This window comes from Capricornis sumatraensis, chromosome 2 (assembly GCF_032405125.1).
Source record: "Capricornis sumatraensis isolate serow.1 chromosome 2, serow.2, whole genome shotgun sequence".
NCBI lineage: Eukaryota > Metazoa > Chordata > Mammalia > Artiodactyla > Bovidae > Capricornis > Capricornis sumatraensis.
This window is the reverse complement of record NC_091070.1, coordinates 88,395,155-88,509,534: the sequence shown is the minus strand read 5'-3', so window position 1 is coordinate 88,509,534 and position 114,380 is coordinate 88,395,155. Positions and strand designations below refer to the sequence as shown.

Genomic DNA, 114,380 nt, shown 5'->3' with positions numbered 1-114,380 from the left:
AGGGCCAAAGTATTGGAGCTTCAGCTTCAGCATCAGTCCTTCCAGTGAGTATTCAGGATTGATTTCCTTTAGGATTGACTGGTTTGATCTCCTTGAAGTCCAGGGGACTCTCAAGAGTCTTCTCCAGCAACACAGTTCAAAAGCTGTGGTGTATATATATATATGAACACATATGTATATGTATATATAACACCACTCTTTCTTTGTATTTCTTTCTCATTTAGGACACCATTTAGCATCAAGACTGGAGTTCCCTGTGCTATGCAGTCAGGTTCGCATTAGTTATCTATTATCTATTTTTTAAAATTGAGATATAGTTGATTTATAATATATTAGTTTCAGGTGTATAAGATAGTGACTCACATTAGATAATACTCTAAAGTTACAATAAAATATTGGCTACATCCCCTGTTCTGTACAATATATCCTTGGTACTTACTTATTCATTTTATACACAGTAGTTTGTACCTCTTAAGCCTCTACCCCTGCCTTGCCCACCTCCTTTCCCTCTCCCCATTGGTTACCACTACTTTATTCTCTCAGTCCTGCGTGTTCATTGGAAGGACTGATGTTGAAGCTGAAACTCCAATATTTTGGCCACCTGGTGTGAAGAGCTGACTCATTTAGAAAGATTCTGATGTTGGGAAAGATTGAAGGCAGGAGAAGGGGACAACAGAAGATGAGATGGCTGGATGGCATCACCGACTCGATGGACATGAGTTTGAGTGAACTCCAGGAGTTGGTGATGGACAGGGAGGCCTGGCGTGCTGCGGTTCATGGGGTCACAAAGAGTTGGACACGACTGAGCGACTGAACTGACTGACTGACTTTATTCTCTCTGCCTGTGGGTCTGTTTCTGTTTTGTTGTTTCATTTGTTTATTTTTTAGGCTCCACGTGTCAGTGATAACATACAGTGTTTGTCTCTGTCTGACTCATTGCTCTCTGCATAATACCCTCCCGGGTCTACCCATGTTGCTGCAAATGGAAATTTTTCATTTGAGGCCTAAAACTTTGCTACTGATTCCTGTCTTTATTAGTTATAGACATTCAACTTTTCTGTCTTCTTGAGTCAGTTGTTCTAAGAGAGGTACATAGATAATACGGTTTCTGCAGCTGTAAGATTTCTCGGCACACAGTTTATAACCTCTATTATTTAGGTCTCTGCTGTCCCTTCAGTTACGTCTCCTTTATTTTCCCCAATACTATTTACTTATTATGTCTTCACTCCTTTTTGATCTGATAAATCTTGTCAGAATTTGTCAATTAGTTTTCTCTCTCAAAGCACTAAATTTGGACTTTGACATTTCTCTTCAAAGTATCTTTTTCTTTCTGACTAATCTCTGTTTACATTTTCAATGTATTTTTGTGCTTACTTTCTCTGAAATGTTTCTATTGCTTCAAGAGGCCTTTTCAGGGCACTCAACAGGATGATTTTAGTACTCTTTTGGAAAAGGAAAAGACCTCGACTCTCCCTTTCTGACCCCTTCTTGCAGTGATATTTTAAGACAGCACAACTGGTTTCACGTTCTGCTGGATGTCACCGCGGGCTGGACTTTCCTCCCAGGCTAGAAAGAAGCTCCCCTCAACAGATTCAGTCTCGTCCTTCCTGTCATCCCTGGCCAGGACCCTGGGAATGTGAAAGGAGCTGCAGGAGAAAGACAGTCTCCTGCTGAGTAATCCCCACAGGAGGCAGTCCTCTCTGAGAGAAAATAGAGGCGTCTCCCTGCCTGCCTCACAGGGTGTGGTGAGGAGCAGAAGAGAGGATGGACTCAAAAGGGAGATGTTTAAAAGTGAAATGCCAAATAAAACATTGCTCTCATCTTTCAAAACGAGACACTAACTCAGAGGCTTCCTGCGGAGACCCTCCCTGTGTCTTCAGAAACAGGCATATCCTGCCCCAGACACACAGAGGCAAATAAAACCAGAAACCAGGTCACACAGACACACACACACACACCATTTGCCCCAAACTCTCAAGGTCTGAGAGCCTCTGGTGCCTTCCACACAAAAGCCCTGCAGCCAGCCCTGCTCTTGGCCACGCCTCGTCAGCAAGCAAATGGCGCCTCAAGGATGCAAAGGACAGCTTGGGTTGCACCCCTCAGGCCTGCAAGCGCTGTGCTCACCCAGCTTCAAGTCGGAAGAAAGAGCCTGGAGTCAGCAACAGAGGCCTCCATGGTTTAATGGATGGGGGTATCCTACATACTGAAGCAAGGTCCTGGAGAGACACCTCACCAGCAGTCTTTACTTCTGGGAAAGGAGGGAGGTTACCAGTTGCAGAGAGAATTGACATCAGATCAGTTTGTCGGTCGCCAGGGAAACCTGCAGAGGCCCACGCCTTGCACTGCCCCTTTAATAAATCACCTTGGTGGAGCAGTTCTGATGGAAAGATTACAACAAGCGCCAGCTGGGGCTGGGAGCCAGTATGTAGGCTTACCCCCGTGATTAGGCTCTATGGTTAAGAGGGAAGGTCAGTCAGGTGAGGAGGGTGTAGGTGAGGCAGGGACGGGTAGGGGAGGTACAGAGAGCAAGAGAACAGCCATGCTGGGTGGTCTGATCATACAGACGGGATCTTCCATTCAATGGTGGTGCCTTGATTTGGGTGTCTTCAGGGCGTGAAAAGATTGCTTCCTTGTTTTCAGTCTCTCATATTGCTGAGAGGGCAGCCCCAGACACACATCTATATCCTCAGGGCCCAAATCCCAAGTGCTAGCCGCCCTTCCTTTCAAAGCCCACCCCCACATCCACTTCCCATCCTGCCTTTCTAATGGCAGCCCAGGGATGGTCTGGAACACACAGAAATTCCAATGTCGCCCCCTTTCCAGGACAATTGGGTTGTTGTCTAGGGGAACCCTTTCCCCACCACAGAGAAGCCTCTTTATTTCCTCAAAGGTAATTTACCTCCCAAGGTGACACAGGGGACTTTCTGACCCTTTCTTTTGATGAAGAGACCAACACGCTCTCCTGTCCAGCCTCTCCCTGGGTTCCTGTTACCCTGTCATGCCCCATTCATTCATTCCACAAACATTCCCAGGACCTTCCTCCAAGACACAATTTCCTGTTTCTTCTCTTGAAACCCCACATAGTGAAAGAATTTGCCCACTGCATCAGGGTCTTTTCCAAGAGTCAGCTCTTCAAATTAGGTGGCCAAAATATTGGAGCTTCAGCTTCAGCATCAGTCCAGTGAATAATCAGGGTTACTTTCCTTTAGGATTGACTGGTTTGATCTCCTTGCTGTCCAGTGGATGCTCAAGAGTCTTCTCCAGCCCCACAGCTGAGTGCTCAGCCTTCTTAATTGTCCAGCTCTCACATCCTTATATGACTACTGTAGGTCAGACAGAAGTCTGGGCAGTGGGGTTGTGGCAAAAGCATGCAACTGGACGGGGAGATGTGGGCTCTCATCCCAATTCTGCCCCTAAGAAGCTGAGTACTTTCAAAAATCCAGAACTAGCTGAACTAAAAACACCAAATCAGTAAACAGTAGTTCAGTTCAGTTCAGTTCAGTCACTCAGTCATGTCTGACTCCTTGCAACCCCATGGACTGCAGCACGCCAGGCTTCTTTGTCCTTTACCATCTCCCGGAGCTTGCTCAAACATCCATCGAGTCAGTGATACCATCCAACCATTTCATCCTCTGTGGTCCCCTTCTCCTCCTGCTTTCAATCTTTCCCAGCATCAGGGTCTTTTCCAATGAGTCAGTTCTTCAAATCAGGTGGCCAAAGTATTGGAGTTTCAGCTTAAATACTGTTACTAAACAGTATTTAGTAAGAGTTTATTATGCCTATAAAAGCAGTTCACGAACCGGAAGCTTCGAAATTCAAAGACTGATGTGAAATGCAGGGGCATGAAGTTACAAGATGGCTTATGGTGATTACATTGGTTTTCAGATGGCAGGGGACTGGTTTAAAGTGATCATACTATTTTTAGGAAAATGACTGAAGTTTTCTTTTATGATTGTCAGAGGCATTAACAAGAAATAACCTAAAACTGCATTTTACTTACCTTCATGAAATAAGCTGGATTTTTGTTTTGCTTTCAGAGCCAATATGGTTTTATCTGCTCAGAGAATTCTCAAGTCCAGTCTCCATTTTATATTTAACTTTAACAGTATCCTCTCTGGGGCTTGGTATCTCCACTTCTCAAGGGAGGGCCTGAGTTAGATAATCTCCACGTTTTCATCCCAGCCCTGGCATTTTATGATGCTAAGGTCTGGGCTCAGGGAAGTGGAGATAAGAGTGTGACAGAAACAGACACCACTGCCCTTGATCTGAGCAGCCTCCCTCTGCCTGCAGTGACGCAGGTGATCTGCCCATGCCTGCTCCCTGCGGGGATGAAAGACGCCTCTCGGCCAGCGCAGGGCTGCATGGTCACGCCAAGATGGCCACGCCCACACACGCACACCATGCATGTGCCCATGCTCGCATCCATGCATGCATGCGCACCCTCGTGCGCACACACACTGCCCAGTGCTGCATGCTACATAGCGCCTCCAAGTCGGGGAAGGTACCCGCTTCAGGCTGGGTACTGGGCGTCATGCTGGCCCTTAAGCTGGGTCTTCCCTTCCACCCTAGTGTCATTGAGAGATTCAAGTGAAATATCAGAATAAGTTTTCCAAATATTGTTTTCCAATAGAGCTTTGGAAAACAAACATATGTGCCTAACTTCAGGCTGAGGGTTGCCCATATTAAGGCTGAGAGGCAGTGTGGTACAGTGGTTACCACCCAAGCGCTGGAGTCACCTGCCTAGGTTGTGATCCCAGCTTTTCTAACTTCCTAGCTGTGTGACCTCAAGCAAGTCATTTAACGTCTCCATGCCTGAGATACTTCGTCCATGAGCAGGCATGATGATGGTAGTATCTACCTCATAAGTTTAAAGTGTGTCAACGTGGGTGCATGACCTCTAGTCTGTGCTCTATAAGGGAGTCCATCATCCATTACTAAAATTAGGCACTGACCCTCTCTGTTGATCTGAATCAAAACAAAACGAAAAGGGACTTTCTTGGTGGTCCAGTGGCTAAGACTCCAGGCTCTCAGTGCAGGGGGTGCAGGTTTGATCCCTGGTCAGGAAACTAGATCCCACATGCTGAAACTAAGAGTCTGCACACCACAACTAAAGATGCTGCAAGTCACAACAAAGATCAAAGATCCCTCATGCCACAACTAAATCTGGGTGCAGCCAAATAAATAAATAAATGTTATATTTTTTAAACACAGATGATAGCCTTTTTTCATAAATAATTTTTTTAAAATTTTAAAACAGAAAAAAGAGAGGATCTCAGTTAAGAGAACAGTATGCTAAGTCACTTCAGTCGTGCCCAACTCTGTGCGACCCCATAGATGGCAGCCCACCAGGCTCCCCTGTCCCTGGGACTCTCCAGGCAAGAACACTGGAGTGGGTCGCCATTTCCTTCTCCAATGCATGAAAGTGAAAAGTGAAAGGGAAGTCGCTCAGTCGTGTCCGACCCTCAGTGATCCCATGGACTGCAGCCTTCCAGGCTCTTCCATCCATGGGATTTTTCCAGGCAAGAGTACTGGAGTGGGTTGCCATTGCCTTCTCCAAGAGAGAACAGTAAGAATGTAAAAAAACGACGTGTTTTATTTTTAATTAAGATTTTACCACGCTAAGTATTTTAGCCCATATGTGCTTTGTTTTGGGAATGTTGTTTTTTGGCTGTACCACACAGCATGTGGGATCTCAGTTCCCTGACGAGGGATTGAACCTGGCCCCCCTGCAATGGAAGCTAGGAGTCTTAACCACTCACTGGACTGCCAGGGAAGTCCCTATGCATGTTTTATTTGCATTACATGACCATTTGATTATGGTGCCATTACTTGTTGCTTTGTAATTTAGAGTTTTAAAACATTTAATGTCCTTGAAAAAATGCTCAGTCCACAACATTTGCAGGGTTGCTGTGACACATGATGGCTGAGGCAGGCGGGAGTCCTCGGGGGGCTGGCATGCTGCATCCACTTCGGGCAGGAGCCAAAGTGGGCAGAGGGTTCGAGTGGGGACTTGGCCCAGGGGCTGCAGGTTCATTCCTAGCACTGGTTCCAGGAGGACTGGAGGGTCAGAGAGGCAAGTGGGTGGGTGGGGGGTCAAGGAGATGGAGAGGGGCCAGGGTACAGAGAGAAGACAGGGCACCAAGAAACTGGAGAAGGAGGCCAGGTAAGATCATGCCAACCTGAACACAACCACAGTATTTAGAGAGCTGCTGCTGCTGCTGCTAAGTCGCTTCAGTCGTGTCCGACTCTGTGCGACCCCATAGACGGCAGCCCACCAGGTTCCTCTGTCCCTGGGACACTCCAGGCAAGAACACTGGAGTGGGTTGCCATTTCCTTCTCCAATGCGTGAAAGTGAAAAGTGAAAGTGAAGTCGCTCAGTTCTGTCCGACTCCTAGCGACCCCATGGACTGCAGCACACCAGGCTCCTCTGTCCATGGGGTTTTCCAGGCAAGAGTACTGGAATAGGGTGCCATCGCCTTCTCCGATTTAGAGAGTTAATCCCTTCTAAATCAGCTAAGGTGAATGGATGAGGCTTGTCGGGATTGAACTGGGCACTTACTGATGGGCAAAGTTCCCAGGATGCTCTCTGATCCTAGAGCAACCTTGGGAGGGGAAGGAAGTTGCCTGTGCAAGACAGAAGCAGGCTGGGTCCTCTCACAGTCTGCTGGTGGCCAGTAAGCTCACACAGTCACTAAAGACGGTCATCCCATGGGCCTGTGGCCCAGGACCCAGCAAATCCTCTCATTCCTGCTGTAGAGAAACACACACTGATGACTACAGGGAGATGGCCAAGGGTATCAAATGTAGCACTGAATATTGGAAACAGAAAATATACATGTCATTATTGTGTATACCATATATTTGACTTAAGTCTTCCCTGGGGCCCAGCAATAAAGAATCCGCCTGCAATGCAGGAGACTCAGGCTCAATCCCTGGGTTGGGAAGATCCCCTGGAGGAAGGCATGGCAACCGACTGCAGTATTCTTGTCCGGAGAATCCCATGGGCAGAGGAGCCTGGTGGGCTACAGTCTGTAGGTTTGGAGAGAGTCAGACACGACTCTTTGAAGTGACTGAGCATGCACACACACAGATATTTGACTTGGGTACTTATTGAAATCTATAATTACATGGAGAAAGGCCTGGAAGGACCTTATATCACACTGACAAGAATAATTACCCCTGGGAGGGGGACTGGTTTTGGGGTGATTGAAATGGGATCTCTGTAATATTTTATTTTCCTTTTTGAGACTTGTGGGATCTCAGCTCCCCAACCAAGGATGGAATCAGGACCCTCAGCCATGAGTGCCAGGTACTAACCAGTGGACTGCCAGGGAATCTCCTTACATATTTTTTTTTTTACAGTGAGGACTTTTTTGTGTATTGCTTATTTGACTTAAACTAACTTAAAAAATTAAAACACATAGAGTAAATTGATCAGAGGGAGGAGGGATTTGGACAAGAATAAGAAAAAATCCAGTACAGACTGGAGTTGGAGAGAAAAGAAGAGAGGTTTGGCAGTGAAAGTGGAGCCATGAGATGATAGGGAGAAAGGTGGGCAAAGAGAATACTCTGGACTCCTTAGTGTGTGGCATGTAGTATAATTGATCCTCTGACACCTCTTCCAGGCTGTTCAGCAAAGACTTAAACAGATTTTCAATTTGTTTTTGGATGTTGGGTCTTTCTCTGAAAGGTGAAACTGAGATTGACCACAAGACAGACTGATTTCATTTGGGTTACAATTTACTTGGCAAATATTTATGGGAATCTTCGCTGGTGGACAGTGGGCTGGGCCCTAGACAAAGGGGCGTTAGGAAGAGCTCCACAGTGACCTCTACTATGTGGAGACAAGTCATGCAATGAGGCAGAAACATGAGGCTGCAGGGGCAGAAAGTAGGGAACATTGGTTCTGCTCCTGACAGCCTCATGGAGGGATGAAGCCTCGACACAAATGTAGGAACATTCCAGAGAGACGAATTAGAGAAGTGCATCTCAGGTTGTGATGGTTGTGATGGGTGGGCTTCTTCCCAAAGTTCAAGGCTGCGGTCCGTGGGCCTGGAAGAGTCCCAGAGAGCGAGCTTCTCCAGTGGCCAGTGCCGACAGCGCCCCCTGGTGGAATCATTTACTCGGCATTCTCTCCACGCTAGGAACTCCCCAAGAGGCTGAGAACAAAGCTTTGGCCTTGGAGCTGGAAATCCTGCATCCCTTGACAAGAACAGCTGGCATCGCGGGCCTCCAGATGTGAGGCCCTACTTAACTGTAACCCAGCTGGACACTACGGGGCCACCCCGACCTCTGCCTGCCCGTTGTCTGTGGAAAGACTTTCGCCTCCAGGCCTTCCCCCAGTTTCAAAGAATATATTTAATTAAGAAGTGAGGGAAATGTGGAAGCAAAGAAAAACAGTCAAGACAAAACAGTAATAGTTTAGCCCTTGAACAAAGTCGAGGGCCTTTTTAGTTCCTCTTCAAGGGCTAGAGGTCATCCTCTGAGCAATGTCCTTTGCGCTGTTTTGCACAGACTGAAAGCCCCACCAGGTGGAAGAAGGTAACTCTCTGCTGCCCACAAGCATGTAGACCCCAGACTGATTGAAACCTGAGGGCTGCTGATGTTCATTCCAGGTGACCTCACCACCAAGCAATCAGAAGGACGTCCATGAGCTGACCATACGCCCCACAACCCTCTCCTCAGCACATAGCCCCTTCTTCTTCTCCCTGGGTAATTTCCGAGCAAACCCTAGGAGTCGGTGCTCTGGGACAAGAGTCCACCTTCTCCCCAGGGTTGCCAGTTTACTCAATAGCCGTCTTTCCTTTTTGTCTGACATGTATCTCTCAGTATTGGATTCTTGAGCAACGAGTGGCTGAACCTGAGTTCAAGAACAAGAGAACGCTCTAAATAGTCAGGAGGAAACAAAAATCCACATGGGGGTTAATCTGAGAGACAACTGACCTTGCTCCTTCGGAAATGTCAGTGTCAGGAGGGGCTTCCCTGGTGGTCCAGTGGCTAAGACTCCATGCTCCAAATGCAGGGCGCCCAAGTTCAATCCCTGGTCAGGGAACTAGATCCTATATGCCGCAACTGAGAGTTTGCATGCCACAGCTAAGACCTGACTCAACCAAATTAATATTTAAAAAAGAAATGGCAGTGTCAGGAAAAACCAAAAGGCTGGTACTGTTCTAGAAGAGGAGAGAGGAAAGAGACAGGGTAACCAAGGGAGTGGGTGAATCTTGGCTGGATCCTGGATGGGGAAACACGGGTAAGGCGGGAACATTGTTGGTACAATTGGGGACATTTTATAATGGACTATATATTAGATGGCTCAGAAGGTAAAGAATCTGCCTGCAATGCAGGAGACCAGGGTTCAATCCCTGGGTCAGGACAATACCCTGGAGAAGGAAATGGCAACCCACTCCAGTATTCTTGCCTGGAGAAGTCCATGGACAGAGGAGCCTGACCGGCTACAATCCATGGGGTCGCGAGGAGTCGGACATGACTGAGAGACCAACACTTTATGATTTTATATATTAGATAACAGTGCTGTATCTTTTTTCTTTAAATGATGGAAATGAAAAGAACATTTATAATATTCCCCTGGGTTAGGAAAATGGGGGTAGGTGGGAAGAATCCATTATTTTACAAGGAGAACAAAAGCTTAGATTCCAGTACTGGCCTTGCCACTTCCTACCTGTGATAAGTGGGACCTGTTTTGCCACCACTTGGACCCTATTCCATCATCTAGGAAAGCGGGGTTACCGCAGTGCTCACCACGGGTGGCTGGTGAGGGCTGACGGAACACACACACAAGCTGGGGCCGGTGGGGAACTCACTTCAACCAGCAAAGAAAGCTTAATGGAAAGGAGGCTTCTGCTGAATCAGGCTCTATGGGGCGCCCTTCCCTCTGTGTGGGAGAGGGCCTGCACCCCTTTGCTTCCCCTCTACCCGCCCCACCCCTTTTCCGAGCGGATCCCAGAAAATGTGCTCCCGACAAGATGTATCAACCACAGGGTGCAGCCTGGAAATGTAGCTTAGATCCCCTTTGTTGTTTCCCAGCAAATTAAAATTTATCTCTCAGGGAGGAAATGAGGGGGTTGGATTTTTTTTTCTTCCTCCTTAATGGTCCCTGATGAAGGAAATGAATGCGGGGGAAGGGATCAGAAATACGATCCACCTCTCGCTGGCTCAGAAAGGTCTGGGGGCTCCCTGCACCCTCAGAGGGGGCAGCTGGGCACAGTGTGTTTTATTATATAATTAACCTTGACCCTTCTGGGTTCAAAGAGAGAGGTTAGTTGGAAATAAATCAATAGTCTGGTCTGGTCACTTCAAAGGCTTCAGGACCCGCTGGAAAATTCCATGTTGTTTCAGTGTGTAAATTGGAGTAGGGTGTGCAATTCTTTTTGAAAGGTTGTGGGGTGGTTAGGTCTAAAATTGAAATGAATTGTGTATCCGCTTCCTTTAATCAAGCAATCAGGAGTCTTTATTGTGTTTCTTGGTGGGGGCAGGGGTGGGTGCGAAGGCCTGGAAGAAAATATAGTGTGACCTCTATGTGACCACTGGGCCCAGCTCTAGGACAATAGGCAACTCTCCGAGATTAGGGAGCCCATCTCCTCACCAGCAGGGCTCGGCCCTGGCTTCCAACAGGTCTGGGATTCTTGGAATCACTGAACCATCACCATCATAATACACAGCAATTTTTGAGTGCTTACTGTGGGCCAGGTGCCAGAGATTTTCCAGTTGTTTTCTCATTTGAGTCTCATAACAACCCAATTAGATAAGTACCATTATTATCTCTATTACAAATGAAGACATTGAGCTTCCGAGGGGCTAAAGAGCAGGTCCAAAGCCACTGTGAGGTTTTCAAAATCTGTTCCAATGATATGGCTCAAGGGATGAAAAGGAAAGCCAAGTAAGTGTTGCAAACGACCCAAAAGTCTGCAGTCCCGGCATTCTTATTTTTCCCTGAAGTTGTTGGAAGGTGAATGGAGCTGGTTTCTCTTCTAGTCTCTCTTGGCTTCATCTCTAGTTTGCCTTTCATCTCTCTTTCCTCCTTTCTCTTTGTCTTTTCTTTCTTCCTCCGTCCCTCTTTGTTTCCCAGGCAGAACAGTTGTAAAGAATCTGCCTGCCCAAGCAGGAGACACAGGAGATGCGGGTTTGACCCCTGGGTTGGTAAGATCCCCTGGAGAAGGAAATGGCAATCCACTCCAGTATTCTTCTTGCCTGGGAAATCCCATGGACAGAGGAGGCTGACGGGCTACAGTCCATGGGTTCAGACTGAGCAACTGAACACACACACCCTCCCTCTTCGCTTTCCTGCTTTCTCTCCACAAGTGTTTATTAAGTATTTAGTGCTGCTCCACAGCGGCACCAGTGGGTCATAGAGAGATAAGAAACCATGTCTGTTCTTAGGACGCTCACATCCTAAATTCTCCAAGCAGGCATGAGCGGCACACATCATGTGCATTTTATGCTACAGAAGGAAATAGTTCTGTGTGAGAGGATGTGGAGGAAGGGCAAAAGCAGGAAAGGAAAGGGTCAGGGAGGACTGGGAGGAGATCATGTTTGGAAGGATCTGAAAAGAAGAGATGGTTGAACAGTCTTATTGCAGGCTGAGGGAACAGCGTGCAGAAAGGGCCTGGAGGCGCCATGGCACAGCGTGTTCCAAAGAAGCCAAGAGCCTTTGGCCCATTTTTTGACTGGGTCATTTATTTTTCTGGAATTGAGCTGCAGGAGTTGCTTGTATATTTTTGATATTAATTCTTTGTCCGTTGCTTCATTTGGTATTATTTTCTCCCATTCTGAAGGCCGTCTTTTCACCTTGCTTATTGTTTCCTTTGTTGTGTAGAAGCTTTTGCTTTTAATTAGGTCCCATTTGTTTATTTTTGCTTTTATTTCCAATATTCTGGAAGGTGGGTCATAGAGGATCCTGCTGTGATGTATGTTGGAGAGTGTTTTGCCTATGTTCTCCTCTAGGAGTTTTATAGTTTCTGGTCTTACGTTTAGATCTTTAATCCATTTTGAGTTTATTTTTGTGTATGGTGTTACAAAGTGTTCTAGTTTCATTCTTTTACAAGTGGTTGACCAGTTAAAGAGATTGTCTTTTCTCCATTGTATATTCTTGCCTCCTTTGTCAAAGATAAGGTGTCCATAGGTGCGTGGATTTATCTCTGGGCTTTCTATTTTGTTCCATTGATCTATATTTCTGTCTTTGTGCCAGTACCATACTGTCTTGATGACTGTGGCTTTGTAGTAGAGCCTGAAGTCAGGCAGGTTGATTCCTCCAGTTCCATTCTTCTTTCTCAAGATTGCTTTGGCTATTCGAGGTTTTTTGTATTTCAATACAAATTGTGAAATTATTTGTTTTAGCTCCGTAAAAAATTGGTAGCTTGATAGGGATTGCATTGAATCTATAGATTGCTTTGGGTAGTATACTCATTTTCACTATATTGATTCTTCTGACCCACGAAAACAGTATATTTCTCCATCCATTAGTGTCCTCTTTGATTTCTTTCACCAGCGTTTTATCAGTTCAGTTCAGTCACTCAGTCGTGTCTGACTCTTTGCGACCCCATGAATTGCAGCACGCCAGGCCTCCCTGTCCGTCACCAACTCCCAGAGTTCACTCAGACTCACGTCCATCGAGTCAGTGATGCCATCCAGCCATCTCATCCTCTGTCGTCCCCTTCTCCTCCTGCCCCCAATCCCTCCCAGAATCAGAGTCTTTTCCAAATAGTTTTCTATACGTAGGTCTTTTGTTTCTTTAGGTAGATATATTCCTAAGTACTTTATTCTTTTCATTGCAATGGTGAATGGAATTGTTTCCTTAATTTCTTTCTGTTTTCTCATTATTACAGACATTTCTCCAAAGAAGACATACAGATGGCTAACAAACACATGAAAAGATGCTCAACATCACTCATTGTCAGAGAAATGCAAATCAAAACCACAATGAGGTACCATTTCACACCAGTCAGAATGGCTGCGATCCAAAAGTCTACAAGCAATAAATGCTGGAGAGGGTGTGGAGAAAAGGGAACCCTCTTACACTGTTGGTGGGAACGCAAACTAGTACAGCCACTATGGAGAACAGTGTGGAGATTCCTTAAAAAACTGGAAATAGAACTGCCATATGACCCACCAATCCCACTGCTGGGCATACACACCAAGGAAACCAGAATTGAAAGAGACATGTGTACCCCAATGTTCATCACAGCACTGTTTATAATAGCCAGGACATGGAAGCAACCTAGATGTCCATCAGCAGATGAATGGATAAGAAAGCTGTGGTACATATACACAATGGAGTATTGCTCAGCCATTAAAAAGAATGCATGTTCTAATGAGGTGGATGAAACTGGAGCCTATTACACAGAGTGAAGTAAGTCAGAAAGAAAAACACCAATACAGTAAACTAATGCATATATATGGAATTTAGAAAGATGGTAACGATAACCCTGTATGCAAGACAGCAAAAGAGACACAGATGTACAGAACAGTCTTTTGGACTCTGTGGGAGAGGGAGAGGGTGGGATGATTTGGGAGAATGGCATTGAAACATGTATATTATCATATGTGAAACAGATCGCCAGTCCAGGTTCAATGCATGAGACAGGGTGCTCGGGGCTGGTGCACTGGGATGACCCAGAGGGATGGGATGGGGAGGGAGGTGGGAGGGGGCTCAGGATGGGGAACACATGTACACCTGTGGCGGATTCATGTCAATGTATGGCAAAACCAATACAATATTGTAAAGTAAAATAAATAAATAAATTTCTTCAGTGATTGAAAAAAAGAGAAGCCAGGAGCCTAGCTTGGAGGACTGAAGTGGATGACAGGTAGAAAAGTAGGCTCTGTTCTGAATAATAATAGTAATAGTAAGCACAGTCCTGACTGCTTTCCGTCACTGACTTCTTTACTGCTCACAACAACCTGTGAAGTCTGTGCTCTGCTTCTCCATAGTTTATGGAAGAGGAACCGACGGCACCAGAGCTTAAGGGATGTCCACTGGGCCACAGCCAGACAGTGGCTGACTGGGGATTATACACTTGAGCCCATGCTCTTAACCCCTGGGTGACACTGCCTCCTGTGAGGGAGGCTTGAATGCCAGGCTAAAGGCCCTGGACTGATCTGGGGTCAGTGGGGGGCTCGGGAGGTTCCTCACTCAACCTGCATTAGCCAACATGCCCACCTCAACCCTCCTCTTCAGGGCCTTCCATCCCTGCATCTCTCCTCAACATTCAAAAAGAAAATCTTAATTTCATTCCATTCCATTTGGACCACGTCTGCCTTCAAGCCTGCCCCCACCAGTCTACAGATAACAGTCAGCAACCAGCATGGGCTTCGCACAAGGAGGCCCAGGTTCAGGCCCCAGTTCTACCACCTCATTTCTCTGGGCCTTGATTTCCTTTTCTGGTAAATGGGAGGATGACAGTAAGTCCAGCTCTGCTTGCTGCAAGGCTGTGAGAAGACTCCAAGGAGGTGTTCTAGAAATGCCACCAGAAGTAATAACAGAGGAACTCATCCTTATCAGCGGGGCACCAAGGACTCCATAGCATCCCTTTCCATTTCCCGAGGAAGCTCCAGGCTCTCTGGCTTTCTCACTAGTTCCCTTCCCACCTGGAAAGCCATGTAAAGTTTTCCTCAAACACATCAACCGTGTAAAAACATATGCTCTGGAGATTTAGTAGTCATTCATTCATACGTTTATTGAGCCTCTATTATGTGCTAGGTCTCCCGCAGCAAATGACAACCTCCTGGCTGCTCCATGGTCTTACCGTGTTCTTTGCTTACCCTTTGCCTTCAGCCCTTCCCTCTTCTCCACTTGTCTTTGAAGTCTTCCTTAATTCTGGCCTGCAATGAATCGTGTTTTCTTCTGCTTTCCCAGCTTGCCAGTGCCCATCCGAGCCAGTACCTGGATAAGTTGAAGTTATTTTAATTCAAGCCGATATGGTCTGCTCACTGAGAGCTAGGTCTCTCTCTCCAGTGTGAGGCTGAGCTTAGCTGCTAGCTTCCATCAAGCGAGGGTTGACAGGCTTTCTTTCCTGTAGCTGTAATCCTCGCTATTTCCACAGGGGGGCAGCAAACCTCGCCAATCACAGCCTTTCTCCCTGGAGCTGAGACACTGCAGGCCGGGATACTTCGTCCAGAGGCTCCCTCCGTTTCACGGAGGCAATGCCGGATGCAGAGGTCCTGTCTTCTTTATCTCACTCACCCTCACTCACTTTGTTCTGCCCACTTTTTCTGCCTGTAACAATGAGTTCATCTGAACACTTAAACCGAACTCTTGGCTAATATGAATTCACTGGGTGCAATCAGAATGTACAAACCGATCCCCGTAATACTTCTTCGTGGGAGGGCACGGGTCTAGACGGCCCACTCCCTGACTCTAGCCTGAACCGAGTTCGGGACAGGTCCCTCATCGCTGGCTGCTCCCACTCCCCCATTCCTGCTGCCAGCCCAGTTTCTCCCGACCCCTGCTGCCCCACACTTGTCCTGAGCAGGAGGACTACTCTCCTCACTGCCTGCCCCCAGGTTCATGTTCGCACATCCCCAACCCCCGTTCTCCCCAGGACCCAGGCTCCCCATCAACTGTAGCCTGACTAGGTTTAGTGCAAAGGGCTCCTGGCCTCCAGCCCTGGTCCTGCCTCTAACTTCTCTGTGAACTTGAGCGATGCCTGCTCCTCCTGGCTCTCGGTTGTCTTCTCTGTCTCATGAAGGGGTCAGTGGTCCCTCCCTGCTCTGTCATTCTGGGGTCATTCTGGGGACCACCATCCCTGGTGGGTGGGGATCTCAGGCCAGCACCAGCTCTCCCTGGCCCCTCAGCCCTCGCTGCACTGAGGGAGCTGGCCGTGGAGAAGGCCCTTGCTAGGTGTTCATAGAGGCCTGGGACTCCCTTCCTGTGACCTCAGGACTGGCCCTTCAAGACCAAGCTTCACTAATCATAGGGATGAGACCTACAAACATGGCTTGGCTAGGAGTCGGGAGCAGTGCTTGTCTTCCTCCAGCCCCTCCCATCATACCCCAGAGCCTCGGGGAGCAGCCTTCCTGCTGCCCAGCCTCCCAGCTCACACTTATTCTCCACCCACCCTTCCGGTGTGGACCTGTGGTCAAAGAAGCCCGCAACATCTCTGACTCCAGTCCCATCCAAAGGTGGAGGAGTCTAACTCCCCTCCCTGGAATACAACGGCCTTAGTGACCTGCTTCTCAGGAACAGAACATGGCAGTGACGCTGCAGGATGTCCAGGGCTAGGTTCTAAGTTTCCTAGCAGTTTCCGCCTGGCCCTGGCTCTCAGGATGCTGATCCCTGGGCCCCAGCCACCAGGCTGTGCGGCAGCCCAGGCACATGGAGAGGCCACATGTAGGCGCGGAGGCTGACAGCCAGCATCAGCCACCAGACTCGAGCAAGCCTTCAAATGATTCCAGCCCTCGGGCTTCAGGCTGCCACAGCTGATGCGCAGTGGAGCAGAGACAGCTCTCCACGCTGGGGCCCGGCCCAAACTGCAGATGTGTGCGCAAAAGAAATGTTAGGGTAAACCTCTAACATGTTGGGGTGGTTTGTTACAGAGCATTTGGTAACTGGAGCAAACTTAATCCCTGGCTGCTGCTGCTTTCTGCTCACGCACACACACGTGTGTGTGTGTGTCTGTGTGTGTAGGGATTCAGCCAGAGGCCACTGGATCATTTGAAATCTCAGGACCTAGAGTCCAGCTGGGCCACTCAGCTGAGAGCAATTTCTGCTAAACTTCCTAATTGGAACCCTGCTTCTCCTTTTACCTCAGTTCAAGGTCTTGTTAGAACAGACCCTTCCTTTATTTGCATGTGATTTGTGTGCAATTTGCATACATCTACGTGAGTCCTATTAGGTGGTTTTAAAAGGTTTCCGGGCCCCTCCCTGGGGAGGTACTAGCCTCCTGGAGCCTTGGAGGGAAGGGAGCACTGGAGGCTGTGTGGTCTGCCCTCCTAGCCTCATGTCTGCTCCTCCATATGACCCCCCCATCACCTCCCCAGGTGGTCCTTGGATGGCTGAAGTTGAAGAATTTCTGTGTTTGTGGAGTGCTGTGTAAAGAAAGGCAAGGTATTATTTCTATATTTGGGCTTAGTTCCTTCCTCTGGGAAAATCAAGACAAGTCAACCACTTCTCACCAAGACCCATGACGGTACCATGTGGCCTCAGGCTTCTCTCCCACCTCAGCATCCACTGCACCATCACTGTCTGTGGCCTGACCTTGGCCCCAGCCGCCCCTGCAGGCCTCTTCCAGAAGTGCCAGGCCAAGGGCTTTCAGATGTTTCTTTTAGAAGCAGTACCCTGTTTTCCAATGAAAATCTCATGCAGAGTTCAACTTAGAAGACAAAAGAAGTCAAGCTGCTCTAGGTGTGATGGGCAAGGAGGCTCCCCCAGACCCTCTAGCCACAGCTGGAGAACTCAGCTTGCCAACCACTGTCCTTGTCTGTTCCTCTCAAAAGATGCCTCTGGGTATAGAACCCAGCCCTCCAGAGTCTCCCAGGGGTGGGCCTTGGCTTTCCATTTCAGCAACAGAGAGGACACTGACAGTCTAAGCAGTTGCGTTACATCATTGCTTCTTCCTAAGCTTGAGGCCCACTGAGACCTCCAGTCTTTTTTAATTTTTTGGCCTTGCTGTGCGGCACGTGGGATCCAGGGACCAGGGATCAAACCTGTACCCCCTGCATTGGAAGGGTGGCGTCTTAACCAGTGGACCTCCAAGGAAGCCCTGAGACCTCCAGATCTTTGTCAGCACGACACTTTTAAGCCCAGTCTCTCTTGGCCTATTCTCAGACTCAGCAGCTTCAGGAGTCTGGACTGAAGAAACCACAGGGGGAACAGAGAGGCCTGGCCAAGGGTCTGGCCGTGTGTCCTGTAAAGCCTCAGCCAGTCAGGGCCCCAGTCTCCTCAACTTTAGTCCTTCCTCATAGACAAGGCAGAAAAAAGCACATAGCTGGGGCTTCTCTGGTGGTCCAGGGGCTATGTCTCATGAGCTCCCAGTGTAGGGGGCTCGGTTCGAGCCCTGGTCAGGGAACTAGATCCCACATTGCCACATCTAAAGATCTCGCATGCTGCAACCAAGACCTGGGGCAGCCAAAGTAATTAACTGATTATTTTTAAAAGCACATAGTCCTGCCCGGCCACTGGCTCCGTATGGTGGCCTGTCAGCATCTGGTGGAAGGACTAGTCTCGGATCTCTTCCTGCCAGCTAGGGAGGCATGAGCCGCAGTCAGAAGGCAAACTCTGGAACCAGGCTACCTGGCCAGGATGCGAACTGATCTTGGCAGACCCTGCCGAGATGGGCCGTGTGGGATATAAAAGGTTTCCTTCATTTCTCATCCTTTCTCGGTTCCATCATTTGTGAGAGGAGATGGTGATAACGAGAACATCAAACTCCACCCCCCCACCCCCGCCCAGGGAGGCTGCGAGAACCTACCTGGCCTCCCCACCCACGGAGAAGACTTAGCAGGCTCCTGTAGGACCACCCAGGGCTCCGACCCTGTCAGGGTCCGCCTGGATCACCCCGTGACCCAGCACTTCCACCCCTCCCCTAGGACCTGCCACAGGCACCCAAACACGCAAGCTTCACTTTGGCAACAGGACTTTTATTCAGTCAAAATGAGTGTGGCAAACCCAAGATGGGCCAGGTGGCCCCATCCGCCCTCCCGCATGCCCACCCTTCCCTAGGGAGAGGGCATTCCAGGAGAAAGGGGGTGTGGAGACAACTCTGCAGGGACCACGGGGCACTGCCTGGGAGGTCTGAGGCACCCTGGGCTCAGGCCCAGCACTGGGGAGAAGGGACAGCGCCCTTCCCCAATCCACATGGATGAGACTTCAGTCTTTCAGGAAAACCCCATCAAGTGTACCTCCTTCAGCTAATCCACTAAAGTCTGGGGTGAGGAGTCCCTAGAGGGTTGGGAGTCAGGGACTTAATGGTCTAATCTCATACTTAAGAATACAGTTTGTTTTTTTTTTCTTTAAAACAAAAGTTTTCTTTCTGCTATTTAAAAAAATGTTTGCGTGTAACCAAAAATACGTATTTGTTTCCTTTGCCTTTTTGCTTCATCTTTAACTAAGTCTTTCGAAGAACACAACAGAAAAGAGAAACAAGAAATCACAAGAACATAAATCCTTAAACACACCTCATATAAAAATAGTTTCCGGCCGTAGCTGCTGACAGTGGTTGGTCCACTGCCCGGGGGAGTGGGTCAAGCTGGCAGTGTCCCAGGGGACAGAGGGCTGGGGACCCCACCCCCCTACCTCCGCCAACATGCACACAACCAGCACACACAGTACATTCCTGGGGCCAGTCTGCTCCAGCGGCTCTGTGGGCAGGCAGGCTGCGGGGTGACGGCCCACCCTCCCAAGGCCCAGGTACAGAGAGGGTCCTTGGGGTCCCGGTCAAGGATGAGTTGGCTGAGAGGGTCAAAATGGGAGTGGACAGGCCGACGAGATGGAGCACCAGCAGGGTGCTGAGAAGCGGCTAGTCTGGAGCAACGATTTACACTCCCAGGAACAAATTTTCCTCTTATTTTTGGCTTTTCTTTTTTTTTTTTTCACATTTTCTTTGACCAATTCCATCTTTATTTCTGCAGGCCCCAAGAGACCCACCCTTGGTGAGGAGCCAGGAGGGACGGTCCAGTGACACAACACAGGCCTGAGAGCCAGTGAACTTCGAGGTAGACGTTTTCTTTCACACCTGGAAATGGGGAAGTATTTTTTTTTCCTTTTTTTTTTTTTTTTTAACTCTGGGCAATAATGTGGGGAGGGAGAAGGGGTGCCCCCAAAGGGGCTTGAGGTAGGAGTGCATTCGGGGTTCTGTGGGGCAAGGGGCTGAGGCCACAGCCCCACTCCCCCGAGGACATTCATTCCGGCTGAGGTAGGTGCTGAGAGCCAAAACAGCAAAACTCCATCCTGAGAAAACAAGGTCGCGGAGGCTGACAGTGTCGGGCGCCCAGCCTCAGCTGGCGCATAGTTTTGGAGTCTAATTCACCTTCTCTCTTCTCTTTCTCTCTCGCTCTTTTTTCTTTTTCTTAAGTTTGTTCTTTTTTAAAGGAAAACATTAGTTCAGTTTCAAGTCATGTGGGTACAAGCAGAGGTGAAGGGGGGCCTTGGCCCAAGGTGGGGGGTCCTGTAGGAACCCTTCTGGGTCCTTGGAGGGGTTCTTGCTGAGGCTACTGTAGGTCTTGAGAATCAGAGGATCAGTCAGGACAGAAGCGCCTGGGAAGCCCCTACGTGAATCCCACATGACAGGAGAAATCTTGCCTTTGACCTGAGAATGGGGGTTGCTCCCGGCAGAGCCTGCCAGACACCGGCTACGGTCCCGAGGGAGCAGGCTGGGCAGCCAGTCCTTCACTCGGGAGGCCAGGGCCCACGTCCTGGGGTGGCAGGGCCTCCGACGGCATCTCCTCCAGGAGGCTGAACCCCTGAAGCGGCAGCATGTTGAGCTGGGTCTCCTCACACAGGGCAGGGGCCTCGGGGTCCTGCTGGGGACAGGGCGAGTCACACAGGCCTCATCAAGGGGGCCCAGAGGCCCACGAGCCCCGAGTCAGAGGGTCAGGCGCTGGAGCCCATTCCACTCAGGGGTTAGGTCTCCAGGCCTTCCTGCCTGACTTGGGGGCACAGAGAGAGATGCTCTGTGTCTTGTAGCTTGGCAGAGGCTGGTGACCGAGGCCTATGGCCAAGGTAAGGAGGGCACAGCCTAAAGCAGGGGCCTGGCTCAGGCAGGGGCACTCACCGTGGGTCTAGGGTGAGGCTGCATAGCCCCTGCTCGGGGGAATAGCTGCTCCAGTTCCTTCACATCCACGCGTTTCCTGTCTCGGCCCAGCTGGGCCCGCTCTGCCCGTCCCGCCCCATTCAGTGCCAGGATGCCAGGGTCCCTCTGGCTCCGGGGGCCCTGAGGAGGGGAGAGCTGGTTTTCCACATCCTTGCACAAGAGGACCCTAGGGGATGAGCCAAGAGTTAGGAGGAGGGATGTGGGAGCGGCAAGAACACAGGGATGGAGACAGTGGGCCCCAAACTGCCCCTCCCGTGTGGCTCCCCTGCCCCGTGCCGGCCCAGGACCCACCTGCCCCTTTGGCCAAATAAGAGGAAGAGGACACAGAAGATGATGCAGGTGACCCCGATGTGGATGCCGATGACGATGCCCGTGGTGGACGTCTGGTTGGTGGCCTCCTCCTTCCGACAGTCACATGGTGGGCTCAGGGCTGGGGTGTAGAAGCAGGGGCAGGTTGGGGGCTGTGGCTCCCAGACACCCAGCCTTTGTGGGTTACTTCTCCCGCATCTGCTCCTACCCCCCTAGTTCACATGGCGTTTGCCCTTGTCTACGGGGTCCCAGCCCATCGTTTTTGGTTCTTTTTACCAATGACTGAACACTAACTTGGTGCCAAATACTAGGAATAACACTTTAGATGGACCATTTCATCCTCCATACACTTCTATAAAGGTATTCCATCTCTGTTTTATGAAGGAGAAAATGAGGGCTCAGAGAGGTTAAGTAACTTACCCAAGGTCACGCAGCCAAGCATCAAGCTCAGGTCTAAGCCTATGTTCTCCAGCTCTTCGTGTACTGTTTGCGCCTCCTTTCCCTGGATGCCTGCTCCCCCCGTCCCCCACTCAGCTTCTGGCCTCCCTTCCTAAGGGCCAGTCTTTGGCCAGACCCCACACCCACCCCTCACCTGTCCTCTCAGCTGCTCCCCTCAGAGACACGAAGCGGACTGTAGCATTGCCGTCCCCATGCTGGTTGTAGGCAAGCAGCTTCACCTCGTACACTGCAGTGGGGTCTGGGGGCAAGGGCAGGTTGCTGAGGGACCGCCCCAGGCCCCACCAGGCAATGGTGTCTCCAGGGTGAACTGGAGAAGACCCCTGGGAACCGCCTGCTGGCCCCAGGCACCGCACCCCTGCCCAGCGCCCCAAGCCCCGGGCCGCATCTGCCTCACCGAGCTGGCTGAGGTTGTAGGAGGAGACAGCTCCGGGAAGCAGAATGGGGCCAGTGAAGGAGGCCTTGCTCGCGGGGCGGTAGAACAGCTTGAAGCCGCCCTCGTGCTGGGCCAGCCGGGGCCAAGGCTCCCACAGCAGCTGCAGGGTGGAGCTGCCCAGGACCCGCACTGACAGCGGCGGTGGGGCGGGGGCTGTGGGTGGAGAAGGGGGCTGAGATGTGAGGACCTGGTGGCCACTGAAGCGCTTCCCTCCCACCAGCCACCTACGCCCCAGACCCCACTGACCCCGAGAGCCCGGCTGCTCTGACCCTACCCAGGGCCTCTGCTTGCTCAAACAGCGCCTTTGCATGAATTATCAACAGAAAAGGGCACCCCTTCTTCCAAGCTAACCCAGCCCCGTCTCAGCCCCAGGGCGAAGCCCTATGTGCCCTGCACAGCCTGAACAACGGTGCACATGGGTTCTGCCTAAAACCCTGGGGCTTTGTGCTCCACACCCAGACCTCACCTTCGCCTAGAGTGCTGGCCAGGGTGGGGGCGGAGGCTGAGCTGGCTCCCCGGGGCGTGTAGGCTTTGATGTAGAAGCTGTAGGCAGTGGAAGGCTCCAGGTCGCTCACCAGATGCTGGAAGGTGCTCTTGCTAACTGCTTCCTGGTACTCCAGTTCCGGGGGGTCTGGGGAGGCCAGGGCGGGGTAGGCAGTGAAGGGGCAGGAAAGAATCCTGCCCACACTGGGGAAACGGGGGCGGCCGCCAGGGGGCAGTCCAGAGGAGCAAGGGAAGGTGTCGGGTCAGGAGGGTCAGGACGCGTGGGAGTAAGAGGAAAGCGCTGCAGAGGCAGCCTTGCCCTCCGGGGCCCCACCCACCGGCAGCCTTCCTGATGTGCAGGACATAGCCGATGATCTCCCTGGTGTTCACCAGGGGCTCGGTCCAGGACACGCGGACCTCGGTGGACGATACGGAGACCGCCTGCACGTTGAGGGGGGGCCCGGGCAGCCCCTCGGCCCACAGCACGGTCAGCCTGGCGCTGGCTTGAGAGGAGCCGGCGCTGTTCTCGGCCACGCACTGGTAAATGGCCTCATCTTCAGGGCCGATTCCAGAAATGGTCAGGGTGCTGCAGGGAGAGGGGGAGCCTCAGACCCCCTCCTCCTCCCAGAGTCTCCTCGGAGGTGGGCCACATCTCCCCACAACAACAGGCTTGTCTGAGGTCTCTCAGCTAGTTAGGGGCAGACCTGGGACTCAAATCCAAGTCTCCAGAGCCCCAGTTTAGTATTCTTGGCCAGCAGGAGGTGCACGGCCTGCCTGGACCACTCATCCGAAACCCCCTTCCCCGATACCTCCCCACGCCTCACCCCGGTACACATGCCACGCACGTGCCTGTTGTTATTCTTGAGCCTGACGTGGCCTCCGGGCCCCAGCACCTGTCCATTCTTCAACCATGTCACGTGAGGAGGTGGCTCGCCCTGGGCTTGGCAGGTGAACATGGCTGTGGTCCCAACCGGCCTGGAGATGGACTGGGGGTGCTGGACAAACTCTGCCGGGGCTAGGGTCAGGGTGGGGGCACAGAGAAGCGTGAGGGGTCAGGGGGAGACGCAGGGGACACCTCTGAGTGAAGGAATGAGGAGGCGAGAGGGCGGGGCCAGAGACCTTCAGGAGAGCCGGTGGGCGGGGAGAGTCCCCCGGGTGGGGCCCACCCTCCAGCCTGGTCCAGCCTCCAGGATATGGCAGCCCTCACCTCCCTCCGCCTCGGAGAGGCAGACCCAAGAGAGGACTCCATTTTAATGACTATTTAAAAGACTGACATTTGTATCCGAAAGCAATCAAGCTGAGCTCCCTGTTCAGTAAATTGTTAAATAAATAAATGTGCTAATAGGTTTGGCTGCACCTTGAAGGCGGTAATGACGGGGAGATGGATGAGCCCTCAGTACCGGCTCCCCTCACCCCTACATTCTGTTCCACTCTCCTCCAATCCCAAGCCTCGAGCTTCCATTAACACCCGAGAAATGAAATGCTCCATCACTTTCATTTGGACAGACTAACGGCACATGGAATGCTAAACAAACAGGCATTTAAGTTCCTAATTCCTCTCTCTCCCATCTCTTCCCCAGCTCTCCAGGAGGGAACAACCACAGAACCGGCCCCCCACCCCCACCCTGAGAATGGACCGCCAAGCCCAGTTCACAGAGACAGCTGAGGTCCAGGACAGGAGGATGGACAGAATGACCTGGTCAACTGCAGAGGGCCCGCACGCTTCCGGAGGGGAGAATGTGTGTGTGCGCGTGTGTTTGCGTGTGTGGAGGGAGCTGGGGTGTGAGAGTGTGAAATGACAAACATGCTGAGAGCGTGCGTGCAGGTGTGAGCGTGGAAGTGCCACATGTGTGAATGAGAACAGCATGTGACGGGAGGGGACCCAGGGAGGGGGATGGCACACGTCAGGGAGACCCGCTGAGATTACAAGGTGGAAATGAATGGGGGGTGATGGCACCTGGAAGGACCAATGACCAAAGATGCCCTTCCCTTCCCAACACATACATTCCTGGGGGGAGGGGCCTGGAGAGGGCAGGGGCAAGGTTAGGGTGAGGACAGGCACGTGGGCAAGCATCAGGCCCTGGGCTTGGGCAGGATGGGGCAGGTGAAGGGGCAGTGCGGGGCGGCGTTGGGTGGGGGAGCCCGTACCTTGCACCACCAGCCGGCCCTGGGCTGTTCTCCTCACCCGGGTGCCGGGCCTGTTGGCTGCACAGACGTAGACGCCTGAGTGCTGTACAGTTACGTCTGAGATGATGAGGTTCCCCGTGCCCAGCACCTGGATGCCCTCCACCCCAATGGGGCGGCCATCTAAAGAGGAAGGGAGGGTCAGGGAAGGAGGTGTCCAGGAACGTTCCAGCTTGAGCACCATCAGTCCTCCAGGGAGCCCCTGTCTTTGCCTCTGGCTCTTCTCTCCAAGCATCACGGCATGCTGGAGGGGCAGGGGCAGCACAGGAAACTCTTGCCCCGGCAGGAGGGAACTGGGTCCTAATCCTAGCATTGCCACTGCCTCTCTGGTGACCTTCAAGTCCCTTCCGCCTCATTTCTCAAACAGAAAAGTAAGGTCTTACGTGGACATTCCCCAGCCTGATTTATCTCTCCTGAGCAAAGTTCCTTGATCAAATATCCATTCTGCTCCTTGACTATCCCAATGCCCATTAATATCAAGGCTCTGACAAGTCCCGCAGCCAAGGCATCTGGTTGACTCTGTTTCCCAAACTTGCTAGACCACCAAGCCATTTCCTTCCCCTTGCAGATCACGCTTTGGGAAATGCTCTCCCAGATGGTCTTTACCAGGCCTATGGGCTCCTCCTAATGGTGAGGCCACTCTTTTCAGCCTCTCCCAGGCCCTGGGCCCTCCCCCCACCCAGGATCAGATTAGCACAGTCAGAATGCGAGGAGACAGCTCCCCATTCAGCCTCTGAAGTGGTGAAATCTACTCCATTATCCTGCCTGCTGCCCCCTCCTTCCCCATCACTCAGCTGCTACAATGTACTGCAGTCTCCTTGTGAATGCGACCCCACCCCGTCCCCTCCAGACTTTCCTTCCCCCAGTGACCTCTCCACTCAGACAATGTGGGCCCATCTGCACCCTTTCATTTCTCTCCTTCAGCTGCCTGGGGATTTAGGCTGGGGATTTAGGGGACCAGGCTAGAGACTCGGGCTCTCGGAGAGAGGGTGTGACTACCGGCTGAGATTTTGAGGGGTTTGGGATTGCATCGCTGGGTAAGATGGCCAGGGTGTAGAGGACAGAGATGAGCCGGAGGGGGAAGTGACTAGGGGTGCTGAGCTGCAGAGAGGTTCTGGAGGCCCCAGTGGTGAGGCCAGGGGTGAGCGGAGCATGGAGGAGGTGAGCTGGCACAGGACTGGAGGAGGACTGGACGAGGTAACCCGGGGAGCTAAGCCATCTACACGGGGGGGAGGGAGAATGCACTGGGCAGGCGGACCTCCCCGGTCCTGCCAAGGAGAGGGAAACCACCCCCTCCCTAGGACTGAGGAAACGGACCCCCACGGAGAATAAACAGGATTCCAAGTTCCCCTAGCGCTGGGAGAAGAGACTGGCCCTCCCAGGGTTGGGGGAGGCGGGGGCTGCAGGATGGGGCTCACCCAGGCGGCTCCAGGACACAATGGGGCGCGGGTTGCCCGTGGCGACACACTCGAGCACCGCGGTCTGGTGCACAGTCAGGGTGAGGTTCTCAGGCCCCACGAGGATCGTAGGTTCCTTGTAGGCCCCAGAGCCTGAGCCTGGGAGGAAGATGCCACATTGCTTCACTGTAGCTGGGACCCTTCCCACCTCCTCACCACACTCCCCCTCCCCGTACCCGTATACACAGCTCAGGCCATGGGGGGTGGGAGACAAGTTGCAGTCCCAAACCAGGTCCGGTGGGTGGAGAGAGGAGATGCTGGCGGTCCCTGGACGTTATCACACTCATCTCTCCAGTCAGGGCCTCTCGCGGTGGGACAGCCACCCCCACCTAACCACCTAGAAGCAGAGGGTGGGCTTCCTCCAAGAGATCTGAGCTAGCGAGGGACCTTGAGGTCCCTGCACCCTCCTCGGGGTCCCTGCGCCCTCCTCAGGAGGAGGAGCACAGAGCTAGGCGCTCAGAAGGTGCTCGGTACACACTCGACAGTCTAGGCCCTGGAACTCCACTGAAGGGAGGGTGACGTGGTGGTGGGGAAGGATGCGATGGGCAGAGGCCCGCACCTGTCACGGTGAGCCTGGCCCCGCGGCTGACCCGGACGCTGGCGATGTTCGAGGCCACACAGTGGAAGACGCCGCTGTCCTCAGCCCGAAGGCCTGTGATCTGCAGGACTCCCTTGGGCAGCAGCGTGTACCTGTGGTGGGGGGCACGGTCAACCACCAGCACAGCACTCCTGGCCCAAGGACACTCAGCATCACGGACACAGCCCACCACCCAGCCATGGTCCCAGTCTCACTTTCGTCATCGCAGACACACTCTGGGACTCTCACTGGGGGACGCATGTGCAATTCCAGCCTCAGCAACAAACAACCACACACCCATCTTCTCACTGACTCAAGTATTACATCTGGGTCCACAAGCCACACAGATACTCAGTCTCAACAAAGTTGCAGGAATACCACCCCAGAGGCTGCAGGCAGGCCTTCTTCAAGGCCCAGACACTGGACTGGGCCTGCCTCCTGGTCATACCATGAGCCTCCCGGTCATGCCCACCCAGGGCTCACCTCTCATTTTCTGTGTCAATGGGGACCCTGTTCTTCTCCCAGGTGATGAGGGGTTTGGGGAGCCCGTGGATTTGGCACTGGAAGCGGGCCACACCGCCCTCCTCGCCCACGGTGGCCTGGGGATGCACGTGGAAGTCTGACATGGCTGGAGAAAGAAAAGGAGGTGTGCACGGGGGAGGCACGCTGCCGAGAAGCAGAAGGGATGGGAGAGGGTGTGGGGGCCTCAGATCGCACAGCAGCGCTTACCCTGCCTCCTACCTGTGGGAACATCTCCCCCAAAGGCACAGTATAGGCCTGGCTGGACACTGAGAAAGGTATGGACGAATTCTTGAATGATAAACCTCTAACACTGAAACTGGGCTGTGGGCACACAGAGGCCAGTCATGGAAAGCCTTGCTCCCAGGGCCTGCTCCCCACTTTTACAGCTGCTTTTGGATTTATTTTTTATAAACTCCCCCTTAGGTGGTGGTGGTTGCTCAGTCGCAAGTCATGTCCAGCTTTTTGTGACCCACAAGGACAGAGGAGCCTGGAGGGCTACAGATTTCCCAGGCAAGAATATTGGAGTGGGTTGCCATTTCCTTCTCTAGGAGATATTCCTGACCCAGGGATTGTCTCCTGCATTGGCAGACGGGTTCTTTACCGCTGAGCCCCCAGGGAAGCCCCCCTCCCCCGGCTAAAGTATGCAGGTGCTAAATAGTATGCTGCGCATTTTACAGAATAGGAAACAGGCCCAGAGAGGGGAAGTGACTAGGCCAGCGTCACCCAGCAGTCCTTAGACCCTGGTGACCAGAGCCCAGTGGCTTTCTTTGCCCTTCATCATCGTCCCTTTATCCCCAGTTCTTCTGCAGCTTCTCAACGTACCCCAAGAGGGTGGTATATCCATCGAAGGTGACAAGCCTCTCAGAAGACTGTCAGACCCACCAATCTACATTTCAATGTGTCATAAATATTCAGGGACTGCCTCCCCACCTTTCGGGGATCTGAACTAACTGCTCCAGCGCTGATCATGAGAGGGGTTGATCATGAGAGGGGCCGTAGGCCACCCCCCTCCCCTCACTCCATTTTCAGCTGGTTAAGTGTCCCTGCCCACCCTCATTCCCAGCCATCCCCACTCCCCAACCTGTAAAGCCCCGGGGAAGGGGCCCCTCCCACGCGGCTTCCCAGTTTCAGCACCAGGGCTGTGATTTCATTAAAATCCACTTTGCTTCAAGTGCGGGAAGGCGGCTCACCATCTGTCCAGGCAGGCAGCCCCTCCCCTCCAACACTCCATCAATGGGGACAGTTGTCCCCTCCCAGAAGGAGCCCTCCCCCACAGCAGCAGGGACCCTGGAGCTTGTCCCAGCTCCGGCTCCCAGCTTCCTGGTTGCAGGCGGGCACACCCCATGTCAGACCCCCTCAATCCTCCAGCCTGTGCAGGACTCCAGGGCAGCTCAGAAAGGCCAAGCCTTTGTGCCCTTCTTGCCAGAGTCTCTGGGGGCTGATCTTTTGTGGCACGTTCTCCGTCTCATTTGCATGTGGTTCATTAAATATAAACATGCATAAAAATCCCCAGCCTTCCCTCCTCCTCTTTCAGGGCCTCCTGGGAGTGTGGCTGATGGGTGTGAGCACCTCCTTGCACATGTGTGCAGGGCTGTGTGTGTGGGAGGATGGGGCTGTGTGTGTGTATGTGTGGTGTGGTGTGTGGGTCTGAGGCTGGATGTGAATGGGGGTTTGTATCCCTCAGCTCCTGTGGCTGGTGTATGGTTCCGCTTCTGTGGCTTCTGTGTAGGTAATCCATCACACATGTCCCCAGGTAGATATAGTTCTTACAAAGGGCACCTTGGGCCCTAGGGGAGGGGGGTGGAGGCAAGTGCCCAGCTGGTGTCCCCATCAGGCTTGGTGAAATGATCCCCAGGGAGCATCGTGAGGTCAGCCTACCCCGTCTCAGGCCAAAGGCTGTGTTTGGCCAAGAGCCTGCAGGTCAGCCCAGAGGTTCAGGGGAGGGGGCAGACACACCAGTGGGACCCCTCTACTGCTTCCAGGCCTCAGCCTCCAGGAGGGCAGGGCTGGAGGCAGGCCTAGGGAGTGGAGAGGGCACCCAGACTCCTGGGTCAGCTGTCTGTGCCCCCACAACCCGGCCCGACCCACTCAGGAGCTGGGGAGCTGCCTGCCACCCCCCCTCCCCCACCCCACCCCCCCCCCACTCCAGCTGGAGAGGAGCCTGCAGTTCCCCAGGGGACTGGGGCGGGGACTAATGGCTCTGCTGAGTACAGATGCCTCCTCATTAAGGAACCGAATCCTTTTGTGTTTCCAGCCCCCATTCTGGGCTCCCTGGAGGTACAGAGAGCCAGGAGCTGGCCTGGGAGAGATACCAGGGAAGGGACTGCTTCTCCTCAGGGCACTGAGGATGGACAAAGTTTGGCTTCTAAGCTTCTTCCTTCCCCTAAAACTAAACAATGACAAAGCCTGGCTTGAATGCCCTGCTGAAGAGGAATGCTGGAGCAGGAAAAGGCGGTAGTTAAGGAGTCGGTCTGCTCATCTTTTCACTGTACAAGAGTCTGAAAGGTCCCCAGGGCCCCTGGGAGGCAGCCAGGGGCCCTCCCCACCCAGGAGGGCTGCTCTGCTCCCTCAGAGCAGCACCTTGATGAACCTCTCTATCAGCTTCACCTAACTGCCATTCTGCCAAACATCTCCTTTGAAGGGTAGCTTTGTTTTGAAAAGTGCTTGAAAACCACTAATCACGAGCCAACCCATTTACTTTAGGAAGGGGAAACTGAGGCACAGGCCCAGGCCCAGTTGGTGGCTCTACCAGCCCCAAATCAGAAGTTCCACGCCCTAAGCCCTGTGCTGGGATGTCCCTTAGTTCTCCAGCAAATTGTTCACTCTCCAAGGCCAGGTGACCCTAGAGTGGACTGCAGGTGGGACTAGCCTTTTCTCACTGGTTGGGAGTTACCACCGTGCTGCAGGTTGCGGTGAGCCCCAGAGACGGTTCCTAAATCCCACCCCTCGAGCCCAGTTGGCTGCACGGTGTGCTCCAGGTGGTGCAATAGGAGGGCTGGCCCCCTTTATCTGAGGCTCCTTCTTCCCCTCCTTTCCTCCCACTCCTATTCAACCCTTGGGTCAGCCCTGTGAATCCCTGCAGTGTCCTGGGGGACTACAGTGAGGCCCTGGGCAGGCAGTGTCGGAGGGTAATAAGGAAGAGCAAATCTGACGCCATGCTGGACCCCTTTCTTTTACTTTAACCTTTTTATTCTACTGCTTTTGCTACAAGTTCATCTCTAAAGTGATGTTGCTTAAAGTATACATAACGGCCCATCTCTGGGAACCCTGTTTCCGCTGCTTCAGTGTAACAAAAGCGCCCGCCCTCCCCTCCACAGATGAAGGGGTGAACAGGAGCTCCTCAGGGCCTACCATCTCTGATTCCTGCCACCTTCATAAACAAGCCTTTACTTCCTAGTGGCTCGGACAGCAGAGAATCTGCCTGCAGTGCAGGAGACCTGGGTTTGATCCCTGGGTTGGGAATATCCCCTGGAGAAGGGAATGGCAACCCACTTCAGTATTCTTGCCTGGGAAATCCCACGGACAGAGGAGCCTGGCAGGCTACAGTCCATGGGGTTGCAAGAGTCAGACCCGACTGAGCAACTAACACGTTCACTTTCTTTTGTCCATTCTCAGCTGAGCTGGGGTCTCTGGGAATTGTCCACTCACTCCAAGTTCACTCCTGAAGTCAGGGGAGAAAGTTTCTAGGGGCCACTCAGATCTCCAATCTCTCAGAGTAGGACGTGTTGGGTTGACAAGTCTGTTCTGCACTGGCTTGTACAAGCTGGCCTCGGAGCTAGGGGAAGTAGTCCTTGATCGTGTCTCGCTCTGGGAAAGAGTCCCTGGGCAGCCATGGGGCTGAGGGGCTGAGGACTGAACCTCCAAAAACCCTGATCCCTGAGCAAGCCATCCTGGAGGCCACTGTGGTAGATAACGGCAGACACGGGTCACTGTGGGGGCTGGAAACACTGCCCAGAGGCCAGTGTGGGTGGCAGCGTGTCTGTGGCTGGTGGATGCGAAGGTGAGCTGTGGCTTGTGGCTGCCGATGCTTTATTCTCCTGCTGACACCTGTTGGTCAGGTAGGGGCCATTGTGGGTTCCTTGCTTCAAGTTGGGTTATGGGAGGGGGTCGTGTTGGGACACCCCTCTGGGGTGAGGACCAGAGAGAGTGACAGGGTGGACAGAGGTCTGCTTGCTGCGGGGTGGGGGGGTGGGGGGGCGGTCACTGTGGAGAAGCGAAGAAGAAAGTACCTTAGTCCCCAAACAGTCTGCAGAGGAGTCTCCCAGCCACTCCCTATTTCCTCTATGGGTATACACACGCCATGAGGAAAGAGGGTTCAGAGAGAGAGCCCAGCAACCCACCAGCCTGGAAGGGAGCAGAAACAGGCAGGATATGGCTCCTGGATACCCCTATAAATCACCCAAGGGGAGGGGAGTTCCCCTGAGAGCCAGATCTAGAGTGGCTCAGGGAGGGGAGGGGGCTTTCCTCCTGGTCCAGGACCTCTGGCGAGGTCAGGCCTGGATCTGATTAGACAGGCTCCAGGGGGACGCTGCGGGGCAGGAAGGGTCGGGGCAGAGTGCTGGGAAGAAAGCCGGCCACATCCCCCTGGCCCAGCCTCTAGCCCTTGGCTACAGCCAGACTCCTGTCTGGTGTGTGATGACAAAAAGATCAGTGGGCTTGCCAGGATGGAGAGTTCAAAACACAGCCTTTGTGGAAGCCGGAGGCACTGGGGGTCTGAGGCACCAACTGCCCCCATTCATACTGCCTTCAAGAACAACCACGATCTGCAAACTCTTCCGAAGGCCATCAAGGCCAGTCCCTCTCTTTGGATCCCTTCCTGCCAAGGACCAGAGATGTCCTGAATGCCCTGCTGCCCCTCAAGCAGCTCAGATGTTAACACTTTTCCTTGTACTAGAGACATGCCTGAACCCCATATGCTTCCACCCAATGAATGCCCCAACTTTCCCCCTGAGAATTTCATTTTCCAATAGAGGAGCTGGCTATTAAGCACTTGAAATGTGACCAGTCCAAATTTAGTTGGGCTGTACCTTTAAAATACACACTGGAGTTCAAAGATTTAGTACAAACCAAAAGACACTAAGCATTAGAGAAACGCAAATGAAAACCATAATGAGATGCCACCTCACACCCATTGGGATGGCTACGATCAAAGCAACAGCAAGAAATAACAGAAAATAACAAGTGTTGGCAAGCCTGGGAAAAAAATGGAATCGCTGTGGACTGTTGGTAGGAATGTTAACTGGTGCAGCTGCTAGCGAAAACAGTGAGGGCGTTCCTCAAACACTTAAAAAGAGAGGACTTCCCTGGTGGTCCAATGGTTAAGAATCTGTCTGCCAATGCAGGGACCACGGGTTTGATCCCTGGTCTGGGAAGATCCCACATGCCACGGGACAACTAAGCCCGTGGGCCACAACTCCTGGGCCTGTCTGCAGGAAATACTGAACCCCCCCTGACTAGAGCCCATGCTCCACAAGAGAAGCCACCACGATGAGAAGCCCGCCCACCACAACTAGAGAAAGCCCAAGTGCGCAACAAAGACTCAGCACTGCCAAAAATAAACAAATAAATAGAAACTTAAAAGCAGAACCACCATATGACCCAGCAATTTCACCTCTGGGTATCTACCCCCAAGAATTACAGGTCTCAAAGAAGTAGCTGTACATCCACGTTCAAAGCAGCCTTATTTACAATAGCTAAAATGTGAGAGAAGTTCAGGTGATCATCAACAGATGAATGGATAAACGAAATATGTTTACACAATGGGATATCGCTGCTGTTGTTTTTTAGTCACGAAGTCATGCCTGACTCTTGTGCAACCCCGTGGACTGTAGCCCGCCAGAATCCTCTGTCCATGGGATTTCCCAGGCAAGAATACTGCAGTGGGTTGCCATTTCCTCCTCCACGGAATCGTCCCAACGCAGGAATAGAACCTGCGTCTCCTGCACTGGCAGGCAGGCAGATTCTTTACCACTGAGCCACCAGGGAAGCCCACAGTGGAATATTACTCAGCCTTCTGACACATGCCACAACGTAGATGAACTCTGAGGACATTCAGTTCAGTTCAGTTCAGTCGCTCAGTCGTGTCTGACTCTTTGTGACCCCATGAATTGCAGTACGCCAGGCCTCCCTGTCCATCACCATCTCCCGGAGTTCACTCAGACTCACGTCCATCGAGTCAGTGATGCCATCCGGCCGTCTCATCCTCTGTCGTATGCTAAGTGAAATAAGCCAGTCACAAAAAGACAAGTACTACATGATTCCACTTATATGAGGTACCTAGAGTAGTCAATTCATAGAGATAGAAAGTAGAATGGAAGTTGCCATAGGCTGATGGGGAGAGAGGTTGAAGGAATTACTGTTTAAGGGGAACAGAGATTCACATTGGGGAGAGCAAAAGAATTCTAGAGATGGATGGTGGTGGTGGTTTGCATAAAAAATGAAGGTACTTGGAGAATCCCAGGGACAGAGGAGCCTGGTGGGCTGCAGTCTATGGGGTCGCACAGAGTCGGACACGACTGAAGCGACTTAGCAGCAGCAACAGCAGCAATGCCACTGAACTGCACACTTAAAAATGGTTAAGATAGGGACTTCCCTGGTGGTTCAGTGGCTCAGACTCCTGGCTCCCAATGCAGGGGGCCTGGGTTCAATCTCTGGTCAGGGAACTAGATCCCACAAGACTAAGACCCAGCACAGCTAAATAAATAAATATTTTTTTAAAAAATGGTCAAGACAGTAAATTTTACGTTACATGTATTTTACCACAATTAAAAAGTTGGAAAAATAATTTTAATTGATAATAATAGCTAAGAATTTTAAATACTGATGAAGTTGAAACGATAATAGTTTGGATTTTTAAAGACAGTCCAAAAATATTAAAAAGTTATAAAAAATTTAAAAGTAATGATTTTGTGTTGGAATAATACTTTGTATATATTACGTAAAATAAAGTTTATTATTAAAATTAACTTCTTTTTTTTTTTTACTTTTTAAAAAATATATGTGACTATTAGAAAATTTAAAATTATCTATGTGGTTTCTGTTATATTTCCACTGGACATTGCTGCTCTAGAAGACAATTCTATTCTTCATGTATCAGACCTTCAAATACTTGAGGTCCAGGGTGTTTCCTGAGAAACATCTTCTGAGAGGAGTGAGTGAAAGTTGTTCAGTTATGTTCGACTCTTTGTGACCCCATGGACTGTAGCCTGCCAGGCTCCTTTGTCCATGGATTCTCCAGGCAAGAATACTGGAGTGGGTTTTGGTTCACTTCTCCAGGGGATCTTCCCAACGTAGGGATTGAACCCGGGTCTCCCACACTGCAGGCAGATTCTTTACCTTCTGAGCCACTGGCGAAGCCCACTGAGAGGAAATACCCTTAACTCCTTCAGTCACTTGTGATGATGAGTGATGCTCAGGTGTCTTGAGCCTGAAGACCATGGGCAACACTCTGAACCCACAGAGCCTTACACCACTGGGGACTTGGAGCAGATTTCAGCTATCAGCTGTAGTGACCATCCCTGTGCTATCCAATATGGTAGCCACTAGTCACATGTGGTCACTTAAAATTAAATTACAAATTCAGTTCCTCTGACTCACTAACTGCCTTTCAAGTGTTCAGCAGCCACAAGTGGCTACAGGCTACCTTATGGGACAACACCAATAAAATACTTCCAACGTCACAGAAAATCCTATTGGACAGCACTGGCCCACACCCAAGGCAAAGCCTCAGACCCACAGCTGCCTTCTGCATCGTTTCCTCTCTCCTGCTACCCCACCGGAGAGCCCCCGCCTTCTTCTGTATCGTCATCATTAGCCCAGCTTTTCCCCTGCCAGATCCCCCCTCTCCCGGCCACATGGATTCAGAGTGCTGACAAGGCCCACATTTGATTGCATCTCTGCATGGCAGGAAGGCCTCACACAGGAAGATTTCTGCTCCTGGTGGGGGAATACTTGCTAAGAGCATTTTGAGGGAACGGTCCAGTGAAGAGGTTAATGGTACAGGCTCTGGAATGAGACAGAACTGGGTACAAAACTCAACACCACCACTCTCAGCTCTGTGACACTGAGTGAGTTACTTAGTCTCTCAGAACCTCTATTTTCTCACTTATATTAATAAAAATAAGGTTGATAATAGTTCATGTCGTTAGAGCCGCTGCACTGGGGGAATCAATGAGACCTGTTTGTAAAATACTTGGCACAGTCCTCAGAAAATAGCAAAAGCTTGCTACCTATTGTTGAGGGAAAATAGAGGAATTGAGTTAAAAGATGCTGAGAGGTTATGGGACTTCCTTGGTGAACCGGTGGTTAAGACTCTGTGCTTACAATGCAAGGGGCTTGGGTTCAATCCCCGGCTAGGGAACTAGGATTCCATATGCCGCACAGCACAGCTGAGAAAATTAAGGAAACAAAAAACAAACAGGCGCTGAGGTTATCGTAGAGCACGGTGGGATTGGGGGTTGGAGCCATCGCCTCCAAGAGAGTAGCCATATTCTCACGGACAGGCAAAGGCTCAGAGAGTTAGCAGTAGAGCCTCTGAAAAAGTGAGTAAAGATAGAATTTGCAAGGCTTGAATGGTGAGAGGGTCAGTGCAGGGGGAAGGGGGCAGTGGGGGTATAAACCAAACTTGGCTTCTATTTCACTTCTGTCTGGGGTCTTCACAAAGGCTCTAATAGGCGAGCTGTCAGTTGGAAGAAGCCATTGGGTAATTGAGGCCTTGACTTCTCTAGTAAAATGTTTATGAAGCCCATAAACTCATGCCTTTATTGGCCAAGCTCATTCCGGGGGATGGATGTGGCTCTCTGAGGTGCAGTTAAAACACCTGCTGAACTCTGGCACCCTACAGCTACTTCGGGCTCCACCCAGACCCACCAGGCAGAGCAACCCTGGAGGGGTGAGGAGGCCAGCCAAGTCCCACCTCACGTGCCCTTTAAACTCTACAAAGCACTTGTAAATGTCCTATCTCTACATGTGAATGGGAAGGAGGGAAGTGATGGCAGAGAGTCCCGAGTCCTGGGGAGGCTGGCAGCTTGCCACAGTCCCCATGGGATATTGGTTTCATCATCAGGCTTCTCTGGCCCAGGCTCACCCTTTCTAACCCTCTGTCCCAGTCTCCCCAATATCTGGGTCCCCGCCTCGCACATGACTTTGGCTCTGTTTGGGAAGAGCACCCACATTGATTGGCTGTTGACACTTGGGATGGAGCAAAGTATGAACTCAGAAGACCTGAATTTACTTCCCTGGGCCTCCAAAGGGAAGTCAGAGTTGAATTAAGGTTTTGAATCCAGGGAGTATGGTGTTTTGTGGGGAAGAGGCTCTGTGTGGGGTTTGGGTGGATGGGTGTGGGTGGATGGTGTCTGGGGCTTACAAACAGCCCCAGAAGACTGCAGTGGCTCAGAGGCCCTGCTCAGCTTTGCTGGGGGTGATTGATTCATCTGGGCCTTTTCCTGGTGACCCTGCTCTGAGAAGCCTCTGGATCCTTTTGTCCCCCTCCTCAAGCCCCTAACCCCCTGCCTTAGGCCCCTGAACCCCAGACCCTCCCTCCCACCCTCCCACACCACCACCAGCTCACCACTCCCCCGGCCCCCATTCTAACACAAAAGGCAACTTTGTCTTTCAAGTCAGCAGCCATAAATCCACGTCTCTCCCCTGCCTCCTGGCAGCCACCTCTGACAAATGGGAGGAGTGGGGGACAGTGGGGGGCCAGACTCAGCTTGGGAAAGTCCCTGCATCCAGTTGTTGGCCCACTGTAGGCTGGTGAGCATCGAACCTTTATGGCCTGATCTTTGATTCCAATGGACAGGAAGACCCAAGGCACAGCTGCAGGGGAGGCAGTCGGGCTCTCTGCAGTCTCTGGGCTGGGCTTTTACTGCCCAAAGAGCATAAAACCTCTCAAAGCCCTCCTTTCAATTATTCAGCCCGTAATTCGGAGGCTCCGGTTCTTCCTCCACATCAAGCAGTGGGCTCCCCATCCCTCCCCTTCCTCCAGCCCACCACGGAGGGTGTAAAGGTGCCTGGTGGAGTGTGCCGTGGGACACGGGTGAGGCCCTGCCCGACGTGGCATCCTGGCTGAGCCACTAGGTGGGTGTGTTCCGCTGCTGTCAGTGTGGCCCCTACACACGGGAAGGGAAAGGCGAAGCGAATCACTCACCCCATGAGACCACCCTACCCACTCCACTGCTAGGTTTTCAAAAGCAGTCCCAACTTCAAATATTTAGCTCCCACATATCAGGCAATGAGTCAGAGGATGCGTCCTGGTCTGGGAAATACAGTCATCTGTCCTATGTTTACATAGCACACCCACTAAATCAACTCTAAGCATTCATTCAACAGATACTTACTGATTGCTAACGGGTCAAGAGGATGTCCTGGCACCCTGGGGCAAATTCCCTCCTCCCACAGACTCTGTCTTTAGACTTTCTACCCAAACTCCTAGAAATATCAGAAAGGTGAAAACACCGGAGCCAGAGTCTTAGGGATGGTCACAGTCCTGTGACCCTGAGAAACAGAAGCCTGCAGACACCACTGATGAGCAAAGCTAAGGTATTATGTCAGTATAACCCTGAGAGGCAGGGATTATTAGCCCTTCTGAAGCACAGAGAGGTTAAGTAACTTGCCCAAGGTCACACAGTCATTTAATAATGATGCTCACACATTAACATTTAATGATGCCACAGCAGGCATTTGAACTTAAAATGTTCTCACCCATGCTCTTTCCTTGCATCACAGCTGTGAGACACACACATTCAAATGCTTCTCAAACACAACTGACCATACCTTTGAACAACGGCACAGAAAATCACAGAAGCACAGACATCCTAGACCCTTAAAAGTACCATGCCCCCAAAAAAGTATCATGCCTATGTACATTCAGAGACACCCATGACATAGCAGGCTTCACTTTAACTGAATTCCCTCAGGGTTTGAGGTTGACTTCACAGAGCGTAACTAATGCAGATAAGCACCATGATATGACAGTGTTATTAGCCTCCTAATGGTCACTGAGCCCACACGTTTCCTAAATTCTATTAACACAGGTAAATAAACAACCCAGACGCCAGTCCCCAGGTAGCCCTTCCACGAACACTTGCGTGCTCGTGGAAATCGGCAAACCAAGAAACCAAGCTGCAAGGACGGAGCCTGCAGAGTTATTCCTGTCACTTTCAGGCCTTACAAAACAGGAGTAACTCATGCGAAGAGTTGGCTCATTGGAAAAGACTCTGATGCTGGGAGGGATTGGGGGCAGGAGGAGAAGGGGACGACCGAGGATGAGATGGCTGGATGGCATCACGGACTCGATGGACGTGAGTCTGAGTGAACTCCGGGAGATGGTGATGGACAGGGAGGCCTGGCGTGCTGCGATTCATGGGGTCGCAAAGAGTCAGACACGACTGAGCGACTGAACTGAACTGAACTGATTTTCCAGGTTTTGCAGGAAGCATTGAGATATCCAGTGGCTTCCATGGCATGAGTCGGGGTGGTGGGGCAGGAGAGGGAAGGTGAATGTGTTAAAGAGAAGGGTCGCCGTGACTGTCTCAGTCCTTTTAATAACTGGGTCTTGATAAAGCCAAAGCCCCTCTCTGGGACTCTTATCTCCTCTGTAAAATGGACGAGTTGAACTGGGCCGATTACAAAGTCTATCCGGCTACAGCCTGAGACACACATGCTTGCAGGCGGCAGCCCAGGGTGCAGGGTTGGGGGCTAGGAGACAGCTTGGGAATCCCTCTCTTCCTTACACTTGAAACTGTCCAGGCCCGGCGGGGCCCCTCACCACAGACTGCACGTCTCCACCTGTGTCAGGGTCACCAATCTCCCTTATGTAAACGTGCCCGGGCCCACGACATCCTTAACTTCCGTCATTCTGGTCGGGATACCGGATCTCCCTCACCTCCCGGAAGGACGTCTGGCTCGGGGGCGCAGGCTGGAGCTATTAAGTAAATTGCTTTCACGTGACCATGAGGACAACAAAAACAGACACTGCCCCCAAATTTCCAGAACCACATATTAGGATTTGTAGGGGACTAATCTAGCAGGCATTAGGTAATGCAGGGGTGACCTGATCATGTCTGACTGTCACAGATTCCTTATGTGACCTTTCCATTTCAACCTTGGTTTTCTCATTTTTAAAATGGGAGTGGAGGAGGATAGACGAGATAATCTGCAAGGTTCATACCTTTAATATTTTGGGATAACACTAGGTGAAATGGTCTCTCTCCTCCCATGAAAGGACTCCTCTTCTCAAACCTTGATCTGATGCTGTATTTCTCTCTCATGATTCTACAGAATCTCTGGAGGCTCAACTCTAAACCATGATCGTTTAAGGCCTGCAGACCCTCCACCCCAGCAACATTGCAGGAGAAGCCTTATCTGTTGGGGGAGGAGAGAGGCCTGCATTCCATGAGGGGATCATGAATTTTCTTGGCTGGGGCACCAGCTCTTGGAAGTAGGCTTATTTGGTGAACGCCACTGCTGTCCTCTAGTTGTCAGAGGTCTCCCACACCCCTAGGAATCTTCTATAGGTTTCAAAAGCCTTCCCTTAAATTCAAAGGTTTCACACATCCACCCCTAACCTCTTCCTTTTCTTGCGATTCTTAGTTAGAGCCTCACCATGGGCCAACTACCCAAGCTGGAACAAAACAAGGGGTCACTGCCACACCTGTCGCCCTCTCCCCCACAGTCAGCTGGTCACTAATCACGGGCTAACCTCCCTTATTGCTCCCACCGCCTTGGCTCAGGCTCTCGACACGCTCAACTGCTTCTGTAATAGCTTCCCCTGCCCAGTCTTCCCATTTCTAGGGCTCCCTTCCTCCGCTTCTTGGGCTTCCCTTGTGGCTCAGCTGGTAAAGAATCCGCCTGCAATGTGGGAGACCTGGGTTCGATCCCTGGGTTGGGAAGACCCCCTGGAGAAGGGCATGGCAACCCACTCCAGTATTTTTGCCTGGAGAATCCCCACAGACAGAGGATCTTGGCGGGCTACGGCCCATGGGGTCGCAAAGCATCAGACACACCTCCTCTTCTTAGTCCATCCTGAAGCCATAATCATCTTCCTGAATATCCAATTTAACACCTTTGGTGGTTCTCCATTGCCTTGAATCAAGGTAGTCTCCTTGGCATGGCATTCAAGGTCTTCATTATTAGATCCCGATTCATCTTTCCAGCTTCAAAGGCAGCTAGTTCTCTCTTCCTGTAATTTGCACTCCGATCGTGAGAGACAGGCTTGTCTTTTCCAGACATATCATAGATGTTCATACTTCTCTTTGCCTCTGCTGTCCCCATTTGCCTGGAACTCTTTTGCCATTTTCTCTACTAGCATCTCATCTTCTACAGCCCCCAAAGGAGGCAGAATTAATTCCTGCCTTGAATGTGTTGCCTTTGTGCCTCTCTCCTAGCCTTTAACAAAACATATCAGAATCTGTTGCTTACACATCAATCACCTACTAGCCTATGAGTCCCTTAAGGGCCCAGAATGGTCTAATTTGCCTTTCTATCTCCAGCACCTAGAACAAATACTAGGTAAATAATAAGTCTTCATTAACTGTGTCCTGAATGCTAGCGTTAAGGGTCATATGATCTTGGGGGTCATTCATTACACATTATCTTCTCTTCCACCCAAGTCCCCACCCTGCCACAACTCATTGTTTATTTGGGGCAAGTTACTTTCTCTCCTTGAGTCTCAGCTTCTTCAACGAAATGAAGGACTTGGGACTAAGCACCCCCACTCCTCTTCTCAAACCTGACTGTGTATCAGAATAACCTAGGGTGCTGAGTAACTGCAGATTTCCAGACTCCACTTCCTTGGTCTGGCGCGGTGCTCAGGAATCTCTATTATTACTATGAAAGCGCAGGAGGCTGTCACATGTGCACGGCCAGCATTGGGACCCCCTGGACTGGCAGGTTCTCGAGAATCCTTATCGTCCCCCGAGCTCCAGCATCCGACAAGGGCAGATTCTCAGCCCAGCACCCCTAACCCCATCCACCCATCCAACCCCTCCAGCAACGAGGCCAGCTAGTTAGTCCAGGCAGTCTGACTCCAGTGCCAGGAGCCGGCAGCGGGGCGGGTGGAGCATGTGGGAGCCCGGCCCCCGCGGGGCCCCCAGCGCTGGCATTCGGCTGCCGGGCGGGGTCAGCGCCCCCGAGCCTGGGGCCCTGAGAGCCGCTCGCTCGGCGGCAGGAGTAAGTGGGACCATCTGCTCCGCTCGGCAGAGGTCAGCGCTTTGTGTCAAGCTCCCATCCCCCCTCGCTCCTCCCTCCACCTTCCCCTCTTTGCCCTTTGACTCCCGGGACTCAAAAGAAAAAATAAAAAAGAAGCCCTTGAGGTCCTGATGAAAGTGGGAGTATGATGGGGAGCGACACCGGAGCTCGGGGCCCGGGCAATGCTGAGCCTGAGCCGGCGGAGCGCGCGCGGCGGGCGGCTGCGGGCCGGGGAGGAGCAGCCGCGTCCGGTCCGCCGGGCCCGGGCCGAGCCGGCGGGGCGGCTCCCGAGGGAGGCGGCGCCGGTTCCCACAGCCGGCCGGGCCGTCGGGCCCCTTTGAAGTGGCCGCAGCTGCACACCCCGAGCCGCGGCTAATCCCCGCCAACGCGGGCGTCCTCGCCCCCCCGCATAGCAATAGTGTCCGCGCTGAATGGCGCTGGCTAATTACCTCGCTCGCACCGCCGCGGGTGAATGAGAGAATCCGGCATTGTGCGCGGCGAATGGAGAAAATAAGACAACCATTGTCCTCGCACGCCAAACGAGGGTTTGATGTCGCTGGGGCGAGCGAGGCACCATTTCCCGCCACCCCCTCCCCCCAGCGGGGCAAATGCCCCAGCTGCGCCCGGGTGGACCCGGCCGGCCCAGGGAAACTGAGGAAGCAGGTCCCGCCTCCCCACGGAAGAAGCCCTCCGCGCACCCCCCTACCCATGGAAGCCCGGCGGGGGCTACGAGACTGCCCCGGGGCTCCCCTCTACACCAGTGGGTTCTTGGGGGCACCTACTGTGATAGCTCGGTTCGGAGAAAAACCAAGCGCGGCCCTGCCTTCACAGCCTAATTAGATTTCGCTGGGAACACATGAAACAATGGGAAGAGTCGGATTTATATTCTTCAGTGCCCAACTGTGTGCCACCAGCTGAAAGGGCTGGAGACGTTCAGAGAATGGCTGGGAGAGATGTGAGGAGAGGAACAGGGCTCTGAAAAGAGGAGGCAGGAAGATGGGGAGCTGTGGGGGGCTGAGGAATGTACTGGCATGTTCCGGGAGGAAGAGAGCATGGTTGGAAAGGGGAGGCCCCAACAGTCAATACCAGTCAGGAGCACGGTTCAGGATTGGCATGTGATACCGGAAGCACCCAGGCCACTGCTTTGATCCAAAAAAGGTCCCCTTGATGAAAATGGTGCATGGGAAGGAGGGACTGGAGCTTCAACCACTTGCCTGTGAAAACCGACTCTTCATCAGGAACTGGACTAGCCTGAGGCACTTCCCTTTTCTTCTTGTATGAGGATGTGAGAGGCTGAGCTTAGAAATCAGCACTAAAGGAAAATCGCGATGCAGATGGACAGGCTGGCAATCACACTTAATCAGTTCAACAGATTCTGTGCGTTATCAGGCTGCCTTCTCTCCACCATCACCACCAGTTATGGTTGCTTTTTGGCAAGGTGGGAAGAGGAGCTCACATTCTTCAAGATCAGGAGGTGTCTTATCTTTCTGTCCCTCAGAGTCCTCAGCTTAGAGGCAGGTAGGTGTAGGAGAGATGCTCTTAGAGATTGGTTGATTTGATAACTGACCTGCTTTAATATCCTTCAGTTCCAGTATCCTTTTCCTGGAAACACATACTTCCTAATCCCTTCTGATGGGCTCTTAGATTATGTCTGCCTAAAGGAAGAACATACAAGTTCCAGTGTTCTTTCAGGCTTCTCAACTGTTAAAAAGGTCCATTGCTCAGATCAACAGTAGGCTGTTGGGCTGACCCAGTAGCCCTTGGTTAGCATCACTTATGATGCATATTACTGGGCTCTTTCTAAGGCAGCAATCTTTTCTAATGTTCTATGGCAGCCCACTCCAGTACTCCTGCCTGGAAAATCCCATGGACGGAGGAGCCTGGTAGGCTGCACTCCATGGGGTCGCTAGGAGTCGGACACGACTGAGCGACTTCTCTTTCACTTTTCACTTTCATGCATTGGAGAAGGAAATGGCAACTCACTCCAGTGTTCTTGCCTGGAGAATCCCAGGGACGGGGGAGCCTGGTGGGCTGCTGTCTATGGGGTCACACTGTGTCAGACACGACTGAAGTGACTTAGCAGTAGCAGCAATGTCCATGTTACCACAACGAGATTATGAACCCTTTGTGTACAGCCGATAACTAGATTCTGAAACAGGACCACCCATAAAGTGAAGTCACTCAGTTGTGTCCTATTCTTTGCAACCCCATGGACTGTAGCCTACTAGGCTCCACCATCCACGGGATTTTCCAGGCAAGAGTACTGGAGTGGGTTGCCATTTCATCCATCCGTTTATTTGAGAATAAAATTAAAGACTGGACAACACTTGTTGAGAGACTAAACAGCCGCCAAAATGGCTCCTTGTTTTGACTGATCAACCACATCTAACATTACCGAGTGCTAGTTGTAACAGTGATACATGAAAAAAGTATGCTTTTTAAAGGACAGAAAAATCTAAGTATAGGTTATTATTTTTCTAACCCAATTCTCAATCAAGGTTTAATTTAACCTGGTCATAAGTGCCAATATGATCGTAATGTTTTTCTTAATAATTCTCCTAAATCTTCATCTCAGAGTCATGTTTCTTCTGCCTAAGGCTCTAGAATCTTAAGCGTATTTGGTATCCCAGCGCCTGCTGAACTACTCCCCTGCTTAGGCCAGTCTACCTAGTTAGCTGATATGCCTAGTTAGTTGGTCTAAAGAACTTCAAAACAAAACAAAAAGGTAACTCAGAACTGCTGTAGATATGGTAACTATAAGAAGCCTGAAGCTCCACCAGTCTGAGTTCTCCTTCCCTCCTCTGCAGTCCCTGAGCCCCCTTCACAGACCCAAGGACCGTAAAGAATGATCCTTAACGTCCCCTCATCTAGAGAAAAAAAGGACCTACCCAAGGAAGCAACAGTTAGTTTGTAGTAGATCAGAGATCATTCTAATGCCATACAGGCCAATAGCTTCATTTTACAAGACTAAAATGACCATTCAAACAGAAACTATAATTGTTATTATATAGGACTATACATGTGTCTTTATAGTTTGTCCAGATTTCAACAAGCATGCCTGAATGTCTAATCCCCAGAAAATTACACTTGGGAAATGATCCACTATTCAAAAAACATGAGGCGCCTCCAGGCCCAAACTGGAGATTCAACACTTTTAACTAAAAAAGTGCTTTTTAAAGGAAGCCTATTTCTCCTCACATCTCTTCTTTCCCCTCACATCTCTTCTTCCCCCAAACCCAAGACCATTAAGTAACTTTAAAAATAATGCTCCATGGGTGAATATTTTGATAAGAAGATAATGAGTATAATAACGAGAGTGTGTTTTTTCTTCTTATCCATTCCCACAGCAACATGCATTCACAGGAGGCTTTGTTATCATAGTTATGATTTTTCAAGATAACAGGAAGTTAGGCATGTACATATGCAAGGATAGTCCTTCCCAAGAGGATGCACATGAAGTACAAGGGAAGACGGACACTTCCCAGCATGGAACTAGCCTGTTAGCCATTTGGGGAATGAGGCCAAAGGTCTGGCATCCTCGGACTTTCTATAGCTTGTCTGGAAGGGTGTCCCACCCTGAGGTGACTGCGTATCGGTAGCCACCTCTCCTGGTAAACTGAGGTCTGAATCCACCAGGCCAACCCCTTCCCCCTCAGCACTCAATCGCCTCACCTGCAGCTTCGTCCAGTCTCGATCCTCCCCCAAGTGGCCAGCAGTGGGACCTTGGAAGAAGGCTGTTTCAAGGAAGGGAACAGAAGAGGGAGACAGGGGTGCCTCTTAAGACTGCAAGAAGCTGCTTTAGGAGACGGTGATACAGTTAGATGCAGATATGGCTGCTCTCGGCTCCTGACAGTAGGGGACTCAGAAGCCTGCGGAGAACGGCTTCAGTGAAAGTACACTGTAGGCTCTCGAGTGATATCCGACTCAGCCTTCCTTGCCTCCCCCAAGTCCAGGCTGTTGAGCTCCAGAGGAAGAGTGTGCTGACCACAGCGGGCAGGACGTGTTCCCACCCTCCCTTTCATATGCCTGGAGCTCTCCATTCTCACCCTTCCCAGGCACCACACTGTGCCTAGCACTAAGGATGCTCAGAGGAGCTAGCCCCACCCCTCAAGGAGTCTGCAAACCAGTGGGAGGAACAAGCTTTATACTCGCAGTCCCAGAGCAGACTGGGGTGTCTTCTGATTCTCCTCACCCCTAAAAAGCCAAGCTGGGCATACAGTTCAATGACTCCTTCCCGAATTGATGCAATAAAAGCTATATGGCTTTATTTCAGGGAAGCCTTGATCCCATCAACCTTATACTTAGCAGCCTTGCTTGTAATGATCTTGATTTTGTCACGGTTCACTGGGAAAATGACTGATTTGAGAAGCAAAATCAGAAACACAAGAGAGCAGGAATGTCAAACAGGCTCAGTCCTGAGACTCATTCTATGATATATTATGGGTCTTCTGATATAATGGAATCAAGGATATTCTAACCCATTCTTCAAGTGGGACCAACTTAAAACAGGGTTTCTCCAAGGTATTAAGAGATCTGGCATACAATTTTCGTGGTGGTGATGGTGTTCAGCTGCTAAGTTGTATCCAACTTTTTGTGACCCCATGGACTATAGCCCAGGGTCCTCTGTCCATAGTATTCTCCAAGGAGGAATACTGGAGTGGGTTGCCATTTCCTTCTACCGGGGAACTTCCCGACCCGGGGATTGAACCCATGTCTCCCGCACTGGCAAGCAGATTCTTTACCACTCATCCACTAGGGAAGCCCAGCATACAATTTTAAGAGGCCTCTAAAAATTTAGGGTGAAAGGAACTACTGCAGAAAGAGAGTGATATTCCATATAAGCTGGGATGTAAGAGGCAAAACAAAAATAACCCACGAAGAGCAGGGTAGGTGAGGAAAAAACAGCCAGATGTGAAGATGGCAGGAAAAGATCCAGGAATTATTTATCATAAGCAAATACTGGGTTTCAGCGTTCTAAGATCCCGGCTCTGAAGTTAGAATCCCAAATCCCATTTGGCCAATCACCTGATTAGAAAGAATGCCTGAATGCTTTCTGTCCCAGTTCTGTACACCCAGGACTTGGGGCAAGACCTGCTCTCTGGGTCTCAGCTTCCACAGCAGTGATGTGAGAAACATGGGCAAGAGACTGGAGGACAGGGCAGAGTAGGGTGAGGGTATATCAGGAAAACCCGGAAAAGTCCCTTCTCCCTATTCCTGCCTGCCCCTGGAGGGAGCGCACTCCCAAGCACTGTCAGGGCGACAAGCACACATCTCCGTTCCAGCTGCCCTTCGGTGAAGGTTCTGGGACCCACTCTGCTTCCTGTTCAAAGGATGGCCTACAAACTTTTATCTAGCTGCCTCCCGCCCCTTGTCAGCAGTCCCTGGCCTGCACTCCAAGCCAATCGGGAGGAAGGAGGCTGGGAGCCCTAGACCTCCACTCTCCTGTTCCATTTTGCTCCCCAAGACCAGTCTTAACTGGTGGCCTCCAGTCGGTGGGAGCCAGTTCCCGAGTTACCAGGTGAAGGCCAGGGAAGTAGTGGAGCATACACAGGAGCTCCGAGGAGGACACAGGCGCACTCGCAGACCGCAGATCACTCACACACGCACACATGTTCTCACATCCAGAGACACAGGGCGCCGTGACTCGACAGCCCCGCGACTGCGCGGCGCGGGTTAATTGAAGACACATCGATTCTGCCGCTTTGTGCTGACGGTCGGGGGCATCCCTCTTCCCCGATGCAAAGGAATTGAGTCGTTTTCGGAGCGTGGCTCCTCCCGGTACGCTCATTTCACACCGCGCTTGCCGCGGGGCGGAGAGCCAGTCCCTGAGCAGGGAGTTGAGCGCCCCCGCCACACCCCAATCCCAGGGACTCAGTAGCCCCGCTTCGGACACGTGCGCTGGCAGCGACAGACGGTGAGGATGACAAGAGAGCTTTGCTGTAGAATTGTGATCTTGACAGTTCAAAAAGGAAGAAGCCAAGCCCAGCCCGGGAGAGACAGAGGAGCGGGAGAGGGAGATGGAGGAGAGCGCTAGGGCCAGCCTGGGGAGGGGTAGAGGGGAGAGTTGGGGAGGGGGGAAACTACCTTCAAGGCAAAACGAGTCAGAAGTGAGAAGGGACTTTGAGAACCTTGTAATCTGGTCCTTTCCACACTACCTTCCACCCACGGGGAAACTGAGGTCCAGGAAAGTGGACTTTGGGTTTTGTGGGTCCAAAACCACATGGGGATGAGTTGAATATTTATATATTACAAGCAGCTCCTGGTTGAAGTGGGAGCCAAGGAGGACACAGAAGTAATGATGACCCCTATGTCAGGCCCAGGCTCCTCCCAGTCCGCAGTCTTGGCAGACCCTTTCCCAGGTGGGAAGCGGGTAGACTGGGAGGAAGGCATGCAGGCAGCTCCGCGGCAGGCAGGGCCCCAGGTCAGGGCATACGCCCCAGGAATCATCAGCCCCCAAACCAAGGCTTTCAGGTAGGGATGGGGGCAGGATCCAGGATCCTCACCAGAAGTCAGGTTGCTGAGAGTGAGGGTGAAGAAAGGCACAGCGCCCAGGGCTGCCGCGGCGTCCCAAGAAGGTCTGGTTTGGCGCTCCCTCCCCACCCTCATTACCGGTTCTCACTCAGAGATCCGAAGTTCGCCCTGTTCTAGGGATCCCCGCCGCAACTGGCCCCCTCCCCCTGGCCAGTAAAGCCCCCGCCCTGTGCCCTCCCAGCAGGCACAGCCCGCCCCTCCCTGCAGTGCTGCTGGGTAGACCATGGAGCCTGCCGTCCAACACACTGCTCAGTGGGGCCGAGAGGGCAGGGGAGGGGCCGAGAGGGCAGGGGAGGGGCCGAGAGGGCAGGGGAGGGGCCGAGAGGGCAGGGGAGGGGCCGAGAGGGCAGGGGAGGGGCCGAGAGGGCAGGGGAGGGGCCGAGAGGGCAGGGGAGGGGCCGAGAGGGCAGGGGAGGGGCCGAGAGGGCAGGGGAGGGGCCGAGAGGGCAGGGGAGGGGCCGAGAGGGCAGGGGAGGGGCCGAGAGGGCAGGGGAGGGGCCGAGAGGGCAGGGGAGGGGCCGAGAGGGCAGGGGAGGGGCCGAGAGGGCAGGGGAGGGGCCGAGAGGGCAGGGGAGGGGCCGAGAGGGCAGGGGCCTCAAGTCGACCAGTCACCCAGGACGGGGTAGTAGCCGAATCTTCCAGCTACCACAGCGGGCAGGGACTGTGGTCAGGGGTGGGGCCCACGTAACTCCACGAGGCCTTAGGCCACCTTGCTCAGGCAAGGGGACAGCAAAAGGACAATCAGCAGCCTGGCTTCTCCATCTTCCAAGGCTGATTATGTCTCTTCCCTACTACCCAGCCCCCACCCCCGGAACCCCTAGGGAGAAGGATCCTACTCAAGCCACACCAGTTCCTTTCCTGTGATTTGTTCTGAATTTTCAAACAAAGAGTAATTATGACAGATGTGGAGCAATCAGCGTCATTATGCGGGGGGAAACAAGAAAGGGAAAGGGAGATGAGGGGCTCCGCGGGAGGGGAACTTGTCTTTCCTCCTTGAAACAAGAAATTCCCACACCTACAGCCCGACACCCTCCGGACTTCTGCTGGGAACCTGTATACAGCCACTCAGGTAGGACAACTTTTCTCTGCAGAGCATCCCAGTAGAGCACCCAGCCTAACTGCCCTCCAGATTCTCCCCAGACTTCCAGCAGCAGCTGGGAGTGGGGACCATGTAGCCCCATCTGGCACACCCAGAAGTGGCTCCCACTTTGGCCAGGATTCTAGGTTGTTCGCTCCCAATACTCCCACACAGAAGCATAGCTCTATTAATATTTTTTAGGCAAAAATACTGATTATGTTCTCAAGGGACTTTTAGCCCCCTTCAAGGACACTCAGGCCATTGAATTTTGAGTCAGGCAGACCAGGTTTAAATCCCAGCTTCTCTACTTACTGTGTACCCTTGGGCAAGTTAATTAACCAGTCTGGGCTTCTGTTTGCTGCTGCTGCTGCTGCTAAGTCACTTCAGTCGTGTCCGTCTCTGTGCGACCCCATAGGTGGCAGCCCACCAGGCTCCCCCGTCCCTGGGATTCTCCAGGCAAGAACACTGGAGTGGGTTGCCATTTCCTTCTCCAATGCACGAACGTGAAAAGTTCTGTTTACTCATCTGTAAAATAGGCCTAGTAACGCCTACTAATGGAAATCTGTGGGAATTAAGTAAATTAACATACAAAGGGTTTAGGACAGTGCAGCCCCCTTAGACTAGGAAGACTCCTGCTACTACTACAGGTTCCCCACCAGAGCCAGCACGTAGGTAGCCCTCACACCACTCAGCTCAGCATCCGAGGTGCTCTGGAAACTCAGAGACTCTCTGAGGTGTGCCATAGATGTCAGGAGCCTATACCCCCTGGCTGACACACATTCAGAACCACTCCCACAGACAGGGGTGGGGGTAGATCAGGAGAAAAATGAAAATATATGTGCCAGTCTGCCCTGGAGGGGATATAAAAAGATCTCCCCCATCCCCAACCAGAAAGCCGTGAGGCACTGGGCAGGGCAAGCTGCACGAGGGACTCAAGGGGCTCTCCAACCTGCCCAGGCTGGAGGACCAATCACATCCTTGGGCAGGATACCTCCTCAGGGCCTCAGTTTTCACCTCTGTTAAACGAGGAGGTGGGACCAGGCAAGGTCCAAATGGATGCGGTCTGGACGCCTGTGGTCCCACTGTGGGGCTGGGCAGACCTCCAAGGTCCTAGATGGACCAGGAATTTTAGGCTTCTTTGACTGTAGCATGCAACTCAGTGAAAGGGCTAGAACTTGGTCCTCTCTCTTGGTGGTCTGCCCCCTCCTCTCCATTTAGGTGGTCTGGTCTCCATCTGCCCACTCCAAGTCCCTGGGGCCTCTTGCTAGTCCCCCCTCACATTCCAATGGCCTTGGGGGCAGCAGCCAGACCAGAAAGTCCAGTTCCTGCCCTTTATCACTGCTTGCATCTGCACTGCAACCCAACACCAGCATTCCAGAGAGTAGCCTGGGGCTGCCCCCACCACCCACCGTGGTCAGTGTCCGGGCTCAGAGACAGGGCCCAAGCAGGGGCCAGCGTTCTCAGATTCCTCTCCCAGGAAAGTGTGCCCCAGCGAGACTCTGACTTGCTGGGGAGGCCACGAACCCCTTCCTTTGGGGTCCTCTTTGCACCTCATCCTCTCTGACTCCCCTCTTCCCATCTCTTTGCTCTGTGCCGAGGCCTGAGCTCACGTACTTTTGCAGCGGTGTCTCCCTCCAAGCACAGCAGTGGAGGGTGGACACAGGAATTGCTACAGTTGGAGCCAGAGGCAAGAGGAAACACAGAACAATAAAGAGAGCTGGAGATAGGAAGAAGGGAGGGCAGGAGAAACCAGGAGGCAGGAGGAATGCTAAAGACAAAGAGGAACGTGGCCTCACAGGAGGGCAGAGCGTGGCCTCACAGGAGGGCAGAGTGGGGGGCAGAGTGTGGGGGGGCTGTCAGAGACTGAGGAGATGGAGAGGGTGGGCTGGGAGCCCTCTGCATCGAATTGTCCTCCCTCTGCCTGAACCAGGTGGTGAGCTGGCCTGGATTAAGCCCACACTTCCATCCCCTCCGTCTGCCTGGGGTCCAGGGTCTGGCCTGGCACTCCTCCTTGCTTGCCCTTCTTCAGGCCCTTGCTGGGCCCCTGTCTTTGCCCTTCCATAGGTCACATCATCACCTGTCCAGGAACCGCCCCTGGGGCTGCTCGGATTCACAGAGAACACTCTCTTCTCTGCTCCTCCCTTACCTTTGAGGGCAATCAGAAAGCGTCAGCCTTTCTTGAAACAGGGTGAACAAAGTTGGGGGCAGGGGAAGCAAGCTCAGACATCAAAGAATGGTCCTTTGGTGGTGGGGGGGTGGGAGGGGGTGGGCACACGAGCAGCCCAGGCCAGCAGGCTCAGATTGCAGCCAGATTGCTGGCACTCGCCTAATAAATAAGAAAACCACGGCCTAGATTCCCAGAGTTACTAAGGCCAGGCCCCCATGCCCATCATGTAAGCCCCACCCTCCGCCAGTGACCTAAGGCTAGCTTTCCCTCCTTCCTCACTTCAGCTATAGGACCCAATAAAATGATCCATCACCCTCTCTTGCCCTGTACCAGTTCTGTCCATTCTAGATCTCTAGCCTGGTCACACTGCTCAGGGAGGAAGGATTCCCACAGGAGAGTCCTTTGAAAGCTGGACCCTCATCCTGAGCCCCATGCACCCTTCTTCGGCACGTAGCTGTATGCTCAGGTGCCCACAGAGGCCCACGTGGTGATATACACACACATTACTGGTCTCCATGGGCTCCCTAGGTGGCGCTAGTGGTAAAGAACCTGCCTGCCAACGTAGAAGATGCAGGTTCGATCCCTGGGTTGGGAACATCCCCTGGAGAAGGAAATGGCAACCCACTCTGGTATTCTTGCCCTGTAAATCCCATGGACGAGGAGCCTGGCGGGCTACAGTCCATGGGGTCACAAAGAGTCAGACACAACTGAAGCAACTTAACACTAGCACTGACCTCTGCATTTCTTGTTGCAACAAGGCTAGGGCCAGAGATCTTAGGGAGCCATAGGTTAGTTACACAGGCAGACATTTTTGGAACCACTCGGTCCAGTTTAAACAAAGACAGCAGTGAGCTGTTTGGTTTTCCATCCTGGGTGCCCTTCTGTTCCATTCTACTTGTGTTTTTGAAGGCTGTGTTGAACAGCCTTCAAGCTGCTGTGAAGTCTCTTACACACACACACACACACACACACACACACACACACACACACACATACACACACGCCTGCAAGGACTTTGGAGAGGCGAAGGGAAGGCAATACAAGAAGGCCAGAAGTGAAAAAGTCCTTTCTCCTGGGGGTGGGGAGGGAATGGGGGGCTAAGGGGGGCTGGGGGCCTGTTTCATTTGCAGGCTGCAAATGCCTCCGCTATTCACCGGCCCGCATTCCCAGCCAAGGCGCCCAGCCATGGACAATGCCGGGAACGGGAACAGAGAAGATCTGCACATTGTGTTCAAGGGGCCAGCTGGCTGCCTGCGGCAGCGGAGCCAAGGTGTGGGAACCAGAAGCTTGTAACTTCCACGCTCAAGTCCTGCTGCTGGGGCGAGGGGCGGTCCTCCCACTACAGTTGAGGCCAGCAGGCCTGGGGACACAGCCTTTATCCAGCCAGGGAATACAATCCAAGGCGGGAGACCCCAAGACCCAGGCATGAGGGCTACCAAGCAATGTGGTTTCTGATTCACACGCCATCTGCTGAGGAAGAGAGTCTCAGCTCCTCTAGAGAAAAACACGCAGCCACAGCCACCCCAAGATTCTGCCCCTAGTGTGTTAAATTCCCCACTCACCAGCTTCTGTCCCTTTGAGCTATGCTATCAATTACGAGGTGGGGAGAAATAGGGAAAGTCAAAGAGAAGCAGAGAGCGATGGAGTTTTGCACCTATAAGGCCACATACTCATTTAGTTTTTATCGGGCTCCACAGGCAGAGGACGTGAGAGATACAAAAGAGAGAGAAGCCCTTTAGGAGCTTAAAATCGAGTTAAGGAAACAGATGGAATATCCAGCCACAAAACAGTTACTTAACAATGCAGCCAGCCCCCACTGAGAGGAAGGCTGAGCCTGAATGCCACAGACCACAAGTACTCCCCGTCTTAGGAGGGCGAGGAAGAAATTACAGTGAATTAAGTGGTCTTTGGGGAGGGATCGGGTAAGGGACGAGCAGGGGCAAGAATAGACTGGGAAAAGGCTCAGAAAGGCAGGCAGTCCAAGGACTAACTGGGTGGAAAGGAAGCCTTCATACCGCAGCACAGAGATGAACGTTGGTCCAACAACTCAATGTTACAATCAGAAAAACAAAGTCCAGAGAGGGTGACTGACTTGCCCAGAGTTACACAGGACTCCAGTGTCCAGGCAAGGGCCTTTCCACCACGCCTCACAGCTTCTCAAGTGCATCAGAAGAGGTCAGGCTGTGGAGTAGATTTCCACCTACCTCTGCACCCTGGCGTACTTACGGGTGACCTGCCTGGCGTGAGAGTAGGCCTTGGCATGCCCATCACTCGTCACACTGGTGACACCTCAGCAGTAGCACCTGCTTTCTGCTCTAACAGGTAGGTGGAAGCATGTGAGGGGCAGAAGGGAGATATCCTCAGGGTTACTTTGGAGAGAGTCCCTGGACAGAAAGCAGATCAAACCAGTCAATCCTAAAGGAAATCAGTCCTGAATATTCTTTGGAAGGACTGATGCTAAAGCTGATACTCCAATATGCTGGCCACTGATGTAAAGAGCCAACTCACTGGAAAAGACCCTGATGCTGGGAAAGACTGAAGGCAGGAGGAGAAGGGGACGACAGAGGAAGAGATGGTTGGATGGCATCACTGACTCGATGGATATGAGTTTGAGCAAGCTCTGGGAGATGGTGAAGGACAAAGAAGCCTGGTATGCTGCAGTCCAGGGGGTCACAAAGAGTTGGACATGACTGAGTGACTGAACAACATCCACTTTGGCTGAGCTGCCCCTCAAAGAGGAGAGAAAAGCTTGAGTTTCACACACCAGGCCTCCAGGTGACAAAGGCCTCCAGGGTCACCAGTCACTGTGCCAGGAACCACTTCCCTGCACAACTCGATGCCCTACACTGAGGCACTGCCAGAGTCCCCTAAATATACTGAGCCCACCACACAAGCTGTGCCACTCAGCAGCTCCAGCCCATAGTTTTCCCAACCTGCCCACCCAGACCTGGCTCCACAGATCTGTGCTGAGACCCTGTCTCCACATCCACACAGGCATGGACCTTGCTGCTGGAAGAGATTTCAGAGTAGCTGGTGAAACTGCCCTCGCTCAGACAGGCTGAGAATGGTTCAGACTTCAGGAGCGGGTGACGGACGGCCTGAGCAGCAGGTGATTTAGCAAGGTGGAGACAGCAGGGGACTAGACCTGGGCTTCCTTCCCTCTCACCACACCCCACTGCCTCTTACTAGGAGTCCAGGCTACCAGGGACCCGCCTGGAACCACCATATCTAAAGAAACTTAGAACTTCACGTCTCACCTTTGTTATCACCCCAGAATAATAACAGTATCTAAGGAACATTTTCTACGTGCCCTGCACTGTGCTAAGTTCTTTACACGTATTGTCATGGGGGATCCTCCTAGCATTCCTCCTTGCTAAGTATTATTTCCTCCAATTTAAAGATGAGGAAACTGAGACTCAGGGATTCCAGTGACTTACCCAAGTCCATCCAGCTAGGGATCTGTTTCCCTCCACAGCCTACCCTCATAACCATCGTTGGGAACGCCCAGTCAGGATGGCTCCGGGCTACGGGGGAGGCAATCCTGGCACTTCGAGAATCCTACCTGTTGGAACAGGCTTGTCTTCATCCTAAATTAGCGCTCAATACCTATCACTAGGGGCTTCCCAGGTGACTCAGGGTAAAGAATCTGCCTGCCAATGCAGGAGATGAGGCAATGATCCTTGGATCAGGAAGATCCCCTAGAGAGGGAAACGGCACCCCACTCCAGTCTTCTTGCCTGGAGAATCCCATGGACAGAGGAGCCTGGAGGGCTACAGTCCATGGGGTTGCAAACAGTCGGACACAACTTAGCGACTAAACAACAGCAACAGCAAACCTAATACTAACAATAATACCTAATGAGCATTTCTAGAGGCCAAGCCCTGGGCCAGATACTTTCCATCCATCACCTCATTTGATTCCCCAACAGCCCTGATAGGATGACGGGATTATGCTTTTTTTTTTTTCTTTTCAAATGAAGGCAGAGACCCATTTGACTCAGGAGTTGAAAGTAACTGTGCTAAGGACATGGCATCTGTGAGTGGCAGAGCTGGGGTTCAAACCTGCCCAGATCTGACCCTGAAGCCCATGTTCTCCAGACTCACTGTACTGCCCACAGACGCCCCTACACTAGCAGCTATGATGTAGGAGAGGCCCTCCTCTCACACCCGTGGACCAGCACTGTGGGCGCCACCAGGGATCCCTTAGACCTGCAGGACCCCAGGCCTTGGCCTAGACCCACTGACTCAAAACCTGAATTTTATCAAGATCACAGGCATAGCAAAGTCCGACAAACTGTGTTCCAGATCATCTACCTCTTTACTCCAGTTTCCCAAAGGGGGCCAGAAAGTGGGCGGCGGGAACTAAGAGTATCTGCCTGAGGTGGGCTGGGGATGGAGAGGGGCTAGGGGTGGAGGGGGCTGGGGGTGAAGGGGGCTGGGGGTGGAGGGGGGCTGGGGGGTGGAGGGGGCTGGGGGTGGAGGGGGGCTGGGGTGTGGAGAGGGGCTGGATGGAGGGGACCTGGGGGTGGAGGGGGGCTGGGGTGTGGAGAGGAGTTGGGGGTGGAAGAGAGTTGGGTGTGGAGGGGACCTGGGGGTAGAGGGGAGCTGGGGGTGCAGAGGGGCTGGATGGAGGGGACCTGGGGGTGGAGGGGGGTAGAGGGGGGCTGGGGGTGGAGGAGAGTTGGGGGTGGAGGGGACCTGGGGGAGGAGGGGGGTGGAGGGGGGTGGAGGAGGGCTGGGGGTGGAGGGGGCTGGGGGTGGAGGGAAGCTGGGGATGGAGGGGAGCTGCGGGTGGGGCCCCCACTTATCTCCCCTCCTTGTAGCCAGGCCATCCCTCTTTGGAGTCATCCAGGCACACAGATCTCAACAGGTATGAGTCACTGCCTATTCCCACTGGATCAGGTGTCCCACATGCCCTTCCTGGAGCCTCTCCAGGGGGATGGTAGAAGGTCTCACAGGGCAGCCAAGCTTCACTGGATGCCCAGAGGCTTGGGAGAATCTCCAGACCCTCCCAGGAAGGGGTTAAAACAGAACAGGTTGCACTCCCGCCTCTGAAGTGAGAGATTCACTCCCTGAGAGATTTTCCTGGAGTACTCCCCAACTAAATCCCAGTGTGGGAGAAAGCTGCGGGCTGGGAGTGGATTCAGGAGTCTGCTTTTGCTGGCAATGTCACTGGGAGTGAAAGTTGCTCGGTCACGTCCAACTCTTTGTGACCCCATGGACTGTACAGTCCATGGAATTCTCCAGACCAGAATACTGGAATGGGTGGCCTTTCCCTTCTCCAGGGGATCTTCACAAGGGGATCGAACCCAGGTCTCCCGCATTGCAGGCAGATTCTTTACCAGCTGAGCCACAAGACTGGAATAGCCTTTAAAAGAAGCAAAGAGGATTGACTTCATTACTGAGTACCAACTCTGTGCCAGGCAAAGCGTGGAGTGTGCTAGTCCTTACCACCATCCCACAAAGTAGGATTATATGTACATTTCACAGGTGAGGACACTGGGCCATGGAGAGATTAACTTGTCTAGGATCTCTTCCTTCCCAAGTGTCGCAATTTTCAGCCCCCAGGCTATAACCACACGGAACAGCAAGGCGGAGAAACCAGACATGCTGGAAGCAGGAGTATTCCTAGGACCCTGAGCCACTTCATCCCCGACAGCAGACCTTTGCTACTGAAGCCCCCAAGGAATGGACCTGAGGTCTAGTCCATCATGGTCAGGCCATCTTTCAATGACAGCATCCAGGCCCACTGGATGGAAGAGGAGGTGTTCCCAGCCATCGGCCTCTGGCTGGTGCCCCACACCGACCTGCCTCACCGGGTGTGCTGGGTGGATTGTGTGTCTGTGAGGGGTGCTTAGCATCCTCCTGCCCCGTCAGCCCCTGTGGAGCAGGCAGGAGAAGCAGGGGCTCTGGAGGGCACCTCACACCCTTTCAGAAGGCCTCCTCCTATGTCATACGACATCTGCCCAGCCTGTGGGCACATGGGCAGGGCGTTGTTACCAAAGGAGAGAACCCAGGCGGCTAATCAGCTTTGGAGGTTTCTAAAACCTCACAGGGACATGAGCCTGTGACGTGAGGAAAGGGGATCCAACCGTCCAAGCCTTCCCCGAGGGGCCACAAGCCTTGCTGGGGAGAGAACCCGTATCAGACTGCCAGGGTTTGGAGGCAAATCCCCAGCTGTCCCCAGGACCCCAGAGGCTTAACTAAGCTGAGCTCACCCGCTGGTCCTCCCCGCAGCCAGAGCCCACAGCTCAAATGCTCAACTGCTTATACTGTTAGGAGTTTAAGGAGGCTGAACATCTTGAAGGTATTACCATTTATAGAAAAGCACATTTATGATTAGCTCTATATAAACACCTGGGGATTTATCTCCCAGAAGTCTAGGCTGGTGATGCAGGAGCCATCAAGCCCTCGGAGTTGACGCAGGCCAGGGAGAGCTCCCTGAGAAGTCTCTTCTGTCCAACAAGCTTCCTTGGGTCCCCACTCTCTGTCCCCACTTTCCCTCCTCACACCCAGCCATCTGCTCGGAAGACGCACCAGCCTCCCCTACACGGCCAGGAGGGCTGGAGGATGAGGGGTTGCTGAGCCAGAAGTGATTCCGTCTCAAGGTCCAGGGCCGCATCCCAGAGAGCTCCATATGGGGGCCTAGAGGAGCCTTCCTTAGAACAAAGGGGCATCTTAAACCCAAGGAGAGGCCTCCTGCCTCGGAACAATTCATCACTCGCCAGCCATTCAGAGCAACTGTGCAAATGCCCTCGGAGCCAGGAAGAAATTGGTCAGTGATTAGACAGGGAGGAGGCAGCGTGCCACAAGGGTTAAGTGGGAGGCTGCAGGATTCAGAACACCTAAGCTGCAGTCCTGGCTTCTCTGCTCACCAGAAGGTCGCCAATCCCCCTAAGTCTCAGAGTTCTCATCTGTAAAATGAGGATGATGACTGCCTAGCTTCCAGTGTCAACACAATGACTAAATAAGATAATTCATATAGAGCACCTGGGCAGGATGCCCAGTACGCAGCAAGTGTTTAATAAGCATTAATTTGAATGATTACCAACCAAAATTAAAGCAGTCTTTTTAAGGGACACCACCCAGAAGTACAGAGATTATGGGATGCAGAACATTTTCCACTTGGCAAAACTTTTACCCTTTCTCAAAAGCAATGGTTCTTGGGACTTCCCTGGCAGTCCAGTGGTTAAGACTCCCTGCTTCTAATGCAGGAGATGTAGGTTTGATCCCTGGTCAGGGAACTAAGATTCCACATGCTGAGCAACATAGCCCCTCCCACCCCCCAAAAAAGAAAGAACCAGAAGTCTGTGAGCAGACTTCCCACTCTCATAGCTTGCCACCTTCCCAAGATACATAAATAATTTTGGTTTATGTGATAATATCTATGAGTGTACACAGATTAAACAGCAACAGCAGACTTTTGGCAGGACAAAGCAGTAGAGCACGATCATAATTTCATCATCACAACGACTGCTGGTCCATCAGCTAAGCACAATTCTAGAGATGAAACACCTCTCCCAATCAAAAAAGCACACCAAATATCAAGTAAAGTGTATCATAATGTATGCTTTAAATATCTTATAATTTTATTATCAATTACACCTCAATAAAGCTGAAATTTTTTTTTTAAAGTACACCAGCAGGAAGGTGAGTGAGGGGAATATCATCACTGTGTTAACCCTGAAATTATTCTATCATATTTTTTGTAGAGCAAATTGCTGAAGCTTCAGAATGTTATCACTGGTACAGTGAGGTTTATTCTACCCCAAAGGTTTGAAAGTCAGCACGTAATTAAAAACTGCATGTAATCAAAATTACCCTTCAAAATCTTCTTAAATCACCCCCAAAGTTTATCTTTAAACACAAAAATCATACACTAAAGACTGGGATGCTCATAATATACAGGCATATGGAAGCTAAGACACACTGAACCAAGAGCTGAATAAAGCTGGCTTTCTCTCTCCCTTTTCCTACAAGAGTGTTTGGCTACATTCTTGTCAAATTGCATTCCAATCAGTTAAATGAGTAAATGATATAATTCCACCACTGCAAATTGCTGCTATGCTCCTCTCAACTGACCCATGCTGAAACAGTTCTCCAGAAGCTACATAAGATGGAACTGCTCCCTTTATCCCTCCATGACCTGGGGGGAAAAAAAGTAAGGGCACCCACTTACTTGCAGCCTGGATTCGAGCCTTCCGACTGACCACCAGCCCAAAGCGGTTCTGAGCCACACACTCATAGTCCCCCTCATCTGAAGGGCTGCCTCCTCCATCCAGCAGGAAGTGGCGGATCATCAAGGATCCATTGGCCAGCACAGTGGAGTGGGTACTGTCCGCCAGCTCCACCCCATTCTTCCTCCAGGTGATTCGCACTGGAGGAGTCCCCTCTACCTTGCAGCCCAGCATTATGGGCTGCCCAGGGACTGCAACATCATCGCTTGGCTCCACAGCAAATGCCAGTTCAGCAGAGTGGCCAAGACCTGCATCAGGAGGGGGAGAGAAAGTAAAAGGAGAAGTTAGTGTGGAATGAACTTGAAAACACAGGGCTTCCAAGTTCTCTGGATCTGAGTGTTCCATCCCCATCATTCTGCAATATTAATTGGAGTCTCTATTAATATATAGAAATGTATGCATTATGAAGGGTCATCTCATGCCTGGAATCTCTATTAATATATAGAAATTTCTGCCTTATGAAATATCATCTCATGCAGTACAGTTACTTAATCAACAGATCGTCTCAGAGAGATGGATATTATTTCTACCACCTTTCTTTTATTTGTATGTTTTTAAAAAATATTTATTTACTTGGCTGCATTGCAGCTGCAAGATCTTCATTGTGGTGCATGGACTCTATAATTGTGGCACGAGGTCTTTATTCATATCTTTTACAGAAAAGGAAACTGAAGCCCAGAGGTGTTAAGCAGCTTGTCGGAGACCTCAGAGTTAATAGTTACAAGTCTGGGACCTAAAAGCAAGACTGATTCCAGCATAGCTGCTGCCACTTCTGTGGCCACCTGGTTAAACACTGAAGCCGCACAGACTTTCAGTGTGACCTCAGGTAAAGTCTTCAATATGCCCTGGCTTCTCCATCCTCATCTGTTTAAATAAGGAACAACAATATGGCTTGTGTCATTTGTATGTGCTAAGTCACTTCAGTCATTCAGTCACTTCAGTCCAACTTCGCAACTCCATGACCTGTGGCCCACCAGGTTTCTCTGTCCATGGAATTCTCCAAGCAAGAATCCTGGAGAGGGTTGCCATGCCCTCCTCTAGGACCTTCCCAACCTGGGGTCAAACCCACATCTCTTATGTCTCCTGCATTGGCAGGTGGGTTCTTCACCACTGAGCCCCCAGGGAAGCCCTATGTTAAATATGACCTACAGGCATAAAGGCACTATGAAAAGTTAAAATTTCTGAACAAATATAAAGTGAGATGGTAATAAATCGCTGCTTCTTTTTGCTGACAACACCATCTGAACAGGGAGAAGGGTGTGTGGGTCTAGGACTGGGTACAGGCCAGGTTATGGTCCAGCCCCACTGGCCCACCCCTAGGATGCTCTGGGGTTTGGCAGTTCCGTTTGTTTTGCCTTTGTCATAAAGAGGATGAGGGATACCAAACATCTACTCCAATTTCTCAAAATTCAGAAAGAAGGAGGCTCCTAGAACCTTTCTCCCAGCAACCTCTTCACTCCTGCAGAAGAGAAAGGAACTGGAAACGGGGAAGACGAGGGGGAGGAAGAGAAGGGAGAAGATGAGGGTGATCAGGGAACCAGAAGTGAGACAGGAGGGACGAGAGCTCCAAGCCCAGGCATGATGCCAAGTCTCCAACTTCTCCAGCGAGCAACTTACCAGACCAGTTACAACTTCAGTCCTGGGGAAATGAACCCACCTGGGCTGAGAAGGCAGCCACAAACCCCCTCCACATTTCTGGGCAACTAGTGATCCCGGAGCGGGCCCCTCCCTTCACGGGCCAGCGCCCTCCCTGGCTGCGGGGAGACGGGGCAGTGAGAGGGAGAAAGGAGGAGGAGCGCTGCGGCGAGGGGCGTTTCCCCCACCTTCAGGGAAGTGTAATTCGTATTTTAAGATATTTGAGGGTCACGCCCCTCCAGATCCCTTCCCATCCTTCCCAAGACTTGCGTTTCAGCTGCCTCGGCTCCGCACCCCAACCCCGGTATTTTAATAGCAACTGGGGGATGGATAAACTTTCTACTAGATGCGCTTGCGACATCCTGCTTCTCCGGAGCTAAGAGGGGAGAGAATACTGCCCAGAGGAGTGTCTGCTGAGAACTTGGGGTGGGAGGGGAAGCGACTAGATTTTCACCTCTCTCGCGTGAAATGGGCCCGTTACAGCCCCTGAGGGAACAGGGTGGTGGTGACGGAGCTCCGGGCAGCAAAGCCCGCAGACCCCGAGCTCTGCGTGTGCTCCCTCCGGGGCAGGGCGGGCACGTGGGCATCCCCGCCGCTCTCTCGCCCTCGGTCGGCTTCTCCTTCCTTTCCTCAGCTCGCAGGGTGTCTCCCCCTCCCCACGCACGGCCAGCCGGGGACCTCTTTCTTCCTCGATCTTTCCCTCGCACTCCGCGTCCCAGTCCCTCTCCAAACCCGCAACGCGCTCTCTTCACCCATCTCAGCTCGCTCAGTCCCGGACTCCGCCCCCGGGGTCGGCGGTCTCCTAACCTCGGCCACCGCGGGCCACTCGGTGCCCACCCGGGCTCCGCGCTCCCCAACTCGCCCCTCGGACCGGACTCAGCCCTGCGGTCTCCCAAGGCTCGTTCCCCCCTCTCCCCAACTCCAGCCTGCCCGCCGATCCCCTGCTTTGCCGCGCTCCTTGCCGCTTGGTCCGGGCTCGGACACTACTGAGTCTTGGAGCCGCGGCGGACTGAATGTGAGGCTCTCATCTGGGGGGTCCATCCTCAGCATCGCCTGGCTCCGCGTTCCCGGCAGCCGGGCCTCCGCGCCCTCTCCCCCGGCTCCTCCCCGTCCCGCTCGTCTCCCCTTCTTGGGCAAGTCCCTCCAGCCCGCGGTCCGCCGGCAGGTCCGCGCCGCTCTCCCCAGGTCCGCCCCCCGCGCCCGCTTACTCCCTTCTCGCGCTTTCCGGGGCTCGGGCCCCAGCAGCCGCACCGCGGGCGCCCTAGCTCACCGTCGCTTGGCGCAGGCAACAGTAGCAACGGCAGCAGCGGCAGCAGGAGCCGGGGCCGGCGGCGCGGGGGCGCGGCGCGCGAGGCAGCCATGGGGCTCGCGGTCCGCTTGGATCGGCGACGCGCGGCTCTGGGGCCTCTCGCGGCTCACAGTGTCCCGCGGGGCCGGCGCCGGGGCCGGGGCCGGGGCTCCGGCCGGGGCCGAGCCCGGGCGGCTGGGGGCTGGGGCCACATGCCTGCCTAGGAGCTCCGGGGGCGCAGGGCGAGCGCGGCCGCTTGCGCCATCTTGCACCCACCCGGGCGATCTGTCAGCCTCGCCCGGGGTGCGCGCTCCGCACTCTCACCACCCGCCCCGCCCTCCCGCCGCCCGCCGCCCCTCTTCCTTCCCCTCCCGGTCCCCTCCCCCAGCCCCTTCTCCCCGGAGGCCGGGTCTGGGGAACAAAAGAGCCGGCGAGCGCTTTAAGCGGCCGGACATTCCCGGCTGCGCGGCGGACGCGCCCCCTGCGCTTTGAACTGGGGCCGGAGCGGCGGGCGCCATCCAGAGCTGCAGCCCCGGACCCCTCCCCGCGGGCCAGCTCCGAACTTGGGGGGCTGGGGGAGTGGAAACCCAGTGGACTGCGGAGTAGGACCGGGTTGCGGAGAAACACGCAAAGCTGCCGGATTCTCTCCTACCCACTCTTTCTGCTGCGCCCTTCTGCACCGTGTCCAAGTCTGTATTGTCGAGATAATTCCCTAAAAGCTGCACAAAGTTGTCAAAGATTCGGTTTTCCATGGGTTTCTGGTTCTTCCACCCAAAGGTTAGGACGTTTAGCTGCAAGGTTGGCCTCTTTAGACCGAAGAGTTGTGGCGCTTGGGTGGACAGGAGGGAGGAAGAGTGGGAAGGCGGCTTGGTCCAGGGCCCTGAGAGAGCAGACCTAACAGGACAATGAGAACGCTAAAGTAAGCCGGGTTCTGACCCCACTTCTCCCTGCTGGTTAGTTCAGCAAACCCGGGCAGTCACTCTCAGAGCTCATCTGAAGGATAAAGATATCCTGTCTCCCCTGCTCACTCTCAAGGAAGTGTAAAGGATACAGGTCATGACAAATGACCTGATAACTGGAATAGCACACTGAAAGTTAACATTCCCAATAACACTTCTATGCCACAAAGACCCAATGTTTCATGTCAGGGAAGGTAAAAGGAGACGACATCAGTCTCAGGTAAGGATTGTTAGGGGAGATAGGCATGCCTCTTAGGAGATACAGCCCCATGCTCGCCTGCAGAGACCATCAGTCTTGGCCACTCGCTATTAAATGATCTTCTGTTGAGTTCAGCATGATGTGCTAGTCCATCAGAATTACTGAGCATCTACTAAGTTCGAGGAGCAAGAGGTTTAAAGAGAGTAGTCTCTGCCTTACTCAGCTATTGGCATTGAATTGGTCAGGCAGAGGAGTAATTACATCTCTCTTTTGATACCAACTGTGGAATTGCAGAGCAGGAGTGTTAACATATATAAAACTAACTCTGATGCAGATAGGTAAAGAAAGGGCCTCCAGAAATCAGGTAAGTTTACTAGTGATGGGGTTTGTGCAGCCCAAGGACTCTGTAGTAGCAACTGGAAGATGAACAGGACTTGAGACATATGAGCAAGCAGTAGGAGGCAATGGAAAAATTCAGGGTCAGGGAACACACCGAAGTCCCAAACCAATTTCCTTACAAGGAAGGGCAGGAAGGATGAGCCTCTATTGGCCATAGGAAACGGAGGGGTGGGGGCCTTCCCTGGGCCGAAAGGCCTGAAACTCCCTCCTGCAGGGTTTGAATTCTTAACAACCCCTTCTTGGCTTGTCCTAGACTCAGGAGAGGTCAAATTGGTGTCCTGAGTTGCTGTCATTTTAAATTCATTTTGACAAGTGTTTAATTCTTCTTTATCACAACGTGGTCTGAGAGTGATATGCAAATAATGGCTATTCTCCTGCATGCAAAATGTGCAGTATCTCCCCCTACAATGTGTCAATTAACTCAGGGCTGGTTCACCAGCCACTTTGGGGGTGGTCCTGGGCAGGAAGGCCTCTGGTTCTTGGTTCCCAGCAGTAGAAAAACACCCATAGTCCAGGCACTATAAAGATCCTAGCAGAGCAGTTGCCAACTGTAATCCTGAGATGTGTGTGGGGTGTAAGCGGGGAGTCTGGTGTATGACTATTGTGCCTAGGTTTGAGTTAATGGACACCAGCATGATTGTGAAGGTGAGAGTGCATGTGTGGGTCTCTGAGCTCATAGGCACTGCACCCATATGTGTGAATGGGCATCACGGGCCATTTTGGAAGCCAGATTTATACAAAGAAGATTTGTCGAACCCAATCTCTGGAGTTTGGTGGTTCACTCCTCCCTTGCATCGAGAAAGTTAAAAAAAATGTGTGTCCAGATGAAAAGAGATCCTTGAAGAGCCTAAAAGAATGCCATCAAAGAAAGCATCTTTCCTAAGTTCAGGTGTTTTTTCTAAGTGCCTGTTGAGGGAGGGAGATGGTTCAGTTCCTTTTTTGAGGTGAGGGGAGTAGTTCCTATCCTAGGAGTCTGAGTAACCTATTTACTTTATTGAAATATAGTTGATGTACAATATTATATGTTACAAGTGTACAATACAGTGATTCATAATTTTAAAGGTCATACTCCATTTACAGTTATAAAATTCTGGCTCTATTCCCTGTATTTCGCAACATATCCGTGGAGCTTATTTTATAAATAGTAGTATGGACCTACCCTATCTTGCTCCTTCCCCTCTCCCCACGGTAAACACTAGCTTGTTTTCTCTATCCCTGAGTCTGTTTCTTTTTTGTTATATTCACTAGTTTGTTGTATTTTTCAGACTCCACATATAAGTAATAGAGTATTTGTCTTTAACTTATTTCACTTGGCATGATACCCTCCAAGTCCATCCATGTTGCTGCAAGTGGCAAAACTTCATTCTCTTTTATGGCTGAGTAGTATTTCATTGGAGAAGGCCATGGCACCCCACTCCAGTACTCTTGCCTGGAAAATCCCATGGACGGAGGAGCCTGGAAGGCTGCAGTCCCTGGGGTCGCTAAGAGTTGGACACGACTGAGCGACTTCACTTTGACTTTTCACTTTCATGCATTGGAAAAGGAAATGGCAACCCACTCCACTATTCTTGCCTGGAGAATCCCAGGGATGGGGGAGCCTGGTGGGCTGCCGTCTATGGGGTCGCAGAGTAGGACATGACTGAAGTGACTTAGCAGCAGCCGCAGCAGTATTTCATTGCTTAACCATACCACATTGTCTCTCTCCACTCATCTGTTGATGAACATTTAGGATGCTTCCATATCTTGGCAATTGTGAATAATGCTGCTGTGAACATTGACATGCACATATCTTCTCAAATTAGTGTTTTTGTTATGTTACATACCCAGGAGTTGAAATGCTGGGTCATATGGTGGTTCCATTTTTAGTTTTTTGAGAAACCTCCATACTGTTTGCCACAGTGACTGCACCAATTTACACTCCCATCAACAGTGTACAAAGGTTCCCTCTTCTTCAGAGAAAGTCCAGTTCTTTCTTATAACCACCTGCTCTTCTGCTCAAAACTCAACATTTCCCATCCTGGTAAGAAATACATTCTTTAGGGCAGAAAGGCTGAAGAAATTCTAGTCACTTGGTTCTAAAAACAAGAACATTTTTGGAAAATAGTTTATTAATTCATTACAGGGACAGATATATGATCAATGCATTGGCTTAACACTAAAGAATATCATAATTGTAAGGAGAAAAAATGCTGGAAAAATAATTAAATAATACAGCAAAACTACAGACAAATAAATGAGCAGGTACCGATTATACTTGTCATGCATCAAGAAAAGGTTTTTAAATGAGACTCAAAAACCATAAGGCATCCATGGTAGGTGACAAAAGGATTAATACCCTGTAAAAGGCCAATGGACTCTTTTCTAATAAAAATACTGCTACAAAGACACAAACCTAACACTTCCAAATTACCCAGAGCCCAAATCATATATAATGCTAGTGAGTAATGGCCATGTTCTTATCAACTGTGAGTTATAGGCAGATACCAGATTTATTACTTATTTGCTTTTGAGAAACAATTTTCCACCCAACCTAATGGGTTATAAATTGTCTCATTTGCAGCTATTTAATTTAAACCAGAACCTCAGTGCCTGTTAAACAAGAACATGAAAAATGACTATGTGGTGTAATGCTAAGAGCCTACTGTTAAAACAGCTATTTAATTCAGGACAGTTTTTTTTTTTTTTCCCCTTTAGGAAAAAAAAGAAAAAAAATCAAAGCAGCCAAATAAAATGAGGCTTTTGACCTTCAGAGCACTGATGAAACATATACAGTAGTGTTAGCCACAGCAATGCTGAATGCTACAGAAATAGTACAAATGACAGTTCTGTCCTTAACGAGATACAAAACCAACATTAATAATCTTTAGTGTTATCATAGGCTGCCTGAAGGGGGAGGAGGAGGAAATGTAGGTGCGGGTGTCAAACCTGAGTGACACCCGAGTGTAATAAACACAGATGCTGAAAGGGTCTGAGGAAGCTGCAACTCCACGGAGAGACATTTCACCATTAAAAAAAAAAAGGAAAGATAGACTGGTTATTTCTAATTCGGCTCAGAAGCCAGAGTTAACCCTTGATGTGCTTGCTGCTCTGTGAAAAAAATGGTGAATTCAGGGAGAAGAGACCAAGTCCTAAATGGTCCTCTGAGAGGCTGAGGTGCAAAATCAAATAAATGAAACAAGTCAGACTTGTCCCTGTGTGGGGAGTCAACAGAAAATGACTTCAGGACTGAATTTAAAGAAAGAGCAAAATGAAATGAGCCCATCACCCTTGTCCTGTGCGAAGACCCTACTTCCAGCACCCTAGAGAATGAGATTCCTCCCAGCCCCACCCTGTCAGTTCCTGGACAAGGTGCACAGAGTGGGAAGCGAAGGGGCTGCCCAGCCCCTAATTCCCACCCCGTTCTCCCTTTCAAGCTCCAGCTGGGAAGGAAGGTGCCTCAAACGCCTCTGTCCAGCAAACCAGACTTACCGCATGGAAGGGAGGGAATAATTGTATCCCAAGCCTCTGGGTCATGTTCCCCCTTCCCTGTCTCAAAACCCCCAAGGATGACTTGCATTTATCCTCTCTAAGGAGAACCCTCCAGTCTCAATCCCAGGGAGAAAGATGCAAGGGAAGCTGAAAAGTCCTCTCCCAACCCGCACTGGGGGTGTGCAGTCTGCCTAGGGATGGGGTCTACAGAGGCAGAGAAGCAGGGGCAGGAGGATGATGGCTGAAGTGGACGGCGGACACAGGAGTCCCATCACGGCCCCAAACAGACATGAGGTAGTCGTGTTGTGAGGGAAGGGTGCTGAGACTGAACCCAGGCAGGAGAGCCACATGACACAGTGTGGGAGAGGCGAGAGAGAGACAGCAGGGACAGACAGAAGCCCCAGAGAGGAGAGGACAGAGCCCCGGAGAACAGGGGCACAGAGAAACAAGACCTTAGAGGAGTGAAGGGGAGGAGAGAAGGAAGAGCAAGAGAAAGCAGATTTTCAAAAGCAGGCACTTCCCCAATTACAAAATTAGGTGCAGACTTGCTCTGAGGGGAGCTGGAGACACCCTCTCAATTTGGGCTCGGGGCACATGGCAGATGGGAGGTGATGCAACTAAAGTGTCAGGCATTCAGAGCCTACTTGCACTCAGCCCAGCCCAACCGGAAAGTGGGCCGGGGCTGTCTTTGTCAGACAAGGCATTGGAGACACTCTCAGAGTGTGTAATAAAAGGCTGGGTGACAAAGTAGGGGCCCGCAGGGCTGGGGACAGACCACTCTGGGGCAGTGTCCTGACCTGGAGGATCAATTAGGCCACAGTGAGCACTGCCTGGCCCAGAGCTTCCCAGCTCACCAACCAGCACACACACATGTGCTTCACACATGTGCACATCACATGTAACTGTGCGTCACATGTGTCACAGAGTATGGGGGGAGTGAATAATCCAATCCTTCCTCTCCCCGAGCCAAAGCACCCCAGGAGGCTCCAAGTGGCTTGATGACTTGCAGGCAGAGACGAGTACATGTGTAGCCACACGCATCATGTCGCATGATCCAAACCAGCCTGTCCCAAACGGTGCCCTCTAGGGGAGCTAAGTAGAGGAGGACGGGACTGGGGCTTTGGGCAGGCTTGGGCTGGCTCCTGGAGGGCAGGGGGCCTTTGGCTGGCAGTTGTTCCCAGGGGCCTCCTCCAGAGCCTCACTGGACTGGAGGTTCGAGTAGGGGCAAGTATCGCTGGCTGCCTCTGGCAGGCCGGTGAGTCTGTCTGGCCCAGGGGCTGCTTGCTCACACCCTCCTGGCTCCCGGTCCAGCCAGTCTTCCCCTTGACCGAGATCCACAACACTTGAAGTGAGGTCAGGAGCCTCTGAAGGCAAGGAATCTTCAGGCTCCAGGTCTTGGAGGTGGAGGTCAGGGGTCCCATTGGATGCACTAAAGTCAGAGTGGACGATGACTTCGGCCTCCACCTGGTTCCTGCAGGCTGGGGGAGGCTTCTTCCTCCCGTTGCCCTGGTCAGAGCAGAGAACACAAAAACCATCACTGAGCGTGACCGTCAGAAGAATGACTGTCACTCTCGGGGTGGAGAGAGGCTGACCCCCAGCCTGGAGCCCTTTATATATCATGCGGGAGTTGGTAAGGGAAGAACAGTGACTGTCCTCTAGGAGATGGTGATCAGATCCAGGGGAAGGCAGGGAAACACTACGATTTGCCGTTGTCACAGAATTTCAGAAATACCAGATACAGGCAGGGGTCCGTGAACACGAAGAAGGGCTGAATGCAGTCAGATTGGTGCACCCTCAGATCCGTGGGAATTCTGCAGTGGCCCACTTCTGCCTAGCTCGAGGAGGGACTGTCTTCCCAAACACTGGCCTGCTCTCCCAAACACTGGCCTGCCCTCCACCCACTCACCTTTAGAGGCTCCGGGGGTCTCCAGGCTCGACTTTTACCCCCAGGGATGTTACCACCAGGGGTCTCCAGAGGATTCACTACTTGCTCTTAACAAGCATGGGAGCTTCTCTCCTTCCCTCCCCCTTTCTTTCCAGGACACTGACCTTTATGGCCTCGTACACCAGAGCCTGCAGCAGCAGTGTCTGCCCAGTTCCAGCAGGGGGCAGCAGGGCCCGAGTCAGAGAGGGCATGGGGCCTGCCTGGGGCAGCTCACAGCCTGCCCAGGAACCTGCCCAGCTGGGCCCACCAGGCTGAGCCCAGGAGATCTGCACAGGGAAAGAAGCAGGAGCTGAGGGCTTGGCTGGGGATATACCCAGGAAACGGCTGGAGCCCCCTCCACAGACTCTTGGCCCCCTTTCTACTTCCCTCCCCAAGGCAGTGGGGACAGGCACAGAATGGGCTGAGAGTCTGGGGGTGGATTTGAGGGTAGAAAGATGCTCCTGCAGAACAGTCCAGGAGTTTCTGAGCCAGGCAAGGTCTCCTTCACCACAGAGGCAGGGAGAGGGTGAGAAAGGACTCAGGGGTTCGAGCTGGCTGGTCAGAAAATGCAGGACGAGCCACCACTGCCAGCATGGACAGGACCCTCCCTGTGTGGACGCACCTCATCTGGGTCCCTGTCCTACCTGGCCACAGCCTACCGGACCAGCCTCCTTCCCCCACACTGGGGAGAACTGGGTCTTAGAGCTCTCCCCAGCTCCCAGCATGAGGTGTGTTCTGGCCACCTTGAGTCACCTGCCAACAGCCCCTCGGGGGCTCTCCCCTCCTTCCTGAGAACCAGGCTGACCTATTCTGCCAGAGATGGAGGCCCATCTGCTTCCCTGCCTTGCCAACCCTTTCAAAGAGGAGGGAGAGCCTTTTCTTCTGCAGCTGGTCCAGGGAGGGGAGGGGGAGCGGGCCTCTCACAGGGTCACACAGCGTGCTCTCGCGCCCCCTAGTGTCCTATTTGGGAATGAACTGCTGTGTGGGGCTCGGACCTCCCCGGCTCCAGGCTCACCTTTCTCTTGGAGTGACCCCGGGCGGCAGAAGCGCCACCACCCATAAGGCTGTGCACTTCAGCCCTGTCCTCGATGTCGGAGGGCGGTGAGGACCAGTCCTGGGGACGAGGGTGCACAAGGGACTCCAGTTCATGGACAGCTGGGGGGCTGGGGGGGGCCAGGCGGGCTCGGGAGTACAGTGCGGGGTTCCCAGCAGTGGCCGAGGAGGACAGCCCTGGGAGGGCTTCTCTGGAAGGGAAGATGGGGAACAGACAGTGTGGTCAAAGAGAGGGGCAGGGCTGGGATTGGGATTAGTCCAGCCTATGTCCCTGGGCAGGTTCCTACCCATCTCTGAGACTTAATTTCACCGTCTGTGCAATGGATAAGAAATTCTGTGACTGTTCACAACAGCTGTCACACTGCACTGAGATCCTTCCTCCTCGGGCTCTGGGCATCTGGAGATTTGGGGGCCCTCTTTGCAAGACGCTAGCAGCTACCAAGGAGTCCATGAGATCACAAAGAGTTAGACACGACTGAGCGACTAACAACCACCAGCAAGGAAGCAGGAGAGAGGCAGCTATGCTATGCCAGCCCTTACTGAGGGGATACGCTGGGGGCATCCCTAAACCCAATCCGCTCCTCATGCTCACGAGGACCTCACCCCAACCCATTCATCCCAGACAACTTTAATGAGGCCCCCAGGAGGGGCTAGAGCAAGTCACAGCCACTTTCCCTGCTCTCTCTTCTCTGCAGAGGAAGTTGCTCCTCTCTGTGGTCAGACTGGTCCTTCCACCCACCTGTGGGGGCTGCGACGCAGGCCAGCACACATGCAGGCCAGGAGGCAGAGGAGGCCCAGGCAGACGCCCACGATGATGCCCGTGACTGAGTGCACATCCAAAGAGTCTGGCAGGGGAGAGGGAGGGAAGGGAACAGATCAAGGACAGGAGAAAACCCGAGGGTCATAGACCAGGACATCCTGGGGCTTCCTCTGGAGGCCACTGGCCTGAGTCTCTTCCTTTGGACACGTGAAATCTCTGATGCAAGGATCAGAGGGTCCACAGACTCACAGGGACCACTACTACCTCTCTCTCCAACTGTCAGCCCCACTGGACATCTGGAAGTTGGAGCTCCTCCCCACCAACCAGGCCTTTCAGTGAAACATGCCTCTTGCCTGCCTAACAGGGCTGGTTTCGCAGGTGTGTAACACGTGCAGTGGCATGTGGCCCATGCTTAGAAGGGCTCTGGGCTTGGTTTAATGCTCTGCTGTCACCACCTTGAAATTCTTGCCCATTTTTAAGAAAATGTATTTATTTGGCTATGCTAGGTCTTAGCTGTGGCACACAGGACATTTTTTTCTTTTGTGGCTGCTGTGCGGCATTTGGGATCTTAGTTCCCTGACCAGGGATCGAACCCATGCCCCCTCCAGAGCGAGTGTGGAGTCTTAACCACGAGACTGCCAGGGAAGCCTGTCTTCTTCATTTTTTAATAAGGGGTCCCACATTTTCCTTTCACACTGGGCCCTGCAAATTACGGTGTAGACAGTCTCGTGGCCTAAGACCTCCACCATACAAAGCTCATCGCCTCTTCAAGCCAGTTCTCCAGTGAAAGTAAGCTCCCAAAGAAACCAAGTCAGTCTCCCACAAATCAGACCTTTCGACTGAATTACCACTGAACCTCACCTATTTCCCCTTCAAATTTGTCCTCTCCACACCAGGCTTCCCTGGTGGTTCAGACGGTAAAGAATCACCTATAATGCAGAAGTGCTGGGCTCGGTCCCTGGGTCAAGAAGATCCCCTGGAGAAGGGAATGGCTAGCCACTCCAGTACTCTTGCCTGGAGGATTCCATGGACAGAGGAGCCTACAGTCCATGACGTTACAAAAAGTCGGACATGACTGAGCAACTAACACTTTCACACCAAATAGAGAGGGCAGCTGTCCAACAACATGTGCCTGAACGCAAGGCCTTGGAGGAGATGACTTCAGGATTAGAAGCCAGCTCTGGGGACCTCTGGAGAGCTTGGGCTGCCCCAGGATGGAGCCCACCCCTTCCTCCCTTTCCACCTCTTACCTGAGAGCTTCTCCTGGAGAGTAATCACATCCTGCAGGCCAGAGAAGGGCCCAGGCCCCACCTCTGTGCGTGCCCCCATCTTGAAGAAGTACCTAGTGTCGCTCTCGAGGCCGTGGACCTCAGCACTGAAGATGTTTCCTGGGGGGCGGGGGAGCCAAGGAGAGCAGGGTTGGTGACCCGGCTGGGGGTGGCCTGCAGGGCTGGGCTGGGAAGTGGCCCTGGGAAGACCTGCTGCTTCCACCCAGGCAGCAGCTTCTGCCTGCTCCTCCTAGAACAAACCTCCGTGGCTGTCTCAGTACTAACCCAGCCACTGGGGAGGCTGGAAAGGGGTGGGGGGAAACGCTCAGAGGTCCTGGGGTGAGGGCACTCACCCTCTGTGGTGAGCAGGGTCCACTGGTGCTCGGGCTGGGTGTGGTTGTTGCTGTAGAGAATCAGATACTCCACGATCTCCCCGTTGGGCTCCGTGGGGGGGCACCAATGCAGCCGGACAGTGGATGGTGTCAGGGGGCTCAGGCGCAGGTCGGATGGGGGTGTCGAGGGCCCTGGGTGTCAGGGGAGGAGACGGGGGAGGCAGGGTCACTGACAGCCCCAGCTGTGGGCGCAGCTGGGTGCCAGGGTGTGAAGGCATGGCCTCCTTGCTTCCGCCTTTACTGGAACAAACCACAGACCACAAAGCAAAATGAGGTCGGGTCTCTCACTGGGGAATTCCTGGAAAACAGTTAAGGAGGGGGGCTTTGCCACCATTTTGCCCCTCTTAGAAGTTCTCTTCCACTCTTTCGAGCAGAGCTCCTCAAATTTCCACACCCGAATACTTCCAAGGGCTGAGGATGGTTGGCTAGTCCTCAGGGGACCTGGGGGCAGAGCTCAAAAGTTTTTGGAAGGCTCACATTTCATTTAAACTCATCTCTTCCATGGTAACATTTAATATCTATATAATATAAAGTTCCTAACTCCCCTTGCCACCCCAAATCTTCAGTAAAATTGGTTGATGCCCTGTATAGCCTCCATGTACGCCTGCCCGGGCCCAGGACCTTAAGAGTCACAGGAATCCTCAGGTGAGAAGTACCACCTTGAAAGGCTTTGTGTTTTGTTTTCAGAGAAGTTGACGGGGGGCGGGAGCAGGGCAGGAGTAAATGAGGAAGGGAGGGAAGAAAGGAGGGACAAAAGGTGTCTAGTGAGTTGGGAAACAACAGAAATCTGGGAGCTCAGGTTTTCAAGGCCCAACAGAGAGTGAGATGGGGACCCAGGGCTGTAAGGCTTAAAAAGGCCACAGCACCATGGGCTGTCAGAACCCTCAATGGCCCTAGGTGACTCCCCACTTCTCAGGCTCTAGTCTCCCCATCTGTGAAAGGAGAAAATATTCCCCCCTCTGTAATCAGGTCAATTGAGCTGGGGATTCCATGTCATGGTCTCCCCTGAGAAAACACTGAGGCTCCCTAAACTCCACGTGCAAGACCACGATAAGCGGAGCTCTTGGGCTTCCCTGGTGGCTCAGACAGTAAAGAAACTGCCTGCAGTGCAGGAGATCCACGTCCGATCTCTGGATCGGGAAGATCCCTTGGAGAAGGAATGGCAACCCACTCCAATACTGTTGCCTGGAGAATCCCATGGCCAGGCTCCTCGGTCCGTGAGGAGCAGAGCTGAACACGGCTGAGGGACTAACAGCACCCGAGCTGAGGTCACGGGTGTGTGAGAAACAATTTGTAAGCATTTTTTTAAAAAAAGCGCATTCATGAGGGTGGATGGCCTCCCCACCCTACCCTACACACGTCTTCTTATCTCAGATCAGGAACAAAGGTCTGCTGATAGAATGGGGAACTGCCTCGTCAGCAGAACCTAAGAGGCTGTGCTGTGAGGACAAAGAGCCACTTGTCTCCAGATGCGTTTCCAGAGGATTCCAGAGTCACAGACCTGCAGAACTCATGGTCCCACCTTCCCTTTTTACAGATGAGGACCCAGAAGCCCTGCTGGGGAAGGGGCCTGCCTAGGTCTCCCTGTGTGTCAGGGGCACGCTGGGGACCCAAATGCAGAGTCCAGGACGCCTGCCTCCAGAGCCGGCCCTCTTCACAGCTCAGTGAGGTCTCGGCACAGCCTCTTAAAAGAAACCGCTCCTCTAAACCTCACGTGATCATGCCTGTGAGTAAATGGTTAAGACCAGCACTGAACTGCCAGCATAAATGCCAAGCGAGTGACAGGAACTTACGGGGTTCTGGGGGGCATTTCAGAAGAGGGCTACTGGGGCAAGGAGTTTGGTGAAAGATGGACTTGTGGTCAAGGGGCTGAGGGGCCACTCACGGTCAGGCAGGGTGGAGCGCTCTACCACAGAGCCGAAAGGCCCGTCCATGTCCACGCCATGAGACTGTACCGCAAACTCGTATTTAGTGAACGGCTTCAGCCCGCCAATGAGGATGTCTTCTCCAGAGCTGCCGAGGTAAGAAATGCAACTAGGACTCTCAGGCCCCTTCAAGTCTCCTCCCCCAACCCAGCCCCAACCCCTGCCTCGGGCAGGGAATCTGCTCCCTGACACTGGGGCCACCAACACCATCCAGAGACCTGCAGAGAGATGTGGATGGATGGACGTATATATCAGATTCCAAGTCCAATCCCCAAGCCAGGGCCCCTCTTTCAAGAAATATTCCTGGGTTAATCCACGTCATTCTCCACCCAAAGAATCCTCTCTGATGCATCTTCTCCTTGACTTAAAGGGAAAGATGCATAACTTTTCCTTCAGCTGCAATTGTATTAATACGTATCTATTGCTTTTTATGCTTTGTCTGCCAAACAACAGAGATCAAGAGGTCTCTGACTCCCCATCCAACGGGGGGCCTCTCGGGACAGCAGCTGGGCTGTCTCTTCCCCATCACCTGAGACTGAAGAAACAGGTCTGTCCTGCATGATGTCTCCCAGGGTTGAGCCCCCCGGTGAGGGGACAGGACTGGATGGGCTCTCCTTTCCCATCTGTCGCCACCAGGCCATCAGACTCTCAATGTGCCCCCAGTTTAACACCTGAGTCATGGAATGTCCCTGAACCCTCAGGCCCCTCTCTTCGTCACTACCTGCTGCCTTCTTCCCTTCCACTCGGCTCCTTCACAGCCCCTCTTCCCACCTGGTGTAATAGGTGACCAGGGAGGCATTCCTGAGCCCCCACGGGCTGAAGCGCACAGTGTAGTTGACAATCTTGACTGTGGTGAAGTCTGGCTTTTTCCACCGAAGCCAAATGGAGGTAGAGCTGTTTGATTCCGCATGGACATGGGCAGGGGGCAAGGGCGGTCCCCTCTGGATGGGCAGGTCTGGGAAGGGAGGGAAGACACTCATCTGGAAATATGTACTGTGGTTTGCAGTTCCCAAGGCACTTTCTTTTACCCTTCACTTGTGATACTGTGAGTTGGGAATAATGCTTTATTTCCACTTCACGGATGAGGAAACTGAGGCCCCCAAGGATTTAAGTGATTTTGGCCAAGGGCATACAGCAAGCGGACTCTGGAACACTAGTATGTAAGAATGTAAGAGAGAGAGGCAGCAAGTCATGGTAATTATGAGCATAGATTCCGGAGCCAGGCTGTCCTGATTCAAATTCCAACTCTGCCATGTACTGGCTGTGTGACTGTGGAGAAGTTAATAAACCTCTCTGTGTTTCCATTCTCTATTCCATCAGTGGGGCTAATAATAGTATGTACATTTCATAGGGTTGTTAAGAGGATTAAACTAGCTAATATTTGTAAAGTATACAGAAGTGTCATGGAATGAATGTCTGTGTCCCCCCACAAAGTTCCTATTTTGAAATTTGAACATATGGTGGAGTCCTGTCTGTTTGGACAGCGATAACAACCACAGACTGGGTGGTAAACAACAGAAATTTATTTTTCACAATTTCAGAGTCTGAGATCAAGTTTTGGTGAAGGCCCTCTACTGGGTTATAGATTATCAACTTTTCATTGTATCTTCAGGGCAGAAAAGGGAAGCAAGCTCTTTGTGACTCTTAAAAGGGTACAAACCCCATTCATGAGGGTTCCACCCTCATGACATCATCTAATCCTAATTACCTCCTAATACATCACACTGGAGGGTAGGGTTTCAACTTATGGATTCTGGGGGACACAGATTTTTTTGTCCATAACAGTGCCCTTATAAAAGAGACCCTAGGGAACTCTCTAGACCTCTTTCTGCCCTGTGAGGACACAGCGAGAAGATGGCCTATGGTCTATGAACCAGGAAGCAGGTCTTCACCAGACACTGACTCGGCTAAGGCCTTGATCTTGGATTTCCCAGCCTCCAAAGCAGTGAGAAGTCATTGTTGGTTGTGTAAGCTACTCAGCCTATGATGTTTTGTTACAGTAGCCTGAACTGACTCTGAGCCTCAGTTTCCTGGAGGACCACATAGGGATGCCCTCCCTGCCCAGAGCAGAGGAGTAATCTGAGAGATAGTGTGATGAAGGTGGGTCATCTTAAAAACTGTTTAAAGGTTAAACTTGGGGCCAGAAGTCACTGATGAACCATTGGGTTTCTTTCTGTCCGAACCTTCCAAATTAGCACTGCTCGTGGATAATGAAAACATGGACCTATAAGGCAGAAGCGGGAGCTTCTCCCTGTGATCTAAACAAGCCAGTAGAACAGGTTTGCAGGTGGCTGAAACTTCCAGACGGCCTGCCCACGAGGGCCGGCCCGGAGGAGAGGGAAAGGAGGCCACGCGCAGCCCTGCTGACCGAGCCCTCCCTCTCCGCTTCCCCAGCCTCCTCACCTGGGGTGGGGGCCTTCTCCGTCTTGCCCTTCCACACTGCCGCATAGCCATCCTCATGTTTGTTGAACGCCACGAGCTTCACCTCGTACAGCCGGCCAGGGACTGGGGAGGGCCATGGGGGTCACTCGCTGGTTAGAGGAACCTCCGGGGTCATTCTCGCGTCCCCTGAGAGACTCCGTCTGCAACCACCAGCCCAGCTTGGCCAGCCCCCCGCTGGACCTGTGTCCGTCTCATCCCCCCCCCGGGGCGGCCCTCCTCACCTAGCTGGGTCAGTTCGTACTGCTTCACTTTCCTCTTGAGCCGGACGGGCCCCACATCCCAAGCCTGGTCTCCACGGCCCCCTGGAGGGCTCTCCCCGTCCGTCTCCTCCTCCTCCGCTCCCACCTCTCGCCAGTACAGCTTGTAGCCAGAGATCTGGGCGGGGTGCGGGGGTGGCTGCCAGGACACGACCAGGGACTCCATCCTTGCCCGTACCTTCAGCTCTGCGGGCGCAAAAGGGACTGGGGGGCGGAGGAGCAGGAAGGGAGGAGGAGTGAGAGAATGAAGGAGAAGGAAGAAGGGGAGGCCGGGGAAGGGAGGAGGGAAGAAGCATGGGGAAGCAGAAAGCAGGAAGACAGCACTGAGTGAGGCCCTTGCCAGAGTTCTCCCAATATATCTCACCACTCAGCCACCAGCCTAAGGGTCAGGCCCAGGCTGGGTCTAGAGGAGAACTCACTATTCCATAAGCCCAGAGTGCTGGGAACGCGGGGACGTCTCCTGGGTGTTTGCAAAGAGGTTGGCCAAGAGCACTTCTGGGGCAGGGCTGTTAATACCTGACTTAGAGGAGGGCTCTATAAATCTTCTGAAGGGATGAAGGCATGGGCACCAGCAGGCAAGGGGGTCAGAGGGGTTGCTGAAGCCAGGAAGGAGGGATGGAGCCACCAGAGGGGGGAGACCTCCTTGGAGCCTGAGAGTGGGTTGGCTCACTGTGTGTCTGATGCTGTCCTCAGCACTTCAGAGCATGTATTTTAACTTTATTCTCACAACCCTACAAAATAACAAAACTACTAGTGTCCCTATTTTACAGATAAGAAAACTGAGGCTTAGAGAAGTCCAGTAACTTGCCCAAGATGACACAGATAGTATGTATGCCAGGTTTTGTCTTCATTTAACCACTCTACTATTGGGCCTCTCAACAAAACCCACAACAGTCATAATCACAGAAGCAGCTACTATTTATTTATTTTTTTCCCAGCTGTGCTGTGCAGCACATGGGAATCTTAGTTCCCCAGCCAGGGATCAAACCTGTGTCTCCTGCTGTGGAAGCATGGCTTCTTAACCATTGGACTGCCAGGGAAGTCCCCTATTTGCTACTACTTAACCGGTTCTAATTATGTATCAAACTTTTGTTTATATTAATTAATCTTCATGATACACCTGGCAGTAGTAAGTGAAGTCTTGGAGTTGTGAATGGTCTGTCCAAGGTCACACAGCAGATGGAAGGGATACATGAGCCCAGGGGTCTGCAAACGCCAGCCCTTTGCCTCTTCACCCATCGAGCAGGGGCAGCCACGGTAGACCTCTCATGCAGGGGGTGGTTCGGTCTGGGTTCCAAGGACTCCCAAACGCCCACACAGTCACTCACATCACCCCACCTGTCCCCTCTGACCCCATACCATGGCTCTGGTTGTGCACACTGGGCGTCCTGTGCTGCATCCACTGGGAGGGCGCCCCGTAGCCAGCCCCTGTGCCAGCTGAAATCCGCACTCGATACACCTTGTTGGGCTGAAGCGAGTTCAGCGTAAACTGTGTCTCATTCCCCGGCACCTCGGTGGAGAAAATCTGATCTGCTGGGACAGAAGACACTGGCTCTGGGTGGCTCCCTTAAGAACTCCTAAACCCCCCTACACTGACTCTTCCACCTCAGGCCCTGACCCCTCAGTGCCTGGATGGACTCCATGCTTCAGTGAATGCCCAGGCCTCTGACCCTGGCTGATACCAGCCATGAGCCTGGGCTCACAGTGGGGAGAATCAGGGCACACACTCCCCACTGCCCCAGGAGCCAGCCCACACACACCAGGGCATGGGCCCGAGGGGCTGACTGTGAAGCCACCAAGCACCGCCTCTTCCAGAGCCCTATCGGCCACCCAGGCTCCCTTCCTCACCCTTCCCGCCCTCCTCGCCCTGGCCCCCTGGCCCCCAGCCAATTGCTTTCTCCTGTGTCTTCATCAGTTTCATTCCTCCTCCTCGAGATTCTTGACATCTGTCCTAACACCTCACCCATGCCTCATTTCCCTCAATCCCACAAGCAAGCCCTGCACCTCCCTATCCCTTCTAAGCTGGGAGGGACCCCAGGGATTACCTAGGTCACCGGCCTCACTTCACAGACAAGGAGCCTGCAGTAGGGACTGTCAGATTACGCTGTACAGAAGGTGGGGCTAGCCCCCAGCCCTACCCCTGTCTTGAGCGAGCCCTCTGATTGAGCCTTTTCTTCCGCTCCTACCCTCTCAACCCCCAGCCCACCTTCCCCTTTTCTAGATTTACCTTGCCCTACTCCACCAGCTGCTCTGACCGACCCCTCACCTCACTGATTCCTGCCCCCACTCACCTTCCTTTCCCAAACCGTACTCTATCTTGTACTTCACCACCTGCCCATTGCTCAGGCTGGGAGGCAGGGGCAGCCACGCCACCCTGATGTCCGAGGGGTTGGGGCTGGACAGGGAGAGCTGGGGTGCTGCACTGGGGACTGAGACAGAAGAACATCAGCATGAGCTCTGCTCCACCGACGTGGAAGGTGAGGCCCAGGAGCGGCCAGAGACTTGCCCAGGTCACACAGCAAGTCAGAAGTAGGCCCAGGACCAGGATCTGAGGGAGGAAAGGGAGCCTCTCAGGGGAGCCCCAAGCTGGAGAGGATGGGACAGCCTTCCCAGGACATTCCCCCAGCACAGTCTCCTACATCCAGCAGACTGTCACTGGCTCCTGTCTGACTGGATGGCACCTGGGTGCAGCGAAGGGCCACCTGATTACAGGCAGTCATGAAACCTGGGCTCAAGTCCCAGCTGCACTATTGACCTTGGGCAAGTCACTCACTTTCTGGGCCTCAGTTTCTCCAACTGCAAATTAGGGAGATGAACCCTTGCCCACTCTTTTACAGGGCACAAAAGATGGCACAAGGCATGTAAAAGCACCTTGGCGTATAGGAGTTAAGAGAAACTAAGCTACCATCCCCAGGGAATTCCCTGGGGCCCAAGGTGCCCACGGCAGGTGCAGAGGCCCTACCATCATCCAGTGTGTGGACCAGTGCTGGGGAGGAGGTGCGGCTGGCCCCCAGCTGCGAGTAGGCCACCACGTAGAACTCGTAGTCTGTGTTGGGTTCCAGGTCGCGAACCTGTAGCTCAGTGGTGTCATTGTTCACTGCAAACTGGTATTCCACATTGTCCACGCCTGAGTGGGTCAGGGGACAAAGTGTCTGTCACAGGGCCACCGCCAGAGGCTTCCCTGCTCAAAGCTGTCTAGGGAATCCTTCATGTTGTCCAGTCCCTGAAATAGCCTCTTTCTAGCTAAATCATTGCAGATCATCTGAGTAGGAGACTATAAACTCCCCTGACATCTAGGCGCACTGTATTAGTTCCTCCCACTGGTTAGAAGTCTTTTCTAGCGTGTAACTGAAGTGACTCCTGCTGCAATTAACAAGCTGGCTCCAGGAATGCCAAGGCATTTTCCCTGGGAGAAGCATCCTCTCGCTGCTCCTCTCGCTGAAGGGGAAATGCGCTAACCCACATCTACACACAGGTCTCTCACCCCATCCCATCCTATCCCAAAGGCAGCCTTCAATCATCCAGCCTGTGCCCGTCCCTACCCCCCACCGCGGAGGCACGCCCTGCAGTAGGCCTTTGCTGGGCAGACGCACCCCGCGCCTTCTGGTAGTGCAGGGAGAAGCCGATGATCTGCTCGCTGTGGAGCTCGGGCCGCTCCCAGGCCACCAGCACGGCGGAGCTGCTCAGCGGCGTGGCGGTGACTCGCGTGGGGGCGCTGGGGAGCCCCTCGCGCACCACGACCGCCAGCGGCGCAGCGGCGCACGCCGTTCCCGCGCCGTTCTCGGCCACGCACTGGTAGTAGCCGGCGTCCTGCAGGCGGATCTGCGTGATGACCAGGCTGCCGCCGCCGCCCTGCACCTTGACGCGCCCGTTGGGTCTCAGCGGCGCCCCGTCGTGCAGCCAGCGCAGCCACGGCCGCGGCTCGCCGGACGCGCGGCACACGAAGCGCGCGGTGCTGGCCCGCGTCCGCGACAGCGCCTCCGGCGCCTGCGAGATGACTGGAGCGGCTGGGGGACCGGAGAGGGACGCTGACTGCGCGCTCCCGCCGCTAGAGGCCTGCCCCCGCCTCCAAATACCCAAGGGACTCCCGCAGCCCCTCACTCATTCTCACCTCTCCCTGATTCACCCGTCCCCCCAAAATACCCTCAGCAGCGCAGCTCTAGCTCGCTTCCTCCTTCTACCCCGGCCCTACACTAACCATTCTCTCCAGGCCTCCTCGGCCTCCCCAAATACCCTGGCTTCTCCAGGATCTAACCCTTCTCCTGCACTTACTCCGTCTCCCCTACCTCCCAGGACCCCACACCTATCAGATGTACCCCCCCCCCCCCAATGACCTCACTCTCATCCTTCCCCACATTACCCGGGTCCCACCCAGACCACCTCTCCAATAACCCAAGCAATGCCCTTTATCACCCCTCTCCTCTTCCTCAACTCCGTCCTCCAATCTCCTCCCACACTTGTCTCCTCTAATTACCTAGTCTGTCCCCTCCAAGGCACCCCACACCCTTACGAAGGACTCCTCCCCAGGTGCTGGGACCCCGCCCCCCTCAACCTTATCTTCTTCCCTTTTCATTCTCCACAGTCGCCTCTGACACGCCCACTTGTCCGTTTTCCCACTTCCTATTCCTCCTGCGCTCAGGCCCCGCTAATCCGCCGCAATGCAGTCTCCCCCTACACCTGTTCCCCGGTCCTTTGCCCCATCTCACCCTCCACCCCTCCTCACCCAGCACGCGGAGCTCGGCGGCTGCGGTGGCGAAGTCCCGCGTGCGGGGCTTGTTAGCTCTGCAGACGTAGACGCCAGAGTGGCGGGGCTGCGCGCTGGTGATGAGTAGGTTGGTGCGGCCCAGGACTATGACATCGGTGGAGATGGGCTCCCCGTCTGCGGGAGGAGGGAGAGTGCTGGAGCGGGGAGCTGATGGCTTCCGCTCCATCCACTCTCCGGACCTCGGACCTGACCTCGAGTGCGGGCGCCCTCTCCACCCGGGTTAAGAGAACCTAACAGTCTCTGGTTCGGTCAGTTCCTCCATTTGCTGGACCGATGATCCCCTCTGAGCCCTAGGGTCTCTCTCTGTATGGTGGGGAGATAGTCCCTCGCTGGAAGGGCTGTTCTGAGGGTGGAACCAATAAGGTCTGTGAGACTGGCCCACACAATGCAGGCACATTAATAGGTGCTCTGAACACCACTCAGTTACAACTGTTACCATTTACTGTTCAATTCATTTCTCTCAAGGACACACTCCTGCCATATGATCTCAGCCCAGGGCTATGATGAAGATAGGGCTGGAAAGGTCTGCACCAAAACCAGAGGCCTGAATACCTGAGGTTTATTTTGATGTGAAGTGAGAATCATTTTGAAAGCCCTTGCCTTACAGTCAGGAGCTGAAATGGAAACCGCCAAGAAACAAAAAAAACTATTCTACTTCACAAAACCAAATGCACGTCAAAACACAGATGTTCATTCTCACCTATTAAAGTGGGAACGTTTTTAAAGACAGTATGTTGCAATGCCTGAGAAAGGGTAAATGCAGATAGGGCTATACAGGGGCTCCAGCTTGACCTTGAAGCCCGGATTCCACTTGTGGGCACCCTGTGGTGGGGAGCTGTTAACAGTGCTGATCACCTCAGTGTTAACTGTAACAGTGGACAACTGGGAAAGACTTCAAAAATTAAATAATGGCCATACTCAAATGATGGACTATCAGTTATTAAAATTATTTTTTGAAAAAGCTTTAAAGATGGAGAGGGAATCCCCAGGCAGTCCAGTAGTTAGGATTCTGAACTTCCACTGCAGGACCAGGTTCAGTCCCTGGTCAGGGAACTAGGATCCCACAATCAACATGGTGTAGCCAAAAGTAAATAAATAAAATAAAGATGGGGGGATGCTTATGATATACTGTTGAATGAAAACAAGACTTGGAACTGTAAATACAGCAAGCTTTTATTTTTGGGGAAAATATACATGTGCATAGAAAAAAACTCTGGAAGAAAACACACTCATATGTTAGCAATTTAATCTCTGAGTGGTGGGATGTTTACTGGTTCTGTTTTTCCTTAGTTTTCTATAATGAATATGTACACCTTTTGCCATCAGAAGAAAACAAAACCGAACAAAAAAGCCATGCCCCTTGCCTGACTTAGTGGAGTTGTTGTGTTGTGTTACTCACTCAGCCGTGTCCGACTCTTTGCGACCCCATGGACTGTAACCCACCAGGCTCCTCTGTCCATGGGATTCTCCAGGCAACAATACTGGAGTGGGTTGCCATTTCCTTCTCCAGGCTTAAGTGGAGTAAGTTCCTGGAAAAGGAACAGCACCCAGGGACAGGAGTGAAGCCAGTCTCTGTCTTCTAAGTGTGGTATTAGCAGAGTTTCAAGTGAGATCCCAGAACCACAGTGTCTGGACCCTCTAGGATAGCAATTCTCAAATCCCCAACTGTGCAAACAAATCACAGAATCACAAGAGACCTGGTTAAGATGCAGAGGCGTCAGGCATCCTAGATTCTGCATTTCTAACTTCGCCTAAGAGGTAGGTAAAGACCACACTTTCGGTAGAAGGACCTTAGGAACTTGTTAAACATTAAGAATCCGGGGTCATGATCTTTCAGGCGTGAAGGGAGGGAGTCTGCAGTTTGAAGAAGCTCCCTGGGTCATCCTGATGCCTGGTCAGGATTTGAGAAGCACTGATGATAGAATTGGGCGACATCACAGGCTTACCCCAATAATACTATGAGGGTCCTGCTGGCCTAAGATTCCCCCTAACTAGGCAAGTGTCAGGAGTCCAGTGAGGTCAGGTAGGTCAGAGAGGCACAGATAAGCAGCACTGTTCTTGCTCATCAGCTCGGTGGAGGGTACACAGTCATCTTGGGGTATTATTTTTCTTTAAAGTCTATGTATTCATCATTATATAGTCTTGAGTGTGAGATACAAACTTACAAAAGGGAGTGTGGGATCATGGACTGAACCAGGGAAGAGGGGTAGAGATAGCTGGATTTAAGACTTACTTCTGCCATCAAATTGGGACCAGTGAAGTCGCTCAGTCCTGTCCGACTATTTGCGACCCCTTAGACTGTAGCCTACCAGGCTCCTCTGTCCATGGGATTTTTCAGGCAACAGGACTGGAGTGGATTGCCATTTCCTTCTCCAGAGGATCTTCCCAACCCAGGGCTCGAACCCGGGTCTTCCGCATTGTAGACAGACGCTTTACCGTCTGAGCCACCAAGGAAGTCCCAAGTCACTTCTTATTGACAAGTGGAAACAAGTAATCCTTGATTTTCTTCCATACAGAGCTGTAGGGGGTGGTGTACCAGAAAAGGAACAGGCTCTAAAGTTTGGGTCCTGGCTTTCCACCTGCCTTTCTGAGCTTTAGTACCCTCATCTGCCCACCAGGAATAACAGCCCTGGCCCTTAACCTCTTTGAACTGCTCTAGGAGGCTCCAGCAGGAAAGTGGGTTTCGTGCTCAGTAGACTGGAAGGTTATGTTGGCCCGGCGCGCTCATTACCCTGACAGCATACTCTGTAATGCAGCCCCGCTTGGCACTCATCACTTGCTGCCGGATACCATCAAGTCTTTTCATGGACATGTGTTTATCTCCCTCACACAGACTGTGAGATCAGAGGGCAGGGGCCCCATCTCTTTCACCTGGGTCTTTCACTCACTGTGCCCAGCATGAAGCCGGGCACACGAAGGCAGGAGCAGACTGGGCGGACCAGGAGGGGCTGTGTAGTTAGACCAGCAGAGAGTCCAAGTGCTCCCTGACTCACTGGCCCCACACTCACTGTTGTAAGGACTGGAAACATAGAAGGTGGAGAACAAAGCCCAGCGCCCACCCCCAAGAAAGGTCTCAAGAGTGATTTTGTGAGTGGCAGACTGAGTGGGCTTCATAAAAGAAACTTGCTATCCAGATTGATTCATTTGGTCCAGGCTCCTCTACCCACACTCCACCCTGGGACAGAAGTTGGTTCCTGCCACACCAAAGGTTGGTGACCATACTGTGGTCACGCTCATAGATCCTTGACTTGGGGGTGTGTGCAACGCCACCCCCTTCCTCTCCCATGCCCTCAAGTCCTCTCCCTCCACTTACCCTGTCGAACCCAGGACACAAAAGGGGTAGGGTCAGCCGAGGCCACACACTCCATCACCACACTCTGGCCAGACACCACGGTGGTGTTCTCCGGGGCTGCCACGATGACCACGTCCCGCCCTCCAGCGGATGCCAGGGACCCTGGAGAGAGGTAGCCTTACCATCAGGCGTCTTCACATTCAGCCCCTTACCTGATGCTCACAGTCACTTGGTGAGACAGGTGGGGCAGCCAGGGTTCCATCGGACAGATGGGAAAGCAGCTGCGTAGTTCAACAGAGCTGGGACTGGAACTCAGAGGTCTTTCTCTGGGAGCCAGAGAGGAATAACTGGGCCTCCGACACAGCGCCCCCATTCTTCCTGCTGGATGGAACCCACCCTCAAGGCAGAGAACCAGCAGAGTCAAGAGTAGACTTGCAGTCTGGACTTGAAGTCAACAGTTGGAGTTTCTAGTTCTGGCAAGTCCCTTCCCTGGAGCGCCTCAGTTCCCATGTGGGGAAGGCAGGGGATGGGCTCGAGTTTCTGCCAGCGTGGCGGCGCCCGGAGCACCCATTCCCTGCTGAGTTCTCAGCATGACCCTGGGTCCCTGGGTCAGCGTGGTAAATACCCGGTTTGTCCAGCAGGTGGAGGCAGAGACCCCGGGCACTGAACGGGCAGCAAACCAGACTCACCTCATCAGCTAAGCCCCAGAAGTAGAGTGGGAGGGAAAGTAGACGGGATGAGAGGGGGGTGGGAAGAGATGAGTGGAGGGGTGGGGGTCGAGGGGAGCTGCCTTGGCAAAGGAAGGCAAGACAGAGGCCTTTGCGGGAGGCCTGAAGTGAGATCTGTTGAACACCTGCCAGGCACCAGGCACTTCCCATTCCTATCCTGGCGATTCTCACCACCTCCCTGGGCTGGACATTTGATAAGGAGCCCAGGGTCACACAGATGGTGAGTAGAGAAGCCAGGATTCAAACCAGGTCGTTCTGACCCCAAAGCCTGTGTCCTTTCTACCGCGTCACTCTGGGATGGGAGATTTTCAGAGAAATGGAAAGAATAGTCCCAGACCTCTAGGAGCCAGACGCACAGCAAGCAGAATGGGGCGGCTCCCCCAGGGCAGGGGCTGGCACCTACCCTCTCCACAGACACCTCACCTCCCCGCACCCGTCCCCAGCCCTGGACACTCCATCCACCCACGGAAACAGTCTCAGCAGGAAGGGCACCCTGGACCGGAAGTCTTGGGTTCCGGCCCCTAGTGCTGTCTCTGACTTGGGTGGCATTGCCTTCTGTGGGCTTCACGGCCTCATCTGTCACCTATTTGAAGGCAGGTCTTGGACCACCTGAGGTCCCTCCCAGCTCCGAGATGGCTGACTGCCCCACCCGGCCAGCCCCCTTACCTCTGTGGGCCACGCGGAGTAGGGCCTCCTGGCTGAAGCGCTGGTGTGCTGAGTTGGTGGCCACACAGCGGTAGGAGCCTGCATCACCTTCCTGTACATCCAGGATCTGGAGGACCCCGTTGGGAAGGGTGATGAGCCTTGGGAAGGGACAGAGGGCACCTGTGAGGTGGACAGGAGCTCTACAGGGAGGGTGGCGGTGCCCCAACTGTCCTGAACCCACCTCCCCCTCCTTCCTGAAACACCTACTGTGGCTTACTAAGCTCACTTGTCATAAATGCAAATTAAAACTACAAGATACTGGAACTTCCCTGGTGGTCCAGAGGTTAAGAATCCGCCTTTCAATGGAGGGGACCTGGGTTCTATGCTTGGTCAGGGAACTAAGATCCCACGTGTCACAGGGTAACTAAGCCTGAGCTCTCCAACTACCGAGCCCACACTCTCGAGCCTGCAAGCCACAACTATGCTGCAACTAAGACCCGACACAGCCAAATAAGTATTTTATCAAATCTGCATGCACCTTTTAGACTCAGCAACATCACTTCAAGGACTTCATCCCAAGATATTCTCATACACATACACAAAATGTATGTTTAACAATATTCACTCCAACCCTGTCTGCCATAGCAAAAGACTGGCAACAATCCAAGTGTCCATCTGTAGGGTGGGAACTGGCTAAATTGGTTCGGGTACATTCATAGAATGGAATGCTAGGCAGCTGTTAAGAGGATGCAGCTCCTTGTGTGCTGATACAAAACCATCTCCAAAATACATATGTTACAGAACAGTGTGTGGAGGACACGTACACTTACATGCTTTTGCACGGAATGTTCCTGGTCATAGCGGTTGTCTTGAGAGGGGACCTGTGATCCGGGGAGCTCTCAGGAGGAGACTTTATTTTCATTAAATAACCTTCTGTAAAGTTTGAATTTGTTTACCTCCTGCCTGTATTACCTTCTCTCTCCTCTCCCTTCTAGTCACATGATCTCAATCTGAACCTTGAAACAAGCCTAAGAGATAGAGGGGATCATAGCCTTCATTTTATTGGTGACAAAACCAAGTCTTGGAGGGAGGAGGGTATCTTTCCAGAGTCCCACAGTTAAAGCAGAGTTAAAATTGGAACCCACATCTCCTGGTGCCAAATCCCACGTTCTTCCCACCTGCCTGTCTTAGCAGCCATTAGATGCCTAACAATGCCAGTGGGAAGGGATGTAGTCCCAGCAAGTGCCCCCGCCTGCCAGTCAACATGTACATTATGGAGGAAGGGCAGGATGGATGAGGTGGTGTTGTCTGCCCTTTTGGTGAGGGTTGGAAAGCAATTTGGGCTAGAAGAGCCCAGAGATCTTGCTTAGAGACAGTGCAATCCCAGGCAGAGACGTGTCCACAGGGGCCTGGGTGGTGGGAAGCAGAATGGGCTCTGGCCCCAGCAGGGAGGGAGTGGGTCTTCCTGAATTTTCTAGCTGTGATCTCTGCAGGGTCAGCTCGAGGGTGAGAGTTCTAGTTTCTCACTGTGGATGCAGGCTGGGTCAAGGTCAGGGAGGGAATGGGGCAGCTGTGCACGCGAAGATCCCTTGGCTCGTGGGGAAAGTGGGGTATGAGAAAATCTAAACACAGGAGAAAAGCACTAGCTCAAGGGTGTTGGGAGAGAATTCTGGCCATAAGCCTAGAAATCTGCTGTGGCCCAAAGACTTAGAACAAAAGCATAAACCTTCATCACTCCTTCCCTCACCCTACAGGCAAACTCAACTCTGCCCCCAGAGTCTTAGCCTCAACTCCAAGAGCTGCCTGAAGCAGTGCTGGGGCCAGCAGGGGAGAGGTGATGAGGAGGTGCAGGGTGTCTAGAGCTAAATCCTGGGCCAGGACGCAGCCTGCTGCCTCGGAGAATTTGATGGAAAAGACAAGGACCCATCTCAGAAACAAGGCCCCCACCCCCATCCGGGTCTCCTCCTCCTTCCTCAGTCTCAATAGCTGCCCACATTTCCTGACCCCAAAGGTTCCTGGTCTTTCCAGGGAAATGTTGCTCCAGGTATCCAAGAGTTTCTCTGGTGGCTCAGTGGTAAAGAATGCGCCTGCCAATGACACGGGTTTGGCCTCTGGGTTGGGAAAATCCCCAGAAGGAGGAAATGGCAACCCAGTCCAGTAGTCTTGCCTGGGAAACCCCCTAGACAGAGAAGCCTGGAGGGCTACAGTCCGTGGGGTTGCAAAAAACACGACTGAGCGACTAAGCAACAAAAAGAACGATCCAAGAGCTAATACCTCCTATGACAAGTAATACTGCCTTAATTCTGTGTGTTGAATGAACGAACAAAGGAATGGATATCTTTCCTTGGGTGTGGTGCTGTTGCTGCATTTGCTACAGCCGAAGAAGTGAGATGGTACCACTTTTAATGTTCATTTAATATCTTTTCTGCTTTGTTAAAAATGTGGTTTCAAAAGCTCTGTCCTTGGAAGGATGTCCAAGATACATTGGTTAGTGGTGGGGGTGGGGGGAAATCACAAAACAGTGTTTACGAAGTAATGCTATTTTTGGAGAATAGATAAATGATATCCTAGGATGTGCGCAGAAAAAGTCAAGGGTGGCAAAGCTCACGTCATTTGTCGAGGTTTTCTCAGCAAGGGGGATTACTGGGGGTGGGGGGGGTCTCTTCTTTGTTCTGCTTTTAAATTTCTTGGTTACAGTGAGCATTTATTTATTAGTTTGGGAATATAAAACTTAAAAAAATTTAAATGGAAAGACGCACTTTGTTTTGTCACTTCTGGCTCTGGAATAAAAGCAGCTGTGGCATAGTGGAGAGAATTGATTCCAATATATGTGACTTTTAGCAAGTGACATCCAATGTCCAGGCCTCAGGTTTCTCATCTGAAAAACGGGCTTCATAATTCCTACCTATTTCACACCCCTGACCCTGTTAATGTGTCATAAGCTCACATAAGATCATGGTAATAGCTATCTGTGGTCAATCTGTAGGTGACTTTTTCTCCTTTAAGTTAGTAGTATATTTATAGTTTTAAAAGGACTTCAAATAAAATAGCTACTTGTAGAATGAAAGCAACCTCTATCTAAAAGGGAGGAACCATTCTCTTTCCAAGCCTGAGCCTGCTTCCTGTACCTGCAAAACGACACTTGAACCCCAGGATTCAAGAGCAGAGAAGAAATGGCAGAGCTGCTCTGAATTTCCTGAGGGCCAAGGCGCCCCACCCAGAGCCCTTCAGAGATCCACCCCAGGAAAAGGGACATGAGCTGAGGGTCACATGAGGCTGATACAAGATGGACCCTGGGAGATGGGCAGGGCAGAGGACTGGACCAGGGATCCTGCAGGAATTAAATCCATTTGTTTTAAAGTGTGAGTACGGGAAGATCCTCTGGAGAAGGAAATGGCAGCCCACTCCAGTATTCTTACCTGGTGAATCCTATGGACAGAGGAGCCTGGCAGGCTCCATGGGGTCCACGGGGTCGCAAAAGTCAGACACAACTTAGCAACTAAACCACCACCACCAAAGTGACCAAGCAGACCCTCCGGTGGCTCAGCGGTAAAGAATCCGCCTGTAATGTGAGAGACCTGGGTTTGATCCCTGGGTCGGGAAAATCCCCTGGAGAAGGAAGTGGCAACCCACTCCAGTATTCTTGCCTGGAGAATCCCATGGACGGGTGAGCCTGGCAGGCTACAGTCCATAGGGTCGCAAAGAGTCAGACACGACTGAAGCAACTTAGCACACACACACAAGTTACAAAAGAGAGAGTTGATTTGAAGAAATGTATAAAGTGAGTGATTGTATAAATGGCTTAGGGGTGGCCAAGATTATGACAGGAGTTTGTGAATGCCTGTGATTTGGGAAATGCTGCTCTTGGTGATTATTGGTTCCCGTGGAAGAAAAATGATCCCCTCTCATTAGAAATTAGTTTAAGTATCAGGCAATTGCCTTAGGGTCTAGACTTTGCCGTCAGTGCCCAAAATATGCATACAGACCCTGACAGAGTGTGCTTATTAACTGCACATGTGCACAGCCTACACCTGGGCATATGGTCTCCTTCAAACCTCTGAGTTGAGTTTATGAATAGCATATTTGTACATGAACTCTATCTGGGCATGTGTAAAAATACATACCTTGGGCATAATCAAGTTGCTGTTTTAGGTATTTCTTTATCCCCCACCCCACACACAATGTGCTGGGACATATGAGCCTGGCTTATTTATAGATGAGGATCAATTTTCAGAGGACTTGGGAGCAAACGCTTCCAGAGTCCAGGAACAGGCAGCTCCAGCCTCCTGGGAGAGGCCTAACTAGATGCTGGGAGGTGCGGGAACTCCTCTATTTGTGGAGAAACACTGAGGAAGTAACTTCTCTCCTCTGAGCATAACTGGATCCATCTCTAAGCCCACCTACAACAGGAGCTTCTTCAGACCCTGTGGTTTCCCCACCCCAACCACCAATTCATCCACCCCAGGGCTCCAATGCCAGATACTCTTAGCAGCAGCTGTGTGACTTGAGGCAAATGACTAGTGTCTGATCCTCAGTTCCCTTCATTTCACAGTTCAGAGAAGAGCATCTGCCACAGCCACACAGACAGACCTGGAAGGGGGTTCTGTACGCATCAAGTGGAAAAAAAACCCAGCAGGAATTGCAGTATAATCCCATTTTTGTTTTCTATAAAAAAGATTGAATAAAAATACCCAGTATATATCAGCCAAAATTTTTAATATTTATAAACATATAAGGGAAAAGTCCTGAGGGTGGACATCAACACTAACAGAGGCTTTCCATGGGTGGTAAGAAGATGAGTCATGTTTGTTTCTTCTTCTCTGTTTATACGAATTTGAAAAATGGGTCTAATAGGAATATAAACAAAGTAAATAGAGGAAAATATGAAAAATAAAAAATCCTTAGCTTGAAGGATGACGGGAGGGATTAAGTGAGAAAACACCGCTCTCATTAAGCAGAGCCTCTCGTGACTTTTAACGTGGGGAGAGTTTTCTGCTCTCTCCCACCTCTTACTTGACCCTCACCCAGCAACCCGCTGGAAGCATCCATCCCCAGCAGTGAGGGGCGCCACACGCGGAGGCACAGAACTTAACATGCCAGTGCTGGGAAGCTGGGTTAGCAATCCCAAGGTCCCCGCCCTAGAATGCTCATTCTGGGGATAGTAGAAGGGCATGGCAACCCACTCCAGTATTCTTGCCTAGAGAATCCCATGGACAGAGGAACCTGGCAGGCTACAGTCCATGGACGTAGCTGAGCGACTGACACTTTTGAGCAAATGACTCTAAGAGGTGGTTAAACAAGTTAAACAGGTTTCTCAGCACAGGGATTCTCAGGGGACTTGTCAACTCCAAGGTCTTATTTGACCATGGAAAAAAAGAATTTTTCCAGGAATCATCTTTAGGGACTAATATTCTAAAAAAAACTCACTTTGGAAACCACGATCTAGTCCAACCCATTGGACCACTGGGGCCGACTGATCACCAGAATCACAGGATCACTTACATCTTGGCTTCTCACCCTTCTTCCTCCCTTCCAACTGTTGCAGAGATGTGGCCTGAGGCTTTTCTATCTAGAAGTTTCTCTCACACTTTCACCCCTATCGAGACACGGATAAAAGTCAGAGGAGCTGGGCCAACTCAATACTCTAAAGACAGGTTAGTTCCAGGGCAGAGAGATCTGGAAACCAGTATTTCTGAGCCTGAGGAATCTCACCTCAACTGGGAGAGGAGAGAGTGGGCTGGTAACTACAGCCAGAGAGATGCACGGAAACGAGGGCAGGGCGGCTGGGAAAGGCCTTTGGAGAAATCTCTCCAAAATGTAACAATCCGCGGGGTGGGACTTCCCTGGTGGCACAGTGGTTAAGAATCCACCTGCCAATGCAAGGGATACAGGTTTGATCCCTGGTTTGGGAAGATTCCACATGCCTCCGAGCAACTAAGCTCATGTGCTGCAACTACTGAGCCTGGGAGCCACAGCTGCTGTAACCAGAGTGCTAAAGAGCCTGTGCTCTCACCCACAGAAGAAGCCACCGAAATAAGAAACCCACGTGCCGCAACTAGATAGCAGCCCTGGCTCATCGCAAATAGAGAAAGCCCATGTGCAGCAACAAAGACCCAGCGCATCAATTAAAAAAGAATCTATGGGGTGGCAGCCAAGTCACGAGACCAATTCCAAGACCAGGGATGCAAACGAGCCTCATGCCTTCTGGACATGCTCTGTGTACGTTTGGGCCTTCCCAGGAAGCCACAGGAGCGATCAGGTCCTGGGTTTAGCCTCTGCTTCTCCTCTGCCCCAGAAACCATTCCCTGGGATTGCTCCATTGCCTTTATGGGGAGAAAGGAGGGTGAAACAGGAAAGCTCTCCACAACCCAGTTATCAGATGCTGCACCCCACTGAATGGAACTGAGGGAAGAAGAGAAGTTATGTTTCTAGGGTAGAAACTTCAGAGGAACCTGCAAAGGGAAAGCCTCCCAGCAGCCTCCTGGCCCTGAGCAAAAACAACGAACATCCAGCCAATGCCTCACTGTGTGGCCTTGGATAAAACACAGCTCCTCTCTGGCCTTGGTCTCCTCCTCGATAAAACAAGTGGTTGGGCTACATATGCTCTGAAGTACTTGATCACTGCTCTTAACCCAAGCTGCATAGCTCGGTAGGTGGCTTTTCTCCTAGGGAGCAAAACCCTCTGGCCCAATTTCTCTTTGGGACCAGAAATGAGCTGAGCATCTGGTGGTGGCTGGCTCCTAAGTCGGTTTGGGCAAATGGAGCCACCTTGACTCTAAGGATCCCAGTTTCCAAGAATGTCCCAGAGCCCAACCTACCGGCCCTCTGGGACTCACTCCCCACTCCCCTGCAGGATACTCACCGAGGCTCCTCAGGCACCGTCACCCGGTCCTTCTCCCAGGTAATGATGGGTGTTGGCAGTCCTTCGATTTGGCACTGAAAGCGAGCGGTCCCATTCTCCTCCACAGTCTGAGATTCTGGGTGCAGGGAGAAGCCTGCAAGGGCTGGGGATGAGGACAGTGAGAAAATACAGCGACAGGAGAGGGCCACGAGAAAGGAGGCACAGCGAGCACGGATGGTGAAACATACACACACACACGGACAGAGGGGCACGGGGCAACAGAAACACGAGCAGAGATAATTCGGCCCGACGCAGACAGGCAGGCAAGCAGAGGGTAAGTGGCGATGACTGGTCAGATGAGTCCCCTGCCTTACTCATGTCAGACTACAGTGTCTCCTCTGGCCTCAAAATTATGTCATGGTGATCTGTGCCTCCTAGAGCCCCCCCAAGGGGTGGCTGGACGATGCAGCTCGGCTCCACACACTCTACGGGCGAGGGGAGCACCGTTGTGCTCCTGACACTCTTACAAGTCTCTCTGGTGGGCTTCCTGGAGGAAAGCACAGGTCTAGACTCTCGAAGTCACAGGGAAGGAAAAAGAGGAGCAGCAGAAGAGTGGGGAAGAAGTGAGACTATTGAACGGTGAGACAGATAAGAGCAGGAAGGGACCCACTGAGCAGGACAGGAGGCAGGGAGAGGGGGGTGGCTCAGAGACAAGCCTTTGTGCAAGTAACTAATGGCGGATCCCAGTTCCCACACCCCATGTCGTCTGGGTCTCAGCTCAGCCCCAGATGTAGCACTTACTGGCGAGCTTGACCACTGCAGCCTGGCTGGCCATCACCCCGAGGGGCCCATGGGCCAGGCAGGAATAGCTGCCCTCAATGACCTCTGGAGCCCCAGGGTCTGCCTCGTCAGCGCCATCTACTGTTGGCAGCTGGGACAGCCATAGGGAGCCATTGGGTAGCAGGCGAAGGTGCTCGTGCTCAGGGAGGGCGCCTCCATCCTTGCTCCACGTGATGCTGGTTGGGGGTCCGGTGGCAGCCGCCCCCAGACTGCAGTCCAGCACCAGGGCTTGCTCTGGGCCCAGGATTACTTGCAGCGGCCCTGCTCCACAGCTCAGCGACACGGTCGTCTCCTGGGGCAACGGCTGCTCCCCTGCGTAGAGGACGGACACCAGGGCCATCAGAGTGTGTCCTCCTACATCCCACAGCCTCCAGCTCCTGAGTCACTTGCACCAGGGTTGGGGACAAGCCTCGGAGAAAGAGCGCTCATGAGGAAACCTGTGTCTGGATCCCAGCTCTCCTTCTGCCTGTGATCTTGGGCCAACGACTGCGCTTCATGCCCATCGTGCCCGCCCCTCAGCCCCACTCAACTTCCTCATCCACAAAATAACACAGTTCTTAGCAAAAGGTGGAAGCAACTCAAATGCCCAATCACCTGTGCGTGCATGCATGCTAAGTCGCTTCAGTCGTGTTCAACTCTGTGCGACCCTATGGTCCACCAGGCTCCTCTGTCCATGGGGTTTCTCCAGGCAAGAACACTGGGATGGGTTGCCATGCCCTCCTCCAGGGGGATCTTCCCAACCCAGGGATCAAACCTGAGTCTCATGCCTCCTGCACGGGCAGGAAGATTCTTTACCTCTAGCACCACCTGGGAAGCCCAATCACTTGACGAATGGATAAATATATTACTCAGCTATCAAAAGAAATGAAGAACTGACATTTGCCTCAGAGGAAATAAACCCTGACAACTTTATGCAAAGGGAAAGAAGCCAGTTATGAAACGCCACATATTGTATAATGTGATCTCATTTCTATGAAATGTCCAGAATAGGCATATCCATAGAGACAAGACCATAAATTCATGGTTGCCAGGGACTGGGGAGAGGGAAGAATAAAGAGAGATGGCTAAGGGATCTAAGGTTTCTTTTTGGGGTGCTGAAAATGTTTCTAGAATTAGATAGTGGTGATGGTTGCACAACCTTGTGAATAAACTTAACCCACTGATTTGTACCCTTTAAATGGTGAATTTTGTGGCATCTGAATTGCCTCTCAATTTAAAAAGACATCATTCGTTCTTCAAAAGGCTGCCGTGAGCGGTCAGTGAGATGCCCGTGTGTAAGGGAGAGCGGCACAGAGGCTGACCTGGCTCAGTAATGTCGTCCCCTCTCCTGGAATCCTGCAGGTCGTCTCAACCATGATTGTCCAATTCACTTCTGCTGCAGTGACTGCAAGAGTTCAACTCTCCCCCCTGCAGCTGATTCCTCCAGAGCCACACAGTGAGCCAGCACAGAACCCGCGCCTCCAACCCTCTGCAGATGCCCCAGAAGACCCCACGGCTCCAACACCACCCTGGCCACAAAGGTGGACAGTGGAGGAAGGGAGCAGAACAGGGAATGCCATCCCAGGGTCAAGGCAAAACACCCAAATGCCAGTGTTTATCATTTTAAGCAACATCTCAGCCAGGCTAGTAACCATTATTCACAGGGAAATGGTGGGTTCTCCCCACTGTATCTCCCACAAGGTTGGCCTGCTGCCTCCTCGTCCATAGACACTCCCAGGCTGAAGGCCCCCTCCTATCCTCTGGCCTGACACCTTGCTTAAAGGCACCATGGTGTGTCTGAGAGGGAGTCAGGGATGGAGGTGAGGACAGTGGCCCGCACTCATGAGCAGGCAGGCCAGGGCTGACAGCGCCTCGTCAGGGCCACGCGGGCAGCACAGCGGTGCGGGACTCAGGCGACCCTCAGTTCTCGACCTGGACCTGTCACAGTCCAGCTGTGTGCCCTTGGGACTTCCTTGCCCCCACCCCCGCCCTGCTCTTGTTTACTCAAACATAGCGGGTGATGTCTGAGATTCTATGACGGCAGGATTGTTCAGTGAACTGGACACACCTGTTCCTAAACTGATTCAGAGTATCATTCAGCTGCGCAGGGTTCAGTCACTTCAGGCCTGTCCGACTCTTTGCGACCGCATGGACTGTAGCCCACCAGGCTCCTCTGTCCATGGGATTTTCCAGACAATACTGGAGTGGGTTTCCAAGACCTCCTCCAGGGCATCTTCTCAACCCAGGGATCGAACCTGTGCCTTCTGCATCTCCTGCGTCTCCTGCGTTGTAGGCGGATTCTTTACCCACTGAGCCATCTGGGAAGCCTGAATCGTCTAGATACTATAGATACCTTCCACACCTAAACACATGCACCCGGATCTCTGCTACACTCATCAACACCTAGACACATGCATGCCAACACTTAAAGCCCCGAATAGGATCAAGATGGAGGGGAGAAGTCCTGATAGGTAGAGATACAGGGGCCAGGGCAGGAGCCAGGACACCGCAGTGGGAAGGCAGGCAGACAGAGGGGTTCTGAACGGCCTCTCTGCCTTTCTTAAAGGCTCTGCAAGCACCTTCAGCGACACAACTGGCTTCAGCAGTACTAGAGGCTGCAGCCAGCAGAAGGCAGCAGCCAGGAGAAGGCAGCACTTGGCCTCACCTGGCTTCCAGCCAAACTGGGGAAGGAAGCCACAAAGAGCCCCTGATCCTGGGGCAGAAGATCAAGCTTCCAACCATGCTGTTCCATCTACCAGCCATGTGACAAGCCACTTCACCTCTCCGGGCCTCAGTTTCCACATCTGTAAAATGAAGGTGATACTATGGAGCCTGTGAGGATTACACCAGATGATGGAGGGCAGGGATCCAGTTCAAAGCCTGACAGGCATCAATCAAGGAATGGGAACTCATTCTTTAGAGGCACTTCATAAACTGGAGGTCTCACTAGTGGCTCAGATGGTAAAGAATCTGCCTGCAGTGCAGGAAACCCGGGTTCGATCCCTGGGTTGGGAAGATCCCTGGAGAAGGTAATGGCAGCCCACTCCAGTATTCTTGCCTGGAGAATCCCAGGGACAGACGAGCCTGGTGGGCTACAGTCCATGGGGTTGCAGAGTTGGACACGGCTGAACGACTAATACTTTGACTTCATAAACTGGAAGGGGATGTACAAATGCGAATCACTATTCTCAACACCCAGTCCCTTGTCTATCTGAGCCCCTAGATTCTGATGCAAACGCGGTGGGGGCAAGGCCAGCCTGGGCTGTCAGCCCAGCGGCTTCCAAATGCCCCATTCCAGCCGCCACCGAGCAGTCGGTTTGAGTTTCAGGGAAGAAAAGCCCCACATGACTCGAATCGCTGAGCCCTCTGGCAGCCTCCCTGCCCCCCAAAGCATGTCGGAGGCTTGGAAAATCCCCCGCCGTGGTGAACAAACAATGTGAACAGTTGGGGCCCCGAGCAGCTGCTGGGTCTGTCAGCAGCCTGGGCTCGGACAGGCAGGATGGCGGCCAGAGGGGCCATGGCTGGCTGGAGAGTCCAGAGAAGGCTCCAATTCCTTCCTGAATATTCATGGATCAGCAGATGTCTGGCTGCCCCAGCTCAGAGGAGCTCAGCACCCAGCAAGACCAGGCGGCAGTGGAAACCAACAGGGATGTATATGTGGGGAGAACTCGGGGTCCCCAGGGGGTACAGGGCTGTGCCAGGAGTCCAGGTCAGCTCACGTTAATGAAAATATGTGCAGAGCCTGAGACTGCTCATTTTATAGACGGGGAAACTGAGGCCCAACAGGGGAGGGTCTCGCCTCTCTGGGAGATAGTCTGGGGAAACTGCCCTTCTTGGAATCCCAGGGGTGAACCCAGCATCGAGGAGAGAGCTGCTCCCGAATAAGAGGAGGTTCTCTCTGCCTCAGGGCCCAACTTCTGTGCCCAGGACATGTGCATCCTTAGGGGCTCAGCTCAGGTGCCACATCCTTCCATGAAGCTGCCCCTGTCCCCACCAAGGAAGGTTTTTCCTGGGTCTCACAGCATGCAGCCACTCAGAGGTCCCCAACCCATCCTTCCTAAGACAGACCATGGGATGTGGTGGGACCAGCCTTGGCCTAGAGTCAGAGTCCTAGGTGCATCGGGTATTGTATGACCTTGGGTCCATTCTCTTCCTTTCTGGTTCCGTTTCCCTAGTTTTAAAATGAAAAGCTGCCACAGTTCTTGTTTTCACCAAAATTCTCCCAGCAGTAGAGGAGATCAGACTCAGGAGGCTTACTGACCACCTGAAATGCTTTTATTTTGAAACCTCTGGCCCATTTTGCATCCTATTCTGTTACACAGCAGTGTTTGCTTTCATGTAAATGTGGCTCCTACACACCAAATCTTTTTGCATAAAGTGGGCCGTGTTTGCCCAGTGGTTTCATGCCCCCCCCCCTTCCTACTGCCCCCAGCCCCTCCCATGAGCACTTCTCAGCCCTCCCTCTCAGGCCAGGGCCGACAAAGTGGACACTTGCTTGGCCAGCTTTCTGCCTCGAGGGGGTCTCCTTTTCCCACAAGCCCTTCTCCTCATTCTCCCAGGTGGGGAGGAGGGACCCTGCTGGAGATACAGAGCTTCAATGCTCAGGAGCCCCAGGACCATCTCTCAGTCTCCTTTTTCTGGCATTATTTTACCCACCTGCAGGATAAATTAGATTTTATGAGGCCAATTAGGACCCAGACAGAAAGGAGATTCGCTGCTGAGCCCTGGGGCCAGCTCAGTGCTGTTCTGCAGGATTTGTGGGGGCCTGGCATAAGCCAGGGTTCTGTTCCTCAGTAAACTCTCAGAAAAGAGGATGAGGGAGTGGGGGGAAGAAGGGGGACAAAGCTGAGACGCCACCTTTGTTAAGGCAAGAACTTGCCACAAACATCAGTGCCTTGTCATTTTTGAATTTCAGGGCCCAACAGATTTATAACTTGTTTTCACTCTACAAGGGCAATTCTCCATGACACCAACACCACTCTCTTTCCCAGGAGACACAAGCCAGTTTCTTTCAGAAACCTTCCCCACTCCCCCATCTGGGCCACCTCCCACACCACACGCTAAGCCCCTCCCACAACAGCTGGAAGGAGCGCTTGGGGCGGTTGTCTGGGAAGCGAGGAAGACAGCATTCCCTTCATCTGTGATCCTGCGGAGTCAGGCTCGGCCCCAGCAGACGTGACAGCAAAGCCACCCTCGCTTGACTGGCCTACCTCCTGTTTCCTGTCACGCGGAGCCCCCACCGGACCAAACCACTTCCTGTTCTCTGAAAGCACTGCTGCTCCGTCTTCCCTCAGTAGCTGTGCCATCCGGGGTCTGACTTCGGGGGTCTGACTTCGACGCCACTCCTTTTTCTGCCCCATAGGACCCTGGGTACCTGGGCCATTGCAGTTAGCATGGCAGATTTCTGACTTGCCTATCTCCCCAGCGAGGCAAGTTTGAGATTATCGTCCTGGTCAGCGTTGCCTAGGACCTAAGACACTGTCTGGCACACAGCAGGTGTTCAATAAATAGTCCTTGAACAGCTGAGAGAACAGGCAGAGACACACGCAAAAGGACAAGACACAGAGCCCCTTGTGCTTTTCCAAACATCCATTTCCTTATCTGGAAAAATTATAGGAACTCCCTTCAGGGCTGGGAATCATCTGCATAATACATGTGGGGAAATGCCTAGCATAGCATGTGGCACCTATGAGAGATCCAACAAAATGCTGAAAATGCACCAAGGCAGGGATTCCCTGGAGGTCCGGTGGTTAGGACTCTCTGCGTTCACTGCCGCGGGCCAGAGTTTCATCCCTCACCAAGGAACTAAGGACTTAAGATTGTGCAAGCTGTCCGGTGCAGCCACAAAAAAAAAAAAAAAAAAAAAGCCCTGAGACAGAACAACAAACTCACATTCAAAGAAATTCTGTACTTAAACATTACCAGGACTGGGGAGCTCATTACCTCACCTCTGCTGCTATATGGAAGGTCCGTTTAAAAATACCTTGCTTGAGTGCCCACCTTTGTCTCTCTTATGCTCCATTCATTTGCCAGAGCTCCAAGCTATGTGCAAGGTAAGTGAGCCCCTTATGAAGCCACCTGGAAGTCTTCACTCTGCACCAGCTTGCGTGTTCAGGTTTGCACCTGAGAGACAGCTTCTTGAGCCTCTGCTTCCCAACCCCAGGGACCCCACAGCCCCTCAAATCCAGAAGATGCCTCAGCAGTGAGGCAGTAGGACCTGGCAGCCCAGCCAGCCCCAAGCACAAGGATTCCATTTCTTTGCACGTCAGGCCCAGATCATCCTCTCTGGTTTTCTTCTCTCCCCCAGCTGCCATCCCCCGTCTCTGACCAGGCTGGAGCTGGGGTCCTCCCCCATCAGAGCCCCCCTTTCTCTTCTTCCCCTGTGACCCGGGGAGCTGGGAGCCCCTCGGCCTGCTTGGCAATAACATCTGTTCTGCATCTGGGATTCTGTGTCGAGTCTGGTTCCTGTATCTCAGAAAGAGTGGAGGCAGAACTGGAGGCAGTGGGTGGGGGTGGGTGAGGAAGAGTGGATTCCAGGGCCCAGGCCCAGACACACGAAGTGAGGGGGCTAAACCCCAAGTTGTTGATAACTTCTCATGTGAGGGGGAGGGGTGAAGAGAGACTGAGCTCCGGTTAATGTGTACCGAATCCCGGGAAGGCATGGCTACTGCAATAGCCAGGAGATTGGTTACGGTCCCAGTTCAGTCTCCATCCATGTAACTCTGGGAAGTCACTCAGTTTTCTCATCTGCAAAATTAGCTCACGCTAAAATTATTTCTAAGTTTTCCTTAGTGCTGACCTTTGAAGACTCATTGTGAGATTAATCAACTTGAAACTTATAATTAACTGAGCCATGAAAATACATACAAGATCAATGAAGGTTTAACTGGAAGGTTTAACTGGATTGTTTAGATTCACTATTAATAGAGATTGTCTGGGACTTGCTGGCGGTCCAGTGGTTAAGATGTCCCGTTCCAACATCAGTGGTATGGGAGCTAAGATTCCACATGCCTCTTGGCCAAAAAGCCCAAACACAGAACAGAAACAATACTGTGACAAACTCAATAAAGACATTTTTAGAAAATGGTCCACATCAAAATTAAAAAATCTTGAAAAAAAAATAGAGATTGTGTTTGACCTAGTTCCTAAGCCCCAAGATGAGGTCAGAAAGGGCCACCCCAACACTCCAACTGATGGAGGTTGGCCTTCGAGCCTCTCGGCTGAGAAAGGGATGAGAGGTGGGAGTTTCCTGGTGAGAAGAAAGCAGCTCACCTATTCTTAGAGCCCTCCTTCTACTGACCTCTTGCATCACCACCCCTTAAATTCTGCTTGGGTGTAAGGGAGAGCCCCGCTTCTCGCTTGTGGTGAAAACAGAGCACTGGGCATCCCACCACCACTCCCAGGTAGGATCCCATTCACATCAACATTTCCCCAGCTCCCAACCCCTGATCAGAAGTGCGCTGGGGAGACAGGCAGTCACAGTCTTGACTCCAACATGTCAAGGTGGCCGAAGTGTCTATTATTTTTTACTTCTCACCCCCTCACTCTCTACAAACTCCCTGAAACTATCATGCTAATTCTACTTCCTAAATATCTCTAGAATCCAGCTACTTGGCCATTCCAATTGCCACCTCTTTAGTTACCACCACCCTCTCTTCTGGATTACTACCACAGCCTCCCAAGAAGTAGCAGCTTCCTGCCTCCATCCCATGCAGTCATTCTCTACCTTGGTTAGAGTGAGCTGATGCAAAACAGATCTCAAAACCCTCCAGGGTTTCCCTGGTGCTCTGGTGGTTAAGAATCTGCCCTGCAATGCAGGGGACACCATTTCGATCCCTGGTCCAGAAAGATCCCACATGCCAAAGGGGCAACTAAGCTCCTGAGCCACAACTACTGAGTCTGTGCTCTGGAGCCAGCAAGCTGCAATTACTGAGCCTGCATGCGTAAAGCCTGTGCTCCACAACAAGAGCAGCCCCAGCACTGAGAAGCCCAGACACAACTAGGCAAGGGCCCCCAATCTCCGGAACTAGCGAAAGCCCACAAGCAGCAACGAAGACCCAGAGCAGACAAAAATAAGCAAATATTTCGAAAGAAAAACAAAAAACAAAACCCAAGGACTCATTTGGGCTCTCAGGCCAGAAACCCTGGTGGGGCTTATAAGCCCCTTCATGAGCTGGATCCAGCTCCATTTTCAGCCTTCTCTTTTTGACACTCTGTGGCCCCTGGCCCATTTTTCCTTAACCTGCCCCACCCTCATGCCTTGCACTCTAAACTCCAGCCATATTTAGTTTCATTCGATAGTCCAAAGAAAGTCACTTCTGAGCGTTTGCACGTGCAGTTCTCTCTGCAAAACTCTCCCCATCATCGCTCTCCTGCCGTGCTAACTGACCCTCTGCACAGAGCTCTAGTCTTCACTACTTCCCGAAGGAAGCCTTTGCTGACGACCTGTCAGTCTCCTCCTTATTTACTATATCCAGGCACCGGTCACATGCTAGCCAAAACGAGTACTCAGTAAATATTTGTTGAATAAATGACCTCCATCCAGATGGGGCTGGGTAGTCAGAACTCTAGCCTGGGGAGTGTCCCCAGAACTGAGAAGATTTGCACACTCAAAGGATTTAGCACTGAGGACCAGCAGCGCAGTAGCTTCAGCCAAGCACACTGCTGCCAAGGGAGCCCTAGCTCGGCCTTGTGCACTCGGAGTCCGGAGAGGCCAGGTCTCCGAGGCAAACTGAGCCCCTGGCGGGAGGCCCCACCGCTACTCCATAATGCTCGATTGAGTGCAGTTCCCAGCCCTGACTCCGCTTGGCTGGATGATCCCGACCCCGGTCTGGAGCTCTGAGAAGAGGGTGGGTACAACTTTTCGTTAATCCCTAGGCCTCCAGAAGCACAGACGCCTCTCGGGGCACTTCCCCGCACCCCACCTGACAACCCCAGACCCCCCACTACCCCGGCCCAGAGGCCGGGACCCTGCCCCCAGGCGGCCTCCTGCCGGGTCCGCACTCGAGTCTGAAAAGGGGCGTGTCTTTGTAGGGAGCTAGGGGGTCCGGGTAGTTGCCGATACTTTCCCACCCGCTGTTTGGGTTTCCTGGAGAAGGGCCGGGGCGGGCCAGGCGGAGGCTCCTTCCCCCCTCCGCCGTCCTTGCCTCCCTCCCACGTGGCCTGGCTGAGTCTCTCTGGAAAGCCGCAGCAGCTGGAGAGAAATCCCCCTCCCCACCCCCACCGCCAAGTCCCTCCCCGACTAGCCCCGGACACATCCTCAGCTCCCGGCTAAGCAGGGAAGGCAAGGACTAGGCGAACAAAGCGGGCAGCCCATCCCCCTCCCCAGCGCTCCCAACCACCTTCCCCCTGGGCCGCCCCCCAAACGCACACAGGGCCGAAAGGGAGCGGGCCGGGGTGGAAAAAGGCTCCCTTAAGCACAGACACTTGGGACTCCGTCACCCCATCCCCAGCCCTTTCTCCAGCTAGGACAACTCTGGAGAGTTACCTACCCCCAATGCGCACTGTGCTGGGGGGGCTGGAGGGGGCCTTGCTGACCTCGTCAACGCTTTTCAGATGTGTCCCTGGGGGGTGGGGCAGAAGTGACACGCGTCCCAGCCCGACAGCGAGTACTGGACTCGTCCACGAAAGCAACTGATTCCTGCCCCCTCCCCCAGCCCACTCCGGGCCTCGGGTTTTGGGGGGAGGCAACAGTCCCCCACTCTCCCCACAACCAGCCTCAGGGACACACCCACTGGACAAAGTTGAGTATTTTATCAAAACTAACCCCAGTCAATCCGCAATCTCCTACTCCTGTCCCCCCACCAAGGGCAAGGACACTCCCCAAAAGCCAAGGCCAAATATTAGCTCAGTGCCATGAACACAATTACACACAATCTCAACACACACCCCTCCTCTTTCACACTCCCAACCAGGAAACGCGCGCGTACAAGGCAGTACCCGCCCCGCACAAACCACCGGCACCGCAGCCACTGCCCGCGATGCCACGCAGCGATCGGCCACGCACTGCGGACCTGTGCGCCAGGCAGAAGCCCCCTCCCCACCCTCTGCGCGCGCGCGCGCACACACACACACACACACTGGTACACTCACTCCGGACTCCACAAACCAAGGACATACACACCCCCTATGGACAAGTACGCGCCGCGAACGCCACCCGCCGAGGCTCGCGGACCCCGGAGCGCAGGCATCACCGGCACCAGGGCGCGCAGCCGGCGCCCCACGGTCCCTATTCGCTCGGGACTCGGGGCGCGGCGGCCCCGCAGCCCCACTCAGCCCGGGGCGCACAGTCACCCCGTAGGCGCTCCCGCCGCTGCCTGGGCGCCCGCCCTTACCGCGCGCGGTCAGCAGGCAGAAGGTCAGCGCGATGAGCCCGCTGCCGCGGCCAGCGTCCCCCCGCGACATGGGGCCGGGCCCGGGCTGCCGCCGCCGCCGCCGCCGCCGCCTCCCCGCGCCTCGGCCGCCGCCGCCGCCGCCGCCGCCGCCGGGGGAGGGCGCGCCGGGCGTCAGTGGCCCGGGGAGGCGCGGCGCCGCGGGCGGGGGCGCGGCCTCGGGGGCCCGGGCCTGAGCGGGGGCCGGCGCGGGGGCCGGGGCTGCTGCCGCCTCGCCCGCCCCTCCATCGCCATCTTGGGCGAGCCGCCCAGGCGGGGGCGCCAGGCGAGCGCGGCCGGTCGAGCCCCGCCAGGGACCCTGGCCCTGTGCTGTGACCTGCGCCTCGCGGGTGCTCCGCCCTGCTGGGGTCTGCGCGCGTGTGCCTCGCCGGCTCTGGGTTGCCATGGGCACCCCCATTTGGGCAGTTGGTTTCTGGGGCTGTTTGTGTCTTCCTCTCTGTCTCAGGATCTCTTTCTGCCTCGATGTCTCTATTCCTTTTCTCTGCAGCTGCCTCAGGGTCTCCAACGTCTGGGTTCCAGGCTCAGTGGAGGCAGATTCAAGGCCTTGGTTTCTGATAACCCCATCTTGCCATTTGAGCCAGTCCATTCCAGCCCAGGTCCTGGCCTGAATCCTCCTTAGCTTCTCCACCGACAGACCCTCTGGGGATGATCCCTCCTCATCTCCACTCCCACTGCCATAACACACTGCTGGCTTCTGTTGACCTTCTTTTGGTCTTGGAATAACCAGCCCCAGCAGGGCATTTACTCTACTCCAAGCACTGGCTCAGGCTTCCCAGGTGGCTCAGTGGAAAGAATGCGCCTGCAGTGCAAGGGATGCCGGTTCAAGCCCTGGGTCAGGAAGATCCCTGGGAGGAGGGCATGGCAACCCACTCCAGTTTTCTTGCCTGGAGAATCCCATGGACAGAGGAGCCTGGTGGGCTGCAGTCCACAGGATCACTAAGAGCTGGACCCAACTGAAGCGACTCAGCACCCATGAACATCCGAGCACTGCCATACCTGGACCTCTCTGCAGCCCTGGGAGAGACGAGGAAGGTTTGATTGCTCTCATGTTACATGTAGGGAAACTGAGGCTGGAGGAGGCAAAGTGACTTGCCTAAGGAAACGAGGCCAGAGAGTAGCAGATACAAGACCTGAACTCTGGTTTTCTGACTCCAGAGGGTCATTCCCCACTCACAATTTCAACTGTGCTTTCTGTGAGACGAGGAAGGTTTGATTGCTCTCATGTTACATGTAGGGAAACTGAGGCTGGAGGAGGCAAAGTGACTTGCCTAAGGAAACGAGGCCAGAGAGTAGCAGATACAAGACCTGAACTCTGGTTTTCTGACTCCAGAGGGTCATTCCCCACTCACAATTTCAACTGTGCTTTCTGTGTCCTAGCTAGACTGGTTGTCTTGGTATCCTGAACACTTCTTTCTCTAAAGACAGGGATTCAGTGGTCAGGCTAGGGTAGGGAGTGAAGTACAGACAGAATGACCTATTTAAGGTCATTCCTAAGACCAAGATACCATGGTTCTTCATCTCCTCTGTCTCCATGACTTAGAGCTATTTTGTCTCTGTACCCAGTGTGTACCATACCCATCTGTTGCTAATTAACCCTTAATAATGACCAGCACTTTGCAGGTCCAGTGGAATTTAGCATTTATTCATTCATTGCCAAGCGCATCAGTAGCATTTGACTTAGCCCATCCCTCCTACTTGTTTCTCTTAGTGATCTCATTTGGTCATCAAAGCTGTAAATAAAATCTTTATGCTGAAGATGCCTACATTTATATCTCAGCCTGTACCATCTCCCTTGAACTTCAGACTTGTGTATCCAGCTACCTGCTCAACATTTCCATTGGCCAATGCGCATCTCACCTGTAACATGTCCAGGGAATTCCCTGGTGGTCTAGTGGTTAGTGGTCTAGTGGCTTTCACTGCCAGGAGCACAGATCCAATCCCTGGTGAGGGAGACTAAGATCCCCATAAACTGCAAGGATTAAAACAACAACAGCAACAAATTTAACATGCTTGAAACTGAGCTCTGACCTTCCCTATTAAATCTGCTTCTCCCCCAGTCTCCCCATCTCAGTTCCTAGCGGCTTCATCATTGCTGATGCTCAGGTCAAAAGCCTTGGAGCCATCCTTGACTCCTTGCTATCCCATCTTCCACACTTCAGTTTCCTGCTACTACCTTCAGCCAAGCACCATCATCTCTCACTAAATTGTCACAATAGCCCTCTCACTTGTTTCTGTCCTTGTCCCCCTTCAGTCTTTTCTCAGTATAGCATCCAGAGTGATCTTATTATAATGGGGATGAGATCATGTCGCTTCTCTGCTCAAAACCCACCAGTGCCTCCTAGCTCAGAGCAAAAGCTGGAGTCCTTCATATATGTGACAGGAAAGCCTATCTGATCTGGAAGGCCGACCTACCTCTCTGGCCTCTCCTCCTGCCATCCCCCTAGCTCACTGCCTCTCCAGTCGCACCGGCCTCCTTGCTGTAACTTGATTGCAGCCAGTCCCCACCCCCACCTCCACCCCCACCCCCAGCCTCTGTCCCCCACATCTCATATCCTCACAAGCCCCCCACTCTGCCTGTGTCCCCCATTTTTCTAACATGCCCTGTACGTGCTAAGTTGCTTCAGTTGTGTCCGACTCTTTGTGATCCTATGGACTGTAGCCCACCAGGCTCCTCTGTTCATGGGATTCTCCAGACAAGAATACTGGAGTGGGTTGCCATGCCCTCCTCCAGGGATCTTATCTCCATGCCCTGCATCTCCTGTATTGCAGGCAGATACTTTATCGCTGACCCATTTCGGAAGCCCCTCTAACATCCTCTGTTTTACTGATTTCATTTATAATATGTCCTCCCAACCAGAATGTGGGCTTTGTGAGGACAAGGATTTTCACGGGCTGGGTTCACTGCTGAATTCTAAGCAGTGAACCAGTATCGGACACCATGTAGATGCCAGGGGGCCAGGATAAGATACAAGTCACTGCCCACGGAGATAGCTGTGTCCTAAATGGCATGGGGTGGCCGGGAGAATGGGAATATGAGAAGGAGGGACTAACCGTGTGTGGTGGGAGGCTGGGGAGTAGTTGAGGAAAAAGCCTTCACAGAATTGTTAATTGTTGTGAATGTTTGACCTAGGTCTTGACAGTTTAAGAAGGCTACAGCCTTGGTAGGGGAGGAACAGCCATGGTCGGGGAGGAAATGCACTATTGCATGAGGGCACGAGAAATGGCACATGGATTTTATCTGTGTTATTTGTGGAGAGGTACTTCCCAATAGATCCTAAAATCTTTTCTTTCACATTTCAGAAATAAAACTCAAAATTTGTTTTTTTCACTTTAGCACAAAATGCAATCACCAAATAAAGGCAATATTTATCTGTGATCCTATAACATATGATTAAATTTTAATGTACATTTGGTCCCCAAATTTTATATATCATCTTGTTTGTTGACAGATCATACGTTTTTGCAATTAATTTAAAACTAGCGCCCATCACTTCTTTGATAAGGAAGAGTGTTTTTTTAATCATCAGTTTACTTAAGTACTTTAAAGTTGTCTTAACAATATACTGCTACAATTGTGTTTTTCTTAAAATAACTTTCTTGAGACAGTCTGTGACAGAGGTAACATTGTGGGGACAGGTCAATGTAGGGGACTAGAGACTGGGAAAAGGCTAGAAGACCATAGTTTCTATTAATTTGGCCAGTTGGGTGGAATGTCATTAAATAAAGAGAACAGAGGGAAGGTCTGTATAGAGGAGATAATTTGTTTTTTAACATCTTGAGTGTGAGAAGCTTTCATGGCCTGGCATCCAAGTGAAAAATATTAAAGTCTTGGAAACACCGTTTTGATCTGAGCAGAGAGATCAGAACCAGAGAAATTATTCTGTGAGCTGGTACTTCTATCAGTGCATCCAACACACTTTATTATAATATACTTCATTAAGTTGTCTGGCTCTACCGCCATACAGTAAGTTCATTATGGCAGGAACCATATATATCTTGTTATTTTCCTGGGATCCAACACAGTGTGCAGCATATAGTAACAGCCCAGTGAATGCTTCTTAAGCGAATGCTTCAAAAAAGTTACTCTTTTGTCATTTACTATGCAAAAATGACAAGAGTTGTAAATCACTAAGGAAGCTGTCAAGAGAGCGTATGACTGTGAAAGGGATTTGAGCATCAAAAAGCATTGGCAAGCATTTGCCTGAGTAATCTCTAAGATCTCAGTAGGTTCTGTGATCCTAAATTAATCATTTATGGAACACTTGCTCTGTAGGACCAGCAATGGGGTTCTGTGGCATTCACATCATTCTAGAACAAATACCAGAATCGATGACTGTAGTGATTTTTAAAATACAGTCATCCCTTGTCTCTCAGTATCTGTGGGGGCTTAGTTCCAGAACCCTCCATGGATACCAAAGTCCATGGATGCTCAAGTCTCTTATATAAAGTGGGGAAGGATTTGCATATAATCTACATATAACATCCCATACACTTTAAATCATTTCTAGATTACTTGTAGTGTCTAGTACAATATAAATGCTATATAAATAGTTTAAAATGCAATGTAAATGCTATGTGAATAGTTGGCAATGGGTGAAAAATTCAAGTTTTGTTTTTTGGATCTTTCTGGAGCTTTTTTTTTTAAATGTTTGTCTGTGGTTTTTTGAATCTGCAGATATGGAACCCACAGGTATGGAGAGTTATACCAGTTCTTTGACATCCCTCCCTTCAGGTAATCTCCTTCCCCTGCCTTTGAATATAGTGAACCTTGGTAACTCATTTCTAAAGCACTGTATGTGGTAACAGTGTCAGACTTTATTTTTTTGGGCTCCAAAATCACTGCAGATGGTGACTGCAGCCATGAAATTAAAAGACGCTTACTCCTTGGAAGAAAAGTTATGAGCAACCTAGATAGTATATTCTAAAGCAGAGACATTACTTTGCCAACTAAGGTCCGTCTAGTCAAGGCTATAGTTTTTCCAGTAGTCATGTATGGATATGAGAGTTGGACTGTGAAGGAGGCTGAGCGCCGAAGAATTGATGCTTTTGAACTGTGGTGTTGGAGAAGACTCTTGAGAGTCCCTTGGACTGCAAGGAGATCCAACCAGTCCATTCTGAAGGAGATCAGCCCTGGGATTTCTTTGGAAGGAATGATGCTAAAGCTGAAACTCCAGTACTTTGGCCACCTCATGTGAAGAGTTCACTCATTGGAAAAGACTTTGATGCTGGGAGGGATTGGGGGCAGGAGAAGAAGGGGACGACCGAGGATGAGATGGCTGGATGGCATCACTGACTCGACGGACGCGAGTCTGAGTGAACTCCGGGTGTTGATCATGGACAGGGAGGCCTGGTGTGCTGCGATTCATGGGGTCGCAAAGAGTCGGACATGACTGACCAACTGAACTGAACTGAACTGTATGTGGTGAAGGTGGTACTACATGGCTTCTGAGCTGTGTCAAGAAAATGCAGCTCCCACCTGGCTTTCTCCAGACGACACGTGCCTTTGGATCCCTGAGCCATAGGTAGGAAGTCTGGCCACCCTGAAGTTGCCCTGCTGGAGAGTCCATGTGGGGAGACTTTATGGAGATAGAGATGCTGGAGGAGCCCCAGTTGTTCCAGTCCAGGAGCCAAGGGTGTGAGGAAACCTTCCCATGTCCACCCTGAGCTCCTGTCTGATGGACCGCACCACATAGGAGATCCTGAGACCAGTTAACCCCCAGCGCTGTGAGAAATAGTAATGGTAGCACGCGGTTGTTGTCGGTGTTTTGCACCGTTGATTTTGGGATGGTTTGATATGTATTACCAGATAACCAGAACACATGCTAGAGTCTTTACTGGGTTGGGTTCACTACTAGAACCACTCTCTGCTTCTTTCATTCATCCCCTTTTGAGGAAAATACTAAAGATAGATATGTTTAGAATATCTTCACTCTTCACATTTGAAACCATCTCCCACAGGACGCCTCTGCTCACATCCTCTGAGCCAGGGAGATGGGTGGGTCTTCTCACCCTAAGATATCTTTTCATTTCTTTCTTATCAACAGATGCTAACAGATTTGTGAAATTACGGGATATTTTCATTTTTCCTTTGTGCTTTTCTGTGTTTTTTTTTTTTTTTGCCAAATTGTCTACATTGAACAGATATTATTTTTGTAAACAGAAATAGTAAATGTAACTAAGGAAAAAATATATCCATTAAGGAAGATGAGAAAGTTCTGAAGATAAATAGTGGTGATGGTTGAACAACAGTGTGAACATACAGAATGCCACTGAACTGTACACTTAAAATGTCTGAAATGGTGAATTTTGTCATGTATAGTTTACCATAATGGGAAAACATATACAATCCTGTAAAACTCGACTTGAGTCTCAGCTCCTTCAAGGTTACCTTCCAGATGTCACCAATCCAAACCTATTAAACTCATTAAATATCTGAAATGCTGGATATTGGCAATGAAAGTGTACTTTAAAAAGAAAAACATTGGAAATGTTAGCAATTAAAACAAAAAATATCAGTGGAAAGGGTGACCAGTTTGGGATTGAATCTGTAATAAATACATACACTTTTTAAAAAAATTACCATTAAAAAAAATCATGTTCCTTACTTATTTTTGGCGGTGCTAGGTCTTCGTTGCTGCATGGACTTCTCTTTAGCTGTGCAGAGGCTACACTCTGGTTGCTGTGAACAGGCTTCTCATCGCAGTGGCCTCTCCTGCAGGGCACAGGCTGTAAGCTGAGCGGGCTTCAGTAGTTGCGCCCCTTGGCTCCAGAGCACAGGCTCAGTAGTTGTGGCTTACAGGCTTAGTTGCTCCATGCCATGTAGGATCTTCCCAGACCAGGGATCGAATCTGTGTCTCCTGCACTGACAGGCAGATTCTTTACCACTGAGCCATCAGGGAAGCCGATACATACACTTAAAAAAAAAAGATAATTATATAGATAAAAGAAAGTTCTGCATAAATGAAAATGATTCAGTTTATTACAATATGTGACTCATCTCTGAGTACCTTTACATAGTTATAATGATGTAAACACTGAATATGGATCTAAGTAAAACTGCAGTAGAACTGCTCTATTGAAAAGATGAGGAGGGGGGTAAGCGGTGTGTGTGTTTAGTGGAAATGGGAGGGAAAACAGCTAAATTCTAATCTTTCGTAGTGGGACACCACTAGATAATGAAGTAAAACTGGAAAAAAGAATCACAAAGTAACATTACAAACATGTTATTTAGAGATTTTAGATCTTGACTCCTTAAGCTATGTGCGTATGTAACTATGATAGATTTAAAACTTAAAAAAAGAGATGATACAAGTATTGTTCACATGGTGCCCTCCTGCCCTGAGCCATCCCTCCCCCACAGCTTTCTACACCACCTTGCTGAGCCCAGCAGCTAATTCCTGCTGGAATCACTGCTCTTGGACACCCGCTTGTGCCTAAGGCCACCTTTCCCCTGCAGGCCTGGGTTTGGAGTGGCTCTTTCTGTCCCCTTGTGTGGGACCTCTGTACACCCAACACGGTGGGCTGAGACCAGCTCTCTCCCGAGGTCTCTGGAAGATCCGCCTGTAGCTGGATATACTGACTGTGGCAGGATGCAAGCCCTGCCTTCTGAGGAACTGAAGGCAGGTGATGCTGGTCACACTGTCCACCCATCTTTGGAAGCTGCACCCTCCATGCTGGATACTGTGGCCTCCTTCAGCCCCTGGGGGCCCAAGTCCTCCCCAGGTCCTGTCCTACCTAATAGCCTTTTTCCTCTTCACTTTCCCCATTAAAGTATATATGTCTTAGGGGCTTACCCGGTGGCTCAGTGGTAAAGAGTTTGCCTGCCAATGCAGAGTCCGCCTGCAATGCAGGAGACACAGGTTCCATCCCTGACCTGCGAAGATCCAACATGCCTCAGGGCAGCTAAGCCCGTGCGCCACAACTGTCGAGCCTGTTCTCTAGAGCCCAGAAGCGGCAGCTACTGAGCCCACGGGCCATAATTACCAAAGCTTGCGCAACCTAGAGCTCGTGCTGTGCGATGAGAGAAGTCAGTGCAGTGAGAAGCCATGCACAGCAAACAACGGTAGCCCTCACTCTCCGCATGGGTAGCCCACACTCTCTGCACAGCCTAACAAAGACCCAGCAAGGCCAAAAGTAAGTCAGTAAAGTTAAAGTATATCTGCTCATGACCCACCTTCTCTTCTGGTCTCTCAGACAAACTAAAGCTGTTGAGGGGCCGCCAGCAGGAGAGGGGCAGGGGCCAGATGCACAACCCCGAGGGCTCTCACTGTTCAAGGCCCTTACAGCCCATCCCAGCACTCCCCTTCCCTATCATAGCCTCCACACTCAGCTTCCAGCCTTCCAGAGTGCCGGCTCCCAAACTTTACCCACTTCATGCCTGTGAGGAAAGGATTCTTTGCCTAGAATGACTTACTCTCACCTGGAGAAACTCACTCCTTGACACCTAATCCAAATGCCACCTCCTCTGTGCCACCCCACTTGACCATCCTCTTTTCTTTTTAAAATATTTTTATTTATGTATTTATTCTTGGCTGCTCTGGGCCTTCATTGCTGTGTGCGGGCTTTCTCTAGGTGTGGTGAGCCGGGGCTCCTCTTCATTGTGGAGCGGGGACTTCTCGTTGTCATGGCTTCTCTTGTTGCAGCTCCTGGGCTCTAGGGTGCACAGGCTAATTTGTACCAAGACATGTGAGATCTTCCCAGACCAGAGATTGAACCAGTGTCCCCTGTATGGCAAGGTGGATTCTTAACCACTGGGAAGCCCTGACCATCCTCATTTCCACTGCCCGGAGAAAACAGTCACTCATATTTGTTGAGTGCTGTGTGTCAGATACTAGGAATTCTGCATGCATTTTTTTCATAATGAAGCTCACAGCAACTCCATGAAGTAGTACCATTAATAACTCTATGTTATAGAAGAGGTGGCTGAAGCACAGAGAGGTTAAGTAACTTGCCCATGGTCACACAGTAGGAAGTGATTCGGTGGGAGACAGGAAGACAGACTCTCTAGGTCAAAGCCCGTTGTTCTAACTGCCGTTCTTCCCTGCCTCCTGGGGGTGGGGGGGCTCACACAAGACTCAGCACTCAACACCTCTCTTTGTACTGGCCCTCTTTTGCTTATACATCTATGTCCACTTCTGGACTGAGAACCCTTGAGAGTAGACTGACTCCTCTGAGCATTCCCAGATCCCTGAATCCTTCAGCATGAGCCAGGCCATGGCAGTTGCTCAACTCATGTTGCTTGCTCAAGGATGAGTGAAGCCAGGAATAGCATTCTGCTTCTGCACTGTGACCTTGGACAAGCCACACAACCTCCTTGAGCTCTCATTTCTTTCTTTGGAGGAAGAAAAAAAAAAAGCAACATGGTGGGTGGAGGGTATTAATACTGCATAACTAAGCTTACTATGAAGATCAAACTGAACATGATGCTGTCATGAGGAAATATAGTGTAAGCGGGGGGCACTCACCATGTAGGTGTTGCTGCTGCTAAGTCGCTTCAGTCGTGTCCGACTCTGTGCGACCCCATAGACGGCAGCCCACTAGGC

At 52.2% G+C, this 114,380-nt stretch overlaps 2 protein-coding genes across 2 annotated transcripts; both read right to left on the bottom strand.

The window, feature by feature from the left end:
- Positions 1-20,304: 20,304 nt before the first annotated feature.
- Positions 20,305-62,384, bottom strand: IGDCC3 (immunoglobulin superfamily DCC subclass member 3). Its single transcript, XM_068993509.1, has 14 exons — positions 62,294-62,384; positions 59,331-59,636; positions 27,151-27,295; positions 26,650-26,780; positions 26,052-26,189; positions 24,598-24,756; positions 23,299-23,464; positions 22,788-23,035; positions 22,433-22,597; positions 21,928-22,119; positions 21,667-21,771; positions 21,057-21,195; positions 20,727-20,931; positions 20,305-20,475 (listed from the first exon to the last, which is right to left on the bottom strand). Exons 1-14 carry the CDS (start codon positions 62,382-62,384, stop codon positions 20,305-20,307), a joined length of 2,361 nt encoding a protein of 786 aa, XP_068849610.1.
- A 6,044-nt stretch (positions 62,385-68,428) lies between these two features.
- Positions 68,429-104,851, bottom strand: IGDCC4 (immunoglobulin superfamily DCC subclass member 4). Its single transcript, XM_068993508.1, has 20 exons — positions 104,782-104,851; positions 94,430-94,780; positions 93,650-93,791; positions 86,809-86,945; positions 85,436-85,576; positions 82,081-82,236; positions 80,951-81,364; positions 80,320-80,484; positions 79,649-79,786; positions 78,717-78,887; positions 77,322-77,561; positions 77,062-77,163; positions 75,430-75,613; positions 74,619-74,746; positions 72,695-72,865; positions 72,324-72,461; positions 71,053-71,158; positions 70,276-70,504; positions 69,386-69,547; positions 68,429-68,842 (listed from the first exon to the last, which is right to left on the bottom strand). The coding sequence occupies exons 1-20, from the start codon at positions 104,849-104,851 to the stop codon at positions 68,429-68,431; spliced, it is 3,759 nt and encodes a 1,252-aa protein (XP_068849609.1).
- Between the last annotated feature and the right edge of the window lie 9,529 nt (positions 104,852-114,380).

Bases quoted from the DNA above. Each gene is read 5' to 3' on its own strand.
- IGDCC4 (XM_068993508.1), bottom strand. From the start codon at position 104,851: ATGTCGCGGGGGGACGCTGGCCGCGGCAGCGGGCTCATCGCGCTGACC. The intron at 77,562-78,716 runs GTATGGGGTCAG...TCCGCCCCCCAG, and splicing joins TGTGCACAACCAGAGCCATG to TCCCTTTTGCGCCCGCAGAG. The intron at 72,866-74,618 runs GTGAGTGGCCCC...CCTGACACCCAG, and splicing joins GCGCTCCACCCTGCCTGACC to GGCCCTCGACACCCCCATCC.
- IGDCC3 (XM_068993509.1), bottom strand. From the start codon at position 62,384: ATGGCTGCCTCGCGCGCCGCGCCCCCGCGCCGCCGGCCCCGGCTCCTG. The intron at 27,296-59,330 runs GTAAGTGGGTGC...TTCTTTCTCCAG, and splicing joins GGCTCGAATCCAGGCTGCAA to CCATGTCAGACTTCCACGTG. The intron at 21,196-21,666 runs GTGAGGGGTGGG...TCTACACCCCAG, and splicing joins GGGAGCAGCTGAGAGGACAG to CCCTGAGCCCACCATGTGAC.